Raw genomic sequence first — 144,179 nt, 5'->3', positions numbered from 1 at the left:
AAGACGTCTTCCTGACTCCTGACTGATCAAAGCCCAGAGGATGATGGGACGGGTGTCCATGGTGACCCCACTGACCCCACATCACTCCACTGACCCCACATATACACATCGCCCCACTGACCCCACATCTACACATCGCCCCACTGACCCCACATCTACACATCGCCCCACTGACCCCACATCTACACATCGTCCCACTGACCCCACATCTACACATCACCCCACTGACCCCACATCTACACATCACCCCACATCTACACATCACCCCACTGACCCCACATATACACATCGCCCCACTGACCCCACATCTACACATCGCCCCACTGACCCCACATCTACACATCGCCCCACTGACCCCACATCTACACATCACCCCACTGACCCCACATCTACACATCACCCCACTGACCACACGTCTACACATCACCTTACTGACCCCACATCTACACATTACCCCACTGACCCCACATCTACACATCACCCCACTTTCCTAACGTATATACATCACCCCACATATACACATCACCCCACTGACCACACGTATACACATCACCCCACTGACCCCACATCTACACATCACCCCACTGACCCCACATCTACACATCACCCCACTGACCACACGTATACACATCACCCCACTGACCGCACATCTACACATCACCCCACTGACCCCACATCTACACATCACCCCACTGACCACACGTATACATATCACCCCACTGACCGCACATCTACACATCACCCCACTGACCCCACATCTACACATCACCCCCTGACCCCACATCTACACATCACCTTACTGACCCCACATCTACACATCGCCCCACTGACTCCACATCTACACATCACCCCACTAACCACACGTGTACACATCACACCACTGACCACACGTATACACATCACCCCCCTGACCCCACATCTACACATCACCCCCCTGACCCCACATCTACACATCGCCCCACTGACTCCACATCTACACATCACCCCACTGACCCCACATCTACACATCAACCCACTGACCCCACATCTACACATCAACCCACTGACCCCACATCTACACATCACCCCACTGACCCCACATCTACACATCACCCCCCTGACCCCACATCTACACATCACCCCACTGACCCCACATCTACACATCACCCCACTGACCACACGTGTACACATCACCCCACATCTACACATCACCCCCCTGACCCCACATCTACACATCACCCCACTGACCCCACATCTACACATCACCCCACTGACCACACGTATACACATCACCCCACTGACTCCACATCTACACATCACCCCACTGACCCCACATCTACACATCACCCCACTGACCCCACATCTACACATCACCCCACATCTACACATCACCCCACTGACCCCACATCTACACATCGCCCCACTGACTCCACATCTACACATCACCCCACTGACCCCACATCTACACATCACCCCACTGACCCCACATCTACACATTGCCCCACTGACCCCACGTATACACATGTGACCCCACGTCTACACATCACCCCACTTACCTAACGTATATACATGACCCCACATCTACACATCACCCCACTGACCCCACATCTACACATCACACCACTGACCCCACATCTACACATCACCCCACTGACCCCACATCTACACATCACCCCACTGACCCCACGTCTACACATCATGCCACTGACCCAACATATACAGATATATACATATGTGACCCCTCATATACATGTGACCCCCCAACTGACCCCACATATACACGTGACCCCTAACATACAGATTTGACCCTTAACTGACCCCTGATAAAACACATGTAATCCCACAAATAGACGGTTGTGACCCCATCTGACCCCAGTGAGGAGGTCTGCAGTGCACCCTGCAGTAATGTTGTGTATAGGAGGCCTGGAGACCACCCTGCGGCAGGTGGATACAAGGGCCAACATGGGGGGAAGGGGAAGTAATTCTATCAAATATAGCTTCAACATATTCCACAGCACAGACAGAAATTACAATGTTCAGACTAGAGGAGTCAGGGGCTGCGCACAAGAGCTTACACTCTATCTGTGGACTCCCAGAGTTATAACACGACAGTATAACAATTTAATAGTATTAAGAATCGGCCACAAGATGGCAGCAGAGAGCCAGGAATCATGGTGGATCAATAAAGAGGACAGCCGGACCTCCAGACCTCTGCTGGGAGAACATAGGGATCAGAGGACAGCCGGACCTCCAGACCTCTGCTGGGAGAACATAAGGATCAGAGGACAGCCGGACCTCCAGACCTCTGCTGGGAGAACATAGGGATAGGAGGACAGCCGGACCTCCAGACCTCTGCTGGGAGAACATAGGGATAGGAGGACAGCCGGACCTCCAGACCTCTGCTGGGAGAACATAGGGATCAGAGGACAGCCGGACCTCCAGACCTCTGCTGGGAGAACATAGGGATCAGAGGACAGCCGGACCTCCAGACCTCTGCTGGGAGAACATAGGGATCAGAGGACAGCAGGACCTCCAGACCTCTGCTGGGAAAACATAGGGATCAGAGGACAGCTGTACCTCCAGACCTCTGCTGGGAGAACATAGGGATCAGAGGACAGCCGGACCTCCAGACCTCTGCTGGGAGAACATAGGGATCAGAGGACAGCCGGACCTCCAGACCTCTGCTGGGAGAACATAGGATAGGAGGACAGCCGGACCTCCAGACCTCTGCTGGGAGAACATAAGGATCAGAGGATAGCCGGACCTCCAGACCTCTGCTGGGAGAACATAGGGATCAGAGGACAGCCGGACCTCCAGACCTCTGCTGGGAGAACATAGGGATAGGAGGACAGCCGGACCTCCAGACCTCTGCTGGGAGAACATAGGATAGGAGGACAGCTGGACCTCCAGACCTCTACTGGGAGAACATAGGGATCAGAGGACAATCGGACCTCCAGACCTCTGCTGGGAGAACGTAAGGATCAGAGGACAGCCGGACCTCCAGACCTCTGCTGGGAGAACATAGGATCAGAGGACAGCAGGACCTCCAGACCTCTGCTGGGAAAACATAGGGATCAGAGGACAGCTGTACCTCCAGAACTCTGCTGGGAGAACATAAGGATCAGAGGACAGCCGGACTTCCAGACCTCTGCTGGGAGAACATAGGGATAGGAGGACAGCCGGACCTCCAGACCTCTGTTGGGAGAACATAGGGATCAGAGGACAGCCGGACCTCCAGACCTCTGCTGGGAGAACATAGGGATCAGAGGACAGCCGGACCTCCAGACCTCTGCTGGGAGAACATAGGGATAGGAGGACAGCCGGACCTCCAGACCTCTGCTGGGAGAACATAGGGATAGGAGGACAGCCGGACCTCCAGGACCTCTGCTGGGAGAACATAGGGATCAGAGGACAGCCGGACCTCCAGACCTCTGCTGGGAGAACATAGGGATCAGAGGACAGCCGGGACCTCCAGACCTCTGCTGGGAGAACATAGGGATCAAGAGGACAGCAGGACCTCCAGACCTCTGCTGGGAAAACATAGGGATCAGAGGACAGCTGTACCTCCAGACCTCTGCTGGGAGAACATAGGGATCAGAGGACAGCCGGACCTCCAGGACCTCTGCTGGGAGAACATAGGGATCAGAGGACAGCCGGACCTCCAGACCTCTGCTGGGAGAACATAGGATAGGAGGACAGCCGGACCTCCAGACCTCTGCTGGGAGAACATAAGGATCAGAGGATAGCCGGACCTCCAGACCTCTGCTGGGAGAACATAGGGATCAGAGGACAGCCGGACCTCCAGACCTCTGCTGGGAGAACATAGGGATAGGAGGACAGCCGGACCTCCAGACCTCTGCTGGGAGAACATAGGATAGGAGGACAGCTGGACCTCCAGACCTCTACTGGGAGAACATAGGGATCAGAGGACAATCGGACCTCCAGACCTCTGCTGGGAGAACGTAAGGATCAGAGGACAGCCGGACCTCCAGACCTCTGCTGGGAGAACATAGGATCAGAGGACAGCAGGACCTCCAGACCTCTGCTGGGAAACATAGGGATCAGAGGACAGCTGTACCTCCAGAACTCTGCTGGGAGAACATAGGGATCAGAGGACAGCCGGACCTCCAGACCTCTGCTGGGAGAACATAGGGATAGGAGGACAGCCGGACCTCCAGACCTCTGCTGGGAGAACATAGGGATCAGAGGACAGCCGGACCTCCAGACCTCTGCTGGGAGAACATAGGGATCAGAGGACAGCCGGACCTCCAGACCTCTGCTGGGAGAACATAGGGATCAGAGGACAGCCGGACCTCCAGACCTCTGCTGGGAGAACATAGGATAGGAGGACAGCCGGACCTCCAGACCTCTGCTGGGAGAACATAGGGATCAGAGGACAGCCGGACCTCCAGACCTCTGCTGGGAGAACATAGGGATCAGAGGACAGCCGGACCTCCAGACCTCTGCTGGGAGAACATAGGGATCAGAGGATCAGCCGGACCTCCAGACCTCTGCTGGGAGAACATAGGGATCAGAGGACAGCCGGACCTCCAGACCTCTGCTGGGAGAACATAGGGATCAGAGGACAGCCAGACCTCCAGACCTCTGCTGGGAGAACATAGGGATCAGAGGACAGCCGGACCTCCAGACCTCTGCTGGGAGAACATAGGGATCAGAGGACAGCCGGACCTCCAGACCTCTGCTGGGAGAACATAGGATAGAAGGACAGCCGGACCTCCAGACCTCTGCTGGGAGAACATAGGGATCAGAGGACAGCCGGACCTCCAGACCTCTGCTGGGAGAACATAGGGATCAGAGGACAGCCGGACCTCCAGACCTCTGCTGGGAGAACATAGGGATCAGAGGACAGCCGGACCTCCAGACCTCTGCTGGGAGAACATAGGGATCAGAGGACAGCCAGACCTCCAGACCTCTGCTGGGAGAACATAGGGATCAGAGGACAGCCGGACCTCCAGACCTCTGCTGGGAGAACATAGGGATAGGAGGACAGCTGGCACTCCATACCTCTGCTGGGAGAACATAGGGATCAGAGGATAGCCGGACCTCCAGACCTCTGCTGGGAGAACATAAGGATCATAGGACAGCCGGACCTCCAGACCTCTGCTGGGAAAACATAGGGATCAGAGGACAGCTGTACCTCCAGAGCTCTGCTGGGAGAACATAGGGATCCGAGGATAGCCGGACCTTCAGACCTCTGCTGGGAGAACATAGGGATCAGAGGACAGCCGGACCTCCAGACCTCTGCTGGGAGAACATAGGGATCAGAGGACAGCCGGACCTCCAGACCTCTGCTGGGAGAACATAGGGATCAGAGGATAGCCGGACCTCCAGACCTCTGCTGGGAGAACATAGGGATCAGAGGACAACCGGACCTCCAGACCTCTGCTGGGAGAACATAGAGATCAGAGGACAGCCGGACCTCCAGACCTCTGCTGGGAGAACATAGGGATCAGAGGATAGCCAGACCTCCAGACCTCTGCTGCGAGAACATAGGGATCCGAGGATAGCCGGACCTCCAGACCTCTGCTGGGAGAACATAGGGATCAGAGGACAACCGGACCTCCAGACTTCTGCTGGGAGAACATAGGATAGGAGAACAGCCGGACCTCCAGACCTCTGCTGGGAGAAAATAGGGATCAGAGGACAGCCGGACCTCCAGACCTCTGCTGGGAGAACATAGGGATCAGAGGACAGCCAGACCTCCAGACCTCTGCTGGGAGAACATAGGGATCAGAGGACAGCTAGACCTCCAGACCTCTGCTGGGAGAACATAGGGATCAGAGGACAGCCGGACCTCCAGACCAATGCTGGGAGAACATAGGGATCAGAGGACAGCCGCACCTCCAGACCTCTGCTGGGAGAACAAAGGGATCAGAGGACAGCCGGACCTCCAGACCTCTGCTGGGAGAACATAGGGATCAGAGGACAGCCGGACCTCCAGACCTCTGCTGGGAGAACATAGGATAGGAGGACAGCTGGACCTCCAGACCTCTGCTGGGAGAACATAGGGATCAGAGGACAGCCGGACCTCCAGACCTCTGCTGGGAGAACATAGGGATCAGAGGACAGCAGGACCTCCAGACCTCTGCTGGGAGAACATAGGGATCAGAGGACAGCCGGACCTCCAGACCTCTGCTGGGAGAACATAAGGATGAGAGGACAGCCGGACCTCCAGACCTCTGCTGGGAGAACATAGGGATCAGAGGACAGCTGTACCTCCAGAGCTCTGCTGGGAGAACATAGGGATCCGAGGATAGCCGGACCTCCAGACCTCTGCTGGGAGAACATAGGGATCAGAGGACAGCCGGACCTCCAGACCTCTGCTGGGAGAACATAGGGATCAGAGGACAGCCGGACCTCCAGACCTCTGCTGGGAGAACATAGGGATCAGAGGACAGACGGACCTCCAGACCTCTGCTGGGAGAACATAGGGATCAGAGGACAGCCGGACCTCCAGACCTCTGCTGGGAGAACATAAGGATCAGAGGATAGCCGGACCTCCAGACCTCTGCTGGGAGAACATTGGGATCAGAGGACAGCCGGACCTCTAGAACTCTGCTGGGAGAACATAGGGATCAGAGGACAGCTGTACCTCCAGAGCTCTGCTGGGAGAACATAGGGATCCGAGGATAGCCGGACCTCCAGACCTCTGCTGGGAGAACATAGGGATCAGAGGACAGCCGGACTTCCAGACCTCTACTGGGAGAACATAGGGATCAGAGGATAGCCGGACCTCCAGACCTCTGCTGGGAGAACATAGGGATCCGAGGATAGCCGGAACTCCAGACCTCTGCTGGGACAACATAGGGATCAGAGGACAGCCGGACCTCCAGACCTCTGCTGGGAAAACATAGGATAGGAGGACAGCCGGACCTCCAGACCTCTGCTGGGAGAACATAGGATAGGAGGACAGCCGGACCTCCAGACCTCTGCTGGGAGAAAATAGGGATCAGAGTACAGCCGGACCTCCAGACCTCTGCTGGGAGAACATAGGGATCAGAGGACAGCCGAACCTCCAGACCTCTGCTGGGAGAACATAGGGATCAGAGGACAGCCGCACCTCCAGACCTCTGCTGGGAGAACATAGGGATCAGAGGACAGCCGGACCTCCAGACCTCTGCTGGGAGAACATAGGGATCAGAGGACAGCCGGATCTCCAGACCTCTGCTGGGAGAACATAGGATAGGAGGACAGCCGGACCTCCAGAACTCTGCTGGGAGAACATAGGATAGGAGGACAGCCGAACCTCCAGAACTCTGCTGGGAGAACATAGGGATCAGAGGACAGCCGGACCACCAGACCTCTGCTGGGAGAACATAGGGATAGGAGGACAGCCGGACCTCCAGACCTCTGCTGGGAGAACATAGGGATCCGAGGATAGCCGGACCTCCAGACCTCTGCTAGGAGAACATAGGGATCCGAGGATAGCCGGACCTCCAGACCTCTGCTGGGAGAACATAGGGATCCGAGGATAGCCGACGCTCCAGACCTCTGCTGGGAGAACATAGGGATCAGAGGACAGCCGGACCTCCAGACCTCTGCTGGGAGAACATAGGATAGGAGGATAGCCGGACCTCCAGACCTCTGCTGGGAGAACATAGGGATCAGAGGACAGTCGGACTTCCAGACCTCTGCTGGGAGAACATAGGGATCAGAGGACAGCCGGACCTCCAGACCTCTGCTGGGAGAACATAGGGATAGGAGGACAGCCGGACCTCCAGACCTCTGCTGGGAGAACATAGGGACCCGAAGATAGCCGGACCTCCAGACCTCTGCTGGGAGAACATAGGGATCCGAGGATAGCCGGACCTCCAGACCTCTGCTGGGAGAACATAGGGATCAGAGGACAGCCGGACCTCCAGACCTCTGCTGGGAGAACATAGGATCAGAGGACAGCCGGACCTCCAGACCTCTGCTGGGAGAACATAGGATAGGACGACAGCCGGACCTCCAGACCTCTGCTGGGAGAACATAGGATAGGAGGACAGCCGGACCTCCAGACCTCTGCTGGGAGAACATAGGGATCAGAGGACAGCCGGACCTCCAGACCTCTGCTGGGAAAACATAGGATAGAAGGACAGCCGGACCTCCAGACCTCTGCTGGGAGAACATAGGGATCAGAGGAAAGCCGGACCTCCAGACCTCTGCTGGGAGAACATAAGGATCAGAGGACAGCCAGACCTCCAGACCTCTGCTGGGAGAACATAGGGATCAGAGGACAGCCGGACCTCCAGACCTCTGCTGGGAGAACATAGGATAGAAGGACAGCCGGACCTCCAGACCTCTGCTGGGAGAACATAGGGATCAGAGGACAGCCAGACCTCCAGACCTCTGCTGGGAGAACATAGGATAGGAGGACAGACGGACCTCCAGACCTCTGCTGGGAGAACATAGGGATCAGAGGACAGCCAGACCTCCAGACCTCTGCTAGGAGAACATAAGGATCAGAGGACAGCTAGACCTCCAGACCTCTGCTGGGAGAACATAGGGATCAAAGGACAGCCGGACCTCTAGACCTCTGCTGGGAGAACATAGGGATCAGAGGACAGCCGGACCTCCGGACCTCTGCTGGGAGAACATAGGGATCAGAGGACAGCCGGACCTCCAGACCTCTGCTGGGAGAAGATAGGATAGGAGGACAGCCGGACCTCCAGACCTCTGCTGGGAGAACATAGGGATCAGAGGACAGCCGGACCTCCAGACCTCTACTGGGAGAACATAGGAATCAGAGGACAGCCGGACCTCCAGACCTCTGCTGGAAGAACATAGGGATCAGAGGACAGCCGGACTTCCAGACCTCTGCTGGGAGAACATAGGGATCAGAGGACAGCCGGACCTCCAGACCCCTGCTGGGAGAACATAGGGATCAGAGGACAGCCGGACCTCCAGACCTCTGCTGGGAGAACATAGGATAAGAGGACAGCCGGACCTCCAGACCTCTGCTGGGAGAACATAGGGATCAGAGGACAGCCGGACCTCCAGACCTCTGCTGGGAGAACATAGGGATAAGAGGACAGCTGGACCTCCAGAGCTCTGCTGGGAGAACATAGGGATCAGAGGATAGCCAGACCTCCAGACCTCTGCTGGGAGAACATAGGGATCAGAGGACAGCCGGACCACAAGACCTCTGCTGGGAGAACATAGGGATAGGAGGACAGCCGGACCTCCAGACCTCTGCTGGGAGAACATAGGGATCAGAGGACAGCCGGACCTCCAGACCTCTGCTGGGAGAACATAGGGATCCGAGGATAGCCGGACCTTCAGACCTCTGCTGGGAGAACATAGGGATCAGAGGACAGCCGGACCTCCAGACCTCTGCTGGGAGAACATAGGGATCGGAGGACAGCCGGACCTCCAGACCTCTGCTGGGAGAACATAGGGATCAGAGGACAGCCGGACCTCCAGACCTCTGCTGGGAGAACATAGGGATCAGAGGACAGCCGGACCTCCAGACCTCTGCTGGGAGAACATAGGGATCAGAGGACAGCCGGACCTCCAAACCTCTGCTGGGAGAAACATAGGGATCAGAGGACAGCCAGACCTCCAGACCTCTGCTGGGAGAACATAGGGATAGGAGGACAGCTGGCACTCCATACCTCTGCTGGGAGAACATAGGGATCAGAGGATAGCCGGACTTTCAGACTCCCCTGGAGAACAAATCTCTGGTGTCTGTTTGGTAATATGTATATCCCTGGTGTCTAGTGAGTAATATGTATAGCCGACGCTCCAGACCTCTGCTGGGAGAACATAGGGATCAGAGGACAGCTGGACCTCCAGAGCTCTGCTGGGAGAACATAGGGATCAGAGGACAGCCGGACCTCCAGACCCCTGCTGGGAGAACATAGGGATCAGAGGACAGCCGGACCTCCAGACCTCTGCTGGGAGAACATAGGATAGGAGGACAGCCGGACCTCCAGACCTCTGCTGGGAGAATATAGGATAGGAGGATAGCCGGACCTCCAGACCTCTGCTGGGAGAACATAAGGATCAGAGGACAGCTGTACCTCCAGAGCTCTGCTGGGAGAACATAGGGATCCGAGGATAGCCGGACCTCCAGACCTCTGCTGGGAGAACATAGGGATCAGAGGACAGCCGGACTTCCAGACCTCTACTGGGAGAACATAGGGATCAGAGGATAGCCGGACCTCCAGACCTCTGCTGGGAGAACATAGGGATCCGAGGATAGCCGGAACTCCAGACCTCTGCTGGGACAACATAGGGATCAGAGGACAGCCGGACCTCCAGACCTCTGCTGGGGAAAACATAGGATAGGAGGACAGCCGGACCTCCAGACCTCTGCTGGGAGAACATAGGATAGGAGGACAGCCGGACCTCCAGACCTCTGCTGGGAGAAAATAGGGATCAGAGTACAGCCGGACCTCCAGACCTCTGCTGGGAGAACATAGGGATCAGAGGACAGCCGAACCTCCAGACCTCTGCTGGGAGAACATAGGGATCAGAGGACAGCCGCACCTCCAGACCTCTGCTGGGAGAACATAGGGATCAGAGGACAGCCGGACCTCCAGACCTCTGCTGGGAGAACATAGGGATCAGAGGACAGCCGGATCTCCAGACCTCTGCTGGGAGAACATAGGATAGGAGGACAGCCGGACCTCCAGAACTCTGCTGGGAGAACATAGGATAGGAGGACAGCCGAACCTCCAGAACTCTGCTGGGGAGAACATAGGGATCAGAGGACAGCCGGACCACCAGACCTCTGCTGGGAGAACATAGGGATAGGAGGACAGCCGGACCTCCAGACCTCTGCTGGGAGAACATAGGGATCCGAGGATAGCCGGACCTCCAGACCTCTGCTAGGAGAACATAGGGATCCGAGGATAGCCGGACCTCCAGACCTCTGCTGGGAGAACATAGGGATCCGAGGATAGCCGACGCTCCAGACCTCTGCTGGGAGAACATAGGGATCAGAGGACAGCTGGACCTCCAGAGCTCTGCTGGGAGAACATAGGATAGGAGGATAGCCGGACCTCCAGACCTCTGCTGGGAGAACATAGGGATCAGAGGACAGTCGGACTTCCAGACCTCTGCTGGGAGAACATAGGGATCAGAGGACAGCCGGACCTCCAGACCTCTGCTGGGAGAACATAGGGATAGGAGGACAGCCGGACCTCCAGACCTCTGCTGGGAGAACATAGGGACCCGAAGATAGCCGGACCTCCAGACCTCTGCTGGGAGAACATAGGGATCCGAGGATAGCCGGACCTCCAGACCTCTGCTGGGAGAACATAGGGATCAGAGGACAGCCGGACCTCCAGACCTCTGCTGGGAGAACATAGGATCAGAGGACAGCCGGACCTCCAGACCTCTGCTGGGAGAACATAGGATAGGACGACAGCCGGACCTCCAGACCTCTGCTGGGAGAACATAGGATAGGAGGACAGCCGGACCTCCAGACCTCTGCTGGGAGAACATAGGGATCAGAGGACAGCCGGACCTCCAGACCTCTGCTGGGAAAACATAGGATAGAAGGACAGCCGGACCTCCAGACCTCTGCTGGGAGAACATAGGGATCAGAGAAAGCCGGACCTCCAGACCTCTGCTGGGAGAACATAAGGATCAGAGGACAGCAGACCTCCAGACCTCTGCTGGGAGAACATAGGGATCAGAGGACAGCCGGACCTCCAGACCTCTGCTGGAGAACATAGGATAGAAGGACAGCCGGACCTCCAGACCTCTGCTGGGAGAACATAGGGATCAGAGGACAGCCAGACCTCCAGACCTCTGCTGGAGAACATAGGATAGGAGGACAGGACGGACCTCCAGACCTCTGCTGGGAGAACATAGGGATCAGAGGACAGCCAGACCTCCAGACCTCTGCTAGGAGAACATAAGGATCAGAGGACAGCTAGACCTCCAGACCTCTGCTGGGAGAACATAGGGATCAAAGGACAGCCGGACCTCTAGACCTCTGCTGGGAGATCATAGGGATCAGAGGACAGCCGGACCTCCGGACCTCTGCTGGGAGAACATAGGGATCAGAGGACAGCCGGACCTCCAGACCTCTGCGGGGAGAAGATAGGATAGGAGGACAGCCGGACCTCCAGACCTCTGCTGGGAGAACATAGGGATCAGAGGACAGCCGGACCTCCAGACCTCTACTGGGAGAACATAGGAATCAGAGGACAGCCGGACCTCCAGACCTCTGCTGGAAGAACATAGGGATCAGAGGACAGCCGGACCTCCAGACCTCTGCTGGGAGAACATAGGGATCAGAGGACAGCCGGACCTCCAGACCCCTGCTGGGAGAACATAGGGATCAGAGGACAGCCGGACCTCCAGACCTCTGCTGGGAGAACATAGGATAAGAGGACAGCCGGACCTCCAGACCTCTGCTGGGAGAACATAGGGATCAGAGGACAGCCAGACCTCCAGACCTCTGCTGGGAGAACATAGGGATAAGAGGACAGCTGGACCTCCAGAGCTCTGCTGGGAGAACATAGGGATCAGAGGATAGCCTGACCTCCAGACCTCTGCTGGGAGAACATAGGGATCAGAGGACAGCCGGACCACAAGACCTCTGCTGGGAGAACATAGGGATAGGAGGACAGCCGGACCTCCAGACCTCTGCTGGGAGAACATAGGGATCAGAGGACAGCCGGACCTCCAGACCTCTGCTGGGAGAACATAGGGATCCGAGAATAGCCGGACCTTCAGACCTCTGCTGGGAGAACATAGGGATCAGAGGACAGCCGGACCTCCAGACCTCTGCTGGGAGAACATAGGGATCGGAGGACAGCCGGACCTCCAGACCTCTGCTGGGAGAACATAGGGATCAGAGGACAGCCGGACCTCCAGACCTCTGCTGGGAGAACATAGGGATCAGAGGACAGCCGGACCTCCAGACCTCTGCTGGGAGAACATAGGGATCAGAGGACAGCCGGACCTCCAAACCTCTGCTGGGAGAACATAGGGATCAGAGGACAGCCAGACCTCCAGACCTCTGCTGGGAGAACATAGGGATAGGAGGACAGCTGGCACTCCATACCTCTGCTGGGAGAACATAGGGATCAGAGGATAGCCGGACTTTCAGACCTCCCCTGGGAGAACAAATCTCTGGTGTCTGTTTGGTAATATGTATATCCCTGGTGTCTAGTGAGTAATATGTATAGCCGACGCTCCAGACCTCTGCTGGGAGAACATAGGGATCAGAGGACAGCTGGACCTCCAGAGCTCTGCTGGGAGAACATAGGGATCAGAGGACAGCCGGACCTCCAGACCCCTGCTGGGAGAACATAGGGATCAGAGGACAGCCGGACCTCCAGACCTCTGCTGGGAGAACATAGGATAGGAGGACAGCCGGACCTCCAGACCTCTGCTGGGAGAATATAGGATAGGAGGATAGCCGGACCTCCAGAACCTCTGCTGGGAGAACATAAGGATCAGAGGACAGCCAGACCTCCAGACCTCTGCTGGGAGAACATAGGGTTCAGAGGACAGCCGGACCACCAGACCTCTACTGGGAGAAAATAGGGATCAGAGGACAACCGGACCTCCAGACCTCTGCTGGGAGAATATAGGATAGGAGGATAGCCGGACCTCCAGACCTCTGCTGGGAGAACATAAGGATCAGAGGACAGCCAGACTTCCGGACCTCTGCTGGGAGAACATAGGGATCAGAGGACAGCCGGACCTCCAGACCTCTGCTGGGAGAACATAGGGATCAGAGGAAAGACGGACCTCCAGACCTCTGCTGGGAGAACATAGGGATCAGAGGACAGCCGGACCTCCAGACCTCTGCTGGGAGAACATAAGGATCAGAGGACAGCCGGACCTCCAGACCTCTGCTGGGAGAACATAGGGATCAGAGGACAGCCGGACCTCCAGAACTCTGCTGGGAGAACATAGGGATCAGAGGACAGCTGTACCTCCAGAGCTCTGCTGGGAGAACATAGGGATCCGAGGATAGCCGGACCTCCAGACCTCTGCTGGGAGAACATAGGGATCAGAGGATAGCCGGACCTCCAGACCTCTGCTGGGAGAATATAGGATAGGAGGATAGCCGGACCTCCAGACCTCTGCTGGGAGAACATAAGGATCAGAGGACAGCCAGACTTCCGGACCTCTGCTGGGAGAACATAGGGATCAGAGGACAGCCGGACCTCCAGACCTCTGCTGGGAGAACATAGGGATCAGAGGAAAGACGGACCTCCAGACCTCTGCTGGGAGAACATAGGGATCAGAGGACAGCCGGACCTCCAGACCTCTGCTGGGAGAACATAAGGATCAGAGGACAGCCGGACCTCCAGACCTCTGCTGGGAGAACATAGGGATCAGAGGACAGCCGGACCTCCAGAACTCTGCTGGGGAGAACATAGGGATCAGAGGACAGCTGTACCTCAGAGCTCTGCTGGGAGAACATAGGGATCCGAGGACAGCCGGACCTCCAGACCTCTGCTGGGAGAACATAGGGATCAGAGGATAGCCGGACCTCCAGACCTCTGCTGGGAGAACATAGGGATCCGAGGATAGCCGGACCTCCAGACCTCTGCTGGGAGAACATAGGGATCAGAGGACAGCCGGACCTCCAGACCTCTGCTGGGAGAACATAGGATAGGAGGATAGCCGGACCTCCAGACCTCTGCTGGGAGAACATAGGATAGGAGGACAGCCGGACCTCAAGACCTCTGCTGGGAGAACATAGGATAGGAGGACAGCCGGACCTCCAGACCTCTGCTGGGAGAACATAGGATAGGAGGACAGCCGGACCTCCAGACCTCTGCTGGGAGAACATAGGGATCCGAGGATAGCCGGACCTCCAGACCTCTGCTGGGAGAACATAGGGATCAGAGGACAGCCGGACCTCCAGACCTCTGCTGGGAGAACATAGGATAGGAGGACAGCAGGACCTCCAGACCTCTGCTGGGAGAACATAGGATAGGAGGACAGCCGGACCTCCAGACCTCTGCTGGGAGAAAATAGGGATCAGAGTACAGCCGGACCTCCAGACCTCTGCTGGGAGAACATAGGGATCAGAGGACAGCCGAACCTCCAGACCCTCTGCTGGAGACATAGGGATCAGAGGACAGCCGCACCTCCAGACCTCTGCTGGGAGAACATAGGGATCAGAGGACAGCCGGACCTCCAGACCTCTGCTGGGAGAACTAGGGATCAGAGGACAGCCGATCTCAGACCTCTGCTGGGAGAACATAGGATAGGAGGACAGCCGGACCTCCAGAACTCTGCTGGGAGAACATAGGATAGGAGGACAGCCGAACCTCCAGAACTCTGCTGGGAGAAACATAGGGATCAGAGGACAGCCGGACCACCAGACCTCTGCTGGGAGAACATAGGGATCAGAGGACAGCCGGACCTCCAGACCTCTGCTGGGAGAACATAGGGATAGGAGGACAGCCGGACCTCCAGACCTCTGCTGGGAGAACATAGGGATCCGAGGATAGCCGGACTTCCAGACCTCTGCTAGGGAGAACATAGGGATCAGAGGATAGCCGGACCTCCAGACCTCTGCTGGGAGAACATAGGGATCCGAGGATAGCCGACGCTCCAGACCTCTGCTGGGAGAACATAGGGATCAGAGGACAGCTGGACCTCCAGAGCTCTGCTGGGAGAACATAGGATAGGAGGATAGCCGGACCTCCAGACCTCTGCTGGGAGAACATAGGGATCAGAGGACAGTCGGACTTCCAGACCTCTGCTGGGAGAACATAGGGATCCGAGGACAGCCGGACCTCCAGACCTCTGCTGGAGAACATAGGGATAGGAGGACAGCCGGACCTCCAGACCTCTGCTGGGAGAACATAGGGACCCGAAGATAGCCGGACCTCCAGACCTCTGCTGGGAGAACATAGGGATCCGAGGATAGCCGGACCTCCAGACCTCTGCTGGGAGAACATAGGGATCAGAGGACAGCCGGACCTCCAGACCTCTGCTGGGAGAACATAGGATCAGAGGACAGCCGGACCTCCAGACCTCTGCTGGGAGAACATAGGATAGGACGGACAGCCGGACCTCCAGACCTCTGCTGGGAGAACATAGGATAGGAGGACAGCCGGACCTCCAGACCTCTGCTGGGAGAACATAGGATCAGAGGACAGCCGGACCTCCAGACCTCTGCTGGGAAAACATAGGATAGGAGGACAGCCGGACCTCCAGACCTCTGCTGGGAGAACATAGGGATCAGAGGAAAGCCGGACCTCCAGACCTCTGCTGGGAGAACATAAGGATCAGAGGACAGCCGGACCTCCAGACCTCTGCTGGGAGAACATAGGATAGAAGGACAGCCGGACCTCCAGACCTCTGCTGGGAGAACATAGGGATCAGAGGACAGCCAGACCTCCAGACCTCTGCTGGGAGAACATAGGATAGGAGGACAGACGGACCTCCAGACCTCTGCTGGGAGAACATAGGGATCAGAGGACAGCCAGGACCTCCAGACCTCTGCTAGGAGAACATAAGGATCAGAGGACAGCTAGACCTCCAGACCTCTGCTGGGAGAAACATAGGGATCAGAGGACAGCCGGACCTCCGGACCTCTGCTGGGAGAACATAGGGATCAGAGGACAGCCGGACCTCCGGACCTCTGCTGGGAGAACATAGGGATCAGAGGACAGCCGGACCTCCAGACCTCTGCTGGGAGAATAGGATAGGAGGACAGCCGGAACCTCCAGACCTCTGCTGGGAGAACATAGGATCAGAGGACAGCCGGACCTCCAGACCTCTACTGGGAGAACATAGGAATCAGAGGACAGCCGGACCTCCAGACCTCTGCTGGAAGAACATAGGGATCAGAGGACAGCCGGACCTCCAGACCTCTGCTGGGAGAACATAGGGATCAGAGGACAGCCGGACCTCCAGACCCCTGCTGGGAGAACATAGGGATCAGAGGACAGCCGGACCTCCAGACCTCTGCTGGGAGAACATAGGATAAGAGGACAGCCGGACCTCCAGACCTCTGCTGGGAGAACATAGGGATCAGAGGACAGCCAGACCTCCAGACCTCTGCTGGGAGAACATAGGGATAAGAGGACAGCTGGACCTCCAGAGCTCTGCTGGGAGAACATAGGGATCAGAGGATAGCCAGACCTCCAGACCTCTGCTGGGAGAACATAGGGATCAGAGGACAGCCGGACCACAAGACCTCTGCTGGGAGAACATAGGGATAGGAGGACAGCCGGACCTCCAGACCTCTGCTGGGAGAACATAGGGATCAGAGGACAGCCGGACCTCCAGACCTCTGCTGGGAGAACATAGGGATCCGAGAATAGCCGGACCTTCAGACCTCTGCTGGGAGAACATAGGGATCAGAGGACAGCCGGACCTCCAGACCTCTGCTGGGAGAACATAGGGATCGGAGGACAGCCGGACCTCCAGACCTCTGCTGGGAGAACATAGGGATCAGAGGACAGCCGGATCTCCAGACCTCTGCGGGAGAACATAGGGATCAGAGGACAGCCGGACCTCCAGACCTCTGCTGGGAGAACATAGGGATCAGAGGACAGCCGGACCTCCAAACCTCTGCTGGGAGAACATAGGGATCAGAGGACAGCCAGACCTCCAGACCTCTGCTGGGAGAACATAGGGATAGGAGGACAGCTGGCACTCCATACCTCTGCTGGGAGAACATAGGGATCAGAGGACAGCTGGACCTCCAGAGCTCTGCTGGGAGAACATAGGGATCAGAGGACAGCCGGACCTCCAGACCCCTGCTGGGAGAACATAGGGATCAGAGGACAGCCGGACCTCCAGACCTCTGCTGGGAGAACATAGGATAGGAGGACAGCCGGACCTCCAGACCTCTGCTGGGAGAATATAGGATAGGAGGATAGCCGGACCTCCAGACCTCTGCCTGGGAGAACATAAGGATCAGAGGACAGCCAGACCTCCAGACCTCTGCTGGGAGAACATAGGGTTCAGAGGACAGCCGGACCTCCAGACCTCTACTGGGAGAAAATAGGGATCAGAGGACAACCGGACCTCCAGACCTCTGCTGGGAGAATATAGGATAGGAGGATAGCCGGACCTCCAGACCTCTGCTGGGAGAACATAAGGATCAGAGGACAGCCAGACTTCCGGACCTCTGCTGGGAGAACATAGGGATCAGAGGACAGCCGGACCTCCAGACCTCTGCTGGGAGAACATAGGGATCAGAGGAAAGACGGACCTCCAGACCTCTGCTGGGAGAACATAGGGATCAGAGGACAGCCGGACCTCCAGACCTCTGCTGGGAGAACATAAGGATCAGAGGACAGCCGGACCTCCAGACCTCTGCTGGGAGAACATAGGGATCAGAGGACAGCCGGACCTCCAGAACTCTGCTGGGAGAACATAGGGATCAGAGGACAGCCGGATCTCCAGACCTCTGCTGGGAGAACATAGGATAGGAGGACAGCCGGACCTCCAGAACTCTGCTGGGAGAACATAGGATAGGAGGACAGCCGAACCTCCAGAACTCTGCTGGGAGAACATAGGGATCAGAGGACAGCCGGACCACCAGACCTCTGCTGGGAGAACATAGGGATCAGAGGACAGCCGGACCTCCAGACCTCTGCTGGGAGAACATAGGGATAGGAGGACAGCCGGACCTCCAGACCTCTGCTGGGAGAACATAGGGATCCGAGGATAGCCGGACCTCCAGACCTCTGCTAGGAGAACATAGGGATCCGAGGATAGCCGGACCTCCAGACCTCTGCTGGGAGAACATAGGGATCCGAGGATAGCCGACGCTCCAGACCTCTGCTGGGAGAACATAGGGATCAGAGGACAGCTGGACCTCCAGAGCTCTGCTGGGAGAACATAGGATAGGAGGATAGCCGGACCTCCAGACCTCTGCTGGGAGAACATAGGGATCAGAGGACAGTCGGACTTCCAGACCTCTGCTCGGAGAACATAGGGATCAGAGGACAGCCGGACCTCCAGACCTCTGCTGGGAGAACATAGGGATAGGAGGACAGCCGGACCTCCAGACCTCTGCTGGGAGAACATAGGGACCCGAAGATAGCCGGACCTCCAGACCTCTGCTGGGAGAACATAGGGATCCGAGGATAGCCGGACCTCCAGACCTCTGCTGGGAGAACATAGGGATCAGAGGACAGCCGGACCTCCAGACCTCTGCTGGGAGAACATAGGATCAGAGGACAGCCGGACCTCCAGACCTCTGCTGGGAGAACATAGGATAGGACGACAGCCGGACCTCCAGACCTCTGCTGGGAGAACATAGGATAGGAGGACAGCCGGACCTCCAGACCTCTGCTGGGAGAACATAGGGATCAGAGGACAGCCGGACCTCCAGACCTCTGCTGGGAAAACATAGGATAGGAGGACAGCCGGACCTCCAGACCTCTGCTGGGAGAACATAGGGATCAGAGGAAAGCCGGACCTCCAGACCTCTGCTGGGGAGAACATAAGGATCAGAGGACAGCCAGACCTCCAGACCTCTGCTGGGAGAACATAGGGATCAGAGGACAGCCGGACCTCCAGACCCTCTGCTGGGAGAACATAGGATAGAAGGACAGCCGGACCTCCAGACCTCTGCTGGGAGAACATAGGGGATCAGAGGACAGCCAGACCTCCAGACCTCTGCTGGGAGAACATAGGATAGGAGGACAGACGGACCTCCAGACCTCTGCTGGGAGAACATAGGGATCAGAGGACAGCCAGACCTCCAGACCTCTGCTAGGAGAACATAAGGATCAGAGGACAGCTAGACCTCCAGACCTCTGCTGGGAGAACATAGGGATCAAAGGACAGCCGGACCTCTAGACCTCTGCTGGGAGAACATAGGGATCAGAGGACAGCCGGACCTCCGGACCTCTGCTGGGAGAACATAGGGATCAGAGGACAGCCGGACCTCCAGACCTCTGCTGGGAGAAGATAGGATAGGAGGACAGCCGGACCTCCAGACCTCTGCTGGGAGAACATAGGGATCAGAGGACAGCCGGACCTCCAGACCTCTGCTGGGAGAACATAGGGATCAGAGGACAGCCGGACCTCCAGACCTCTGCTGGGAGAACATAGGGATCAGAGGACAGCCGGACCTCCAGACCCCTGCTGGGAGAACATAGGGATCAGAGGACAGCCGGACCTCCAGACCTCTGCTGGGAGAAACATAGGATAAGAGGACAGCCGGACCTCCAGACCTCTGCTGGGAGAACATAGGGATCAGAGGACAGCCAGACCTCCAGACCTCTGCTGGGAGAACATACGGATCAGAGGACAGCTGGACCTCCAGAGCTCTGCTGGGAGAACATAGGGATCAGAGGATAGCCAGACCTCCAGACCTCTGCTGGGAGAACATAGGGATCAGAGGACAGCCGGACCACAAGACCTCTGCTGGGAGAACATAGGGATAGGAGGACAGCCGGACCTCCAGACCTCTGCTGGGAGAACATAGGGATCAGAGGACAGCCGGACCTCCAGACCTCTGCTGGGAGAACATAGGGATCCGAGAATAGCCGGACCTTCAGACCTCTGCTGGGAGAACATAGGGATCAGAGGACAGCCATACCTCCAGACCTCTGCTGGGAGAACATAGGGATCGGAGGACAGCCGGACCTCCAGACCTCTGCTGGGAGAACATAGGGATCAGAGGACAGCCGGATCTCCAGACCTCTGCTGGGAGAACATAGGGATCAGAGGACAGCCGGACCTCCAGACCTCTGCTGGGAGAACATAGGGATCAGAGGACAGCCGGACCTCCAAACCTCTGCTGGGAGAACATAGGGATCAGAGGACAGCCAGACCTCCAGACCTCTGCTGGGAGAACATAGGGATAGGAGGACAGCTGGCACTCCATACCTCTGCTGGGAGAACATAGGGATCAGAGGATAGCCGGACTTTCAGACCTCTCCTGGGAGAACAAATCTCTGGTGTCTGTTTGGTAATATGTATATCCCTGGTGTCTAGTGAGTAATATGTATAGCCGACGCTCCAGACCTCTGCTGGGAGAACATAGGGATCAGAGGACAGCTGGACCTCCAGAGCTCTGCTGGGAGAACATAGGGATCAGAGGACAGCCGGACCTCCAGACCCCTGCTGGGAGAACATAGGGATCAGAGGACAGCCGGACCTCCAGACCTCTGCTGGGAGAACATAGGATAGGAGGACAGCCGGACCTCCAGACCTCTGCTGGGAGAATATAGGATAGGAGGATAGCCGGACCTCCAGACCTCTGCTGGGAGAACATAAGGATCAGAGGACAGCCAGACCTCCAGACCTCTGCTGGGAGAACATAGGGTTCAGAGGACAGCCGGACCTCCAGACCTCTACTGGGAGAAAATAGGGATCAGAGGACAACCGGACCTCCAGACCTCTGCTGGGAGAATATAGGATAGGAGGATAGCCGGACCTCCAGACCTCTGCTGGGAGAACATAAGGATCAGAGGACAGCCAGACTTCTGGACCTCTGCTGGGAGAACATAGGGATCAGAGGACAGCCGGACCTCCAGACCTCTGCTGGGAGAACATAGGGATCAGAGGAAAGACGGACCTCCAGACCTCTGCTGGGAGAACATAGGGATCAGAGGACAGCCGGACCTCCAGACCTCTGCTGGGAGAACATAAGGATCAGAGGACAGCCGGACCTCCAGACCTCTGCTGGGAGAACATAGGGATCAGAGGACAGCCGGACCTCCAGAACTCTGCTGGGAGAACATAGGGATCAGAGGACAGCTGTACCTCCAGAGCTCTGCTGGGAGAACATAGGGATCCGAGGATAGCCGGACCTCCAGACCTCTGCTGGGAGAACATAGGGATCAGAGGATAGCCGGACCTCCAGACCTCTGCTGGGAGAACATAGGGATCCGAGGATAGCCGGACCTCCAGACCTCTGCTGGGAGAACATAGGATCAGAGGACAGCCGGACCTCCAGACCTCTGCTGGGAGAACATAGGATAGGAGGATAGCCGGACCTCCAGACCTCTGCTGGGAGAACATAGGATAGGAGGACAGCCGGACCTCAAGACCTCTGCTGGGAGAACATAGGATAGGAGGACAGCCGGACCTCCAGACCTCTGCTGGGAAAACATAGGATAGGAGGACAGCCGGACCTCCAGACCTCTGCTGGGAGAACATAGGGATCCGAGGATAGCCGGACCTCCAGACCTCTGCTGGGAGAACATAGGGATCAGAGGACAGCCGGACCTCCAGACCTCTGCTGGGAGAACATAGGATAGGAGGACAGCAGGACCTCTAGACCTCTGCTGGGAGAAAATAGGGATCAGAGGACAGCCGGATCTCCAGACCTCTGCTGGGAGAACATAGGGATCAGAGGATAGCCGGACCTCCAGACCCCTGCTGGGAGAACATAGGATAGGAGGACAGCCGGACCTCTAGACCTCTGCTGGGAGAAAATAGGGATCAGAGGACAGCCGGACCTCCAGACCTCTGCTGGGAGAACATAGGATAGGAGGACAGCCGGACCTCTAGACCTCTGCTGGGAGAAAATAGGGATCAGAGGACAGCCGGACCTCCAGACCTCTGCTGGGAGAACATAGGATAGGAGGACAGCCGGACCTCCAGACCTCTGCTGGGAGAACATAGGATCAGAGGACAGTCGGACCTCCAGACCCCTGCTGGGAGAACATAGGATAGGAGGACAGCCGGACGTCCAGACCTCTGCTGGGAGAACATAGGGATCAGAGGACAGCCGGACCTCCAGACCTCTGCTGGGAGAACATAGGATAGGAGGACAGCCGGACCTCCAGACCTCTGCTGGGAGAACATAGGGATCAGAGGACAGCCGAGCCTCCAGACCTCTGCTGGGAGAATATAGGGATCCGAGGATAGCCGGACCTCCAGACCTCTGCTGGGAGAACATAGGGATCAGCGGACAGCCAGACCTCCAGACCTCTGCTGGGAGAACATCGGGATCAGAGGACAGCCGGACCACCAGACCTCTGCTGGGAGAACATAGGGATAGGAGGACAGCCAGACCTCTGCTGGGAGAACATAGGGATCAGAGGACAGCCGGACCTCCAGACCTCTGCTGGGAGAACATAGGGATCCGAGGATAGCCGGACCTTCAGACCTCTGCTGGGAGAACATAGGGATCAGAGGACAGCCGGACCTCCAGACCTCTGCTGGGAGAACATAGGGATCAGAGGACAGCCGGACCTCCAGACCTCTGCTGGAAGAACATAAGGATCAGAGGACAGCCGGACATCCAGACCTCTGCTGGGAGAACATAGGGATCAGAGGACAGCCGGACCTCCAGACCTCTGCTGGGAGAACATAGGGATCAGAGGATAGCCGGACTTTCAGACCTCTCCTGGGAGAACAAATCTCTGGTGTCTGTTTGGTAATATGTATATCCCTGGTGTCTAGTGAGTAATATGTATAGCCGACGCTCCAGACCTCTGCTGGGAGAACATAGGGATCAGAGGACAGCTGGACCTCCAGAGCTCTGCTGGGAGAACATAGGATAGGAGGACAGCCAGACCTCCAGACCCCTGCTGGGAGAACATAGGGATCAGAGGACAGCCGGACCTCCAGACCTCTGCTGGGAGAACATAGGATAGGAGGACAGCCGGACCTCCAGACCTCTGCTGGGAGAACATAGGATAGGAGGACAGCCGGACCTCTAGACCTCTGCTGGGAGAAAATAGGGATCAGAGGACAGCCGGACCTCCAGACCTCTGCTGGGAGAACATAGGATAGGAGGACAGCCGGACCTCCAGACCTCTGCTGAGAGAACATAGGGATCAGAGGACAGTCGGACCTCCAGACCCCTGCTGGGAGAACATAGGATAGGAGGACAGCCGGACGTCCAGACCTCTGCTGGGAGAACATAGGGATCAGAGGACAGCCGGACCTCCAGACCTCTGCTGGGAGAACATAGGATAGGAGGACAGCCGGACCTCCAGACCTCTGCTGGGAGAACATAGGGATCAGAGGACAGCCGGGCCTCCAGACCTCTGCTGGGAGAATATAGGGATCCGAGGATAGCCGGACCTCCAGACCTCTGCTGGGAGAACATAGGGATCAGCGGACAGCCAGACCTCCAGACCTCTGCTGGGAGAACATCGGGATCAGAGGACAGCCGGACCACCAGACCTCTGCTGGGAGAACATAGGGATAGGAGGACAGCCAGACCTCTGCTGGGAGAACATAGGGATCAGAGGACAGCCGGACCTCCAGACCTCTGCTGGGAGAACATAGGGATCCGAGGATAGCCGGACCTTCAGACCTCTGCTGGGAGAACATAGGGATCAGAGGACAGCCGGACCTCCAGACCTCTGCTGGGAGAACATAGGGATCAGAGGACAGCCGGACCTCCAGACCTCTGCTGGAAGAACATAAGGATCAGAGGACAGCCGGACCTCCAGACCTCTGCTGGGACAACATAGGGATCAGAGGACAGCCGGACCTCCAGACCTCTGCTGGGAGAACATAGGGATCCAGAGGATAGCCGGACTTTCAGACCTCTCCTGGGAGAACAAATCTCTGGTGTCTGTTTGGTAATATGTATATCCCTGGTGTCTAGTGAGTAATATGTATAGCCGACGCTCCAGACCTCTGCTGGGAGAACATAGGGATCAGAGGACAGCTGGACCTCCAGAGCTCTGCTGGGAGAACATAGGATAGGAGGACAGCCGGACCTCCAGACCCCTGCTGGGAGAACATAGGATCAGAGGACAGCCGGACCTCCAGACCTCTGCTGGGAGAACATAGGGATCAGAGGACAGCCGGACCTCCAGACCTCTGCTGGGAGAACATAGGGATCCGAGGATAGCCGGACCTCCAGACCTCTGCTGGGAGAACATAGGGATCAGAGGACAGCCGGACCTCCAGACCTCTGCTGGGAGAACATAGGGATCAGAGGACAGCCGGACTTCCAGACCTCTGCTGGGAGAACATAGGGATCAGAGGACAGGCGGACCTCCAGACCTCTGCTGGGAGAACATAGGGATCAGAGGACAGCCGGACCTCCAGACCTCTGCTGGGAGAACATAGGGATCCGAGGATAGCCGGACCTTCAGACCTCTGCTGGGAGAACATAGGGATCAGAGGACAGCCGGACCTCCAGACCTCTGCTGGGAGAACATAGGGATCAGAGGACAGCCGGACCTCCAGACCTCTGCTGGAAGAACATAAGGATCAGAGGACAGCCGGACCTCCAGACCTCTGCTGGGACAACATAGGGATCAGAGGACAGCCGGACCTCCAGACCTCTGCTGGGAGAACATAGGGATCAGAGGATAGCCGGACTTTCAGACCTCTCCTGGGAGAACAAATCTCTGGTGTCTGTTTGGTAATATGTATATCCCTGGTGTCTAGTGAGTAATATGTATAGCCGACGCTCCAGACCTCTGCTGGGAGAACATAGGGATCAGAGGACAGCTGGACCTCCAGAGCTCTGCTGGGAGAACATAGGATAGGAGGACAGCCGGACCTCCAGACCCCTGCTGGGAGAACATAGGGATCAGAGGATAGCCGGACCTCCAGACCTCTGCTGGGAGAACATAGGATAGGAGGACAGCCGGACCTCCAGACCTCTGCTGGGAGAACATAGGGATCAGAGGACAGCCGGACCTCCAGACCTCTGCTGGGAGAACATAGGGATCCGAGGATAGCCGGACCTCCAGACCTCTGCTGGGAGAACATAGGGATCAGAGGACAGCCGGACCTCCAGACCTCTGCTGGGAGAACATAGGGATCAGAGGACAGCCGGACCTCCAGACCTCTGCTGGGAGAACATAGGGATCCGAGGATAGCCGGACCTCCAGACCTCTGCTGGGAGAACATAGGGATCAGAGGACAGCCGGATCTCCAGACCTCTGCTGGGAGAACATAGGGATCAGAGGACAGCCGGACTTCCAGACCTCTGCTGGGAGAACATAGGGATCAGAGGACAGGCGGACCTCCAGACCTCTGCTGGGAGAACATAGGGATCAGAGGACAGCCGGACCTCCAGACCTCTGCTGGGAGAACATAGGGATCAGAGGACAGCCGGACCTCCAGACCTCTGCTGGGAGAACATAGGGATCAGAGGACAGGCGGAACTCCAGATTTCTGCTGGGAGAACATATGTATATCCCTGGTGTCTGTTGGGTAATATGTATATCCCTGGTGTCTAGTGGGTAATGTGTATATCCCTGGTGTCTAGTGGGTTATATAGAGGCAGGGAAGGCGGTTGCTATGGGGCCTATGGAGGTAGGGGGCCCAGGGAAGATAAGAGCCTCCTGTGTCCTTTTGCTTAACCCTTTATTTACTGCAGTGTGTAAGTGACCCAGTGTTCTCTTACATGCTGCAACACAAAAAAGGGTTAACAATTAGCTCTCTGCCTCACTACCCTGATAACCTCTGACCTCTGTTCTCTGGGCTCCTGCAGAGGTCAGGGGTTATCAGAGCAGGAGAAGTAAAGGAGAGAGAGCTAATTGTCTTCTGTATTAACCCTTTGTTTGTGTTGCAGCATGTAAGAGAACACTGGGTCACTTACACACTGCAGTAAATAAAGGGTTAAGCAAAAGGTAGTCTGCTCCTGCACCTATGTATATAACCATGAGGCTCCTAATAGGCTGTTATAGGTAAATACAGTGAATGGACAGAACAAGCAGACATTGGCCTTTTCCTCTGCCAGTCACTGTTGTGGCTGCACACACTGCACACAGAATTCTGCCTCTGGCCACAAGAGATTTTTTTTTTGCCACATAGTGTGTAGGGGGGCCCCATACAGCTTTTTGCTATTGGGCCCCATGAATCCTAGCTACGCCCCTGGTTATATGTATATCCCTGGTGTCTAGTGGGTAATGTGTATATCCCTGGTGTCTAGTGGGTAATGTGTATATCCCTGGTGTCTGGTGGGTAATATGTATATCCCTGGTGTCTGGTGGGTAATATGTATATCCCTGGTGTCTGGTGGGTAATATGTATATCCCTGGTGTCTGGTGGGTAATATGTATATCCCTGGTGTCTAGTGGGTAATATATATATCCCTGGTGTCTGGTGGGTAATATGTATATCCCTGGTGTCTGGTGGGTAATATATATATCCCTGGTGTCTAGTGGGTAATATATATATCCCTGGTGTCTGGTGGGTAATATGTATATCCCTGGTGTCTGGTGGGTAATATATATATCCCTGATGTCTGGTGGGTAATATGTATATCCCTGGTGTCTGGTGGGTAATATATATATCCCTGGTGTCTAGTGGGTAATATATATATCCCTGGTGTCTGGTGGTAATATGTATATCCCTGGTGTCTGATGGGTAATATATATATCCCTGGTGTCTAGTGGGTAATATATATATCCCTGGTGTCTGGTGGGTAATATGTATATCTTTGGTGTCTGGTGGGTAATATATATATCCCTGGTGTCTAGTGGGTAATATATATATCCCTGGTGTCTGGTGGGTAATATGTATATCCCTGGTGTCTGGTGGGTAATACGCAGGGTGGGCACAGGGTCCTATAATTCTGGGGGTACTGTCACCTGTCACTTGTCTGAGCACTTTGCTTCTTGTGGAGGGGTCTTGTTTGGGGGTTCGGGGACCCCCGGATCAGGATTGTATAACAGTCATACAGCAATGTCACATGACGTCAGTTATAATAATCCAGCGTGCTATTATAACGGGATCCTGCAGGTTCCTGCTGCTGCTGAAGGAGCCTGGAAATCCCACATCCCGCCACTTCCCTCCATACAATGTCACTCCTGTGCCGAAAACACTAATCGCTTACGGTGTGTGAGTGCTGATCCCTCCTATTAACCCTGAGGATGCCAGGGGCTCATGGTAATCGTGCCCAGAGCGCCCGCAGGAGCAGAGAGTCCAGTCTGTGTTCTGCAGTCTGAGATTTATATACAGTCATCTCCTCCATCTGTCCCTCCCTGTATTACAGGAGATCAGCTGAGCAGTCCTATCCACAAGCTTACTGACTGTCTCCAGCAATAACCAGCAGAATAGTGAGTGCCGCTCTGGAGTATCATATGAGATGTAGAGCTGGATGAGACATATGTGATATTCTGACCCTTACTCTGCTTTCCTACTTTCTGCAGACTCTGGCACTAGTCACTCTCACTGTTGTCACTATTATAGAAGCGGCCTGGTGGCTCAGAGGGCAGAACTGTCACAGCAGGATTTAGCAAAACATGGGACCATATGGGGGTAACAGGAGAAGGAGGACCGAGTGACAGCAGCTCCATGCCGAGTCTACAGGGTAGTCCCACCAGACTAGGAGAGCCCCCTGGGATGGGCCCAGCGGAGTAGGAGAGCCCCCCGGCATGGGCCCAGCAGAGTAGGAGAGCCCCCCCGGGATGGGCCCAGCAGAGTAGGAGAGCCCCCTGGAATGGATGCAGGAGAGCCCCCCGGGTTGGGCCCAGCAGAGTAGGAGAGCCCCCTGGGATGGGCCCAGCAGAGTAGGAGAGCCCCCTAGGATGGGCCCAGCAGAGTAGGAGAGCCCCCTAGGATGGGCCCAGCGGAGTAGGAGAGCCCTCATAGGATGGGCCCAGCGGAGTAGGAGAGCCCCCTGGGATGGGCCCAGCAGAGTAGGAGAGCCCCCTAGGATGGGCCCAGCGGAGTAGGAGAGCCCCCTGGGATGGGCCCAGCAGAGTAGGAGAGCCCTCTGGGATGGGCCCAGTGGAGTAGGAGAGCCCCCCGGGATGGGCCCAGTGGAGTAGGAGAGCCCCCTGGGATGGATGTACCAGCAGAGTAGAAGAGCCCCCTGGGATGGATGTACCAGCATAGGAGAGCCCCCTGGGATGGATGTACCAGAATAGGAGAGCCCCCTAGGATGGGCCCAGCGGAGTAGGAGAGCCCCCTGGGATGCGTGCAGGAGAGCCCCCTGGGATGGGTGCAGGAGAGCCCCCTGGGATGGGCCTAGAGGAGTAGGAGAGCCCCCCGGGATGGGCCCAGCGGAGTAGAAAAGCCCCCCGGGATGGGCCCAGCAGAGTAGGAGAGCCCCCCGGGATGGGCCCAGCGGAGTAGGAGAGCCCCCCGGGATGGGCCCAGCAGAGTAGGAGAGCCCCCCAGGATGGGCCCAGCGGAGGAGGAGAGCCCCCTGGGATGGGCCCAGCAGAGTAGGAGAGCCCCCTGGGATGGATGCAGCAGAGTAGGAGAGCCCCCTGGGATGGGCCCAGCAGAGTAGAAGAGCCCCCCGGGATTGGCCCAGCAGAGTAGGAGAGCCCATGGGATGGGCCCAGCAGAGTAGGAGAGCCCCCTGGGATGGGCCCAGCGGAGTAGGAGAGCCCCCTGGGATGGATGCAGCAGAGTAGGAGAGCCCCCCGAGATCGGCCCAGCGGAGTAGGAGAGCCCCCCGGGATGGGCCCAGCGGAGTAGGAGAGCCCCCTGGGATGGGCCCAGCGGAGTAGGAGAGCCCCCCGGGATGGGCCCAGCGGAGTAGAAAAGCCCCCTGGGATGGGCCCAGCGGAGTAGAAGAGCCCCTCGGGATGGGCCCAGCGGAGTAGGAGAGCCCCCTGGGATTGGCCCAGCAGAGTAGGAGAGCCCCCTGGGATTGGCCCAGCAGAGTAGGAGAGCCCCCTGGGATTGGCCCAGCAGAGTAGGAGAGCCCCCTGGGATTGGCCCAGCAGAGTAGGAGAGCCCCCTGGGATGGGCCCAGCAGAGTAGGAGAGCCCCCCGGGATGGGCCCAGCGGAGTAGGAGAGCCCCCTGGGATGGGCCCAGCGGAGTAGGAGAGCCCCCTGGGATGGGCCCAGCAGAGTAGGAGAGCCCCCTGGGATGGGCCCAGCAGAGTAGGAGAGCCCCCTGGGATGGGCCCAGCAGAGTAGGAGAGCCCCCTGGGATTGGCCCAGCAGAGTAGGAGAGCCCCCTGGGATTGGCCCAGCAGAGTAGGAGTGCCCCCTGGGATGGGCCCAGCAGAGTAGGAGAGCCCCCTGGGATTGGCCCAGCAGAGTAGGAGAGCCTCCTGGGATTGGCCCAGCAGAGTAGGAGAGCCCCCTGGGATTGGCCCAGCAGAGTAGGAGAGCCCCCTGGGATTGGCCCAGCAGAGTAGGAGAGCCCCCCGGGATGGGCCCAGCAGAGTAGGAGAGCCCCCCGGGATGGATGCAGGAGAGCCCCCTGGGATTGGCCCAGCAGAGTAGGAGAGCCCCCTGGGATTGGCCCAGCAGAGTAGGAGAGCCCCCTGGGATTGGCCCAGCAGAGTAGGAGAGCCCCCTGGGATTGGCCCAGCAGAGTAGGAGAGCCCCCTGGGATTGGCCCAGCAGAGTAGGAGAGCCCCCCGGGATGGGCCCAGCAGAGTAGGAGAGCCCCCCGGGATGGATGCAGGAGAGCCCCCTGGGATTGGCCCAGCAGAGTAGGAGAGCCCCCCGGGATGGGCCCAGCAGAGTAGGAGAGCCCCCCGGGATGGATGCAGGAGAGCCCCCTGGGATTGGCCCAGCAGAGTAGGAGTGCCCCGTAAGACTCAGCACACACTAGAAGGGGGAATAAACCGCTCCCTACCCTGGTTCTGATGGCGCGGGTGTGGGAGAGGGTGCGGACTCTCTTGGGCCTGGGGGGCACAACGGTGTTTACTCCGCTATGGCGCAATCCTAGGCTGACGGAGGTGTTTAAATTGGAGGGTTTTTCCCCATGGGGCAGATTGGGAGTCCATTTTGTTAATCAAGTTTGGAAGCAGGCTGGAATGGTTACCTTTGACAAACTTAAGGAGGACTTATTTCTTACCAATATAATGTTTTTTCAATACTTACAGCTAAGACATGCCCTCCAGGCCCAAAATGAACTATCGCCACTTCGCCTGGGTTCTCATTCGTTGCTTTGGGATACAGCTGGTAGGGGCTCAGCGAAGGGTGCTATCTCGGTGGCTTATGGTGAACTACTATCCGCACGTATACACTCGCAAATGGGAGAAATGGTGCAGAGATGTAGGTGAACTGACTGATATGCAGTGTGATGAGCTTCTAGCATTGACGCCGACCCTGTCTATGTGTGAGGCTCAGCGCATGTCCCAGTTGTTTCTCCTACATAGGGTCTTCAAGACCCCATATTTCCTCCACAAAATTGGTTATAGATCGACTACTAATTGTCCACGGTGTGGAGATACTGATGCACATATTATTCCGGACCTGCAGGGAGCTGGAAACATACTGGAAAGGTATAGTCTCCCTGGTAGGGGATGTGTTTGGCATTACTCTGACTCTTACGCTGAAGCTCTATATACTGGGACTTATAGGGGTCATCCAGCCTGAGGACTGCACTGCTCTGGGCATACAGCGGGTTCTATACCAGGCCAGGAAAACCATTGCCTCTAAGTGGACACAAAAAATTTGTGGAAGGTGTATAGATACCCCCGGGCTGCCATCACCGATACTACCTCGGATCTGTAGAAACCCTCTTCAGGTCCTCCTAAACGCAATGTAAAGTTACACTGTTACTCCCAGGTGTTGCTACTTTGTAGTCTATCCTGTGGCTTGCATAGTTAAATACCAAACTACATAGTAAGTGAGAGACATAACAGTCTGGCATTTATGTTAGAATAGACACAAGACATGCACATGTTTCCATGTTATAGTTTATCTTTTGATTTTTTCAAATTTTTTATTTTTTTCTGTATTATATACACCTGTAGTTACAGAGTGTAATATTTCTATGTTAGTTATGATGTGTAACTGGAAAATCTTACCATGTCTCTAGATGAACATGCATAGTAATTTCCATTTATGCTGGACAATGTTTAATTGTTGAAAAATTCAATAAAAAAAATGATCTGAGTCAAAAAAGGAATGGACGTACCAGAGTAGGAGAGCCCCCAGGGATGGGCCCAGCAGAGTAGGAGAGTCCCCAGGGATGGGCCCAGCAGAGTAGGAGAGCCCCCCCGGGATGGGCCCAGCGGAGTAGGAGAGCCCCCCCGGGATGGGCCCAGCGGAGTAGGAGAGCCCCCCCGGGATGGGCCCAGCGGAGTAGGAGAGCCCCCCCGGGATGGGCCCAGCGGAGTAGGAGAGCCCCCCGGGATGGGCCCAGCGGAGTAGGAGAGCCCCCCCGGGATGGGCCCAGCGGAGTAGGAGAGCCCCCCCGGGATGGGCCCAGCGGAGTAGGAGAGCCCCCCCCGGGATGGGCCCAGCGGAGTAGGAGAGCCCCCCCAGGATGGGCCCAGCGGAGTAGGAGAGCCCCCCCGGGATGGGCCCAGCGGAGTAGGAGAGCCCCCCGGGATGGGCCCAGCGGAGTAGGAGAGCCCCCCCAGAATGGGCCCAGCGGAGTAGGAGAGCCCCCCGGGATGGGCCCAGCAGAGAAGGAGAGCCCCCTGGGATGGATGCAGGAGAGCCCCATGAGCCCAGCAGAGTAGGAGAGCCCCCTGGGATGGGCCCAGCGGAGTAGGAGAGCCCCCTGGGATGGGCCCAGCGGAGGAGAGCCCCCCGGGATGGGCCCAGCGGAGTAGGAGAGCCCCCCCGGAATGGGCCCAGCGGAGTAGGAGAGCCCCCCGGGATGGGCCCAGCAGAGTAGGAGAGCCCCCTGGGATGGATGCAGGAGAGCCCCATGAGCCCAGCAGAGTAGGAGAGCCCCCTGGGATGGGCCCAGCGGAGTAGGAGAGCCCCCTGGGATGGGCCCAGCGGAGTAGGAGAGCCCCCCGGGATGGGCCCAGCAGAGTAGGAGAGCCCCCTGGGATGGATGCAGGAGAGCCCCATGAGCCCAGCAGAGTAGGAGAGCCCCCTGGGATGGGCCCAGCGGAGTAGGAGAGCCCCCTGGGATGGGCCCAGCGGAGTAGGAGAGCCCTCTGGGATGGGCCCAGCAGAATAGGAGAGCCCCCTGGGATGGGCCCAGCAGAGTAGGAGAGCCCTCTGGGATGGGCCCAGCGGAGTAGGAGAGCCCCCTGGGATGGGCCCAGCAGAGTAGGAGAGCCCTCTGGGATGGGCCCAGCAGAGTAGGAGAGCCCCCTGGGATGGGCCCAGCAGAATAGGAGAGCCCCCTGGGATGGGCCCAGCAGAGTAGGAGAGCCCCCCGGGATGGGCCCAGCAGAGTAGGAGAGCCCTCTGGGATGGGCCCAGCGGAGTAGGAGAGCCCCCTGGGATGGGCCCAGCAGAATAGGAGAGCCCCCTGGGATGGGCCCAGCAGAGTAGGAGAGCCCCCTGGGATAGGCCCAGCGGAGTAGGAGAGCCCCCTGGGATGGGCCCAGCAGAGTAGGAGAGCCCCCTGGGATAGGCCCAGCAGAGTAGGAGAGCCCTCTGGGATGGGCCCAGCAGAGTAGGAGAGCCCCCCAGGATGGGCCCAGCGGAGTAGGAGAGCCCCCTGGGATGGGCCCAGCGGAGTAGGAGAGCCCCCCAGGATAGGCCCAGCGGAGTAGGAGAGCCCCCTGGGATGGGCCCAGCAGAGTAGGAGAGCCCCCTGGGATAGGCCCAGCAGAGTAGGAGAGCCCTCTGGGATGGGCCCAGCAGAGTAGGAGAGCCCCCCAGGATGGGCCCAGCGGAGTAGGAGAGCCCCCCAGGATGGGCCCAGCGGAGTAGGAGAGCCCCCCGGGATGGATGTAGGAGAGCCCCCTGGGATGGGCCCAGCAGAGTAGGAGAGCCCCCTGGGATGGGCCCAGCGGAGTAGGAGAGCCCCCTGGGATGGGCCCAGCGGAGTAGGAGAGCCCCCTGGGATGGGCCCAGCGGAGTAGGAGAGCCCCCTAGGATGGGCCCAGCGGAGTAGGAGAGCCCCCCGGGATGGGCCCAGCAGAGTAGGAGAGCCCCCCGGGATGGGCCCAGCAGAGTAGGAGAGCCCCCTGGGATGGGCCCAGCAGAGTAGGAGAGCCCCCTGGGATGGGCCCAGCGGAGTAGGAGAGCCCCCCTTTCCTTATTGATCAGTATTGATCTCCGTTATTCGCACATCTGCTGGGAGCGGGCGGACACTGTGTGACGTGAGCGCAGGGTGTGGATATTTATAACTCTCGGGAAGGGCAAAGAACATGTGCCAAGTATGAGCACACCACGCCCGCTCCCAGCTGTCACAACACGCAGCAGAATAACAGCACAAGATGGAAGTGGGGGGAGCTGGACGCATGTCGCCCACATATACTGTCACCTGGGTCTGAGCACTATGTGTGACCCTAGTATCCCACCCCATGTGACCCCAGATTATCACCTGTAGTGTATAATATTCTCAGTGACTACAGCTCCCAGCATGCTGGCAGTTTTCAGGATCTGCTGGGAGTTGTAGTTCTACTGCAGCAGTCATGTGACCTGCTGTTTCATAGCTTGTCCATGCCCTAGGCCTCCACCCTAACACGTGTCATTATGTGAAGCTGTTACCCATAGCAACCAATCAGATCACCTGCACCAGATGATGCTCCTTCCAGCCAATTAGATCAATGCTTTCATTTCTCTAGCGCACCAGGTGATCCTCCTTCAGCTAATCAGCTCACTGCTTAGAGCTCTTACCCCGCCCTATACCGTGTAAGCTGGGACCTGATTGGTTGTTGTGAGGCACACCTGCAATAGAGAAATAAATAGTGGCATCTGATTGGTTGCTATTGGCAACACATCCTCACCACCGAGGCGAGACCGTGCGGCACAGGTGAGAGGTCGGTGCCTGTGCAGACGCTGCGACATTCCCGTCAGATCACCCCCTCCCCCTGTATCGGATTAGCAGCTCCGGCTGCTCCGTAGTGGGAGAACCTGCAACGGAGAGAACAATAGCGGCCGCCCCGCCCCCGTCCTCCTCCCCGTCAGGCCCCGCCCCCTCCCCGCCCCCGCCGCTCACAGACGGCTGCTCGGTATCCCCGGCTGCGGTTTCCTGTGTGTCTGAGCTCGGGGTGATGTGCTGAGAGGCGGCGGCGCCGAGTACCGGGAGAGCGAGCAGTGTGCGGCGGGAGAAGAGACACCGGAGCCGCCTCATCGCCGTGAGTAACCTGTCTGACGTCATCACCGTCCTGTTCTATCCGTATAATGAGCTGCAGAGCAGAGTGTGATGTAATAACCGTATAGTGAGGTGCAGAGTGACATCACTGTGATGTAATAACCGTATAGTGAGGAGCAGAGTGACATCACTGTGATGTAATAACCGTATAATGAGGAGCAGAGTGACATCACTGTGATGTAATAACCGTATAATGAGGAGCAGTGACATCACTGTGATGTAATAACCGTATAATGAGGAGCAGAGTGACATCACTGTAATGTAATAACCGTATAATGAGGAGCAGTGACATCACTGTGATGTAATAACCGTATAATGAGGTGCAGTGACATCACTGTAATGTAATAACCGTATAATGAGGAGGAGAGTGACATCACTGTGATGTAATAACCGTATAATGAGGTGCAGTGACATCACTGTAATGTAATAACCGTATAGTGAGGTGCAGAGTGACATCACTGTAATGTAATAACCGTATAATGAGGTGCAGAGTGACATCACTATAATGTAATAACCGTATAATGAGGTGCAGTGACATCACTGTGATGGAATAACCGTATAGTGAGGTGCAGAGTGACATCACTGTAATGTAATAACCGTATAATGAGGTGCAGTGACATCACTATAATGTAATAACCGTATAATGAGGAGCAGTGACATCACTGTGATGTAATAACCGTATAGTGAGGTGCAGAGTGACATCACTGTGATGTAATAACCGTATAATGAGGAGGAGAGTGACATCACTGTGATGTAATAACCGTATAATGAGGAGCAGGGACATCACTGTGATGGAATAACCGTATAGTGAGGTGCAGAGTGACATCACTGTGATGTAATAACCGTATAATGAGGAGCAGGGACATCACTGTGATGGAATAACCGTATAATGAGGAGGAGAGTGACATCACTGTGATGTAATAACCGTATAATGAGGAGCAGGGACATCACTGTGATGTAATAACTGTATAGTGAGGAGCAGTGACATCACTGTGATGGAATAACCGTATAGTGAGGTGCAGAGTGACATCAGAGAATAGAGAAGAGCCCAGTAACTACAGGCCAGTGAGCCTGACATCTGTAGTAGTAAAAATGATGGAAACTCTTCTAAAAAAGAAGATAATGGATCACCTAAGAATCAACAATTTGATGGATCCAAACCAGCATGGCGTCACTGAGGGCCGATCATGTCAGACTAATCTCATTGGTTTCTTTGATTATGCCACAAAAGTGCTGGATGAAGGTGGTGCTGTGGATATCGCCTATCTGGACTTCAGCAAAGCCGCAGATACAGTTCCCCATAAAGAGCTGATAGAGAAGTTGGAGAAAATTGGACTAAATCCCTGGATAGTTCAGTGGATTTGTGTTTGGCTGAAGGATAGATGTCAGAGGGTTGTTGGTAATGGTGAATATTCCGAGCAGAGACTGGTTACATGTGGTGTGCCTCAAGGGTCTGTTCTGGGTCCTATTCTTTTTAATATGTTTGTAAGTGACATAGGAGAAGGATTGGTAGGTAAGGATAGTGACATAGGAGAAGGGTTGGTAGGTAAGGATAGTGACATAGGGGAAGGGTTGGTAGGTAAGGATGGTGACATAGGAGAAGGTTTGGTAGGTAAGGATAGTGACATAGGAGAAGGGTTGGTAGGTAAGGATAGTGACATAGGAGAAGGGTTGGTGGGTAAGGATAGTGACATAGGAGAAGGGTTGGTAGGTAAGGATAGTGACATAGGAGAAGGGTTGGTAGGTAAGGATAGTGACATAGGAGAAGGGTTGGTGGGTAAGGATAGTGACATAGGAGAATGGTTGGTAGGTAAGGGTAGTGATATAGGAGAAGGGTTGGTAGGTAAGGATAGTGACATAGGAGAAGGGTTGGTAGGTAAGGATAGGGATATAGGAGAAGGTTTGGTAGGTAAGGATAGTGACATAGGAGAAGGGTTGGTAGATAAGGGTAGTGATATAGGAGAAGGGTTGGTAGGTAAGGATAGTGACATAGGAGAAGGGTTGGTGGGTAAGGATAGTGACATAGGAGAAGGATTGGTAGGTAAGGATAGTGACATAGGAAAAGGATTGGTAGGTAAGGATAGTGACATAGGAGAAGGGTTGGTAGGTAAGGATAGTGACATAGGAGAAGGGTTGGTAGGTAAGGATAGTGACATAGGAGAAGGGTTGGTAGGTAAGGATAGTGACATAGGAGAAGGGTTGGTGGGTAAGGATAGTGACATAGGAGAAGGGTTGGTAGGTAAAGTTTGTCTGTTTGCTGATGACACAAAAGTGTGCAATAGGGTTGATATTCCTGGAGGTGTCAGTAATATGGAAAATGATTTAGCTTTGCTAGATAAGTGTCCAAACAGTGGAAATAGAAATTCAACGTTTCCAAATGTGAAATATGCACTTGGGGATGAGGAATCCTCTATCCGAGTATCACATCCGCAGTACTGTGTCGGAAAAGACTTCAGAAGAGAAGGATTTAGGGGTAATGATTTCTGACAGCCTTAAAATGAGTCACCAGTGCAACCAGGCGGTGGGGAAAGCAAATTGTATGCTGGGGTGTATATATATATATATATATATATATATATATATATATATATATATATATATATAATGGTATGCTGGGGTGTGTATATATATATATATATATATATATATATATATATATTGTATGCTGGGGTGTATAGCTAGAGGTATAACCGGTAGGAAGAGAGAGATTGTGATCCCGCTGTATATATATAATGGTATGCTGGGGTGTATAGCTAGAGGTATAACCAGTAGGAAGAGGGAGATTGTGATCCCGCTGTATATATATAATGGTATGCTGGGGTGTATAGCTAGAGGTATAACCAGTAGGAAGCAGGAGATTGTGATCCCGCTGTATAGAGCTCTAGTGAGGCCACATCTGGAATACTGTGTCCAGTTCTGGAGACCTCACCTAAAAAGGACATTGATATAATAGAACGGGTCCAAAGACGAGCTACAAAAATGGTGGAGGGTGTGAGGCATAAACCATATCAGGAAAGACTTAAGGATTTGAATCTGTATGGTCTGGAGGAAGAAGGGAAAGGGGGGACATGATTGAAACCTTTAAGTATGTTAAGGGACTAAATAAGGTTCAGGAGGGAAGTGTTTTTAGTAAAAAAACTGAGCTCAAGAACAAGAGGACACAGTGAGAGGTTAGTTGGGGGAAAGATCAGAAGCAATGTGAGAAAATATTTTTTTACTGAAAGAGTAGTAGATACCTGGAACAAACTTCCAGCAGAGGTGGTTGGTAAATCTACAATAACAGAATTTAAACACGCCTGGGATAGACATATATCTATCCTAAGATAATAAGGAAGAAAATACTAAAAGGGCAGACTAGATGGACCCAGTGGTCTTTTTCTGCCAACATGTTTCTATCACTGTGATGTAATAACCGTATAATGAGGTGCAGTGACATCACTGTGATGTAATAACTATATAATGAGGTGCAGTGACATCAGTGTGATGTAATAACCGGATAATGAGAAGAGTGACATCAGTGTGGTATAATAACTATATAATGAGGAAACTATATAATGAGGAGAGTGACATCAGTGTGATGTAATAACCTTATAATGAGGTGCAGAGTGACATCACTGTGATGTAATAACTATATAATGAGGTGCAGTGACATCAGTGTGATGTAATAACCGGATAATGAGAAGAGTGACATCAGTGTGATATAATAACTATATAATGAGGAAACTATATAATGAGGAGAGTGACATCAGTGTGATGTAATATAACTATATAATGAGGAGAGTGACATCAGTGTGATGTAATAACTATATAATGAGGAGAGTGACATCAGTGTGATGTAATAACTATATAATGAGGAGAGTGACATCAGTGTGATGTAATAACTATATAATGAGGAGAGTGACATCAGTGTGATGTAATAACCATATAATGAGGAGAGTGACATCAGTGTGATGTAATAACTATATAATGAGGAGAGTGACATCAGTGTGATGTAATAACCGGATAATGAGGAGAGTGACATCAGTGTGATGTAATAACCTTATAGTGAGGTGCAGAGTGACATCACTGTGATGTAATAACTGTATAGTGAGGAGTAGAGTGACATCACTGTGATGTAATAACTGTATAGTGAGGAGCAGTGACATCACTGTGATGTAATAACCGTATAGTGAGGTGCAGAGTGACATCACTGTGATGTAATAACCTTATAATGAGGAACAGAGTGACATCACTGTGATGTAATAACCTTATAATGAGGAACAGAGTGACATCACTGTGATGTAATAACTGTATATAATGAGGTCCAGAATGACATCACTGTGATGTAATAACCTTATAATGAGGAGAGTGACATCAGTGTGATGTAATAACCGTATATAATGAGGTGCAGAGTGACATCACTGTGATATAATAACCCGCTCCCTCTCTCTGTATTCAGGCTGAACTGTAGTTTTTCCTCACAATATAAGTAGGTGATAATACCGTCGTCTTGTCTGTGGGGAGTCACCTCATGTCACCTGGGGGGGGGGGGGGCAGTATATACTGTATATTGTACAGCTCTATGTCTGGGGGGCAGTATATACTGTATATTGTACAGCTCTATGTCTGGGGGGGGGGCAGTATATACTGTATATTGTACAGCTCTATGTCTGGGGGGCAGTATATACTGTATATTGTACAGCTCTATGTCTGGGGGGCAGTATATACTGTATATTGTACAGCTCTATGTCTGGGGGGCAGTATATACTGTATATTGTACAGCTCTATGTCTGGGGGGCAGTATATACTGTATATTGTACAGCTCTATGTCTGGGGGCAGTATATACTGTATATTGTACAGTTCTATGTCTGGGGGGCAGTATATACTGTATATTGTACAGCTCTATGTCTGGGGGGCAGTATATACTGTATATTGTACAGCTCTATGTCTGGGGGGCAGTATATACTGTATATTGTACAGCTCTATGTCTGGGGGCAGTATATACTGTATATTGTACAGCTCTATGTCTGGGGGGCAGTATATACTGTATATTGTACAGCTCTGTCTGGGGGGCAGTATATACTGTATATTGTACAGCTCTATGTCTGGGGGGCAGTATATACTGTATATTGTACAGCTCTATGTCTGGGGGGCAGTATATACTGTATATTGTACAGCTCTATGTCTGGGGGCAGTATATACTGTATATTGTACAGCTCTATGTCTGGGGGGGCAGTATATACTGTATATTGTACAGCTCTATGTCTGGGGGGCAGTATATACTGTATATTGTACAGCTCTATGTCTGGGGGGCAGTATATACTGTATATTGTACAGCTCTATGTCTGGGGGGGCAGTATATACTGTATATTGTACAGCTCTATGTCTGGGGGGGCAGTATATACTGTATATTGTACAGCTCTATGTCTGGGGGGCAGTATATACTGTATATTGTACAGCTCTATGTCTGGGGGGCAGTATATACTGTATATTGTACAGCTCTATGTCTGGGGGGGCAGTATATACTGTATATTGTACAGCTCTATTTTTTTGGGGGATAGGCTGTACACATTATTAGAGGACGGTGTTATGGGGTCTGGGGGTCTCCTCCGTCTCCTGTAGTCAGTCTTAGTATCACATATATAGGACGGTGTGGTGGGAGCTGTATGAGGGGTGTTATGGGGTCTGGGGGTCTCCTCCGTCTCCTGTAGTCAGTCTTAGTATCACATACAGGACGGAGCTCTGTTACATATTGTTTCTTATCAGGAGGAAGCTCCGCACTTCCCACAGTCCAGGAAATAACAGAGCAACATCCTTGTCCCCTCCTGAGTCCCTGCCCTGTCCTGGCTGGGCTCTGTGCTCTGTGTGTGTGCCCCCTGTCCTGGCTGGGCTCTGTGCTCTGTGTGTGTGCCCCCTGTCCTGGCTGGGCTCTGTGCTCTGTGTGTGTGCCCCCTGTCCTGGCTGGGCTCTGTGCTCTGTGTGTGTGCCCCCTGTCCTGGCTGGGCTCTGTGTGTGTGCCCCCTGTCCTGGCTGGGCTCTGTGTGTGTGCCCCCTGTCCTGGCTGGGCTCTGTGTGTGTGCCCCCTGTCCTGGCTGGGCTCTGTGTGTGTGCCCCCTGTCCTGGCTGGGCTCTGTGTGTGTGCCCCCTGTCCTGGCTGGGCTCTGTGTGTGTGCCCCCTGTCCTGGCTGGGCTCTGTGTGTGTGCCCCCTGTCCTGGCTGGGCTCTGTGTGTGTGCCCCCTGTCCTGGCTGGGCTCTGTGTGTGTGCCCCCTGTCCTGGCTGGGTTCTGTGCTCTGTGTGTGTGCCCCCTGTCCTGGCTGGGCTCTGTGTGTGTGCCCCCTGTCCTGGCTGGGCTCTGTGCTCTGTGTGTGTGCCCCCTGTCCTGGCTTGGCTCTGTGCTCTGTGTGTGTGCCCCCTGTCCTGGCTGGGCTCTGTGCTCTGTGTGTGTGCCCCCTGTCCTGGCTGGGCTCTGTGCTCTGTGTGTGTGCCCCCTGTCCTGGCTGGGCTCTGTGCTCTGTGTGTGTGCCCCCTGTCCTGGCTGGGCTCTGTGCTCTGTGTGTGTGCCCCCTGTCCTGGCTGGGCTCTGTGCTCTGTGTGTGTGCCCCCTGTCCTGGCTGGGCTCTGTGCTCTGTGTGTGTGCCCCCTGTCCTGGCTGGGCTCTGTGCTCTGTGTGTGTGCCCCCTGTCCTGGCTGGGCTCTGTGCTCTGTGTGTGTGCCCCCTGTCCTGGCTGGGCTCTGTGTGTGTGCCCCCTGTCCTGGCTGGGCTCTGTGCTCTGTGTGCCCCCTGTCCTTGCTGTGCTCTGTGTGTGTGTGTGCGCCCCCCCTGGCCCAGCTGTGCTCTGTGTGTGTGTGTGTGTGTGTGTGTGTGTGTGCGCGCCCCCCCCCTGGCCCAGCTGTGCTCTGTGTGTGTGTGCGCCCCCCCTGGCCCAGCTGTGCTCTGTGTGTGTGTGCGCCCCCCCTGGCCCAGCTGTGCTCTGTGTGTGTGTGTGTGTGTGTGTGTGTGTGTGTGTGTGTGTGTGTGTGTGTGCGCCCCTCCTGGCCCAGCTGTGCTCTGTGTGTGTGCGCCCCCTCTGGCCCAGCTGTGCTCTGTGTGTGTGTGTGCGCCCCCCCCTGGCCCAGCTGTGCTCTGTGTGTGTGTGTGTGCGCCCCCCCCTGGCCCAGCTGTGCTCTGTGTGTGTGTGCGCCCCCCCTGGCCCAGCTGTGCTCTGTGTGTGTGTGTGTGTGCGCCCCCCCCTGGCCCAGCTGTGCTCTGTGTGTGTGTGCGCCCCCCCTGGCCCAGCTGTGCTCTGTGTGTGTGTGTGTGCGCCCCCCCCTGGCCCAGCTGTGCTCTGTGTGTGTGCGCCCCCCCCTGGCCCAGCTGTGCTCTGTGTGTGTGTGTGTGTGTGTGTGTGTGCGCCCCCCCTGGCCCAGCTGTGCTCTGTGTGTGTGTGCGCCCCCCCCTGGCCCAGCTGTGCTCTGTGTGTTACTCCTGACAGCAGTGTGTGTGGGGGCTGCTTTTAGTGCTGTATATACCTGTATTGGGTCGGTATCTCCCCATTAGCCGTGAGCTGCAATTTCAGCCATAACAATGTGTTCCTGCCCAGTGTTACTGATGGTGAAGGAGAGCCGACCGAAACATGTCACCTCCTGACAGCCATAGCATACACGTCACCTCCTGACAGCCATAGCATACACATGTCACCTCCTGACAGCCATAGCATACACATGTCACCTCCTGACAGCCATAGCATACACATGTCACCTCCTGACAGCCATAGCATACACATGTCACCTCCTGACAGCCATAGCATACACATGTCACCTCCTGACAGCCATAGCATACACAAGTCACCTCCTGACAGCCATAGCATACACATGTCACCTCCTGACAGCCATAGCATACACATGTCACCTCCTGACAGCCATAGCATACACATGTCACCTCCTGACAGCCATAGGGTACACGTCACCTCCTGACAGCCATAGCATACACATGTCACCTCCTGACAGCCATAGCATACACATGTCACCTCCTGACAGCCATAGCATACACATGTCACCTCCTGACAGCCATAGCATACACAAGTCACCTCCTGACAGCCATAGCGTACACATGTCACCTCCTGACAGCCATAGCGTACACATGTCACCTCCTGACAGCCATAGCATACACATGTCACCTCCTGACAGCCATAGCATACACATGTCACCTCCTGACAGCCATAGCATACACATGTCACCTCCTGACAGCCATAGCATACACATGTCACCTCCTGACAGCCATAGCATACACATGTCACCTCCTGACAGCCATAGCATACACATGTCACCTCCTGACAGCCATAGCATACACATGTCACCTCCTGACAGCCATAGCATACACATGTCACCTCCTGACAGCCATAGCATACACATGTCACCTCCTGACAGCCATAGCATACACATGTCACCTCCTGACAGCCATAGCATACACATGTCACCTCCTGACAGCCATAGCATACACATGTCACCTCCTGACAGCCATAGCATACACATGTCACCTCCTGACAGCCATAGCATACACATGTCACCTCCTGACAGCCATAGCATACACATGTCACCTCCTGACAGCCATAGGGAACATATGTCCTATACAGTGGTTCTAACATCATCACACCAGCAGGGAATGGTGTATCCTCCCCTCATCATCACACCAGCAGGGGGCAGTGTATCCTCCCCTCATCATCACACCAGCAGGGGGCAGTGTATCCTCCCCTAATCATCACACCAGCAGGGGGCAGTGTATCCTCCCCTTATTATCACACCAGCAGGGGGCAGTGTATCCTCCCCTTATTATCACACCAGCAGGGGGCAGTGTATCCTCCCCTTATCACACCAGCAGGGGGCAGTGTATCCTCCCCTTATCACACCAGCAGGGGGCAGTGTATCCTCCCCTTATCATCACACCAGCAGGGGGCAGTGTATCCTCCCCTTATCATCACACCAGCAGGGGGCAGTGTATCCTCCCCTTATCATCACACCAGCAGGGGGCACTCCATAATTGGTTAACACTTTGTGAAGTCGTATATATTACTGTGTGACCCTCTGTGAGGCGGTATATATTACTGTGTGACCCTCTGTGAGGCGGTATATATTTTCCTGTATATTACTGTGTGACGCTCTGTGAGGCGGTATATATTACTGTGTGGCCCTCTGTGAGGCGGTATATATTTTCCTGGATATTACTGTGTGACGCTCTGTGAGGCGGTATATATTACTGTGTGGCCCTCTGTGAGGCGGTATATATTACTGTGTGACCCTCTGGGAGGCGGTATATATTACTGTGTGACCCTCTGGGAGGCGGTATATATTACTGTGTGACCCTCTGGGAGGCGGTATATATTACTGTGTGACCCTCTGGGAGGCGGTATATATTACTGTGTGGCCCTCTGTGAGGCGGTATATATTACTGTGTGACCCTCTGGGAGGCGGTATATATTACTGTGTGACCCTCTGTGAGGCGGTATATATTACTGTGTGGCCCTCTGTGAGGCGGTATATATTACTGTGTGACCCTCTGGGAGGCGGTATATATTACTGTGTGACCCTCTGGGAGGCGGTATATATTACTGTGTGACCCTCTGGGAGGCGGTATATATTACTGTGTGGCCCTCTGTGAGGCGGTATATATTACTGTGTGACCCTCTGGGAGGCGGTATATATTACTGTGTGACCCTCTGGGAGGCGGTATATATTACTGTGTGACCCTCTGTGAGGCGGTATATATTACTGTGTGGCCCTCTGTGAGGCGGTATATATTACTGTGTGGCCCTCTGTGAGGCGGTATATATTACTGTGTGACCCTCTGGGAGGCGGTATATATTACTGTGGCCCTCTGTGAGGCGGTATATATTACTGTGTGACCCTCTGTGAGGCGGTATATATTACTGTGTGGCCCTCTGTGAGGCGGTATATATTACTGTGTGGCCCTCTGTGAGGCGGTATATATTTTCCTGTATATTACTGTGTGACGCTCTGTGAGGCGGTATATATTACTGTGTGGCGTTCTGTGAGGCGGTATATATTTTCCTGTATATTACTGTGTGACGCTCTGTGAGGCGGTATATATTTTTCTATGTATTATTGTGTGACCCTCTGTGAGGCGGTATATATTTTCCTGTATATTATTGTGTGACCCTCTGTGAGGCGGTATATATTTTCCTGTATATTATTGTGTGACCCTCTGTGAGGCGGTATATATTTTCCTGTATATTATTGTGTGACCCTCTGTGAGGCGGTATATATTTTCCTGTATATTATTGTGTGACCCTCTGTGAGGCGGTATATATTACTGTGTGACCCTCTGTGAGGCGGTATATATTTTCCTGTATATTATTGTGTGACCCTCTGTGAGGCGGTATATATTTTCCTATGTATTATTGTGTGACCCTCTGTGAGGCGATATATATTTTCCTGTATATTATTGTGTGACGCTCTGTAAGGCGGTATATATTTTCCTGTATATTATTGTGTGACCCTCTGTGAGGCGGTATATATTACTGTGTGACGCTCTGTGAGGCGGTATATATTTTCCTATGTATTACTGTGTGGCCCTCTGTGAGGCGATATATATTTTCCTGTATATTATTGTGTGACGCTCTGTAAGGCGGTATATACCTCTGTATCTTCTCATTGTATCTCTTCCCTGTTTTGTGGCGCTGATACAGTCCTGACCCTGTTCTCTGGAGTTTCTAATCGTCTCCTTCTTTCTTTCAGATTCCTCCATGATGCTGTCTGCCATCCTGTGACCACGCTGCCGCCATGTCAGCCACCGATGCACTGCCACCTCCCATCCCCCTTTCCCAGAAGCCTGTCCGTATTATAAAAGCCAGGCCTCCAAACCGGCCTCCGCCTCATCTGCCTCCTAAGCCTCCTCAGAAGCCTCCACCATGCCCCCAGCCTGCCTCTGTGCCCCCAGCCTGCCAACCTGAGCCCCCAGAACCTCCTGCTGAGCCCACTCCCTCTGGGGTATGTGTGAGGAGGATCGCCGGCCTCTTTCAGAAGGATCCAGGAGGAGGCAGCAGCGAGGACCCTCACCCGCGGATACCTCCAAAACCGCCAGCTCTCCTGCCAAAGGAAGAAAAGGTGACGCCAAGCACCAAGGAGGAGGAAGCAAGCACTGAGATCAAGTCAGAGGAGGAGAAGGACGATGAGCAGAGCTGCCCACCCCGTGAGTACCAGTCATGCCAGGACTACATGGCACCTGTGCCCGGCTGATAAGGTCTCTGTAGAAGGTGCCTGGCGATCTATCCACTACCATCAGGCCTGAGCCCCTGAGAGTCCTGATTCACTGGGCGCTCGTGGTGGCACCTCAGGGTACCAGCTGGTGTGAGAGTGAGGCGCCCCCTACTGATCACACATCCTGACCCCACACTGGTATCATTTACATGGGGGCAGCATTTGTAACTGTGTGGTAACGGAGGGGGTAACACGGGCGCCTGTCTGCTGTGAGGGGGTAACACGGGCGCCTGTCTGCTGTGATAGGGGTGATAGGGTGGTGCCAGGGGGGCCCCTGCGTGCGCTGTGAGGGGTGACCCGGGCCCCTGCGTGCGCTGTGAGGGGTGACCCGGGCCCCTGCGTGCACTGTGAGGGGTGACCCGGGCCCCTGCGTGCGCTGTGAGGGGTGACCCGGGCCCCTGCGTGCACTGTGAGGGGTGACCCGGGCCCCTGCGTGCGCTGTGAGGGGTGACCCGGGCCCCTGCGTGCGCTGTGAGGGGTGACCCGGGCCCCTGCGTGCGCTGTGAGGGGTGACCCGGGCCCCTGCGTGCGCTGTGAGGGGGGACAGGGGCTGGGGTGTCATGTTGTGTCGGCTGTGAGCAGCAGATGGTGGTGATCCGGTGTCACCAGGCCGGGGTGGGGATGATGGGAGGTCACACATCTCCTGGCTCGGTGGAGGCTGCAGCTGTTGGGGTGAATGCCACCCGACCACATGACCGGGAGTCAGTATGATGAGAACGTCCGTGCCGGGCGGGGGTCCTCCACAGTGGTTGCTGGGCCGCGTATAAGAAGCATTTTACCATTTACTGGAGTCAGGATTTCAGCTTGTGATCAGTTTTTAGGCTATTAAGAGCTATTGTCCTCTGTTATCAGCCATCCAAGATATCGTACAGTCATACAGCCTAATATAAGCTATTGTCCTCTGTTATCAGCCATCTGTCCTTCTATAAGCCGTGGCCCCTGGCGTCAGCCGTAGCCCTGATCCCCCTGTGGCCCCTGGCGTCAGCCGTAGCCCTGATCCCCCTGTGGCCCCTGCATGGTCCTGGCGTCAGCCGTAGCCCTGATCCCCCTGTGGCCCCTGGCATCAGCCGTAGCCCTGATCCCCCTGTGGCCCCTGCATGGTCCTGGCGTCAGCCGTAGCCCTGATCCCCCTGTGGCCCCTGCGTGCTGTGTTTGGAGCCCAGAATGTGGCGGAGCAGGATATGTGACAGGGCTGTGCACGTTCTGGGCGGTAGAACCGGTTTCTGGGCACATGGTGTGTGCGGTATGACAGTGAGTAAACAACTGTCCTGTCCCGTCATGGCCGCCTGCTGTCAGGAATGGAGCGGAGCCTGACAGGAAAAGCCCAGGAGGAAATGAAAGAGAAAGTTTACATAAATCTGATGTGGCTGTATCCTAGATTGGACACTAGGGGCCCGCTGCATGGTGACAGCCTGGAGCTGCTCGCGTATCCATGGTAACTGCCCAGAGCTGCCGGCGTATCCATGGTGACAGCCCGGAGCTGCCAGCGTATCCATGGTGACAGCCCGGAGCTGCCAGTGTATCCATGGTAACTGCCCGGAGCTTTCAGTGTTTCCATGGTAACAGCCTGGAACTGACGGTGTATACATGGTAACTGCCCAGAGCTGTCAGTTTATCCATGGTGACAGCTCAGAGCTGTCAGTGTATCCATGGCAACTGGCCGGGGCTTTTAGCATTTCTATGGTTACAGCCTGGAGCTGTCAGTGTATCCATGGTTACTGCCAGCTTATCCATGGTAACTGCCCGAAGCCGTCAGTGTATCCATGGTAACAGCTCTGTGATTTGTGGCGCTCCCGGTGGTCTATGATAAGATTTCGGCCTCCGTTGCACACGCTGCCAATAGTCTCTTAAAGCAGAAGTCTGTCGAAATTTTTTATTAAAATATTGTATTGCCCCCAACATTTATACAAATCCCCAATCTACACTTATTACGGGAAATGCTTATAAAGGGCTTTTTCCCCTGCACTTACTACTGCATCACTTCCTGGATAACATGGTGATGTCACTTCCCGGATAACACGCTGATGTCACTTCCTGGATAACATGGTGATGTCACTTCCCGGATAACACGCTGATGTCACTTCCTGGATAACACGGTGATGCCACTTCCCGGATAACACGGTGATGCCACTTCCCGGATAACATGGTGATGCCACTTCCCGGATAACATGGTGATGCCACTTCCCGGATAACATGGTGATGCCACTTCCCGGATAACATGGTGATGCCACTTCCCGGATAACATGGTGATGCCACTTCCCGGATAACATGGTGATGCCACTTCCCGGATAACATGGTGATGCCACTTCCCGGATAACATGGTGATGCCACTTCCCGGATAACATGGTGATGCCACTTCCTGGATAACGTGGTGATGTCACTTCCTGGATAACATGGTGATTTCACGACCCAACTCCCAGAGCTGTGCGGGCTGTGGCTGCTGGAGATGATGATGGCAGAGCGATGCTCGGTGTCCCTCTAGTGCCCTGTGTCCCTCAGTGTACCTCTGCCATCATCCTCTCCAGCAGCCACAGCCAGAACAGCTCTGGGAGTCGGGTTGTGAAATCACCACTTTATCCAGAAAGTGACATCCCCATGTTATCCAAGAAGTGACATCCCCATGTTATCCAAGAAGAGACATCCCCATGTTATCCAGGAAGTGACATCACCATGTTATCCAAGAAGTGACATCACCATGTTATCCAAGAAGAGACATCCCCATGTTATCCAGGAAGTGACATCCCCATGTTATCCAGGAAGTGACATCCCCGTGTTATCCAGGAAGTGACATCCCCGTGTTATCCAGGAAGTGACGTCCCCGTGTTATCCAGGAAGTGACGTCCCCGTGTTATCCAGGAAGTGACGTCCCCGTGTTATCCAGGAAGTGACATCACCGTGTTATCCAAGAAGTGACATCACCGTGTTATCCAAGAAGAGACATCCCCATGTTATCCAGGAAGTGACATCCCCATGTTATCCAGGAAGTGACATCCCCGTGTTATCCAGGAAGTGACATCCCCGTGTTATCCAGGAAGTGACGTCCCCGTGTTATCCAGGAAGTGACGTCCCCGTGTTATCCAGGAAGTGACGTCCCCGTGTTATCCAGGAAGTGACGTCCCCGTGTTATCCAAGAAGAGACATCCCCGTGTTATCCAGGAAGTGACGTCCCCGTGTTATCCAAGAAGAGACGTCCCCGTGTTATCCAGGAAGTGACGTCCCCGTGTTATCCAAGAAGAGACATCCCCGTGTTATCCAGGAAGTGACGTCCCCGTGTTATCCAAGAAGAGACATCCCCATGTTATCCAGGAAGTGACATCCCCATGTTATCCAGGAAGTGACATCCCCGTGTTATCCAGGAAGTGACATCCCCGTGTTATCCAGGAAGTGACGTCCCCGTGTTATCCAGGAAGTGACGTCCCCGTGTTATCCAGGAAGTGACGTCCCCGTGTTATCCAGGAAGTGACGTCCCCGTGTTATCCAGGAAGTGACGTCCCCGTGTTATCCAGGAAGTGACGTCCCCGTGTTATCCAGGAAGTGACGTCCCCGTGTTATCCAGGAAGTGACGTCCCCGTGTTATCCAGGAAGGGACGTCCCCGTGTTATCCAGGAAGGGACGTCCTCGTGTTATCCAGGAAGGGACATCCTCGTGTTATCCAGGAAGGGACATCCTCGTGTTATCCAGGAAGGGACATCCTCGTGTTATCCAGGAAGGGACATCCTCGTGTTATCCAGGAAGGGACATCCTCGTGTTATCCAGGAAGGGACATCCTCGTGTTATCCAGGAAGGGACATCCTCGTGTTATCCAGGAAGGGACATCCTCGTGTTATCCAGGAAGGGACATCCTCGTGTTATCCAGGAAGGGACATCCTCGTGTTATCCAGGAAGGGACATCCTCGTGTTATCCAGGAAGGGACATCCTCGTGTTATCCAGGAAGGGACATCAGCGTGTTATCCAGGAAGTGACATCAGCGTGTTATCCAGGAAGTGAGGCCTTGATGCAGCAGTAAGTGCAGGGATAAAGTCCTTTATAAGCATTTACTGTAATAAATGTATATTGGGGATTTGTATAACTTTTGGGGGCAATACAATACTTTAATAAAATTTTTTTAATGGACTTCTACTTTAAAGTGCCGGACAATAAACAAAAATTCTTCCTCTGCTGTCAGAGCAAACAGTGCAGAAAGCTAAGTCCCGATCCATCACATTGGGCTGTATAGGAGGGGGGTAAATAGACCCCCCCTATAGAGTGCCAGCTCTTGGGACCACAGACCAGCCATTCCAGCTATGTATGTTATGGAGGAGGCATCAGTCCCTCCCAGCATCTGTTACTATCCTGTCAGTCATGAGCACAGCTGCCTATAGGAGTGTGTGTGTGTGTGTGTATATATATAATGTGTGTGTGTTTGTGTATATAATATATAATTTGTGTATATATATATATATATATATATATATATATATATATATATATAATATATATACACATTTATAATGTGTGTGTGTATGTAAAAAAAAAATATATATATATATGTGTGTGACTGGCCAGGCTGTGAAGAGTTAACCTCCCCCCTCTCTTGTATATGGGAGCTGTAACCTTATCCCCTCCACTCTCCACCCCACCCATAGTCCTGCTGCGTCACGCCCCCCCCCCCCCCCCCAATGTCTGATATGTGACCGCTGCGCCCTGTGACCAAGCCGAAACCACAGTGGGATGAGGTGCGGGGGACCACAGGAGGTAAGGTGGGGGGGTCCACACCAGGATGAGGTACAGAGGGGGCCGGGGGCCACAGGAGGTAAGGTGGGGGGGGGGGTCCACACCGGGATGAGGTACGGGGGGCCACAGGGGGGAAGGTGGGGGGCTCCACAGCGTGATGAGTTACAGAGGGGGCCACAGGAGGTAAGGTGGGGGGTCCACACCAGGATGAGGTACAGAGGGGGTCACAGGAGGTGGGGGGGGTATACAGGTCCTGGTGTGTGTGGAGGGGGGAGGATACAGATCCTGTCAGGTGGAGGAGAAGGGGTATACTGGTCCTGGCAGGTGGAGGAGGAGGGGTATACTGGTCCTGGCAGGTGGAGGAGGAGGGGTATACTGGTCCTGGCAGGTGGAGGAGGAGGGGTATACTGGTCCTGGCAGGTGGAGGAGGAGGGGTATACTGGTCCTGGCAGGTGGAGGAGGAGGGGTATACTGGTCCTGGCAGGTGGAGGAGGAGGGGTATACTGGTCCTGGCAGGTGGAGGAGGAGGGGTATACTGGTCCTGGCAGGTGGAGGAGGAGGGGTATACTGGTCCTGGCAGGTGGAGGAGGAGGGGTATACTGGTCCTGGCAGGTGGAGGAGGGGTATACAGGTTCGGGGGGATTATTTGGCCATATGTATTATGAGGGTTATATGAGCTGCGGTGGTATCTGAGACAAAAACAACAGAACAACATTCCTCTTCCCCTTGCACCGATATCTCAATAAATAAATAAATAAATATACATATAGACGGCTGTCTGCACTCTGCTATATACATAGTGAGGTGTAGCCCCCCGGCACCTATAAACGGCTGTCTGCACTCTGCTATATACATAGTGAGGTGTAGCCCCCCGGCACCTATAGACGACTGTCTGCACTCTGCTATATACATAGTGAGGTGTAGCCCCCCGGCACCTATAGACGGCTGTCTGCACTCTGCTATATACATAGTGAGGTGTAGCCCCCCCGCCGCGGCACCTATAGACGGCTGTCTGCACTCTGCTATATACATAGTGAGGTGTAGCCCCCCGGCACCTATAGACTGCTGTCTGCACTCTGCTATATACATAGTGAGGTGTAGCCCCCGGCACCTATAAACGGCTGTCTGCACTCTGCTATATACATAGTGAGGTGTAGCCCCCCGGCACCTATAGACGACTGTCTGCACTCTGCTATATACATAGTGAGGTGTAGCCCCCCGGCACCTATAGACGGCTGTCTGCACTCTGCTATATACATAGTGAGGTGTAGCCCCCCCGCCGCGGCACCTATAGACGGCTGTCTGCACTCTGCTATATACATAGTGAGGTGTAGCCCCCCGGCACCTATAGACTGCTGTCTGCACTCTGCTATATACATAGTGAGGTGTAGCCCCCCGGCACCTATAGACGGCTGTCTGCACTCTGCTATATACATAGTGAGGTGTAGCCCCCCCGCCGCGGCACCTATAGACGGCTGTCTGCACTCTGCTATATACATAGTGAGGTGTAGCCCCCCCGCCGCGGCACCTATAGACCACTTAAAGACAGCTTCATTAAAAAAACAAACAAACAACCCAAACCTTCTTTGATTTCCAGCAGGGAAGTGCTGCCACCTAGTGATGTAGAGATGTAATGGCAGCTCCTCCTCCTGGTGTATTGCCTGCATAGGTTGTGACGTATAGCTGACATGTCTGCAGGTCTATACTGATCATGTGATGGCCACTACCTGTGTGATGTATAGTGATGTCTGCAGGTATATACTGATCATGTGACCTGTCACTCCCAGGTGTTGGTGTTGAGGGGGTGGATGTGATGTTATTGGGTTAACACCCCTGTATATACCTGTATTACCCTGTATAGCGCTCGTCCCTGTATTACCCTGTATAGCGCTCGTCCCTGTATTACCCTGTATAGCGTCCATGTATTATTCTGTATAGTGCCCGTCCCTGTATTACCCTGTATAGCGCTCGTCCCTGTATTACCCTGTATAGCGCTCGTCCCTGTATTACCCTGTATAGCGTCCATGTATTATTCTGTATAGTGCCCGTCCCTGTATTACCCTGTATAGCGCCCGCCCCTGTATTACCCAGCATAGTGCCCGCCCCTGTATTACCCTGTATAGTGCCCGCCCCTGTATTACCCTGTATAGTGCTTGCCCCTGTATTACCCAGCATAGCGCCCGCCCCTGTATTACCCAGCATAGTGCCCGCCCCTGTATTACCAGCATAGCGCCCGCCCCTGTATTACCCAGCATAGCGCCCGCCCCTGTATTACCCAGCATAGTGCCCGCCCCTGTATTACCCTGTATAGCGCCCCTGTATTACCCAGCATAGTGCCCGCCCCTGTATTACCCAGCATAGTGCCCACCCCTGTATTAACCTGTATAGCGCCCCTGTTTTACCCAGCATAGTGCCCACCCCTGTATTACCCTGTATAGTGCTTGCCCCTGTATTACCCAGCATAGTGCCCGCCCCTGTATTACCCAGCATAGTGCCCGCCCCTGTATTACCCTGTATAGTGCTTGCCCCTGTATTACCCAGCATAGTGCCCGCCCCTGTATTACCCAGCATAGTGCCCGCCCCTGTATTACCCAGCATAGTGCCCCTGTATTACCCTGTATAGCGCCCCTGTATTACCCTGTGTTACCCAGCATAGTGCGCGCCCCTGTATTACCCTGTATAGCGCCCCTGTATTACCCAGCATAGCGCCCGCCCCTGTATTACCCAGCATAGCGCCCGCCCCTGTATTACCCAGCATAGCGCCCGCCCCTGTATTACCCAGCATAGCGCCCGCCCCTGTATTACCCAGCATAGTACCCACCCCTGTATTACCCAGCATAGTGCCCCTGTATTACCCAGCATATCGTCCGCCCCTGTATTACCCAGCATATCGTCCGCCCCTGTATTACCCAGCATATCGTCCGCCCCTGTATTACCCAGCATAGTGCCCGCCCCTGTATTACCCAGCATAGTGCCCGCCCCTGTATTACCCTGTATAGTGCTGGCCCCTGTATTACCCAGCATAGTGCCCGCCCCTGTATTACCCAGCATAGTGCCCGCCCCTGTATTACCCAGCATAGTGCCTGCCCCTGTATTACCCAGCATAGTGCTGGCCCCTGTATTACCCTGTATAGTGCTGGCCCCTGTATTACCCAGCATAGTGCCCACCCCTGTATTACCCAGCATAACGCCCCTGTATTACCCAGCATAGCGCCCGCCCCTGTATTACCCTGTATAGTGCCCGCCCCTGTATTACCCTGTATAGCGGCCCTGTATTACCCTGTATAGCGCCTGCCCCTGTATTACCCAGCATAGTGCCCGCCCCTGTATTACCCTGTATAGCGCCCCTGTATTACCCTGTATAGCGCCCCTGTATTACCCAGCATAGTGCCCGCCCCTGTATTACCCAGCATAGTGCCCACCCCTGTATTACCCAGCATAGCGCCCGCCCCTGTATTACCCTGTATAGCGCCCCTGTATTACCCAGCATAGCACCCGCCCCTGTATTACCCAGCATAGCGCCCCTGTATTGCCCTGTATAGTGCCCGCCACTGTTACCCAGCATAGTGCCCGCCCCTGTATTACCCAGGATAGCGACCCTGTATTACCCAGCATAGTGCCCGCCCCTGTATTACCCTGTATAGCGCCCCTGTATTACCCAGCATAGCGCCCGCCCCTGTATTACCCAGCATAGTGCCCGCCCCTGTATTACCCAGCATAGTGCCCGCCCCTGTATTACCCAGCATAGTGCCCGCCCCTGTATTACCCAGCATAGTGCCCACCCCTGTATTACCCAGCATAGCGCCCGCCCCTGTATTACCCTGTATAGTGCCCGCCCCTGTATTACCCTGTATAGCGGCCCTGTATTACCCTGTATAGCGCCCCTGTATTACCCAGCATAGTGCCCACCCCTGTATTACCCAGCATATCGCCCGCCCCTGTATTACCCAGCATAGTGCCCGCCCCTGTATTACCCTGTATAGCGCCCCTGTATTACCCAGCATAGTGCCCGCCCCTGTATTACCCAGCATAGTGCCCACCCCTGTATTACCCAGCATAGCGCCCGCCCCTGTATTACCCTGTATAGCGCCCCTGTATTACCCAGCATAGCACCCGCCCCTGTATTACCCAGCATAGCGCCCCTGTATTGCCCTGTATAGTGCCCGCCACTGTTACCCAGCATAGTGCCCGCCCCTGTATTACCCAGGATAGCGACCCTGTATTACCCAGCATAGTGCCCGCCCCTGTATTACCCTGTATAGCGCCCCTGTATTACCCAGCATAGCGCCCGCCCCTGTATTACCCAGCATAGTGCCCGCCCCTGTATTACCCAGCATAGTGCCCGCCCCTGTATTACCCAGCATAGTGCCCGCCCCTGTATTACCCAGCATAGTGCCCGCCCCTGTATTACCCAGCATAGTGCCTGCCCCTGTATTACCCAGCATAGTGCCCGCCCCTGTATTACCCAGCATAGTGCCCGCCCCTGTTGTACCCAGCATAGTACTCGCCCCTGTATTACCCAGCATATCGCCCGCCCCTGTATTACCCAGCATAGCGCCCACCCCTGTATTACCCAGCATAGTGCCCGCCCCTGTATTACCCAGCATAGTGCCCCTTTATTACCCTGTATAGTGCCCGCCCCTGTATTACCCAGCATAGCGCCCCTGTATTACCCAGCATAGTGCCCGCCCCTGCATTACCCAGCATAGTGCCCGCCCCTGTATTACCCTGTATAGCGCCCCTGTATTACCCAGCATAGCGCCCGCCCCTGTATTACCCAGCATAGCGCCCGCCCCTGTATTACCCAGCATAGCGCCCGCCCCTGTATTACCCAGCATAGCGCCCGCCCCTGTATTACCCAGCATAGCGCCCGCCCCTGTATTACCCAGCATAGTGCCCGCCCCTGTATTACCCAGCATAGTGCCCGCCCCTGTATTACCCAGCATAGCGCCCGCCCCTGTATTACCCAGCATAGTGCCCGCCCCTGTATTACCCAGCATAGTGCCCGCCCCTGTATTACCCAGCATAGCTCCCGCCCCTGTATTACCCAGCATAGCGCCCCTGTATTACCCTGTATAGCGCCCCTGTATTACCCTGTGTTACCCAGCATAGTGCGCGCCCCTGTATTACCCAGCATAGTGCCCGCCCCTGTATTACTCAGCATAGTGCCCGCCCCTGTATTACCCAGCATAGTGCCTGCCCCTGTATTACCCTGTATAGCGCCCGCCCCTGTATTACCCTGTATAGCGTCCGCCCCTGTTACCCATCATTGTGCCCGCCCCTGTAGTACCCTGTATATTGCCTGCCCCTGTTTTACCCAGCATAGCGCCCCTGTATTGCCCTGTATAGTGCCCGCCCCTGTATTACCCAGCATAGCGCCCGCCCCTGTGTTACCCCGCATAGCGCCGGCCCCTGTGTTACCCTGTATAGCGCCCGCCCCTGTATTACCCAGCATAGTGCCCGCCCCTGTATTACCCAGCATAGTGCCCGCCCCTGTATTACCCTGTATAGCGCCCCTGTATTACCCTGTTACCCAGCATAGCGCCCGCCCCTGTATTACCCAGCATAGCGCCCGCCCCTGTATTACCCAGCATAGTGCCCGCCCCTGTATTACCCAGCATAGTGCCCGCCCCTGTATTACCCAGCATAGCGCCCGCCCCTGTGTTACCCCGCATAGCGCCGGCCCCTGTGTTACCCTGTATAGCGCCCGCCCCTGTATTACCCAGCATAGTGCCCGCCCCTGTATTACCTAGCATAGTGCCCGCCCCTGTATTACCCTGTATAGAGCCCGCCCCTGTATTACCCAGCATAGTGCCCGCCCCTGTATTACCTAGCATAGTGCCCGCCCCTGTATTACCCAGCATCGTGCCCGCCCCTGTATTACCCAGCATAGTGCCCGCCCCTGTATTACCCAGCATAGTGCCCGCCCCTGTATTACCCAGCATAGTGCCCGCCCCTGTATTACGCAGCATAGTGCCCGCCCCTGTATTACCCAGCATAGTGCCCACCCCTGTATTACCCAGCATAGTGCTCGCCCCTGTATTACCCAGCATAGTGCCCGCCCCTGTATTACCCAGCATATCGCCCGCCCCTGTATTACCCAGCATAGTGCCCGCCCCTGTATTACCCAGCATAGTGCCCGCCCCTGTATTACCCAGCATAGTGCCCGCCCCTGTATTACCCAGCATAGTGCCCGCCCCTGTATTACCCAGCATAGTGCCCGCCCCTGTATTACCCAGCATAGTGCCCGCCCCTGTATTACCCAGCATAGTGCCCGCCCCTGTATTACCCAGCATAGCGCCCGCCCCTGTATTACCCAGCATAGCGCCCGCCCCTGTATTACCCAGCATAGCATAGTGCCCGCCCCTGTATTACCCAGCATAGTGCCCGCCCCTGTATTACCCAGCATAGCGCCCGCCCCTGTATTACCCAGCATAGCATAGTGCCCGCCCCTGTATTACCCAGCATAGTGCCCGCCCCTGTATAGCTCCCAGTACATTGTGACAATCTGGTGGCTTCCATGTTGTTCCCTCAGTAGGAGGCATGTGAGGGCTGGGTGTGTATAACGCTTTATGGCGCTGTATAATGATGGTCATGTGATCTTATAAAGCGCAGCGCCCATTGTCTGTCACTTTTGTTACGCTTCATGCATTTTCTCAGACACACACATCCTTGTGTGATAGGGAGTAATGCTCTGCAGTGTACGGAGTTGTAGGGGCACAGTTTGGTGGGAGTAATGCTCTGCAGTGTACGGGGCTCAGCCTGGTGGGAGTAATGCTCTGCAGTGTATGGAGATGAGGGGGGGGGGGCTAAGCCTGGTGCGAGTAATGCTCTGCAGTGTACCGAGATGGGGGGGGGGGGCTCATCCTGGTGGGAGAAATGCTCTGCAGTTTACCGAGATGGGGGGCTCAGCCTGGTGGGAGTAATGCTCTGCAGTGTACCAAGATGAGGGGGCTCAGCCTGGTGGGAGTAATGCTCTGCAGTGTACCGAGATGGGGGGGCTCAGCCTGGTGGGAGTAATGCTCTGCAGTGTTGGAGTTGTAATGGTTCTGTCCTGTCTTCCAGCTCTCCCTCCTAAGCTCTCCCAGGAGGTGGAGGATCGGTGGTCGCGGATGGCGTCCGTTGTGCCGCGGGCGGCCTGCCCCTCCCGCTGCTGCTGTGCCTGCCACCAGCAGAGAGCCGGCATGGTGCTGGTGTGGCTCCCAGAGTCCTCGGTGGTCTCCCCTTGCCTTCCCGGGAACGAGGCGTCTGACTCCTCTGATGACAGCGGGGTCTTCCAGAGAGTCCTGTCGGTGAATGACGATGAGGATGAGGACGGTGGCCGGTGGGGCTCCTGGCTCCTCCCAGACAGGATGAACGTCGGCAGCTGTTACCCAGTGAGGCGGCGGTCGCTGAAACACGCCGAGCGCTCCCGGCAGGACTATGCCGATGGCGTCAGGAGTGAGAGGAACAGCGTCGTCCTGACGTCTTACAGATCTACAGCTGAGGGTGAGCCCAGCGGTGAGGGGCCCCCCCAGATCCCCCGACATGGGCCCTCCGCCCACAGAGACCTCTCAGACACCCCCATTGTACCCAATGGTCCTGCCCATGACCCTCTGCAACCTGAGGAGCCCAAAACCTCCAAAGCCAAGAGCATCTCCTTCTCCGATGACGTCTTGTCTATGGCCGGGGGCTCCGATGACTCCAGAGACCCCTCACAGCCCAACGAGAGTCCTGACCCTCTGACTCTGAGAGGTGGGGAGACCCGCTTCAAGATTAGGAAACCTGTCCGCAAGAACAGAGGACCCACTGCATTTCAAGCCCAAGAGCCTCCACCACCTCCTCCACCAACACTACCTCCTAAAGTGCCCAGCAAGCCCCCCCGAGGAGCTGCCCCGCCCCCGCCCCCTGCCCCACCCCCATTCCTGAGGAAGGGCTCCCTGAAAAGGTATTCACTAGGGAACAACGAGGAGGTGACCGACAAGGAGAAGAAGATGGCCTCCAATAGTCTCCCTATAGAGGCCGTATACAAGGGGAAAGAGTCTGGGACATCCGTGGAGGATGGGAATGGTGAGTGGCGAAATATAACTACAGTATATACCGTCATATGTGCTGTATACCCCCAACACAGTAACCACAGGACGGGGAGGTAACAAGGATATTCTTCTACATATGGAGCAGTATTATAGTAGTTATATTCCTGTATATAGGAGCAGTATTATAGTAGTTATATTCCTGTATATAGGGGCAGTAGTATAGTAGTATATTCCTGTATATAGGGAGTAGTATTATAGTAGTATATCCCTGTATATAGGAGCAGTATTATATTAGTTATATTCCTGTATATAGGGGGCAGTATTATAGTAGTTATATTCCTGTATATAGGGGGCAGTATTATAGTAGTTATATTCCTGTATATAGGAGCAGTATTATAGTAGTTATATTCCTGTATATAGGAGCAGTATTATAGTAGTTATATTCCTGTATATAGGAGCAGTATTATAGTAGTTATATTCCTGTATATAGGAGCAGTATTATAGTAGCTATATCCCTGTATAGGAGCAGTAATATAGTAGTTATATAAGCACAAGCCATTGAGAAAGGACAAGCCAGCGGCACTCACCGGATAGATGCACAAATAGTGATTTATTGATACGATGTCATCAAGCAGGTAACTTCAGGGCAGGGGGAGACGGGTCCAAGGGGTGCTGTGCACCGTGGCAACAGCCGTTTCGCGGGTTAACTTTCCCGCTTCATCTGGCCTCCGGGGGTTTGAATCGGTAGTCAGTTTATAGTCTCGTCTTCTGACGTCACCGATCAGGGGGTGTGTATAATACACGTCATTCAAAACAAAACACCACGTGAACAAGTGCTACGGTTAAAAACATGTAAACAAGACATGGGAATCTCCAGAACAAATGGAATAATTTGTTAAATTATGTGCATAAATTATTCCATTTGTTCTGGAGATTCCCATGTCTTGTTTACATTTTTTTAACCGTAGCACTTGTTCACGTGGTGTTTTGTTTTGAATGACGTGTATTATACACACCCCCTGATCGGTGACGTCAGAAGACGAGACTATAAACTGACTACCGATTAAATGAACTGCTGATTAAATGAACTGTTTTCTCATTTACGCTGAGCACCACTGTGATGCTATTACGTTGCTGAGAGCACTCAGCTTTTAAGACCGCAGCGCTCCCCATCACATAAAGTTTTTCTGCACACTGAAACAGCCTCAGATTACCACGGGAAGTTTGATCAAATTATATACCAACATCCTGGCGTTGGTTTTTAAATGTAGCCGAGAGGCATTAGTGTCAGCCATAGGTGTGATATACAACAGCTCCTTTCTCTCCATGTCATATTTTATAGTAGTTATATTCTTGTATATAGGAGCAGTATTTTATACCATATACAGGGCAGTATTATATTTGTATTTTTCTGACAATATGTGACCATTCTTTATTTCAGACTCCTTGGACTGTGTCCCTGATAGCTCGGTGTCCAGGTTAGTCCTGACCCCCGCCCTGTGTTCTCATGGTCCAGTTGCAGCCATGAAACGTAATATACGTCATACATCATATATCATCTATATAATTAATTTCTCATTGATTCCCTTTAGGACACCGACTGTGAAGAGCCCCAAGTCTATAGACTGGGAGTCGCACCTGCGGGATGGTGAGTACTGGTCACATGTGTGGTGGTCTCTGTATATAGATGTTTACAGACATGTGATCCTATGTCCGTGTATCTTGTGTGCAGAGCCGCTCTACCAGACCTACCGCCAGAGCGTCATCAACAAGGAGATCCGGAGGCAGACAGTGGCCCGTAACAGCAGCTTCACCAGCTATGACTCCTCACAGGAGAGTCCGCTGTCTGCCGGGGGATCCCCCAAACAAGGCCGGCGATCAGCAGCCCCCCACAACACCCTGTGGCAGGAGTTACCGTCTGTGATAGACAGCGGCATCCTGGAGAGTATGAGCAATGACGAGAAAAAGATGCAGGAGGTAGGAGCCAACATGTCTGACCTGTCTTCTCCTCAGGTTCAGGGATGTCTGTGTGCGGGTGAGGATTTCTAGTGTACACATGCTCAGTCGGCCATGTTGTTTTTCTGTCCTCAGAGCATGTTTGAGGTTCTGACCTCTGAGGCCTCGTACCTCCGCTCTCTGAACGTTCTGACAGAACACTTTCTGGGGTGCCGAGACCTCCAGGAATCGCTGGTGATCAGAGAGAAGAAAATCCTGTTCTCCAACATCCTGAAGGTGAAAGAAGTGAGCGAGAGGTGAGAGACCGCCGACTGTCATATGAGATGACATGTAATGGGGCGCCGAGTGGTCACCATCGCATGTCACATGACATATGATATGTAGTAGGACACTGCGCTATATTTATACACACTACCGTTCAAAAGTTTGAAGTCGCATTGAAATGTCCTTATTTTTGAAGGAAAAGCACTGTACTTTTCAATGAAGATAACTTTAAACTAGTCCTAACTTTAAACAAATCCACTCTATACATTGCTAATGTGGTAACTGACTATTCTAGCTGCAAATGTCTGGTTTTTGGTGCAATATCTACATAGGTGTATAGAGGCCCATTTCCAGCAACTATCACTCCAGTGTTCTAATGGTACAATGTGTTTGCTCATTGGCTCAGAAGGCTAATTGATGATTAGAAAACCCTTGTGCAATCATGTTCACACATCTGAAAACAGTCTAGCTCGTTACAGAAGCTACAAAACTGACCTTCCTTTGAGCAGATTGTGTTTCTGGAGCATCACATTTGTGGGGTCAATTAAACGCTCAAAATGGCCAGAAAAAAGAGAACTTTCATCTGAAACTCGACAGTCTATTCTTGTTCTTAGAAATGAAGGCTATTCCATGCCAGAAATTGCTAAGAAATTGAAGATTTCCTACAACGGTGTGTACTACTCCCTTCAGAGGACAGCACAAACAGGCTCTAACCAGAGTAGAAAAAGAAGCGGGAGGCCGCGTTACACAACTAAGCAAGAAGATAAGCACGTAAGAGTCTCTAGTTTGAGAAACAGACGCCTCACAGGTCCCCAACTGGCATCTTCATTACATAGTACCCGCAAAACACCAGCGTCACCATCTACAGGGAAGAGGCGGCTGCCGGATTTTGGGCTTCAGGGCAGAGTGGCAAAGAAAAAGCCATATCTGAGACTGGCCAATAAAAGAAAAAGATTAAGATGGGCAAAAGAACACAGAGATTGGACAGAGGAAGACTGGAAAAAAGTGTTGTGGACGGATGAATCCAAGTTTGAGGTGTTTGGATCACAAAGAAGAACGTTTGTGAGACGCAGAAGAAATGAGAAGATGCTGGAAGAATGCCTGACGCCATCTGTTATACATGGTGGAGGTCATGTGATGGTCTGGGGTTGGTGCTGGTAAGGTGGGAGATTTGTACAGGGTAAAAGGGATTGTGAATAAGGAAGGCTATCACTCTGCACCGCCATGCCATACCCAGTGGGCAGCGCTTGGTTGGAGCCAATTTCATCCTACAACAGGACAATGACCCTAAACACCTCCAAATTGTGCAAGAACTATTTCCAGCAGAAGCGGCAGCTGGTATTCTATCATAGGTAATGGATTGGCCAGCGCAGTCACCAGATCACCACCCCATTGTGGGAGCAGCTGGACCGTATGGTACGCCAGAAGTGCCCATCCAACCAATCCAACTTGTGGGAGCTGCTTCTAGAAGCGTGGGGGGCAATTTCTCCAGCTTACCCCAACAGATTAATAGCTAGAATGCCAAAGGTGTGCAATGCTGGAATTGCTGCAAAAGGAGGATTCTGGGACGGAAGCAAAGTGTGATGTAAGAACAATGTTATTTCACATACAAATCATTATTTCTAACCTTGTCAATGTCTTGTCTCTATTTTCTATTCATTTCACAACGTATTGTGGAGAAGAAGTGGGACTACATGGAAAACACTAAATTGTTTGGGTGACCCAGAACTTTTGAACGGTAGTGTGTGTATATATATATATAATGTGTGTGTGTGTGTGTGTGTGACTGCTCTGTAGTATATATGATAGGTAATATGTGAATGCTCTGTAGTATGTATATGTGACTGCTCTGTAGTATATATATGTGACTGCTCTGTAGTATATATATGTGACTGCTCTGTAGTATATATGATAGGTAATACGTGACCTAATGTTATTACACATAGTGACCGCCCTGTACTATATGTGATATATGACATGCTGGAAGGGGGAACCTGGGGTCCGCCATCTGTGGCAGGACTACAATTCCCATCATGCCTGGCCTGTGTTCCCGGTGCAGTGTGAATGGTCTATATGTCTCCATATGTCTTTAGGGTTTCCCTGGGGGAGGCGCCATTGTAATATATATTCAAAAAATCAGAGCGGCACTCCGTGGTAGATGGGTGGTGCACGAGGAAAGGAGCGTAGTCCCAGCAGAATCAAAAATAAAGTAGAAATCCCGGCAACTCACCACTTGATAATCATATAGTATTAATTTATTTCGGTTCCATAAACCAAGTGTGAACAGTGTAACAGCAGAACGCGTTTCGGCAATGTGCAGTTGATAAAGGCACATTGCCGAAACGCGTTCTGCTGTAACACTGTTCACACTTGGTTTATGGAACTGAAACAAATTAATACTATATGATGATCAAGTGGTGAGTTGCCGGGATTTCTACTTTATTTTTTGATTGTAATATATATTGACTGTAACCTTATTATCTCTACAGGTTCCTGATGGAGCTGGAGGCACGTGTGGATGAAGATGTGATGATATCGGATGTGTGTGACATCATCTATCACCACGCCATTCATCACTTCTCTGTGTATATAGATTATGTCCGTAATCAGGTGTACCAGGAGAAGACTTACAGTGAGCTGATGTAAGAACCCCCACCCCTCACAGGAGGCAGCCCACCCTGCGGGCCCACACCGCGCACACAGCACGCACATGTATATAAGGTCACCTGTAAGATAGAATACACCTCCATAGCTACAAGAGGGGGGCACCCTGTCTGTGTGTACAGTGGAGGGGGGGCCCTCTGCCGGGGTGTGTACAGTGGAGGGGGGGGGGCCCTCTGCCGGGGTGTGTACAGTGGAGGGGGGGGAGCGTCTCTGCCGGGGCGTACAGTGGAAGGAGGGGGGGGGGGCCTCTGCCAACTCTGCCGGGGTGTGTACAGTGGAGGGGGGGGAGGGGCCCTCTGCCGGGGTGTACAGTGGAGGGGGGGCCCTCTCCCGGGGTGTACAGTGGAGGGGGGGGCCCTCTGCCGGGGTGTGTACAGTGGAGGGGGGGGGGCCCTCTGCCGGGGTGTGTACAGTGGAGGGGGGGGAGCGTCTCTGCCGGGGCGTACAGTGGAAGGAGGGGGGGGGGGCCTCTGCCAACTCTGCCGGGGTGTGTACAGTGGAGGGGGGGGAGGGGCCCTCTGCCGGGGTGTACAGTGGAGGGGGGGCCCTCTCCCGGGGTGTACAGTGGAGGGGGGGGCGCCTCTGCCGCGGTGTGTACAGTGGAGGGGGGGCGCTCTTCGCTCCTCCCTCATTGACCTCATCCTCCTGGTTTTTGTCCCCATCTCAGAGAGAAGAACCCACAGTTCCATGCGGTGCTGTGCCGCCTGCAGGAGCTGCCCCAGTGCCAGCGTCTGCCCTTCATGTCCTTTCTGCTGCTGCCCTTCCAGAGGATTACCCGCATCAAGATGCTGATAGAGGTAGGAGGGGGAGGAGTCTGTACCGCTGCCCACCTGCCTGCCGGTGCACTTGTCACATGACCCTTTTATAACGTTCTCCACAGAATATACTGAAGAGGACGGAGGAGGGGTCCGAAGGTGAACAGACCGCCAGCAAAGCTCTGGATGCTGTATCCAAGGTAATGGCCGCCTCATGTGACACCTGACTATCATTCCTGTCACCAGACGTGTCACACGTGTGTCCTGATCCCGCAGATCATCCAGGAGTGTAACCGCGAGGTCGGCCGCATGAAGCAGACCGAGGAGCTCATCTACATTTCCTCCAAGATTGAGTTTGATAAAATAAAGGTGAAAGAGGTCATCTGATGGGTGTGGTCAGTGCCATGAGGTCATCTGATGGGTGTGGTCAGTGCCATGAGGTCATCTGATGGGTGTGGTCAGTGCCATGAGGTCATCTGATGGGTGTGGTCAGTGCTCTGAGGTCATCTGATGAGTGTGGTCAGTGTCATGAGGTCATCTGATGGGTGTGGTCAGTGCCATGAGGCCATCTGATGGGTGTGGTCAGTGACATGAGGTCATCTGATGGGTGTGGTCCATGACATGAGGTCATCTGATGGGTGTGGTCCATGACATGAGGTCATCCAATGGATATGATTGGTCTTGGGCCGTGTTGTGTCATGTTGTCACTGTCTCACGGACGTCTCCTCTTCAGGCTGTCCCCATCATCTCCCACAATCGCTTCCTGGAGAAGCAGGGAGATCTCAGTGAGGTGCAGCAGAAGGGAAGTCTCTTCGGCATCAAACCCAACAAGCTGATCCCAGTCTACTTCTTCCTGTTCAATGACTTCCTGCTGATCACTCAGAAGAAAAGGTAATTTCTCATCTCTCCTCTTATATACATCATCACTCTTCTCCTCTCCTCTTATATACATCATCACCTCTCCTCTCCTCTTATATACATCATCACTCCTCTCCTCTTATATACATCATCACACCTCTCCTCTTATATACATCATCACTCCTCTCCTCTTATATACATCATCACTCCTCTCCTCCTATATACATCATCACTCCTCTCCTCTTATATACATCATCACTCCTCTCTTCTTATATACATCATCACTCCTCTCCTCTTATATACATCATCACTCCTCTCCTCCTATATACATCATCACTCCTCTCCTCCTATATACATCATCACTCCTCTCCTCTTATATACATCATCTCTCCTCTCTTCTTATATACATCATCACTCCTCTCCTCTTATATACATCATCACTCCTCTCCTCTTATATACATCATCACTCCTCTCCTCCTATATACATCATCACTCCTCTCCTCTTATATACATCATCACTCCTCTCCTCTCTTCTTGTAATATACATCATCACTCCTCTCCTCTTATATACATCATCACTCCTCTCCTCTCCTCTTATATACATCATCACTCCTCTCCTCTTATATACATCATCACTCCTCTCCTCTTATATACATCATCACTCCTCTCTTCTTATATACATCATCTCTCCTCTCCTCTTATATACATCATCACTCCTCTCTTATATACTTCACCACTCCTCTCCTCTTATATACATCATCACTCCTCTCTTCTTATATACATCATCACTCCTCTCTTCTTATATACATCATCTCTCCTCTCTTCTTATATACATCATCTCTCCTCTCTTCTTATATACATCATCACTCCTCTCCTCTTATATACATCATCACTCCTCTCTTCTTATATACATCATCTCTCCTCTCTTCTTATATACATCATCACTCCTCTCTTCTTATATACATCATCTCTCCTCTCTTCTTATATACATCATCACTCCTCTCCTCTTATATACATCATCACTCCTCTCTTCTTATATACATCATCTCTCCTCTCTTCTTATATACATCATCTCTCCTCTCTTCTTATATACATCATCTCTCCTCTCTTCTTATATACATCATCTCTCCTCTCTTCTTATATACATCATCTCTCCTCTCTTCTTATATACATCATCTCTCTTCTCCTCTCCTCTTATATACATCATCACCTCTCCTCTCCTCTTATATACATCATCACTCCTCTCCTCTTATATACATCATCACACCTCTCCTCTTATATACATCATCACTCCTCTCCTCTTATATACATCATCACTCCTCTCCTCCTATATACATCATCACTCCTCTCCTCTTATATACATCATCACTCCTCTCTTCTTATATACATCATCACTCCTCTCCTCTTATATACATCATCACTCCTCTCCTCCTATATACATCATCACTCCTCTCCTCCTATATACATCATCACTCCTCTCCTCTTATATACATCATCTCTCCTCTCTTCTTATATACATCATCACTCCTCTCCTCTTATATACATCATCACTCCTCTCCTCTTATATACATCATCACTCCTCTCCTCCTATATACATCATCACTCCTCTCCTCTTATATACATCATCACTCCTCTCCTCTCTTCTTGTAATATACATCATCACTCCTCTCCTCTTATATACATCATCACTCCTCTCCTCTCCTCTTATATACATCATCACTCCTCTCCTCTTATATACATCATCACTCCTCTCCTCTTATATACATCATCACTCCTCTCTTCTTATATACATCATCTCTCCTCTCCTCTTATATACATCATCACTCCTCTCTTATATACTTCACCACTCCTCTCCTCTTATATACATCATCACTCCTCTCTTCTTATATACATCATCACTCCTCTCCTCTTATATACATCATCTCTCCTCTCTTCTTATATACATCATCTCTCCTCTCTTCTTATATACATCATCTCTCCTCTCTTCTTATGTACATCATCTCTCCTCTCTTCTTATGTACATCATCTCTCCTCTCTTCTTATGTACATCATCTCTCCTCTCTTCTTATGTACATCATCTCTCCTCTCTTCTTATATACATCATCTCTCCTCTCCTCTCCTCTTATATACATCATCTCTCCTCTCCTCTTATATACATCATCTCTCCTCTCCTCTTATATACATCATTTCTCCTCTCCTCTCCTCTTATATACATCATCTCTCCTCTCCTCTTATATACATCATCTCTCCTCTCCTCTCCTCTTATATACATCATCTCTCCTCTCCTCTCCTCTTATATACATCATCACTCCTCTCCTCTTATATACATCATCACTCCTCTCCTCTTATATACATCATCACTCTTTACTCTTTACATTAAATGTTTCCCCATCATTTCTGTCCCAGCTCTGACAGGCACGTTGTTTTGGATTATGCACATCGCTCCCTGGTCCAGGTCCAGTCCTGCCCCACAATGGAGAACAGCTTCTTCCTCATCCTTCTAGAGAATCACCAGAAGAAAACTTGCGATCGGCTTTTTAAAGCACCCACGCAGTAAGGAACTTCTCCCCCTCAGGGTGATAGAAAGAGCCCGCCCCCTGCAGGGTGATACAGATGAGAGCTATGACCCTCAGCCCCCTGCAGGGTGATAAAGATAGGAGGAGCTATGAGCCCACCCCCTTCTGCAGGGTGATAAAGATAGGAGGAGCTATAAGCCTCGCCCCCTGCAGGGTGATACAGACAGGAGCTATGAGCCCGCCCCCTGCAGGGTGATACAGATAGGAGGAGCTATGAGCCCGCCCCCTGCAGGGTGATACAGATAGGAGGAGCTATAAGCCTCGCCCCCTGCAGGGTGATACAGACAGGAGCTATGAGCCCGCCCCCTGCAGGGTGATACAGATAGGAGGAGCTATGAGCCCGCCCCCTGCAGGGTGATACAGATAGGAGGAGCTATGAGCCCGCCCCCTACAGGGTGATACAGATAGGAGGAGCTATGAGCCCGCCCCCTGCAGGGTGATACAGATAGGAGGAGCTATGAGCCCACCCCCTCCTGCAGGGTGATACAGATAGGAGCTATGAGCCTGCCCCCTCCTGCAGGGTGATAAAGATAGGAGGAGCTATGAGTCCGCCCTCTGCAGGGTGATACAGATAGGAGGAGCTATGAGCCCGCCCACTGCAGGGTGATACAGATAGGAGGAGCTATGAGCCCGACCCCTGCAGGGTGATACAGATAGGAGGAGCTATGAGCCCGACCCCTGCAGGGTGATACAGATAGGAGGAGCTATGAGCCCGCCCCCTGCAGGGTGATAGATAGGAGGAGCTATGAGCCCGACCCCTGCAGGGTGATACAGATAGGAGGAGCTATGAGCCCACCCCCTCCTGCAGGGTGATACAGATAGGAGGAGCTATGAGCCCGCCCACTGCAGGGTGATACAGATAGGAGGAGCTATGAGCCCGCCCCCTGCAGGGTGATACAGATAGGAGGAGCTATGAGCCCGACCCTTGCAGGGTGATACAGATAGGAGGAGCTATGAGCCCGCCCCCTGCAGGGTGATACAGATAGGAGGAGCTATGAGCCTGCCCCCTACAGGGTGATACAGATAGGAGGGGCTATGAGCCCGCCCCCTGCAGGGTGATACAGATAGGAGCTATGAGCCTGCCCACTGCAGGGTGATATGTGGAGCCTCATCACTCTCTTCTGTATCTCTTCTATCTGTACAGGTCTGATCTGCATCGGTGGGTTGCCGCCTTCCCCAGTAAGAACAGTGACTCGTTGTCGGGCTGTGATACGATCTATGAGGACTGGGGTGAGTTTCTTCCATTGTTTGGTGATGTCATAGTTACACATGGGTGAGATGATGATGTCATTCTGGTGTCTTTGTTCTCAGATTGCCCCCAGGTCCATTGTGTGGAGCAGTACATGGCAACCCAGGCCGACGAGTTGACCCTCGAGCCATCTGACATCATCAATGTCCTGCGCAAGACGTCTGAAGGTGCGGGGGAAGGGTAGTTGTGATGCTGTACTCTATGGCTGCTGTGCTAGCTCGCAGAGCTTACACTTTATACTGTCCCTATATGTGACTGGTTCTTCTCTAACACCAGGTTGGTATGAAGGGATTCGGCTGTGTGATGGGAAGAAGGGCTGGTTCCCCTCTCGCTACGTCCAAGAGATAACCAACGAACACGTCAGGAGGAGGAATCTTCGGGAACGTTACCGGGTTCTTCAGGCCGCGCGGCAGATCATGACCGGGCCCGCTGACACCTGAGGAGCCATGGACTCCGGCCTGAGATTCTGGGAACAGAGTTGTGTGTGGAGAGTTGGAGGCCACCATGAGGGAACAGGTCGGCAGGCCGTGCAATAAGACGCTGGACGTCCGGCCGCTGTACAAGGTGATTTATAAACCACAGAAGGAACAATGTCACTTGCTGCTATTTACTACAAGGACTCGACAGAGGGACCAAGCATGAGGGATTACTGCCAGGAGGCTCTGCTCCAGGGTTCCTCCACTGCTCCTTGTCTGGTCAGACACTTTCTGCACCATCTCAGGCTCCTGGACGGGTCTTGAGAAGGTGGTTCTTGTAGACTGGATCATGCCATGAGGTTTCGGATCATCTCATACTGCCAAATCCATATTACATAGTCATAAGATCAAAGCACAAATCAGGATCAGGCGCTGTTCATATGAATGAGAGTAGTGCACGCCCTGTAACGCCCATCACCTTATCCTATTGACGTAGATGGCAACTGAAGGCAGATTCCAAGACATGGAGGGTTTGGGTTCAGACACCCAAAGAGGAGAAACATTCAGCACCCTAAGTTCTTTGTCCATGAATGGTGGGTAAAGACTGAAGTAGAAGTCACATTGTGGCGGCGTGTCCAGGTCATGTCGTGTTGTAAGAAAATGGATCAGAATACGAGCAAAACCAAGACGTCCCCAGGAAGTGATAGGTGTCATCCATCTCTCTGGGACGTAGGACAGGTATCATCCATCATCTCGCTGTAACGTAGGACAGGTATCATCCATCATCTCGCTGTAATGTAGGACAGGTATCGTCCATCATCTCGCTGTAATGTAGGACAGGTATCGTCCATCATCTCGCTGTAACGTAGGACAGGTGTCATCCATCATCTCGCTGTAATGTAGGACAGGTATCGTCCATCATCTCGCTGTAATGTAGGACAGGTATCGTCCATCATCTCGCTGTAACGTAGGACAGGTGTCATCCATCATCTCGCTGTAACGTAGGACAGGTGTCATCCATCATCTCGCTGTAACGTAGGACAGGTGTCATCCATCATCTCGCTGTAACGTAGGACAGGTATCGTCCATCATCTCGCTGTAACGTAGGACAGGTGTCGTCCATCATCTCGCTGTAACGTAGGACAGGTGTCATCCATCAGCTTGCTGTAGTGTAGGACAGTTATCATCCATCATCTCGATGTAGTGTAGGACAGGCGTCATCCATCATCTTGCTGTAACGTAGGACAGGTGTCATCCATCAGCTTGCTGTAGTGTAGGACAGGCATTATCCATCATCTTGCTGTGACGTAGGACAGGTGTCATCCATCAGCTTGCTGTAGTGTAGGACAGGCATTATCCATCATCTTGCTGTGACGTAGGACAGGTGTCATCCATAATCTCGCTGTACTGTAGGACAGGTGTCATCCATCATCTTGCTGTACTGTAGGATAGGCGTTATCCATCATCTTGCTGTAGTGTAGGACAGGCGTCATCCATCATCTTGCTGTAGTGTAGGATAGGCGTCATCCATCATCTTGCTGTACTGTAGGATAGGCGTCATCCATCATCATTCTGTACTGTAGGACCGGTGTCATCCATCATCTTGCTGTAGTGTAGGACAGGCGTCATCCATCATCTCGCTGTGACATAGGACAGGTGTCATCTATAATCTTGCTGTAATCTAGGACAGGCGTATTCCATCATCTCACTGGGACGTAGGACAGGTGTCATCAATCATCTCACAGTAGCGTAGGACAGGCGTCCATCATCTCGCTGTAACCTAGGACAGGTGTCATGGTGGACATTGGCCTCTCCAGTATTTGAGCCATGTTGGTTCCCATACCATGTAGACCATATATTGCTGCCGTTTTATTGTATTAAGAAAACTTTATGTGCCAACAAGCCAATGTCCAGGCCAGCGACCGTAGTGACGGGGTCTTCTGGGTCGTTGCATGGCCTATAGAGAGGTGTAATGGTGGAGACAGCCATCCCAATGGAAATCGGCTCATAAGGGCTGCCGGCATCTTGTCTGTATGATCACCTAGTGCCCATTCCATACAGTGAAGCACCGGTGTTCCCCGGACCTGACGATGAGTATTATCCCTGCTGTACCGGCTCAGGGTGGACTGCTCTGTATTGCTGTAGGTCACTAGACTGACCGCTCTGTAGATGGAGAACACCGCTCTGAACTCCACTCTGAACTCCTACTGCCAAGTCTTGTCTTGTTACATCATCCACCTCAGGAGGACGTGAGCCATGCCATCTTGTAGAGGACGATGAAGGATTTTATTTTTCTTGATGTGACCCGCTGTTTTATGTATACAGATTGTTTCTGTCTTGTTTATTTAGACGGTTGTCTTGTAATGTCATTTCAAGTCATGTGAAGTAAAACATTTCTCTGGTGTCCGCGCTGTGGTGTCATTTCAGTGGCCGGAACAGACGTAACGTGTCCTGTCTGTTCTGTAGCTGGTTGGTGGGAAGAGACTGGCTGACAAGGCAGAGAGAAGGGCTTCTCCTCTGCCCATCCTTCTCCTCACAGACTGCGCTGTCCCTCCACCCCCTCTCTCCTCACAGACTGCACTGTCCCTCCACCCCCTTATTCCTCACAGACTGCTCAGCCCATCCACCTTCTCACAGACTGCTCTGTTCATCCACCTTCTCCTCACAGACTGCTCTGTCCCTCCACCCCTTGTCTCCTCACAGACTGCTCTGTCCCTCCACCCCTTGTCTCCTCACAGACTGCTCTGTCCCTTCACCCCTTGTCTCCTCACAGACTGCTGTCCCTCCACCCCCTCTCCACAGACTGCTGTCCCCTTGTCCTCCTCAGACTGCTCTGTCCCTCCACCCCCTCTGCTCGGACTGCTGTCCTGTCCCTTCACCCCCTCTCCTCACAGACTGCTCTGTCCCTCCACCCCCTCTCTCCTCTAACTGCTCTGCCCATCCAACTTCTCCTCACAGACTGCTCTGTTCCTTCACCCCCTCTACTCTGACTGCTCTGCCCATCCAACTTCTCATCACAGACTGCTCTGTGCCTCCACCCCCTTTCTCCTCAGACTGCTGTCCCTTCATCCCCCTCAGACTATTGTCTCTCCACCCGCTCTTCTTAGACTACTATCCCCTTATCCTTACTCTATATCCTCTCTTCACAGACTGTTCTATCCCTCCACCCTCTCTCCTCACAGACTGCTGTCCCTCACCCCTCTCCTTAGACCAGGGATGGGGAATCTTCGACTCTCTAACTGTTGCAAAACTACAATTCCCATCCTGTCCGGGCATTAAGGGAATTGTAGGTCAAAGGTTTCCCATCCCTGCCTTAAACTGCTGTCCCTCAACCTTTTACTCCTCTCAGACTGCTCTGTTCCCCACCTTTCTCCTCAGATTGCTCTGTTCCCCCTTCTCTCCTCACATACTGCTTTGTGCCCCTTCATCCTTACAGACTGCTGCCCCCCACTCTTCTCGTAGACTGCTTTGTGCCCATTCTCACCGACTGCTCTTTTCCTTCACCCGCCTCTCCTCAGCCTGCTTTCCCTTTATCCCCCCCTCACAGACTGCTGTCCCTTCATCCTCCCCCTTTTCTCAGACTGCTGTCCCTTCATCCTCTCCCTCTTTTCAGACTGCTGTCCCTTCATCCTCCCCTCTCTTCTCAGACTGCTGTCCCTTCATCCTCCCCTCTCTTCTCAGACTGCTCTGTCCCTTCATCCTCCCCCTCTCTTCTCAGACTGCTCTGTCCCTTCATCCTCCCCCTCCTCTTCTCAGACTGCTCTGTCCCTTCATCCTCCCCCTCCTCTTCTCAGACTGCTCTGTCCCTTCATCCTCCCCCTCTCTTCTCAGACTGCTCTGTCCCTTCATCCTCCCCCTCTCTCCTGAGCCTGCTCAGTGCCCCCACATCCTCCCCCTCTCTTCTCAGACTGCTCAGTGCCCCCACATCCTCCCCCTCTCTTCTCAGACTGCTCAGTGCCCCCACATCCTCCCCCTCTCTTCTCAGACTGCTCAGTGCCCCCACATCCTCCCCCTCTCTTCTCAGACTGCTCAGTGCCCCCACATCCTCCCCCTCTCTTCTCAGACTGCTCAGTGCCCCCACATCCTCCCCCTCTCTTCTCAGACTGCTCAGTGCCCCCACATCCTCCCCCTCTCTTCTCAGACTGCTCAGTGCCCCCACCTCCCTTCTCACAGACTGCTGTGATCTGTCACAGGACACTGCGCACAGTTTCAGCTTCCAGTGTCTTCCCTGCAGGTAGAGAAGGGACAGTTCTGTGATATTCTTGCTCCAAGGAAATACTGGCTGCAAAATGTTTATTACTTAGCTGTTCTTCTCTTAGGATCACTGTGTACATACATTGGTTATCCTGTACTGGTATGTATTATGCTCCAGAGCTGCACTCACTATTCTGCAGCTTCTGGCAGAAATCTTCAGGATTGTCCAGTGTCTACATTGCTCTTGCATTCTGGGTACTGCTCCCATATTGCAGCCGCTCAGCCGAGTCTGTAGGGAACTGTCTCACTAATGGTTTCCAATAAAAACTAAACTGACATTATGTATGAGCAGAAAAGCGAGTGCAGCTCTGGTGGATGACACGCGATGTAACGGCAGAAAAGCGAGTGCAGCTCTGGTAGATGAGACGTGATGTAACAGCAGAATAGTGAGCGCAGCTCTGGGGGGTGAGACACGATGTAATGGCAGAATAGTGAGCACAGCTCTGGGGGTAACCGGACGATAAGGAAATGACAGACAGGTAAGGAAATATTTATTGCACAATTTCAGATTTGTTCTCATTAAAAATACTTCTATTAAAAAACAACAACAAAATTGGCAGCAAATAATTTAAAGCATTTTGTACATAGCGGCGAATTCTCTGTATAAAGCGTTCTCAGTGCCGGCACGGTGAGCTGCGCGCTCTACTATTGGCTCCGCCTCCCTCTCTACGGATCAGGTAACATGGAGGCTTCTGGTAATGGCTCCACTTACATACGAGAGATGGAGGGAGGCCGGAGACACCATGTTGGGTGTCAGAGCGCTCCCCTCTTATGTTCCTTTTAGATTGGGGGGGATAGTTCATGGGTCAGGGGTCCACAAATGACACCATGATGTAGCGTGTTCCCCGGGTGGTGGGCAGACCCTCGTGGTAGTGCGTCAGGCGCCCAGGGTGGATCAGGGACCATCCTTTCCGAGGAGACTCAACGCGGCAATTGTAGCGGATGAACCTGCAGCCGCCACCCTGTGGAGGAGACTCAGTGTTAGTGTGGGGACTGAGACCGCCACAACCACCATCATCCTGATACCTGGAGAGGGCTGGGACCGCCACAACCACCATCATCCTGATACCTGGAGAGGGCTGGGACCGCCACAACTGCCATCATCATCATCCTGATACCTGGGGTGCTGAGACCACCACAACTGCCATCATCATCCTGATACCTGGAGAGGGCTGAGACCGCCACAACCACCATCATCCTGATACCTGGAGAGGGCTGGGACCGCCACAACTGCCATCATCATCCTGATACCTGGAGAGGGCTGGGACCGCCACAACTACCATCATCATCATCCTGATACCTGGGGTGCTGAGACCACCACAACCACCATCATCCTGATACCTGGAGAGGGCTGAGACCGCCACAACCACCATCATCCTGATACCTGGGGGGCTAGGACCGCCACAACCATCATCATCCTGATACCTGGAGAGGGCTGGGACCGCCACAACTGCCATCATCATCCTGATACCTGGAGAGGGCTGAGACCGCCACAACCACCATCATCATCCTGATACCTGGAGAGGGCTGGGACTGCCACAACCACCATCATCATCCTGATACCTGGAGAGGGCTGGGACCGCCACAACCACCATCATCCTGATACCTGGGGGGCTGGGACCGCCACAACCACCATCATCCTGATACCTGGGGGGCTGGGACCGCCACAACTGCCATCATCATCCTGATACCTGGGGGGCTGAGACCGCCACAACCACCATCATCCTGATACCTGGGGGGCTGAGACCGCCACAACCACCATCATCCTGATACCTGGGGGGCTGGGACCGCCACAACCACCCTCATCCTGATACCTGGGGGGCTGAGACCGCCACAACTACCATCATCCTGATACCTGGAGAGAGCTGGGACCACCACAACCACCATCATCCTGATACATGGGGGGCTGAGACCGCCACAACCACCATCATCCTGAAACCTGGGGGGAGCCTACAACTACCACCATCATCCTGATTCCTGGAGGGGGGGGGTGCTACAACCGCCATGATCCTGATACCAGGGGGGCTGGAGCCACCACAACCACCATCATCCTGATACCTGGGGGGGGCTGGGACCGCCACAACCACCATCATCCTGATACCTGGGGGGCTGGGACCGCCACAACCACCATCATCCTGATACCTGGGGGGCTGGGACTGCCACAACCACCATCTTCCTGATACCTGGAGAGGCCTGGGACCGCCACAACCACCATCATCCTGATACCTGGGAGGCTGGGACCGCCACAACCACCATCATCCTGATACCTGGGGGGGCTGGGACCGCCACAACCACCATCATCCTGATACCTGGAGAGGCCTGGGACCGCCACAACCACCATCATCCTGATACCTGGGAGGCTGGGACCACCACAACCACCATCATCCTGATACTCTGTGACTGTATCTGTGACTGCGGGGGCTGACGCCATAGTACACCAGCCCCTGGGGTCACATGACTCACCTCATAGTCGATCTCCTTGTGGTTGAGGGCGATGTTAATGGTGAAGGTAGAGGAGTCGTGGTGCGGCCGCAGGGAGGGCTGCTCATCCGGTCGGTATCGCACAATGAAGTTCAGTAATGCCTTGGCCTAAGAAGAAGGTGGTGGCAGTGAGCATAGAGGTCAGGGGTCATAGAAGGCGAGAACGGGGGCAGCTGTTACCTTAGTGTAATATCCAGGGAAGAGCTTCTCGGTGACGGGGGCGATGTATTCCTGCAGGAACTTCAGCCACTCCTCCTGGTACCCCACCTGTGTCATGTGGATGTCCACGGTGGGCACACTCTCATAGCCCCCCGCCAGCCGCTTGTCCTGGGGAAAAATAATTCACATTAGGGACGTACACTTCATGGTGCCAATAATATACACACAGCGTAATATACAGTATACTATACAGACGCACACCGTGTTATACACAGTATACTATACACACACACACTATATTATACACAGTATACTATACACACACACCATGTTATACACAGTATACTATACACACACCATGTTATACACAGTATACTATACACACACCATGTTATATATGTTATACACAGTATACTATACACACACCATGTTATACACAGTATACTATACACACACCATGTTATATATGTTATACACAGTATACTATACACACACACACACCATGTTATACACAGTATACTATACACACACCATGTTATATATGTTATACACAGTATACTATACACACACCATGTTATACACAGTATATTATACACACACACACACACCATGTTATACACAGTACACTATACACACACACCATGTTATACACAGTATACTATACACACACCATGTTATATATGTTATACACAGTATACTATACACACACACTATATTATACACAGTATACTATACACACACCATGTTATACACAGTATACTATACACACACCATGTTATATACGTTATACACAGTATACTATACACACACACTATATTATACACAGTATACTATACACACACCATGTTATATATGTTATACACAGTATACTATACACACACCATGTTATACACAGTATACTATACACACACCATGTTATATATGTTATACACAGTATACTATACACACACCATGTTATACACAGTATACTATACACACACACCATGTTATACACAGTATACTATACACACACCATGTTATATATGTTATACACAGTATACTATACACACACCATGTTATACACAGTATACTATACACACACCATGTTATATATGTTATACACAGTATACTATACACACACACACACACCATGTTATACACAGTATACTACACACACACACCATGTTATACACAGTATACTATACACACACCATGTTATATATGTTATACACAGTATACTATACACACACCATGTTATACACAGTATATTATACACACACACACACACCATGTTATACACAGTACACTATACACACACACCATGTTATACACAGTATACTATACACACACACACACACACCATGTTATACACAGTATACTATACACACACCATGTTATACACAGTATATTATACACACACACAAACCATGTTATACACAGTACACTATACACACACACCATGTTATACACAGTATACTATATACACACACACACCATATTATACACAGTATACTATACACACACCATGTTATACACAGTATACTATACACACACCATGTTATATATGTTATACACAGTATACTATACACACACACACCATGTTATACACAGTATATTATACACACACACACACACCATGTTATACACAGTATACTATACACACACCATGTTATATATGTTATACACAGTATACTATACACACACACACACCATGTTATACACAGTATACTATACACACACACACACCATGTTATACACAGTATACTATACACACACCATGTTATATATGTTATACACAGTATACTATACACACACACACACTATATTATACACAGTATACTATACACATACCATGTTATATATGTTATACACAGTATACTATACACACACACACCATGTTATACACAGTATACTATACACACACACACCATGTTATACACAGTATATTATACACACACACACACACACCATGTTATACACAGTACACTATACACACACACCATGTTATACACAGTATACTATACACACACACACACCATGTTATACACAGTATACTATATACACACACACACACACCATATTATACACAGTATACTATACACACACACCATGTTATACACAGTACACTATACACACACACACACACCATGTTATACACAGTATACTATACACACACACACACCATGTTATACACAGTATACTATATACACACACACACACCATATTATACACAGTATACTATACACACACACACCATGTTATACACAGTACACTATACACACACACACCATGTTATACACAGTATACTATACACACACACACCATGTTATACACAGTATACTATACACACACCATGTTATATATGTTATACACAGTATACTATACACACACACTATATTATACACAGTATACTATACACACACCATGTTATATATGTTATACACAGTATACTATACACACACACTATATTATACACAGTATACTATACACACACCATGTTATACACAGTATACTATACACACACACCATGTAATATATGTTATACACAGTATACTATACACACACACTATATTATACACAGTATACTATACACACACACCATGTTATACACAGTATACTATACACACACACCATGTTATATGTTATACACAGTATACTATACACACACCATGTTATACACAGTACACTATACACACACACACACCATGTTATACACAGTATACTATATACACACACACACCATATTATACACAGTATACTATACACACACCGTGATATACACAGTATACTATACACACACCATGTTATATATGTTATACACAGTATACTATACACACACACACACACTATATTATACACAGTATACTATACACATACCATGTTATATATGTTATACACAGTATACTATACACACACACACCATGTTATACACAGTATATTATACACACACACACCATGTTATACACAGTATACTATACACACACACACACACACCATGTTATACACAGTATACTATATACACACACACACACACCATATTATACACAGTATACTATACACACACACACCATGTTATACACAGTACACTATACACACACACACCATGTTATACACAGTACACTATACACACACCATGTTATACACAGTATACTATACACACACACACAATGTTATACACAGTACACTATACACACACACACACACCATGTTATACACAGTATACTATACACACACACACCATGTTATACACAGTATACTATACACACACACACCATGTTATACACAGTATACTATACACACACACACCATGTTATACACAGTATACTATACACACACCATGTTATATATGTTATACACAGTATACTATACAGACACACACACCATGTTATACACAGTATACTATACACACACACACACACACCATGTTATACACAGTATACTATACACACACCATGTTATACACAGTATATTATACACACACACCATGTTATACACAGTACACTATACACACACACACACACACACACACCATGTTATACACAGTATACTATACACACACACACACACTATATTATACACAGTATACTATACACATACCATGTTATATATGTTATACACAGTATACTATACACACACACACCATGTTATACACAGTATACTATATACACACACACCATGTTATACACAGTATACTATACACACACACACACACACCATGTTATACACAGTATACTATACACACACCATGTTATACACAGTATATTATACACACACACCATGTTATACACAGTACACTATACACACACACACCATGTTATACACAGTATACTATATACACACACACACACACACACCATGTTATACACAGTATACTATATATATACACACACACACACACACACACACACAATGTTATACACAGTATACTATATACACACACACACAATATTATACACAGTATACTATACACACACACACACACACCATGTTATACACAGTACACTATACACACACACACCATGTTATACACAGTATACTATACACACACCATGTTATACACAGTATATTATACACACACACACACACCATGTTATACACAGTATACTATACACACACACCATGTTATACACAGTACACTATACACACACACCATATTATACACAGTATACTATACACATACCATGTTATACACAGTATACTATACACACACCATGTTATACACAGTATACTATACACACGCCATGCTATATATAATGTTATACACAGTATACTATACACACACACCATATTATACACAGTATACTATACACACACCATATTATACACAGTATACTATACACACACCATGTTATACACAGTATACTACACACACGCCATGCTATATATAAGGTTATACCTGGTTTTGGTCCTCACCTCATTCTTGCCCCCTGACCATTTGCCAAAGTTCTCCATCTCTTCTACAAACTCGTCACACATGACATCCTTGAAGATGGGGAACCAGTAGACATCGGGACACGGCTACAGAGAGTGACAACTCCATCAAACACTGCACATAGTGCTATTTTGTTATACCCCCCCTCCCCCCTTCCTGCTGCCATCTTGTCTCTTACCTGCTCGTAATAATCCTCCTCGAAGATCCGGGAGTAATTCTCATGGATGTATTTCTCCTTCCAGTCCTGGAAAGAGAAGACAATGTCACACGCTGGGGGGAGGGGAGAGGCGGCCATTATTGGGGGGGGTGGGATGGAGAGCAGCTCCTCACCACAGGGTTCTCGAAGATCTGCCACAAGTCGCTGTGTAGACGGTCAGTGATGTTGTACTTGGAGGTGGAGATCAGGCGCCCAAAGTCATCCCTGTTACTGATGTGCAGGAAAACGCTCTGTGGGTGAGAAGAGGAGGCGATCATGAGACTGCACCTCGAGACTCATCACCAAACAGGAAGCAGCTACAAGACTGCACCCCGAGACTCATCACCAAACAAGAAGCAGCTACAACACTGCACCCTGAGACTCATCACCAAACAAGAAGCAGCTACAAAATCCCCCCCCCCCCCCCCCGAGACTCATCACCAAACAGGAAGCAGCTACAAGACTGCACCCCGAGACTCATCACCAAACAAGAAGCAGCTACAACACTGCACCCTGAGACTCATCACCAAACAGGAAGCAGCTACAAGACTGCACCCCGAGACTCATCACCAAACAAGAAGCAGCTACAAAATCCCCCCCCCCCCCGAGACTCATCACCAAACAGGAAGCAGTTACAAAATACCCCCCCCCCCCCCCCGAGACTCATCGCCCAACAGGAAACAATGACAAAACTGCACCCCGAGACTAATCGCCAAACAGGAAGCAGCTACAATACTTCACCCCGAGTCTCATGATCAAACAGGAAGCAGCTACAACACTGCACCCTGAGACTCATCGCCAAACAGGAAACAGCTGCAATACTGCACCCAGAGACTCATCACCAAACAGGAAGCAGCTACAAGACTGCACCCCGAGACTCATCGCCAAACAAGAAGCAGCTACAAAATCCCCCCCCCCAGACTAATCGCTAAACAGGAAAAAGCTACAAGACTGCACCCCGAGACTCATCACCAAACAGGAAGCAGCTACAAGACTGCTCCCCGAGACTCATCGCCAAACAAGAAGCAGCTACAAAATCCCCCCCCCCCCGAGACTCATCACCAAACAGGAAGCAGCTACAAGACTGCACCCCGAGACTAACCGCTAAACAGGAAACAGCTACAAGACTGCACCCCGAGACTCATCACCAAACAGGAAGCAGCTACAAGACTGCACCCCGAGACTCATCACCAAACAGGAAGCAGCTACAAAATACCCCCCCCGAGACTCATCGCCAAACAGGAAACAGCTACAAGACTGCACCCCGAGACTCATCACCAAACAAGAAGCAGCTACAAGACTGCACCCCGAGACTGATCACCAAACAGGAAGCAGCTACAAGACTGCACCCCGAGACTCATCACCAAACAGGAAGCAGCTACAACACTGCAACCTGAGACTCATCGCCAAACAGGAAACAGCTGCAATACTGCACCCAGAGACTCATCACCAAACAAGAAGCAGCTACAAAATCCCCCCCCCACCCGAGACTCATCACCAAACAGGAAGCAGCTACAAAATACCCCCCCCGAGACTCATCGCCAAACAGGAAACAATGACAAGACTACACCCCGAGACTAATTGCCAAACAGGAAGCAGCTACAATACTGCACCCCGAGACTCATCACCAAACAGGAAACAGCTACAAGACTGCACCCCGAGATTCATCGCCAAACAGGAAACAGCTACAAGACTGCACCCTGAGATTCATCGCCAAACAGGAAACAACTACAAGACTGCACCCCGAGATTCATCGCCAAACAGGAAACAACTACAAGACTGCACTCCGAGATTAATTGCCAAACAGGAAACAATGACAAGACTGCACCCAAAAATCAATCATGGCTGCACCCCAGAGATCACAATCACGTCACCTACCTTTTCTCTTGCGCTCTTACAAAACGACATGTCTGGGTCCACACCTGACAGCGTGAAGATGTTCTTGCGCAAAAACTCCTGACGAAGAGTCTGTCCCTTTACTAGGTAAACAGCGGAGAGGTACGGGACATTCCACACCCCACTACAAGACATACAGAAGAGGTGTAAGCTCCTTCCACTGCAGGGTGATACAGATAGAAGCTTTGAGGTCGCCCCAGGGCACTGCAGGGTGTTACAGATAGGAGGAGCTATGAGCCCGCCCCCTGCAGGGTGATAGACAGGAGGAGCTATGAGCCCACCCCCTGCAGGGTGATACAGATGGGAGGAGCTATGAGCCCGCCCCCTGCAGGATGATGCAGATAGGAGGAGCTATGAGCCCGCCCCCTGCAGGGTGATACAGATAGGAGGAACTATGAGCCCGCCCCCTGCAGGATGATGCAGATAGGAGGAGCTATGAGCCCGCCCCCTGCAGGATGATGCAGATAGGAGGAACTATGAGCCCGCCCCCTGCAGGGTGATACAGATGGGAGGAGCTATGAGCCCGCCCCCTGCAGGATGATGCAGATAGGAGGAGCTATGAGCCCGCCCCCTGCAGGGTGATATAGATAGGAGGAACTATGAGCCCGCCCCCTGCAGGGTGATACAGATGGGAGGAGCTATGAGCCCGCCCCCTGCAGGATGATGCAGATAGGAGGAGCTATGAGCCCGCCCCCTGCAGGGTGATACAGATAGGAGGAACTATAAGCCCGCCCCCTGCAGGGTGATACAGATAGGAGGTACTATGAGCCCGCCCCCTGCAGGGTGTTCTACTTACATCCTCTTTCCCTGCACAATATCCACATAGTCCTCGGATCGGGCGTAGTACCCCTCAGGGCTCAGCGCGCCCCAGAAGTTTGACCACAGTTTCCCACTGCGAGACACCATGGGGGAGATGATTTTCCTGTAAGGAGAGGATATGGTGGTCAGGACAGATGGGACAATTAGGGCCCCTGCCCCATACAGTGGCTCCTCCCCCAGACTGTGGCCCCTCCTCTTACCGGTTCTCCTGGATTAGGATGTACAGGGTGTCCGGGTTGGTCAGCACCACGTTGGCGTCCACACTGAAGTAGTAGTGACAGGTCTCATCCTGCCGGCACAGGTCCCTGTCACACACACAGCATGCATTAGTCCAAACTAGAGGAAGGTGCCGGATCATTGGATAAGGCTCCGCCCCCTGTACTCACATGCCCATGTCTCTGGCCTCGCCCTCGCTCAGTGCCTCCTCAGGACCCACCACCTTGATGCTCGGAAACTCATCCTTGTGGCTTTCAAAGAAACTCTGGATGTGCTTCTCATGGTAAACCTCCTGCGGGAAAACATATATATTATAACATATAATAATATAAGATCAGCAGTGATCAGCGCCAGCGGTGGCTGCCAGGTCTGTGTGACGGGAGGAGGCGGCTGCTGCCAGGTCTGTGTGACGGGAGGAGGCGGCTGCTGCCAGGTCTGTGTGACGGGAGGAAGCGGTGGCTGCTGCCGGGTCTGTGTGACAGGAGGAGGCGGCTGTAACTTACACTGTTGTGGATGTAGAGGGACAGCCGGCTACGTGGGTAGTTTACAGTCAGCAGTTTTTCCAAGAACTGTGGCAGGAACGGTGTCGGCTGCTCGATGAACGCGGCCAGCAGCACCCGGGGCAGCTCCTCGTCCTGCAAGGAACAAAACCCATCAGTCCTGGGACACAGCTGCTCCACTGCACTGTACAGCAGAATAGTGAGTGCAGCTCTGCAGTATAAGACACGATGTAACAGCAGAATAGTGAGTGCAGCTCTGGAGGAGGATGAGACATGATGTAACAGCAGAATAGTGAGTGCAGCTCTAGAGGAGGATGAGACGATGTAAGAGCAGAATAGTGAGTGCAGCTCTGGAGGATGATGAGACATGATGTAACAGCAGAATAGTGAGTGCAGCTCTGGAGTACAAGACACGATGTAACAGCAGAATAGTGAGTGCAGCTCTGGAGGAGGATAAGACACGATGTAACAGCAGAATAGTGAGTGCAGCTCTGGAGGAGGATAAGACACGATGTAACAGCAGAATAGTGAGTGCAGCTCTGGAGGAGGATAAGACACGATGTAACAGCAGAATAGTGAGTGCAGCTCTGGAGGTGACTGGTGTAAATAAATATTAAGGGGCTGCACTCACCTCCACCTCAGAGAGGTCGAGCAGGTCGTCGTCGCACACCTCACAGCCGCCCTCGTGTGTCCAGGCATTGGGTACATAGTTCCCCAGATAGTTCAGCTGCAGCTGTAGAGAAATTGGGGTCAGGTACCTGGAGGTGCTCAGGGAGACTGAGGTGGGGCCCCCGGGGTGCTGGGAGAGATTGGTGGGGCCCCCTGGGGTGCTGGGGGAGACTGGTGGGGCCCCCTCAGGGGGGACAGTACCTTGGTGGGTCCGTTCCCGTGGATGACAACTGGCATGGTGTCATACGCCACGTTTCGTGCTCGGACTTTGTTCTTGTCGAACTTCATTACAACCTCATCTGTGAGAAAAGAGGCGGACGTTACCTTGCATCATGGCCGTACAGGCGTGGTCTTGGCTTAAGACACCCCCTCCCCCTGTGATGTCACACTGTGGTCTCGGTTTAGGACACACCCTTCCCCTGTGCTGTCAAAGCATGGTCTCGGTTAAGGACACACCATCCCCCCATGATGTCACGGCATGGTCTCGCCTTAGGACCCCTCGGTGATGTCACAGCGTTGTATCGGTTTAGGACACACCCTACCCCTGTGATGTCCCAGCATGGTCTCAGCTTAGGACCCCCCGGTGATGTCACAGCGTGGTCTCGGTTTAGGACACACCCTCCCCCTGTGCTGTCACAGCGTGGTCTCGGTTTAGGACATACCCTACCCCTGTGATGTCCCAGCATGGTCTCAGCTTAGGACACACCATCCCCCCCATGATGTCATGGCGTGGTCTCGCCTTAGGACCCCCGGTGATGTCACAGCGTGGTCTCGGTTTAGGACACATCATCCCCCCATGATGTCACGGCGTGGTCTCGCCTTAGGACCCCCGGTGATGTCACAGCGTGGTCTCGGTTTAGGACACACCATCCCCCCATGATGTCACGGCGTGGTCTCGCCTTAGGACTCCCCCTGTGCTATCACAGCATGGTCTTGGCTTAGGACACACCGTCCCCCCATGATGTCAAGGTGTAGCTTTAGAACCCCCCTCCGTGATGTCACAGCGAGGTCTCGGCTTAAGACACTTGACGCCCCCCACCTACCGATGGCTCCATTCAGGTTCTGGAAGATCTTGGACTTGTGGTCGAGGCCGATGCTGAACTTTTCCTAGTGACAATGAGAGGTGAGAGGTCAGAGAGTTCACCCTCCCCAGTAACTGCAGCAGGGGTACTTGCTGGGCTCCCTGGGCACCGCAGCAGGGGCGGGGGACATCTTACCCTGAACTCCTCGTCCAGATACACTTTGGTGTAGAACAATTGGTCGTCGTCATCATCCTTGAATTTCCAGAGCTGGACGATGCGGTAGAGCTGCGGGGCGTAACCCATGAACCCTGCGGGAACAGACACGGGGTCACTACCGGCAAACTAATGTCACATGACCAGTAAAGATGGCGCTGCTCTCACCTCCGGAGTTCAGGAAGCGTTTGCCGTTGCTGACCGGAGGGTATTTCTCGGCCAGGGACCAGTCCGGCCAGCAGAAGCCCTCGGCAGAGAAGACCACCTTGTTATCGAACTGGCCGAACTTCCACAGCAGCTCAATGGGGCTCCCAGCCAGGACGACGTCATAGCTGAGGGAAAGATGGAGGACAGAGAGGGTCAGAAGGTCACAGACCCCCCCCCACCCCTATCGCCCCCGCCAGTCACCTGATCACTCACCTGTCTACAAACATGATGATCCGGTCCTCCTCCTCCCGGTACTCCTCCAGCGCCTCCTTCAGCCAGCGCACCTTCTGCCCTCCGCCCACTGTACGAGCCACGTCACCGCCCTTCCATTCCTGTCCCAACCCCAGAGTCTGCGGAAGAGAAGGAAGAGTCAGAGAGTCCGCCAGGTGGGATATTAAACATGGCAGACGGGAGGAGACCTCACCTTCACTGTGTAGTTGAAGTGGCGGGCGGTCCGGAGGAAGCGCTGGTAACCCTCTGTGGTGTCTGTGGCCACGGTGATGACTACTAGCTTCTCTGTGAAAGAAGAACAACGTCAGTGAGTGAGGTTGCCACAGGGGGCGCCATTCTGGATGAGGTCACATGAGGTATGAGGGTGCCATACTGGATGAGGTCACATGAGGGCGCCATACTGGATGAGGTCATATGAGGTATGAGGGTGCCATACTGGATGAGGTCACATGTGGTCATATGAGGGCGCCATACTGGATGAGGGTGCCATACTGGATGAGGTCATATGAGGTATGAGGGTGCCATACTGGATGGGGTCACATGAGGTCACAGGAGGGCGCCATACTGGATGAAGTCACATGAGGGCGCCATACTGGATGAGGTCACATGAGGACGCCATGCTGGATGAGGTCACATGAGGGCACTATACTGGATGAGGTCACATGAGGGCGCCATACTGGATGAGGTCACATGAGAGCGCCATACTGGATGAGGTCACAGGAGGGCGCCATACTGGATGAGGTCACAGGAGGGCGCCATACTGGATGAGGTCACAGGAGGGCGCCATACTGGATGAGGTCACATGAGGGCGCCATACTGGATGAGGTCACATGAGGGCGCCATACTGGATGAGGTCACATGAGGGCGCCATACTGGATGAGGTCACATGAGGGCGCCATACTGGATGAGGTCACATGAGGGCGCCATACTGGATGAGGTCACAGGAGGGCGCCATACTGGATGAGGTCACAGGAGGGCGCCATACTGGATGAGGTCACAAGAGGGCGCCATACTGGATGAGGTCACATGAGGGCGCCATACTGGATGAGGTCACAGGAGGGCGCCATACTGGATGAGGTCACAGGAGGGCGCCATACTGGATGAGGTCACAAGAGGGCGCCATACTGGATGAGGTCACAGGAGGGCGCCATACTGGATGAGGTCACAAGAGGGCGCCATACTGGATGAGGTCACAGGAGGGCGCCATACTGAATGAGGTCACATGAGAGCGCCATACTGGATGAGGTCATATGAGGTATGAGGGTGCCATACTGGATGAGGTCACATGAGGGTGCCATACTGGATGAGGTCATATGAGGTATGAGGGTGCCATACTGGATGAGGTCACATGTGGTCATATGAGGGCGCCATACTGGATGAGGTCATATGAGGGCGCCATACTGGATGAGGTCACATGAGGGCGCCATACTGGATGAGGTCACATGAGGGCGCCATACTGGATGAAGTCACACGAGGGCGCCATACTGGATGAGATCACATGAGGGCGCCATACTGGATGAGGTCACATGAGGGCGCCATACTGGATGAGGTCACATGAGGGCGCCATACTGGATGAAGTCACATGAGGGCGCCATACTGGATGAGGTCACATGAGGGCGACATACTGGATGAGGTCATATACCCTGTAGCGAACACTGAAATGCTTGAGTAATGACCCCATTAATGTTGAATGGAGCTGGCCCAGCAGGGGGAGCATGGGGGCATCTCGGACCCCTGGATCCCTGTATTACACCACTATTACAGCCTGACAATACTCGGCGCCCACCCCAAGATAATGTGGTGCACAAAGTTATGAACCCCTCCTGTACATTTACAGGAAAAGAAATCCTCCTCTACTCCTTACACGCCGACCCATCCCTTCCTGACAACCAAAGACAAGGGGGAACTCTAACTGCATCCACCGGTTACTGTGTGACACGGTCAGAGCCGCCTGAAGACATCGTTACGGATGGATTCAGAGATTCATCAAACCAAGTGTAAGGACTGCCCAACATCTATAGGAAACAGGGCGCCATACACATAAAGGAGGACCCCATGCATGCTGTAAGGATTATGGTAGAGAGCCTGGTGGTGACCCTCCGTATACTGGGGGGGGAGAGCCTGGTGGTGACCCTCCTTATACTGGGGGGAGAGAGCCTGGTGGTGACCCTCCGTATACTGGGGGGGAGAGCCTGGTGGTGACCCTCCTTATACTGGGGGGGGGGAGAGCCTGGTGGTGACCCTCCTTATACTGGGAGAGAGCCTGGTGGTGACCCTCCTTATACTGGGAGAGAGCCTGGTGGTGACCCTCCTTATACTGGGAGAGAGCCTGGTGGTGACCCTCCTTATACTGGGAGAGAGCCTGGTGGTGACCCTCCTTATACTGGGAGAGAGCCTGGTGGTGACCCTCCTTATACTGGGAGAGAGCCTGGTGGTGACCCTCCTTATACTGGGAGAGCCTGGTGGTGACCCTCCTTATACCGGGGGAGAGAGCCTGGTGGTGACCCTCCTTATACTGGGAGAGAGCCTGGTGGTGACCCTCTTTATACTGGGAGAGAGAGCCTGGTGGTGACCCTCCTTATACTGGGAGAGAGCCTGGTGGTGACCCTCCTTATACTGGGGGAGAGAGCCTGGTGGTGACCCTCCTTATACTGGGAGAGCCTGGTGGTGACCCTCCTTATACTGGGGGAGAGAGCCTGGTGGTGACCCTTCTTATACTGGGAGAGCCTGGTGGTGACCTTCCTTATACTGGGGGAGAGAGCCTGGTGGTGACCCTCCTTATACTGGGGGAGAGAGCCTGGTGGTGACCCTCCTTATACTGGGGGAGAGAGCCTGGTGGTGACCCTCCTTATACTGGGGGAGAGCCCGGTGGTGACCCTTCTTATACTGGGAGAGCCTGGTGGTGACCCTCCTTATACTGGGGGAGAGCCTGGTGGTGACCCTCCTTATACTGGGGTGGAGCCTGGTGGTGACCCTCCTTATACTGGGGGAGAGCCTGGTGGTGACCCTCCTTATACTGGGGGGGGGGGGGAGCCTGGTGGTGACCCTCCTTATACTGGGGGAGAGAGCCTGGTGGTGACTCTTCTTATACTGGGGGAGAGCCTGGTGGTGACCCTCCTTATACTGGGGGAGAGAGCCTGGTGGTGACCCTCCTTATACTGGGAGAGAGCCTGGTGGTGACCCTCCTTATACTGGGAGAGAGCCTGGTGGTGACCCTCCTTATACTGGGAGAGAGCCCGGTGGTGACCCTCCTTATACTGGGGGAGAGCCCGGTGGTGACCCTCCTTATACTGGGAGAGAGCCTGGTGGTGACCCTCCTTATACTGGGGGGAGAGAGCCTGGTGGTGACCCTCCTTATACTGTGGGAGAGAGCCTGGTGGTGACCCTTCTTATACTGGGAGAGCCTGGTGGTGACCCTCCTTATACTGGGAGAGAGCCTGGTGGTGACCCTTCTTATACTGGGAGAGCCTGGTGGTGACCCTCCTTATACTGGGGGGGGGGGGGGGGAGAGCCTGGTGGTGACCCTCCTTATACTGGGGGAGAGCCTGGTGGTGACCCTCCTTATACTGGGGGAGAGCCTGGTGGTGACCCTCCTTATACTGGGGGGGGGGGGGGGGGGGGGGGGGGGGGGGGGGGGGGGGGGGGGAGAGCCTGGTGGTGACCCTCCTTATACTGGGAGAGAGCCTGGTGGTGACCCTCCTTATACTGGGGGAGAGAGCCTGGTGGTGACCCTCCTTATACTGGGGGAGAGCCTGGTGGTGACCCTCCTTATACTGGGGGAGAGCCTGGTGGTGACCCTCCTTATACTGGGGCGGAGCCTGGTGGTGACCCTCCTTATACTGGGAGAGAGCCTGGTGGTGACCCTCCTTATACTGGGGGAGAGAGCCTGGTTGTGACCCTCCTTATACTGGGAGAGAGCCTGGTGGTGACTCTCCTGAAGTCACATGAGGGCGCCATACTGGATGAGGTCACATGAGGGCGACATACTGGATGAGGTCATATACCCTGTAGCGAACACTGAAATGCTTGAGTAATGACCCCATTAATGTTGAATGGAGCTGGCCCAGCAGGGGGAGCATGGGGGCATCTCGGACCCCTGGATCCCTGTATTACACCACTATTACAGCCTGACAATACTCGGCGCCCACCCCAAGATAATGTGGTGCACAAAGTTATGAACCCCTCCTGTACATTTACAGGAAAAGAAATCCTCCTCTACTCCTTACACGCCGACCCATCCCTTCCTGACAACCAAAGACAAGGGGGAACTCTAACTGCATCCACCGGTTACTGTGTGACACGGTCAGAGCCGCCTGAAGACATCGTTACGGATGGATTCAGAGATTCATCAAACCAAGTGTAAGGACTGCCCAACATCTATAGGAAACAGGGGTCCCATACACATAAAGGAGGACCCCATGCATGCTGTAAGGATTATGGTAGAGAGCCTGGTGGTGACCCTCCGTATACTGGGGGGGAGAGCCTGGTGGTGACCCTCCTTATACTGGGGGGAGAGAGCCTGGTGGTGACCCTCCGTATACTGGGGGGGGGAGAGCCTGGTGGTGACCCTCCTTATACTGGGAGAGAGCCTGGTGGTGACCCTCCTTATACTGGGAGAGAGCCTGGTGGTGACCCTCCTTATACTGGGAGAGAGCCTGGTGGTGACCCTCCTTATACTGGGGGAGAGAACCTGGTGGTGACCCTCCTTATACTGGGAGAGCCTGGTGGTGACCCTCCTTATACTGGGAGAGAGCCTGGTGGTGACCCTCCTTATACTGGGAGAGAGAGCCTGGTGGTGACCCTCCTTATACTGGGAGAGAGCCTGGTGGTGACCCTCCTTATACTGGAGGAGAGCCTGGTGGTGACCCTCCTTATACTGGGGGAGAGCCTGGTGGTGACCCTCCTTATACTGGGGGAGAGAGCCTGGTGGTGACCCTCCTTATACTGGGGGAGAGCCCGGTGGTGACCCTCCTTATACTGGGGGAGAGCCTGGTGGTGACCCTCCTTATACTGGGGGAGAGCCTGGTGGTGACCCTCCTTATACTTCTGGTCCCCCCCAGCACTGAGGTAGAGGAGGAGGCGCAGGAGGCGCGTTGCCTCCTCATATCCAGGAATTCTTATAAACCTGGGCGTCCCACAATCCTCTGCTCTCCGGGGTATTAATACTAATGGACGTGGCGCTGGGGCAGGACAAAGAAGCCATTTTATCCTCCCTGTCAATGTCAGGAAAGTTGGGGGCCGGGGTGTAAGTAATCTCCTTATAACAGACGGGAGGGGGAGGGGGAGCAGCTGCCGGATACTACAGACCCCAGGAACGTTCCGGAGAAATAAACATTTCAGGAGAAGAGGAAAAGATGACGAAGGACGAGGAGGGGGGACACCCCGGCTGTATGGGGGGAGAGAGCCCAGCTGTGTGAGGGAAGAGACCCCCCCAGCTGTATGAGGGAAGAGACCCCCCCGGCTGTATGAGGGAAGGGGAGAGAGACCCCGGCTGTATGGGGGAAGGGAAGAGAGACCCCCGGCTGTATGAGGGAAGGGAAGAGAGACCCCCGGCTGTATGAGGGAAGGGAAGAGACCCCCGGCTGTATGGGGGGAGAGAGCCCAGCTGTGTGAGGGAAGAGACCCCCCACGGTTGTATGAGGGAAGAGACCCCCCCGGCTGTATGAGGGAAGGGGAGAGAGACCCCGGCTGTATAGGGGGAGAGCCAAGCTGTGTGAGGGAAGAGACCCCCCTGCTGTATGAGGGAAGGGGAGAGAGACCCCCGGCTGTATGAGGGAAGGGAAGAGAGACCCCCGGCTGTATGAGGGAAGGGAAGAGAGACCCCCGGCTGTATGAGGGAAGGGGAGAGAGAGACCCCGGCTGTATGAGGGAAGGGAAGAGAGACCCCGGCTGTATGAGGGAAGGGGAGAGAGAGACCCCGGCTGTATGAGGGAAGGGAAGAGAGAGACCCCGGCTGTATGAGGGAAGGGGAGAGACCCCGGCTGTATGAGGGAAGGGGAGAGAGAGACCCCGGCTGTATGAGGGAAGGGAAGAGAGAGACCCCGGCTGTATGAGGGAAGGGAAGAGAGACCCCGGCTGTATGAGGGAAGGGAAGAGAGACCCCGGCTGTATGAGGGAAGGGGAGAGAGAGACCCCGGCTGTATGAGGCAAGGGGGAAGAGAGACCCCGGCTGTATGAGGGAAGGGGAGAGAGACCCCGGCTGTATGAGGGAAGGGGGGAGAGAGACCCCGGCTGTATGAGGGAAGGGAAGAGAGACCCCGGCTGTATGAGGGAAGGGGAGAGAGAGACCCCGGCTGTATGAGGGAAGGGGGGAGAGAGACCCCGGCTGTATGAGGGAAGGGAAGAGAGACCCCGGCTGTATGAGGGAAGGGGTGAGAGAGACCCCGGCTGTATGAGGGAAGGGGAGAGAGACCCCGGCTGTATGAGGGAAGGGGAGAGAGAGACCCCGGCTGTATGAGGGAAGGGGAGAGAGAGACCCCGGCTGTATGAGGGAAGGGGAGAGAGAGACCCCGGCTGTATGAGGGAAGGGGGGAGAGACCCCGGCTGTATGAGGGAAGGGGGGAGAGACCCCGGCTGTATGAGGGAAGGGGGGAGAGACCGGCCAGCCATAGCGCCTCAAGGATTTTTGACCAATAAGCAGAAGAGGGGTCACATGACACAGTTCCCTGCATGACAGACACTAGATAACAGGGAGAGCCAATCAGAACACCTAAGAGAAGTCACATGATACATCTCACTACATCCTGGGATACAAGACTGCAAAGTGCTGTGGGGGTCACATGACTCACTTCCTCCTGGGGGCCCTGCAGTCCCCTCTCCCCCTCCCCGGCCGCTGCGGCATGTGTGGCCCCGGGCGCAGGGAGGGCCGTGCAGCATCTCACAAGCATTCACCGCCTTAAGGCGCACAGGAATGGAACGTCCTCCACACCCTCCATACACCTGGAGATCAGCCAGGCCACAGCCTCAACGGGCCCAGGAGCTGACACTCCATACACCAGGAGATCACTGGGCCCAGGAGCTGACACTCCATACACCAGTAGATGACCGGGCCCAGGGGCCAACACTCCATACACCAGGAGATGACCGGGCCCAGGAGCTGACACTCCATACACCAGGAGATCACCGGGCCCAGGAGCTGACACTCCATACACCAGGAGATCACCGGGCCCAGGAGCTGACACTCCATACACCAAGAGATCACCGGGCCCAGGAGCTGACACTACATACACCAAGAGATCACCGGGCCCAGGAGCTGACACTCCATACACCAAGAGATCACCGAGCCCAGGAGCTGACACTCCATACACCAGGAGATCACCGGGCCAAGGGGCAAACACTACATACACCAGGAGATCACCGAGGTCACCGGGCCCAGGAGCTGACACTCCATACACCAGGAGATCACCGGGCCCAGGAGCTGACACTCCATACACCAGGAGATGACCGGGCCCAGGAGCTGACACTCCATACACCAGGAGATGACCGGGCCCAGGAGCTGACACTCCATACACCAGGAGATGACCAGGCCCAGGAGCTGACACTCCATACACCAGGAGATGACCGGGCCCAGGAGCTGACACTCCATACACCAGGAAATGACCGGGCCCAGGAGCTGACACTCCATACACCAGGAGATCACCGGGCCCAGGAGCTGACACTCCATACACCAGGAGATCACCGGGCCCAGGAGCTGACACTCCATACACCAGGAGATCACTGGGCCCAGGAGCCGACAATCCATACACCAAGAAATCACCGGGGTCACCGGGCCCAGGAGCTGACACTACATACACCAAGAGATCACCGGGGTCACCGGGCCCAGGAGCTGACACTCCATACACCAGGAGATGACCGGGCCCAGGAGCTGACACTACATACACCAGGAGATGACCGGGCCCAGGAGCTGACACTCCATACACCAGGAGATGACCGGGCCCAGGAGCTGACACTCCATACACCAGGAGATGACCGGGCCCAGGGGCCGACACTCCATACACCAGGAGATGACCGGGCCCAGGGGCCAACACTCCATACACCAGGAGATGACCGGGCCCAGGAGCTGACACTCCATACACCAGGAGGTCACCGGGCCCAGGAGCTGACACTCCATACACCAGGAGATCACCGGGCCCAGGGGCCAACACTCCATACACCAGGAGATGACCGGGCCCAGGAGCTGACACTCCATACACCAGGAGATGACCGGGCCCAGGAGCTGACACTCCATACACCAGGAGATGACCGGGCCCAGGAGCTGACACTCCATACACCAGGAGATGACCGGGCCCAGGAGCTGACACTCCATACACCAGGAGATCACCGGGCCCAGGAACTGACACTCCATACACCAGGAGATCACTGGGCCCAGGAGCCGACAATCCATACACCAGGAGATGACCGGGCCCAGGAGCTGACACTCCATACACCAGGAGATCACCGGGGGTCACTCGGCCCAGGAGCTGACACTCCACCTCAGGCGTATACTCCCAGTATATAGCAGAATGGGGGGGGGGGGGGGGGGGGGGGGGGGACAGCGGGGATTTTAGTAGACACAGAGATGGTGACCCTGGAGAGAAGACGCAGCGTGACCCCAGAGACCCGGAGGGAAGACGCAGCGTGACCCCATAGACCCGGAGGGAAGACCCAGTGTGACCCGGAAGGAAGTATGACCTCACTCTAAATCCAATGTAATAAGGATCAATGCTCCCCCTGGTCCATATATTTGCAGCTCTTCTCCCTTCCCGGTCCATATATTTGCAGCTCTTCTCCCTTCCCGGTCCATATATCTGCGCTCTTCTCCCTCTCTGCCGCTCTTCTCCCTCTCTGCTCCATATATCTGCTGCTCTTCTCCCTCTCTGCTCCATGTATCTGCCGCTCTTCTCCCTCCCTGCTCCATATATCTGCCGCTCTTCTCCCTCCCTGCTCCATATATCTGCCGCTCTTCTCCCTCCCTGCTCCATATATCTGCCGCTCTTCTCCCTCCCTGGTCCATATATCTGCCGCTCTTCTCCCTCCCAGCTCCTTATATCTGCCGCTCTTCTCCCTCCCAGCTCCTTATATCTGCCGCTCTTCTTCCTCCCTGCTCCATATATCTGCCGCTCTTCTTCCTCCCTGCTCCATATATCTGCCGCTCTTCTATCTGCCGCTCTTCTCCCCTTGCTCCATATATCTGCTGCTCTTCTATCTGCCGCTCTTCTCCCCCCGGTCCATGTATCTGCCGCTCTTCTCCCCCCGGTCCATGTATCTGCCGCTCTTCTCCCCCGGTCCATGTATCTGCCGCTCTTCTCCCCCGGTCCATGTATCTGCCGCTCTTCTCCCTCCCTGCGCCATGTATCTGCCGCTCTTCTCCCTCCCTGCTCCATGTATCTGCCGCTCTTCTCCCTCCCTGCTCCATGTATCTGCCGCTCTTCTCCCTCCCTGCTCCATGTATCTGCCGCTCTTCTCCCTCCCTGCTCCATGTATCTGCCGCTCTTCTCCCTCCCTGCTCCATGTATCTGCCGCTCTTCTCCCTCCCTGCTCCATGTATCTGCCGCTCTTCTCCCTCCCTGCTCCATGTATCTGCCGCTCTTCTCCCTTCCTGCTCCATGTATCTGCCGCTCTTCTCCCTCTCTGCTCCATGTATCTGCCGCTCTTCTCCCCCCAGTCCATATATCTGCCGCTCGTCGCCCCCCGGTCCATATATCTGCCGCTCTTCTCCCTCCCTGCTCCCTATATCTGCCACTATTCTCCCTCTCTGCTCCATATATCTGCCGCACTTCTCCCTTCCTGTTCCATGTATCTGCCGCTCTTCTATCTGCCGCTCTTCTCCCTCTCTGCTCCATATATCTGCCGCTCTTCTCCCTCCCTGCTCCATGTATCTGCCGCTCTTCTCCCTTCCTGTTCCATGTATCTGCCGCTCTTCTATCTGCCGCTCTTCTCCCTCCCTGCTCCATGTATATGCCGCTCTTCTCCCTCCCTGCGCCATGTATCTGCCGCTCTTCTCCCTCTCTGCTCCATGTATCTGCCGCTCTTCTCCCTCCCTGCTCCATGTATCTCCCGCTCTTCTCTCTTTCTGCTCCATGTATCTCCCGCTCTTCTCCCTCTCTGCTCCATGTATCACCCGCTCTTCTCCCTCCCTGCTCCATATATCTGCCGCTCTTCTCCCTCCCTGCTCCATGTATCTGCCGCTCTTCTCCCTCCCTGCTTCATGTATCTGCCGCTCTTCTCCCTCCCTGCTCCATGTATCTGCCGCTCTTCTCCCTCTCTGCTCCATGTATCTGCCGCTCTTCTCCCTCCCTGCTCCATGTATCTGCCGCTCTTCTCCCTCCCTGCTCCATGTATCTGCCGCTCTTCTCCCTCTCTGCTCCATGTATCTGCCGCTCTTCTCCCTCCCTGCTCCATGTATCTGCCGCCCTTCTCCCTCGCTGCTCCATGTATCTGCAGCTCTTCTATCTGCCGCTCTTCTCCCCCCGATCCATTTATCTGCCGCTCTTCTCCCTCCCTGCTCCCTATATCTGCTGCTCTTCTCCCTCCCTGCTCCCTATATCTGCCGCTCTTCTCCCCCCGGTCCATGTATCTGCTGCTCTTCTCCCTCCCTGCTCCATGTATCTGCCGCTCTTCTCCCTCCCTGCTCCCTATATCTGCCGCTCTTCTCCCTCTCTGCTCCATGTATCTGCCGCTCTTCTCCCTCCCTGCTCCATGTATCTGCCGCTCTTCTCCCTCCCTGCTCCATGTATCTGCCGCTCTTCTCCCTCCCTGCTCCATGTATCTGCCGCTCTTCTCCCTCCCTGCTCCATGTATCTGCCGCTCTTCTCCCTCCCTGCTCCATGTATCTGCCGCTCTTCTCCCTCCCTGCTCCATGTATCTGTCGCTCTTCTCCCTCCCTGCTCCATGTATCTGCCGCTCTTCTCCCTCCCTGCTCCATGTATCTGCCGCTCTTCTCCCTCTCTGCTCCATATATCTGCCGCTCTTCTCCCTCTCTGCTCCATATATCTGCCGCTCTTCTCCCTCCCTGCTCCATGTATCTGCCGCTCTTCTCCCTCCCTGCTCCATGTATCTGTCGCTCTTCTCCCTCCCTGCTCCATGTATCTGCCGCTCTTCTCCCTCCCTGCTCCATGTATCTGCCGCTCTTCTCCCTCTCTGCTCCTTATATCTGCCGCTCTTCTCCCTCTCTGCTCCATATATCTGCCGCTCTTCTCCCTCCCTGCTCCATGTATCTGCCGCTCTTCTATCTGCCGCTCTTCTCCCCCCGGTCCATGTATCTGCCGCTCTTCTCCCTCCCTGCTCCCTATATCTGCCGCTCTTCTCCCTCCCTATATCTGCTGCTCTTCTCCCTCCCTGCTCCCTATATCTGCCGCTCTTCTCCCCCCGCTCCATGTATCTGCCGCTCTTCTCCCTCCCTGCTCCATGTATCTGCCGCTTTTCTCCCTCTCTGCCGCTCTTCTATATGCCGCTCTTCTCCCTCCCTGCTCCATGTATCTGCTGCTCTTCTATCTGCCGCTCTTCTCCCCCCAGTCCATGTATCTGCCGCTCTTCTCCCTCCCTGCTTCATGTATCTGCCGCTCCATATATCTGCCGCACTTCTCCCTATATCTGCCGCTCTTCTCCTTCCCTGCTCCCTATATCTGCCTCTTCTCCCTCTCTCCATGTATCTGCCGCTCTTCTCCCTCCCTGCTCCCTATATCTGCCATTCTTCTTCCTCCCTGCTCCATGTATCTGCCGCTCTTCTCCATATATCTGCCTCTCTTCTCCCTCCCTGCTCCCTATATCTGCCCGCTCTTCTCCCTCCCTGCTCCCTATATCTGCCGCTCTTCTCCCCCCGGTCCACGTATCTGCCGCTCTTCTCCCCCCGGTCCACGTATCTGCCGCTCTTCTATTTGCGGCTCTTCTCCCTCCCTGCTCCCTATATCTCCTGCTCTTCTTCCTCCCTGCTCCCTATATCTGCCGCTCTTCTTCCTCCCTGCTCCCTATATCTGCCGCTCTTCTTCCTCCCTGCTCCCTATATCTGCCGCTCTTCTCCCTATATCTCCCTCCCTGCTCCTTATATCTGCCGCTATTCTCCCTCTCTGCTCCCTATATCTGCCGCTCTTCTCCCTCCCTGCTCCCTATATCTGCCGCTCTTCTCCCTCCCTGCTCCCTATATCTGCCGCTCTTCTCCCTCCCTGCTCCCTATATCTGCCGCTCTTCTCCCTCCCTGCTCCCTATATCTGCCGTTCTTCTCCCTCTCTGCTCCATATATCTGCCGCTCTTCTCCCTCCCTGCTCCCTATATCTGCCGCTCTTCTCCCTCCCTGCTCCCTATATCTGCCGCTCTTCTCCCTCCCTGCTCCCTATATCTGCCGCTCTTCTCCCTATATCTCCCTCTCTGCTCCCTATATCTGCCGCTCTTCTCCCTCCCTGCTCCCTATATCTGCCGCTCTTCTCCCTATATCTGCCGCTCTTCTCCCTCCCTGCTCCCTATATCTGCCGCTCTTCTCCCTATATCTCCCTCCCTGCTCCTTATATCTGCCGCTCTTCTCCTTCCCTGCTCCCTATATCTGCCGCTCTTCTCCCTCCCTGCTCCCTATATCTGCCGCTCTTCTTCCTCCCTGCTCCCTATATCTGCCGCTCTTCTTCCTCCCTGCTCCCTATATCTGCCGCTCTTCTCCCTCCCTGCTCCCTATATCTGCCGCTCTTCTCCCTATATCTGCCGCTATTCTCCCTCCCTGCTCCCTATATCTGCCGCTCTTCTCCCTCCCTGCTCCCTATATCTGCCGCTCTTCTCCCTCCCTGCTCCCTATATCTGCCGCTCTTCTCCCTCCCTGCTCCCTATATCTGCCGCTCTTCTCCCTCCCTGCTCCCTATATCTGCCGCTCTTCTCCCTTTATCTGCCGCTCTTCTCCCTCCCTGCTCCCTATATCTGCCGCTCTTCTCCCTCCCTGCTCCCTATATCTGCCGCTCTTCTCCCTTTATCTGCCGCTCTTCTCCCTCCCTGCTCCCTATATCTGCCGCTCTTCTCCCTATATCTCCCTCTCTGCTCCCTATATCTGCCGCTCTTCTCCCTCCCTGCTCCCTATATCTGCCGCTCTTCTCCCTATATCTGCCGCTCTTCTCCCTCCATCTGCCGCTCTTCTCCCTCCATCTGCCGCTCTTCTCCCTCCCTGCTCCCTATATCTGCCGCTCTTCTCCCTCCCTGCTCCCTATATCTGCCGCTCTTCTCCCTCCATCTGCCGCTCTTCTCCCTCCCTGCTCCCTATATCTGCCGCTCTTCTCCCTCCCTGCTCCCTATATCTGCCGCTCTTCTCCCTATATCTGCCGCTCTTCTCCCTATATCTGCCGCTCTTCTCCCTATATCTGCCGCTCTTCTCCCTCCCTGCTCCCTATATCTGCCGCTCTTCTCCCTCCCTGCTCCCTATATCTGCCGCTCTTCTCCCTCCATCTGCCGCTCTTCTCCCTCCCTGCTCCCTATATCTGCCGCTCTTCTCCCTCCCTGCTCCCTATATCTGCCGCTCTTCTCCCTATATCTGCCGCTCTTCTCCCTATATCTGCCGCTCTTCTCCCTATATCTGCCGCTCTTCTCCCTATATCTGCCGCTCTTCTCCCTATATCTGCCGCTCTTCTCCCTCCCTGCTCCCTATATCTGCCGCTCTTCTCCCTTGCTGCTCCCTATATCTGCCGCTCTTCTCCCTTGCTGCTCCCTATATCTGCCGCTCTTCTCCCTTGCTGCTCCCTATATCTGCCGCTCTTCTCCCTCCCTGCTCCCTATATCTGCCGCTCTTCTCCCTATATCTGCCGCTCTTCTCCCTATATCTGCCGCTCTTCTCCCTATATCTGCCGCTCTTCTCCCTCCCTGCTCCCTATATCTGCCGCTCTTCTCCCTTGCTGCTCCCTATATCTGCCGCTCTTCTCCCTTGCTGCTCCCTATATCTGCCGCTCTTCTCCCTCCCTGCTCCCTATATCTGCCGCTCTTCTCCCTATATCTGACGCTCTTCTCCCTCGCTGGTCCCCAGAGCTGACACTCACTCTTGCCCATACATGGGACAGTTAATGAGGTATGTGCCCCCGTATTCTGCTCACCGGGTCTGACGGCATCTCGGCTCCGGCTCTCCCCGACCACCAGTCCGCACACCAGCAGGAAGAGCAGCGCTCCGAGCCCGGGACCATCCATCCTTCACCCACCGGAACAATCGCACTCTACGACGGCCTCCAGCTCCAGGACAGACCGCAGATACAGGGCCCGCCCATTATAAGTAGCTCTAGCCAATAGGAAGTCAAGAACTCGACCCAGCAGCCAATCACTGCTCTCAGCGAATTCCTTAAGTTTCGTAAGGCAGCGAAGGAAGCCTGGACGACCTCCATCCAATCAGGATGCGGAGCTTGTTACAGTCCACCAATCACGAGAGAGTGGGCCTAGCAGGCGTCCAATCAGAAGGCAGCGCTGAGGAAACTTCTTGTAATGAGGGGTCAGACAGGGGGTCTGAGGCTGGGTCTGTGCCACGTCACTGCTGCCGCCTGTATGCTCAGTGTGTACAGTGCTGTATCCCCGCCCTACTAGAGTGCACCGTTTACTGCAGGATGCTGGGAGTTGTAGTCCGTACAAGTAGCTGCTGAGGATATAGGCAGCCGCCCAGGATAGATCGCACCGTACACTGCAGGATGCTGGGAGTTGTAGTCCGCACAGGGGGTGTATGGGTAGTGGTGCGGGGGAGTAGACTGTAGTCACATGACCAGGCTCACCCCGATGGCTCCAGCCCGTTACAGACGGGTCAGACAAGATGGCGGCCTTCCGGGTCATCCCACCCCTCTGTTATGTATCTGGATTCTGCTCACTTCACAGGGGCTGCGGTCACAACAGCCCACCCACCCCTCCTCCCGTCTGCAGTCCCCGACCACCGACCACAACATGGCTCCCTGCCAAATCATTGCCCAGTAGGCAACATCCTACCTCTGACCCTACAGCCCCCCTACCACCTCCGACCCTACAGCCCCCCCTACCACCTCCGACCCTACAGCCCCCCCTACCACCTAAGACCCTACAGCCCCCCTTACCACTGACCCTACAGCTCCCCCTACCACCTCCGACCCTACAGCCCCCTCTACCACCTCTGACCCTACAGCCCCCCTACCACCTCCGACCCTACAGCCCCCCTACCACCTCCAACCCTACAGCCCCCCCCTACCACCACTGACCCTAAAGCCCCCCTACCACCTCCGACCCTACAGCCCCCCCTACCACCACTGACCCTACAGCCCCCCCTACCACCACTGACCCTACAGCCCCCCCTACCACCTCCGACCCTACAGCCCTCCCTACCACCTCCGACCCTACAGCCCCCCCCTACCACCTCCGACCCTACAGCCCCCCTACCACCTCCGACCCTACAGCCCCCCCTACCACCTAAGACCCTACAGCCCCCCCTACCACTGACCCTACAGCCCCCCCTACCACCTCCGACCCTACAGCCCCCCCTACCACCTCCGACCCTACAGCCCCCCCTACCACCTCCGACCCTACAGCCCCCCTACCACCACTGACCCTACAGCCCCCCCTACCACTGACCCTACAGCCCCCCCTACCACTGACCCTACAGCCCCCCCTACCACTGACCCTACAGCCCCCCCCTACCACCTCCGACCCTACAGCCCCCCCTACCACCTCCGACCCTACAGCCCCCTCTACCACCTCTGACCCTACAGCCCCCCTACCACCTCCGACCCTACAGCCCCCCTACCACCTCCAACCCTACAGCCCCCCCTACCACCACTGACCCTAAAGCCCCCTACCACCTCCGACCCTACAGCCCCCCCTACCACCACTGACCCTACAGCCCCCCCTACCACTGACCCTACAGCCCCCCCTACCACCTCCGACCCTACAGCCCCCCCTACCACCTCCGACCCTACAGCCCCCCCTACCACCTCCGACCCTACAGCCCCCCCTACCACCTCCGACCCTACAGCCCTCCTCCTCCTCCCCCACCACTGACCCTACAGCCCTCCTACCACCACTGACCCTACAGCTCTCCTCCTCCTCCCCCACCACTGACCCTACAGCCCCCCCTACCACCTCCGACTCTACAGCCCCCCCTACCACTGACCCTACAGCCCCCCCTACCACCTCCGACCCTACAGCCCTCCTCCTCCACCTCTGACCCTACAGCCCCCCTACCACCTCTGACCCTACAGCCCCCCTACCACCTCTGACCCTACAGCCCCCCTACCACCTCCGACCCTACAGCCCCCTCTACCACCTCTGACCCTACAGCCTCCCCCACCACTGACCCTACAGCCCCCCCTACCACCTCCGACCCTACAGCCCCCCCTACCACCTCTGACCTTACAGCCCTCCTCCCCCACCTTCGACCCTACACCCCCCCACCACCTCTGACCCTACAGCCCCCCCTACCACCTCCGACCCTACAGCCTCCCCCACCACTGACCCTACAGCCCCCCCTACCACCTCCGACCCTACAGCCTCCCCCACCACTGACCCTACAGCCCTCCACCTCTGACCCTACAGCCTCCCCCACCACTGACCCTACAGCCCCCCTACCACTGACCCTACAGCCCCCCCTACCACCTCTGACCCTACAGCCCCCCCTACCACCTCTGACTCTACAGCCCTCCCCCCCACCACTGACCCTACAGCCCCCCCTACCACCTCTGACCCTACAGCCCTCCTCCTCCTCCCCCACCTCTGACCCTACAGCCCCCCCTACCACCTCTCACCCTACAGCCCTCCTCCTCCTCCCCCACCACTGACCCTACAGCCCCCCCACCACTGACCCTACAGCCCCCCTACCACCTCTGACCCTACAGCCCCCCCCCACCACTGACCCTACGGCCCCCCTACCACCTCTGACCCTACAGCCCTCCTCCCCCACCTCTGACCCTACAGCCCTCCTCCCCCACCTCTGACCCTGCAGCCCTCCGCCTCCTCCCCCACCACTGACCCTACAGCCCCCCTACCACCTCTGACCCTACAGCCCTCCTCCTCCTCCCCCACCTCTGACCCTACAGCCCCCCCTACCACCACCGACCCTACAGTCCTCCTTCTCCCCCCACCTCTGAACCTACAGCCCTCCTCCTCCCCCCCCCTACCACCGACCCTAAAGCCCTCCTCCTCCCCCCCCCCCACCACCGACCCTACAGCCCTCCTCCTCCCCCCAACCTCTGACCCTACAGCCCTCCTCCTCCCCCACCTCTGACTCTACAGCCCTCTCCCCCACCACTGACCCTACAGCCCCCCCTACCACCACTGACCCTACGGCCCTCCTCCTCCTCCCCCACCTCTGACCCTACAGCCCTCCCCCCACCACTGACCCTACAGCCCCCCCTACCACCTCTGACCCTACAGCCCTCCTCCTCCTCCCCCACCTCTGACCCTACAGCCCTCCTCCCCCACCACTGACCCTACAGCCCCCCCCTACCACCTAAGACCCTACAGCCCCCCCTACCACCTCCGACCCTACAGCCCCCCCTACCACCTCCGACCCTACAGCCCCCCCTACCACCTCCGACCCTACAGCCCCCCCTACCACCTCCGACCCTACAGCCCTCGTCCTCCTCCACCACTGACCCTACAGCCCTCCTACCACCACTGACCCTACAGCCCTCCTCCTCCTCCCCCACCACTGACCCTCCAGCCCCCCCTACCACTGACCCTACAGCCCCCCCTACCACCTCTGACCCTACAGCCCCCCTACCACCTCTGACCCTACAGCCCCCCCTACCACTGACCCTACAGCCCCCCCTACCACCTCCGACCCTACAGCCCCCCCTACCACCTCCGACCCTACAGCCCCCCCTACCACCTCTGACCTTACAGCCCTCCTCCCCCACCTCCGACCCTACACCCCCCCCCACCACCTCCGACCCTACAGCCCCCCCTACCACCTCCGACCCTACAGCCCCCCCTACCACCTCCGACCCTACAGCCCCCCCTACCACCTCCGACCCTACAGCCCTCCTCCTCCTCCCCCACCACTGACCCTACAGCCCTCCTAACACCACTGACCCTACAGCCCTCCTCCTCCTCCCCCACCACTGACCCTACAGCCCTCCTACCATCACTGACCCTACAGCCCTCCTCCTCCTCCCCCACCACTGACCCTACAGCCCCCCCCTACCACCTCCGACCCTACAGCCCCCCCTACCACTGACCCTACAGCCCCCCCTACCACCTCCGACCCTACAGCCCTCCTCCTCCACCTCTGACCCTACAGCCCCCCTACCACCTCTGACCCTACAGCCCCCCCTACCACCTCTGACCCTACAGCCCCCCCTACCACCTCCGACCCTACAGCCCCCTCTACCACCTCTGACCCTACAGCCTCCCCCACCACTGACCCTACAGCCCCCCTACCACTGACCCTACAGCCCCCCCTACCACCTCCGACCCTACAGCCCCCCCTACCACCTCTGACCTTACAGCCCTCCTCCCCCACCTTCGACCCTACACCCCCCCTACCACCTCTGACCCTACAGCCCCCCCTACCACCTCCGACCCTACAGCCTCCCCCACCACTGACCCTACAGCCCTCCACCTCTGACCCTACAGCCTCCCCCACCACTGACCCTACAGCCCCCCTACCACTGACCCTACAGCCCCCCCTACCACCTCTGACCCTACAGCCCCCCCTACCACCTCTGACTCTACAGCCCTCCCCCCCACCACTGACCCTACAGCCCCCCCTATCACCTCTGACCCTACAGCCCTCCTCCTCCTCCCCCACCTCTGACCCTACAGCCCCCCCTACCACCTCTCACCCTACAGCCCTCCTCCTCCTCCCCCACCACTGACCCTACAGCTCCCCCTACCACTGACCCTACAGCCCCCCTACCACCTCTGACCCTACAGCCCCCCCCCCCACCACTGACCCTACGGCCCCCCTACCACCTCTGACCCTACAGCCCTCCTCCCCCACCTCTGACCCTACAGCCCTCCTCCCCCACCTCTGACCCTACAGCCCTCCGCCTCCTCCCCCACCACTGACCCTACAGCCCCCCTACCACCTCTGACCCTACAGCCCTCCTCCTCCTCCCCCACCTCTGACCCTACAGCCCTCCTCCTCCACCACTGACCCTACAGCCCCCCTACCACCTCTGACCCTACAGCCCCCCCTACCACCACCGACCCTACAGCCCTCCTTCTCCCCCCCACCTCTGACCCTACAGCCCTCCTTCTCCCCCCCCACCTCTGACCCTACAGCCCTCCTCCTCCCCCCCTACCACCGACCCTACAGCCCTCCTCCTCCCCCCCCACCACCGACCCTACAGCCCTCCTCCTCCCCCCCAACCTCTGACCCTACAGCCCTCCTCCTCCCCCCCAACCTCTGACCCTACAGCCCTCCTCCTCCTCCCCCACCTCTGACTCTACAGCCCTCTCCCCCACCACTGACCCTACAGCCCCCCTACCACCTCTGACCCTATGGCCCTTCACCTCCTCCCCCACCCCTGACCCTACAGCCCTCCCCCCACCACTGACCCTAAAGCCCCCCCTACCACCACTGACCCTACGGCCCTCCTCCTCCTCCCCCCCTCTGACCCTACAGCCCTCCTCCCCCACCTCTGACCCTACAGCCCTCCGCCTCCTCCCCCACCTCTGACCCTACAGCGCTCCTCCCCCACCTCTGACCCTACAGCGCTCCTCCCCCACCACTGACCCTACAACCCCCCTACCACCTCTGACCCTACAGCCCTCCTCCTCCTCCCCCACCTCTGACCCTACAGCCCTCCTCCCCCACCACTGACCCTACAGCCCCCCTACCACCTCTGACCCTAAAGCCCTCCTCCTCCTCCCCCACCTCTGACCCTACAGCCCCCCCTACCACCACCGACCCTACAGCCCTCTTTCTCCCCCCCACCTCTGAACCTACAGCCCTCCTCCTCCCCCCCCCACCACCGACCCTACAGCCCTCCTCCTCCCCCCCAACCTCTGACCCTACAGCCCTCCTCCTCCTCCCCCACCTCTGACTCTACAGCCCTCTCCCCCACCACTGACCCTACAGCCCCCCCTACCACCACTGACCCTACGGCCCTCCTCCTCCTCCCCCACCTCTGACCCTACAGCCCTCCCCCACCACTGACCCTACAGCCCCCCCTACCACCTCTGACCCTACAGCCCTCCTCCTCCTCCCCCACCTCTGACCCTACAGCCCTCCTCCCCCACCACTGACCCTACAGCCCCCCTACCACCTCTGACCCTACAGCCCTCCTCCTCCTCTCCCACCACTGACCCTACAGCCCCCCTACCACCTCCGACCTTACAGCCCTCCTCCTCCTCCCCCACCTCTGACCCTACAGCCCCCCCTACCACCTCCGACCCTACAGCCCTCCTCCTCCACCTCTGACCCTACAGCCCCCCTACCACCTCTGACCCTACAGCCTCCCCCACCACTGACCCTACAGCCCCCCCTACCACTGACCCTACAGCCCCCCCTACCACCTCTGACCCTACAGCCCCCCTACCACCTCTGACCCTACAGCCTCCCCCACCACTGACCCTACAGCCCCCCCTACCACTGACCCTACAGCCCCCCCTACCACCTCCGACCCTACAGCCCCCCCTACCACCTCTGACCTTACAGCCCTCCTCCCCCACCTTCGACCCTACACCCCCCCTACCACCTCTGACCCTACAGCCCCCCTACCACCTCTGACCCTACAGCCCTCCTCCCCCACCACTGACCCTACAGCCCCCCTACCACCTCTGACCCTACAGCCCTCCTCCTCCTCCCCCACCTCTGACCCTACAGCCCTCCCCCCACCACTGACCCTACAGCCCCCCCTTCCACCTCTGACCCTACAGCCCTCCTCCTCCTCCCCCACCACTGACCCTACAGCCCCCCCTACCACCACCGACCCTACAGCCGTCCTCCCCCTACCACCTCTGACCCTACAGCCCCCCCTACCACCTCTGACCCTACAGCCCCCCTACCACCTCTGACCCTACAGCCCCCTACCACCTCTGACCCTACAGCCCCCCCTACCACCTGTGACCGTACAGCCCCCTCTACCACCTCTGACCCTACAGCCTCCCCCACCACTGACCCTACAGCCCCCCCTACCACTGACCCTACAGCCCCCCCTAACACCTCCGACCCTACAGCCCCCCCTACCACCTCTGACCTTACAGCCCTCCTCCCCCACCTTCGACCCTACACCCCCCCCTACCACCTCTGACCCTACAGCCCCCCCTACCACCTCTGACCCTACAGCCCTTCTCCCCCACCACTGACCCTACAGCCCCCCTACCACCTCTGACCCTACAGCCCTCCTCCTCCTCCCCCACCTCTGACCCTACAGCCCTCCCCCCACCACTGACCCTACAGCCCCCCCTTCCACCTCTGACCCTACAGCCCTCCTCCTCCTCCCCCACCACTGACCCTACAGCCCCCCCTACCACCACCGACCCTACAGCCGTCCCCCCCCACCTCTGACCCTACAGCACTCCTCCCCCCCCCCCACCGACCCTACAGCCCTCCTCCTTCCCCCCCACCACTGACCCTACAGCCCCCCCTACCACCTCTGACCCTACAGCCCTCCCCCCACAACTGACCTTACAGCCTTCCCTACCACCTCTGACCCTACAGCCCTCCTCCTCCTCCCCCACCTCTGACCCTACAGCCCTCCTCCTCCTCCCCCACCTCTGACCCTACAGCCCTTCTCCTCCTCCCCCACCTCTGACCCTACAGCCCTCCTCCTCCTCCCCCACCTCTGACCCTACAGCCCTCCCTACCACCTCTGACCCTACAGCCCTTCTCCTCCTCCCCCACCTCTGACCCTACAGCCCTCCTCCTCCTCCTCCACCTCTGACCCTACAGCCCTCCCTACCACCTCTGACCCTACAGCCCTCCTCCTCCTCCCCCACCTCTGACCCTACAGCCCTCCTCCCCCACCTCTGACCCTACAGCCCCCCCCCCCGGGCCTTGTAGAGCGGTCATACAGACACCTCATCAGGAGCATGGCCGGGCCTTGTAGGGAGGTCATATACACACCTCATCAGGAGCATGCCCGGGCCTTGTAAGGAGGTCATACAGACACCTCATCAGGAGCATGCCCGGGCCTTGTAGGGAGGTCATACAGCCACCTCATCAGGAGCATGCCGGGCCTTGTAGGAAGGTCATACAGACACCTCATCAGGAGCATGCTCGGGCCTTGTAGGGAGGTCATACACCTCATCAGGAGCATGCCCGGGCCTTGTAGGGAGGTCATACAGACACCTCATCAGGAGCATGCCTGGGCCTTGTAGGGAGGTCATACAGACACCTCATCAGGAGCATGCCCGGGCCTTGTAGGGAGGTCATACAGACACCTCATCAGGAGCATGCCCGGGCCTTGTAGGGAGGTCATACACCTCATCAGGAGCATGCCGGGCCTTGTAGGGAGGTCATACACCTCATCAGGAGCATGCCCGGGCCTTGTAGGAAGGTCATACAGACACCTCATCAGGAGCATGCCCGGGCCTTGTAGGAAGGTCATACAGACACCTCATCAGGAGCATGCCCGGGTCTTGTAGGGAGGTCATACAGACACCTCATCAGGAGCATGCCCGGGCCTTGTAGGGAGGTCATACAGCCACCTCATCAGGAGCATGGCCGGGCCTTGTAGGGAGGTCATACAGACACCTCATCAGGAGCATGCCCGGGCCTTGTAGGGAGGTCATACACCTCATCAGGAGCATGCCCGGGCCTTGTAGGGAGGTCATACAGACACCTCATCAGGAGCATGGCCGGGCCTTGTAGGGAGGTCATACAGACGCCTCATCAGGAGCATGGCCGGGCCTTGTAGGGAGGTCATACAGACACCTCATCAGGAGAATGCCCGGGCCTTGTAGGGAGGTCATACAGACACCTCATCAGGAGCATGCCCGGGCCTTGTAGGGAGGTCATACAGACATATGTAGGCTACACACATTACATATATGCACCGAAATATTGATATTACTATCCATATTCTGTCCAAAAATATGGTTCGGTACCAGGATTTCCTTGTATCGATACTATTGGTTAAGCTGCATAATAGTGCAGCCTAATAAAGTATAATGTAGAGAACACGGCCGTCGGCTAGCTGAGCCTCGGCCATGTTCTCAGTGGCGCCCCCTGCCCCTTAATGTCACCTCGGCTGCCCACGCACCCTTCGCTCCAGGCGGCACCAAATTCAAATAGCACACACGCGATCGCCTGTGCCGGCTATTTTACTGTGTACATGCTGCTGTCATTTATCCCGTCCCGAGCCGCTCCTTCCCTATGCAGCGGGGGTCTGCTGCATATGGAGCCCCCCCCACTGGCAATGACTGTGGCCCGGCAGTCATTTAACCATTTCCCCCCCGCCGGGACCCACCGGTGCAATTGGGTCCCTCGCACCCGCCAGTTCCCCCCCCCACCTCCGGTCACCGTCTTTTGGTCATAGGTGAAACACAGTAGCCTTGGAGGACAGCGGTGGTGCAAAGGACGTACGGGGATCAGTGTTATTGTGGGCGAGCTCCCGGGACCGTCAGACATTGTGAGGGGAGCACTGAGTGACCACCTGAGCGGGAGGGGTGGAGCAGGCGGATGTCCCTGACCCCTCGGGATTTCAGACGTGCAGTGTGAGGGGACGCTCCAGCAGCAGTGGTGGTGTTAGTCAGTATGTGGTGGTATCAGTAGCAGCTGTGATGTTAGTCAGTATGCGGGGGTATTAGTTAGTATGTGGTGGTGTTAGTCAGTATGCGGGGGTATTAGTCAGTATGTGGTGGTGTTAGTCAGTATGTGGTGGTATTAGTCAGTAGCAGCGGTGGTGTTAGTCAGTATGCGGGGGTATTAGTCAGTATGTGGTGGTATTAGTCAGTAGCAGCGGTGGTGTTAGTCAGTATGCGGGGGTATTAGTCAGTATGTGGTGGTTACATTTGTTACTTTTGATCTGGTACTGTGCTTTATTGGTCTTAGTATTCTGGATTTGGTCAGTAACAATATGGTGGTGATGGTTGTGGTGTTGCGGTAATTTTTCCCCCTTGTATACTGGTATTATTGGCATTATTGGTCAGTATACAGGATTTGGTCAGTAATGTTGGTCTTGGTGTATAAATATATATATATATATATATATATATATATATATATATATATATAGAAAAAATGAACCAGGTGTAGACGGCACTGTGTGGCAGATAGCTCCGGTGGGTGCACAGCCCTCAGGAGTTAGACCCAAACTCCCTAAGAATCCAGACAGTAGATAGGAAGGCGGCACTCCAAGAATAGTGAAAAAACAGTGGTTTTATTCACCCATAATGTGCAATACAACGTTTCAGTTTCTCGATGAAACCTTTTTCAAGCAACACACATATATATATATATATATATATACACACACATTGCTGGGTCAAGGCCCAAGTTGACAGTCTGCATCCCTCAGGATATGCTGGGAGTTGTAGTACAGTGTAGACAGATGTATTGCTGGACCTTCAGGGCTGATGTCACCAACAGATTGCAGCCACCAGGAGACTCTGCACACAGTGATTTATTATAGGGTTGTCCTCTCAGAGACTACAACTCCCAGCATACCCTGAGAGCTGTATAAATGGAGGGGGTTCTGAGAGTTCCACTGACAATGTTATACCCAAGGAATTTGTCACAGATACAGATGAATCCAGGAGAGCAGCATGTCGTGTCTCACTGGTTGTATATTGGTGGGCCCCAAGGATGAATCTTCTGGTGGGCCCAGGGGCGTAGCTAGGGGTTCAGCCTAGGGGGGGCGAGTGAGTCTGAGTGGGCCCCCAACCATTGTTACCCATAGGGAACCTCAGCAGGTGACAAGGATTTCTGAATAATAATAATAATATAATAATAATAATAATATAGGGAATATTCTTTTACATTTCTTATAGTGAATAAGGATACAGAGCCGTGTAAGAGGTTTCTACATCTGGAATATAGAACCACAAAAAAAGTAAAAGGGTTTAAGATTAGAAAAATATAGCTGCCTTCTTCCACAGACAGCACCACTCTTGTCCTCAGTTTGTGTGTGGTATTCGACTAAAGTGAATAGAGCCAAGTTGTGATACCACACACAACCTAAGAGCAGGGGTGGCGCTGTTTTTGGAACAAAACAATTATGTTTTTTTTTTAATTCTGGAGAACCCTTTTAACCAGATTATCTTTGCCTAAAAATAATAGTGGTATAGGTAATAGGCTTTTAGACATTAAAAGGGGTGAGCTGGTATGTACAATCCAAGATATGTGATGAGCTGCTAGATATCCATCTCCTATCTATCTATCTATCTATCTATCTATCTATCTATCTATCTATCTATCTATCTATCTATCTATCTATCTCCTATCTATCTATCTATCTATCTATCTATCTCCTATCTATCTATCTATCTATCTATCATCTATCTCCTATCTCCCTATCTATCTATCTAAACGACAGAACGGAGTGCACTCTCAGGAATAAGTGCTCGGAGTGCCAGCAACGGAGACTGGATCCACGTCTCCTCTTCAAATAATAGTAAGAAATTGCAGCACTTCCAAAATAGTGAAAACAACTGGTGGTTTATTTGGTGTAGCAAATAACAAAAATCAGCAACGTTTCTGTCTCATCACGAGACCTTTCTCAAGCATGCTTGAGAAAGGTCTCGTGATGAGACAGAAACGTTGCTGATTTTTGTTATTTGCTACACCAAATAAACCACCAGTTGTTTTCACTATTTTGGAAGTGCTGCAATTTCTTACTATTATCTATCTATCTATCTCCTATCTATCTCCTATCTATCTATCTATCTATCTATCTATCTATCTCCTATCTATCTATCTATCTATCTATCTCCTATCTATCTATCTATCTATCTATCTATCTATCTATCTATCTATCTATCTATCTCCTATCTATCTATCTATCTATCTATCTATCTATCTATCTCCTATCTATCTATCTCCTATCTATCTCCTATCTATCTATCTCCTATCTATCTATCTATCTATCTATCTATCTATCTATCTATCTATCTATCTCCTATCTATCTATCTATCTATCTATCTATCTATCTATCTCCTATCTATCTATCTATCTATCTATCTATCTATCTATCTCCTATCTCCCTCCTATCTATCTATCTATCTATCTATCTATCTATCTATCTATCTATCTATCTATCTATCTATGTATCTCCTATCTATCTATCTATCTCCTATCTATCTATCTATCTCCTATCTATCTATCTATCTATCTATCTATCTATCTATCTATCTATCTACCTATCTATCTATCTATCTATCTCCTATCTATCTATCTATCTATCTATCTATCTATCTATCTATCTATCTATCTATCTCCCTCCTATCTATCTCCTATCTATCTATCTATCTATCTATCTATCTATCTATCTCCCTCCTATCTATCTCCTATCTATCTATCTATCTATCTATCTACCTATCTATCTATCTATCTATCTATCTATCTATCTATCTCCTATCTATCTATCTATCTATCTATCTATCTATCTATCTATCTATGTATCTCCTATCTATCTATCTATCTATCTATCTATCTATCTATCTATCTATTATATCTATATAGACCACCTCTTCATAGATGACCACTACTCTATACAGACCATTCCTCTATATATATATGGATATATATATCTGGCTGCTGTGTCTGGTCAGTGGTGTGGGTGGTTGTGTGTGTGTGTGTGTGTGTGTGTGTGTGTGTGTGTTGTCACTCCCCTCACTGTCCTCACTCCTCTCTCACACAGTCCTCACTCCTCACTCACACAGTCCTCACTCCTCTCTCACACAGTCCTCACTCCTCTCTCACACAGTCCTCACTCCTCACTCCTCTCTCACACAGTCCTCACTCCTCACTCCTCTCTCACACAGTCCTCACTCCTCTCTCACACAGTCCTCACTCCTCTCACAGTCCTCACTCCTCTTACAGTCCTCACTCCCCTCTCACAGTCCCCACTCCCCTCTCACAGTCCTCACTCCTCTCAGTCCTCACACAGTCCTCACTCCTCTCACAGTCCTCACTCCTCTCACAGTCCTCACTCCTCTCACAGTCCTCACTCCCCTCACAGTCCTCACTCCCCTCTCACAGACCTCACTCCCCTCACACAGTCATCACTCCCCTCTCACAGTCCTCTCAGTCCTCACACAGTCATCACTCCTCTCACAGTCCTCACTCCCCTCACACAGTCCTCATTCTGTACCTGACAACTTCCAGAGCTGCTGCTGGACGTCTTCACAGTCCCCCCTGGCAGCCATAGACGGTGAGGTTCCCTCCAGCTGCCGTCCTCCCTCCTCATACGTTTTGCAGCCAGTGAGGGAGAGGATGGGGAGGGGCCAGCAGCAGCGTGTAGGAGGAAGAAGCAGGAAGAAGATCCAGCCCTGGCCGGGCTCGGCATCCGACAGCTGAGCGGGCCCCTCAGGAGCAGGGGCCCGCTATTCCCAGGTGCAGTTGCCCTCTTGGGGGCCACTACAGACATGTGTTAAGGCTGTCTGCAAAAGCAATAGCTTTTGCAGACAGCGTTAACTGTCTGAGACCTCAGTGGGCCCCTGCCTGAGTGGGCCCGGGGGCGACTGCCCCCTTTGCCCCCGCCTATTTTCGCTACTGGGTGGGCCCCAAGGATGAATCTTCTGGTGGGCCCCAAGGATGAATCTTCTGGTGGGCCCCAAGGATGAATCTTCTGGTGGGCCCCAAGGATGAATCTTCTGGTGGGCCCCAAGGATGAATCTTCTGGTGGGCCCCAAGGATGAGTCTTCTGGTGGGCCCCAAGGATGAATCTTCTGGTGGGCCCCAAGGATGAATCTTCTGGTGGGCCCCAAGGATGAGTCTTCTGGTGGGCCCCAAGGATGAGTCTTCTGGTGGGCCCCAAGGATGAGTCTTCTGGTGGGCCCCAAGGATGAGTCTTCTGGTGGGCCCCAAGGATGAGTCTTCTGGTGGGCCCCAAGGATGAGTCTTCTGGTGGGCCCCAAGGATGAATCTTCTGGTGGGCCCCAAGGATGAATCTTCTGGTGGGCCCCAAGGATGAGTCTTCTGGTGGGCCCCAAGGATGAGTCTTCTGGTGGGCCCCAAGGATGAATCTTCTGGTGGGCCCCAAGGATGAGTCTTCTGGTGGGCCCCAAGGATGAATCTTCTGGTGGGCCCCAAGGATGAATCTTCTGGTGGGCCCCAAGGATGAATCTTCTGGTGGGCCCCAAGGATGAATCTTCTGGTGGGCCCCAAGGATGAATCTTCTGGTGGGCCCCAAGGATGAGTCTTCTGGTGGGCCCCAAGGATGAATCTTCTGGTGGGCCCCAAGGATGAATCTTCTGGTGGGCCCCAAGGATGAATCTTCTGGTGGGCCCCAAGGATGAATCTTCTGGTGGGCCCCAGGTACCTCAGTCAGACACTGGAGGTGGATGAAACAACATCCTAGTGTGAATAGGTTTATTGCTTTAGCTGGACATTGCTAGGTAGTCACCAGACATCGATCTATCCCTCCCTTCAGGGGGAATCAGACACGGGGACAGGATAACCCTGGAGCTGAGGGGGAGGCGGCGGACCCTCAGAGCAGCGAGCACCTGTTACCTGTGTCCTGGTGGGGTCCCTCCTATGGGATTGTGTGGAGGAGAGGAGTGCTCTGTGTGGTCGCCCCGCCCTGTGTCATCACATAGAGGGGGCGCTGTACCCCGCTGTCTCTGGTCGCCCCGCCCTGTGTCATCACATAGAGGGGGCGCTGTACCCCGCTGTCTCTGGTCGCCCCAGACTCGGGTACCAGACATCGGACACCTCTCCTGCGCTCTTTGCCGGTGTCAGGTTGTGTCCCATTGATTTGGATGGATCAGATTTTGTCTTGTGTCTGAGAACGCACTATGGGAACTGATGTGCTCCATCTTATAGCAAGATTCTTTCTGTTGCCCATAGCAACCAATCAGCTTCCATAGCAACCTATCACAGTTGCTATTTGACTAATTCTGAGAAAGAAAAGATGAGCTGTAATTGGTTGCTATGGGCAACTGGAAGTAAACGGATGATCAGAGTTTTCTGCAGGTGACGGATGTGAACACAAGGTGGCGCTGCTTTCATCCATCTCGGCCGCAGACAATCCTTGGTCTTTGCTGCCCTCCAGTGGCTGAGCTGCGTATCGTTCGCCAGTAGAGGACGCGCCGATCGTTTCTAGCGCGAAAGCCTGTCACGCGTGCGCAGATCGGGTCTATAGGGATTCTTGTCACGCGTGCGCAGAATGCTCATTTCGGGACTTTTCTGTTCGGAGCATGCGCAGTCTCATTTGTGAAATGTGAATCTCTTTGCGCACGCGCAGATTTTGGGACCGGGAACCGGCAGTGAGAAAACGGCATGCTGGAGAAAAAACCGTCAGGTGAGGCCGGTACCGGCAGGGGGCGACACACAGCGCCGGTATGAGGGGAATATTACCCGGGGTCAGGGGTCAGCGCCCTGTGTCACGTGACGGCTGAGGTATCTGAGCTCCTGATGTGTGATACACTTACAGGAATCCCACAAAGCAATACAGATGTGTGATACAGTGTCCTGAGCTTGTATCTAAGCCTATTGTATGGGATACAGTGCCCTGAGCTTGTATCTAAGCCTATTGTATGGGATACAGTGTCCTGAGCTTGTATCTAAGCCTATTGTATGGGATACAGTGCCCTGAGCTTGTATCTAAGCCTATTGTATGGGATACAGTGTCCTGAGCTTGTATCTAAGCCTATTGTATGGGATACAGTGTCCTTAGCTTGTATCTAAGCCTATTGTAAGCGATACAGTGTCCTGAGCTTGTATCTAAGCCTATTGTAAGCAATACAGTGTCCTGAGCTTGTATCTAAGCCTATTGTATGGGATACAGTGTCCTGAGCTTGTATCTAAGCCTATTGTAAGCGATACAGTGTCCTGAGCTTGTATCTAAGCCTATTGTATGGGATACAGTGTCCTGAGCTTGTATCTAAGCCTATTGTATGGGATACAGTGTCCTGAGCTTGTATCTAAGCCTATTGTATGGGATACAGTGTCCTGAGCTTGTATCTAAGCCTATTGTATGCGATACAGTGTCCTGAGCTTGTATCTAAGCCTATTGTATGGGATACAGTGTCCTGAGCTTGTATCTAAGCCTATTGTATGGGATACAGTGTCCTGAGCTTGTATCTAAGCCTATTGTAAGCGATACAGTGTCCTGAGCTTGTATCTAAGCCTATTGTATGGGATACAGTGTCCTGAGCTTGTATCTAAGCCTATTGTAAGCGATACAGTGTCCTGAGCTTGTATCTAAGCCTATTGTATGCGATACAGTGTCCTGAGCTTGTATCTAAGCCTATTGTATGCGATACAGTGTCCTGAGCTTGTATCTAAGCCTATTGTATGCGATACAGTGTCCTGAGCTTGTATCTAAGCCTATTGTATGGGATACAGTGTCCTAAGCTAGTATCTAAGCCTATTGTATGTGATACAGTGTCCTGAGCTTGTATCTAAGCCTATTGTATGGAATACAGTGTCCTGAGCTTGTATCTAAGCCTATTGTATGCGATACAGTGTCCTGAGCTTGTATCTAAGCCTGTTGTATGGGATACAGTGTCCTGAGCTTGTATCTAAGCCTATTGTATGGGATACAGTGTCCTGAGCTTGTATCTAAGCCTATTGTAAGCGATACAGTGTCCTGAGCTTGTATCTAAGCCTGTTGTATGGGATACAGTGTCCTGAGCTTGTATCTAAGCCTATTGTATGGGATACAGTGTCCTGAGCTTGTATCTAAGCCTATTGTGAGCGATACAGTGTCCTGAGCTTGTATCTAAGCCTGTTGTATGGGATACAGTGTCCTGAGCTTGTATCTAAGCCTATTGTATGGGATACAGTGTCCTGAGCTTGTATCTAAGCCTATTGTATGCGATACAGTGTCCTGAGCTTGTATCTAAGCCTGTTGTATGGGATACAGTGTCCTGAGCTTGTATCTAAGCCTATTGTAAGCGATACAGTGTCCTGAGCTTGTATCTAAGCCTATTGTATGTGATACCATCTACTAAGCTGTGTATCTAAGCTTGTTGTATGTGATACAGTCTGCTGAGCTGTGTATCTAACTATCATGTGTGATACAGTCCCCTGAGCTGTGTATCTAACTACCATGTGTGATACAGTCTGCTGAGCTGTGTATCTAACTATCATGTGTGATACAGTCTGCTGAGCTGTGTATCTAACTATCATGTGTGATACAGTCCGCTGAGCTGTGTATCTACCGTGTGATACAGTCCACTGAGCTGTGTATCTAACTATCATGTGTGATACAGTCCCCTGAGCTGTGTATCTAACTATCATGTGTGATACAGTCCGCTGAGCTGTGTATCTAACTATCATGTGTGATACAGTCTGCTGAGCTGTGTATCTACCATGTGTGATACAGTCTGCTGAGCTGTGTATCTAACTACCATGTGTGATACAGTCCGCTGAGCTGTGTATCTACAGTATAATGTGTGATACAGTCCCCTGAGCTGTGTATCTAACTATCATGTGTGATACAGTCCGCTGAGCTGTGTATCTACCATGTGTGATACAGTCTGCTGTGTATCTCATCATTTCTCCTGTAATGTATCTAATCCTCCTGTATCTCCGCCCCTCAGTTCGCTCTAATGACCCCTCCCAGCGGAGGGTCCTGGACTCGGCCACCCGGCAGCGGCGTCTGAACCGGCAGCTGGAGGCGCTAGAGAAGGACAACTTCCAGGACGACCCTCACGCCAACCTCCCCCAACTCAAGAGGCTGCCGCAGTTCGATGACGACAACGAAACAGGTGAACAAAGGGGGAGGGGCCAGTAATAATAGTTCCTGTCCTGTATGGGGGGGGGGGTCAGTAATAATAGTTCCTGTCCTGTATGGGGGGGGGGGGGTCAGTAATAATAGTTCCTGTCCTGTATTGGGGGGGGGGATCAGTAATAATAGTTCCTGTCCTGTATGGGTGGGGGGTCAGTAATAATAGTTCCTGTCCTATATGGGGGGGGGGGGATCAGTAATAATAGTTCCTGTCCTGTATTGGGGGTGGGGGGCCAGTAATAATAGTTCCTGTCCTGTATTGGGGGGGGGGGTCAGTAATAATAGTTCCTGTCCTGTATGGGGGGGGGGGGTCAGTAATAATAGTTCCTGTCCTGTATTGGGGGTGGGGGGTCAGTAATAATAGTTCCTGTCCTGTATTGGGGGGGGGTCAGTAATAATAGTTCCTGTCCTGTATGGGGGGGGGGGGGTCAGTAATAATAGTTCCTGTCCTGTATGGGGGGGGGGGGTCAGTAATAATAGTTCCTGTCCTGTATTGGGGGGGGGGGGTCAGTAATAATAGTTCCTGTCCTGTATGGGTGGGGGGGGGGGTCAGTATTAATAGTTCCTGTCCTGTATGGGGGGGGGGGATCAGTAATAATAGTTCCTGTCCTGTATGGGTGGGGGGTGGGGGGTCAGTATTAATAGTTCCTGTCCTGTATGGGGGGGGGGGATCAGTAATAATAGTTCCTGTCCTGTATTGGGGGTGGGGGGTCAGTATTAATAGTTCCTGTCCTGTATGGGGGTGGGGGGATCAGTAATAATAGTTCCTGTCCTGTATGGGTGGGGGGGGGGGGGGGGGGGTCAGTAATAATAGTTCCTGTCCTGTATGGGGGGGGGGGTCAGTAATAATAGTTCCTGTCCTGTATGGGGGGGGGGTCAGTAATAATAGTTCCTGTCCTGTATGGGGGGGGGGGATCAGTAATAATAGTTCCTGTCCTGTATGGGGGGGGGTCAGTAATAATAGTTCCTGTCCTGTATTGGGGGGGGGGGGGTGTCAGTATTAATAGTTCCTGTCCTGTATTGGGGGGGGGTGGGGGGTCAGTAATAATAGTTCCTGTCCTGTATTGGGGGGGGGGGGGGATCAGTAATAATAGTTCCTGTCCTGTATGGGGGGGGGGGATCAGTAATAATAGTTCCTGTCCTGTATGGGTGGGGGGGGGGGGGGGGGGTCAGTAATAATAGTTCCTGTCCTGTATGGGGGGGGGGGTCAGTAATAATAGTTCCTGTCCTGTATGGGGGGGGGGTCAGTAATAATAGTTCCTGTCCTGTATGGGGGGGGGGGATCAGTAATAATAGTTCCTGTCCTGTATGGGGGGGGGTCAGTAATAATAGTTCCTGTCCTGTATTGGGGGGGGGGGGGGGTCAGTATTAATAGTTCCTGTCCTGTATTGGGGGGGGGGGGGGTCAGTAATAATAGTTCCTGTCCTGTATTGGGGGGGGGGGGGGGGTCAGTAATAATAGTTCCTGTCCTGTATGGGGGGGGGGGTCAGTAATAATAGTTCCTGTCCTGTATTGGGGGGGGGGGCAGTAATAATAGTTCCTGTCCTGTATGGGGGGGGGGATCAGTAATAATAGTTCCTGTCCTGTATGGGGGGGGGGGGTCAGTAATAATAGTTCCTGTCCTGTATGGGGGGGGGGGATCAGTAATAATAGTTCCTGTCCTGTATGGGGGGGGGGGGATCAGTAATAATAGTTCCTGTCCTGTATGGGGGGGGGGGGATCAGTAATAATAGTTCCTGTCCTGTATGGGGGGGGGGGGATCAGTAATAATAGTTCCTGTCCTGTATGGGGGGGGGGGTCAGTAATAATAGTTCCTGTCCTGTATTGGGGGGGGGGGGGTCAGTAATAATAGTTCCTGTCCTGTATGGGGGGGGGGTCAGTAATAATAGTTCCTGTCCTGTATGGGGGGGGGGGGTCAGTAATAATAGTTCCTGTCCTGTATGGGGGGGGGGGGTCAGTAATAATAGTTCCTGTCCTGTATGGGGGGGGGGTCAGTAATAATAGTTCCTGTCCTGTATGGGGGGGGTCAGTAATAATAGTTCCTGTCCTGTATGGGGGGGGGGGGTCAGTAATAATAGTTCCTGTCCTGTATGGGGGGGGGGGGGGGGGGTCAGTAATAATAGTTCCTGTCCTGTATGGGGGGGGGGGGGATCAGTAATAATAGTTCCTGTCCTGTATGGGGGGGGGGGGGGGTCAGTAATAATAGTTCCTGTCCGGTATGGGGCGGGGGGATCAGTAATAATAGTTCCTGTCCGGTATGGGGGGGGGATCAGTAATAATAGTTCCTGTCCTGTATGGGGGGGGGGGTCAGTAATAATAGTTCCTGTCCTGTATGGGGCGGGGGGATCAGTAATAATAGTTCCTGTCCTGTATGGGGGGGGGTCAGTAATAATAGTTCCTGTCCTGTATTGGGGGGGGGGGGGGGTCAGTAATAATAGTTCCTGTCCTGTATTGGGGGGGGGCAGTAATAATAGTTTCCTGTCCTGTATGGGGGGGGGGTCAGTAATAATAGTTCCTGTCCTGTATGGGGGGGGGGGGGGGGTCAGTAATAATAGTTCCTGTCCTGTATGGGGGGGGGGGGGGTCAGTAATAATAGTTCCTGTCCTGTATGGGGGGGGGGGGGGGGTCAGTAATAATAGTTTCTGTCCTGTATGGGGGGGGGCCAGTAATAATAGTTCCTGTCCTGTATGGGGGGGGGGGGGGTCAGTAATAATAGTTCCTGTCCTGTATGGGGGGGGGGTCAGTAATAATAGTTCCTGTCCTGTATGGGGGGGGGGGGGGTCAGTAATAATAGTTCCTGTCCTGTATGGGGGGGGATCAGTAATAATAGTTCCTCTCCTGTATATGGGGGGGGGGGGGGGTCAGTAATAATAGTTCCTGTCCTGTATTGGGGGGGGGGGGGTCAGTAATAATAGTTCCTGTCCTGTATTGGGGGGGGGGGGGGGGGGGGGTCAGTAATAATAGTTCCTGTCCTGTATTGGGGGGGGGGGGTCAGTAATAATAGTTCCTGTCCTGTATTGGGGGGGGGGGGTCAGTAATAATAGTTCCTGTCCTGTATTGGGGGGGGGGGGTCAGTAATAATAGTTCCTGTCCTGTATATGGGGGGGGGGGGCAGTGACATCCTCTCTATATTTCCCTATACATAGAGGATGGGTTGGTGTAGAGGAGAGCGCTGCTGCCATCTACTGTTCACAAACAGGAATAACAGCTCGGCTTTTTTTCTTTGAATTTCCACTTGATTAAAGGTAAGAAAAAGAAGAAAACGCGAGGAGATCACTTCAAGCTGAGATTCCGCAAGAACTTCCAGGCTCTTCTAGAAGAACAGGTGGGTGTCATTACCCTGCAGGGGGCGGGCTCATAGCTCCTCCTATCTGTATCACCCTGCAGGGGGCGGGCTCATAGCTCCTCCTATCTGTATCACCCTGCAAAGAGCGGGCTCATAGCTCCTCCTATCTGTATCACCCTGCAGGGGGCGGGCTCATAGCTCCTCCTATCCGTATCTCCCTGCAGGGGGCAGGCTCATAGCTCCTCCTATCTGCATCACTGCAGGGGGCGGGGTCATGACTTCTATCTGTATCACCCTGCTGGGGGCAGGCTCATAGCTCCTATCTGTATCACCCTGCAGGGGGCGGGCTAATAGCTCCTCCTATCAGTATCACCCTGCAGGGGGCGTGCTCATAGCTCCTCCTATCTGTATCACCCTGCAGGGGGCGGGCTCATAGCTCCTCCTATCTGTATCACCCTGCAGGGGGCGGGCTCATAGCTCCTATCTGTATCACCCTGCAGGGGGCAGGCTCATAGCTCCTTATATCTGTATCACCCTGCAGGGGGCGGGCTCATAGCTCCTCCTATCTGTATCACCCTGCAGAGGGCGGGCTCATAGCTCCTCCTATCTGTATCATCCTGCAGGGGGCGGGCTCCTAGCTCCTTCTATCGGTATCACCCTGAAGGGGGCGGGCTCATAACTCCTCCTATCTGTATCACCCTGCAGGGGGCAGGCTCATAGCTCCTCCTATCTGTATCACCCTGCAGGGGGCAGGCTCATAGCTCCTCCTTTCATTCTGCAGGGGCGGGGCAGTTTCTTCTGATCACATGTCTCTGGTTTCAGAACCTCAGCACCAGTGAGGGTCCCAACTACCTGACGGCCTGCGCGTCCCCCTCCGGCTTCCCTCAGCGTCACTTCTGCTCGGTCTGCGGTTTCCCCTCTCATTATTGCTGTGTGTCGTGCGGGGCGCGGTATTGCTGCGTGAAGTGTCTGGGGACGCACCAGGAGACCAGGTGAGGAAGCTCCGCCCCTTACTCCGCTTACTTTCCTCTCCCTATGGGCCCTTCATTAACCCTTTGCTGCCTGTTGTTTTCCAGGTGTCTGAAGTGGACGGTGTGAGGAACGGCCGGCGCTGTATATTATGTAAATAAGGAGACTTGTAGGATGTATCTATGTATTAATAAATCTTCATTATCTTGTGTATATATGTTATGTATCCCTCCTTTTATTGGACAGCTGGTTTATATATATATTATCCACTACTGGACAGCTGATGTATATATATCCCTCCATTATTGGACGGTTGGTGTGTATATAGGAGGGGGATGGAGCTACAGTATATAATGGGCGGGGGGGGGGGGGGATTTGGCTGCAGTATATAATGGGCAGGGAGGAGGGGGATGGAGCTGCAGTTTATAATGGGAATGGAGGAGGGGATGGAGCTGCAGTATATAATGGGAAGGGAGGAGGGGGATGGAGCTGCAGTACATAATGGGCAGGGTGAGGGGGATGGAGCTGCAGTACATAATGGGCAGGGAGGAGGGGGATGGAGCTGCAGTACATAATGGGAAGAGAGGAGGGGGATGGAGCTGCAGTACATAATGGGCAGGGAGGAGAGGGATGGAGCTGCAGTACATAATGGGCAGGGAGGAGGGGGATGGAGCTGCAGTACATAATGGGAAGAGAGGAGGGGGATGGAGCTGCAGTACATAATGGGCAGGGAGGAGAGGGATGGAGCTGCAGTACATAATGGGCAGGGAGGAGGGGGATGGAGCTGCAGTACATAATGGGCAGGGAGGAGGGGGATGGAGCTGCAGTATATAATGGGCAAAGAGGAGGGGGATGGAGCTGCAGTACATAATGGGCAGGGGAGGAGGGGGATGGAGCTGCAGTACATAATGGGCGGGGAGAAGGAAGCTTGTTGTTGCAGTACATTGCAGGTGAGTAAGAGGGTATCTTTTCCTGTGTAGTAATCACCCTTGTATGGACCCCTTATGTATGAGCACTGATCCAAGTGAAGCAGTTTTGTGACCTGCAGTCCAGGTAGAAATCTAGTGGCCGTATGGTACAGCAGGACCTTGTGGTGTGGATCTATACTGTTGTGGTTTGAGTTTTTCCGGAAACCTCAACAAGGAACCAAGATGGTCACCATGGAGCCAACCCCACAGAACCAGGTGAAGAAGACAGCCAGTATGTCACACTGGTGAGTGCCCAAGCAGGACACCTTCAGCAATGGAAGCATGTCGCAGAAGTGCTCCAGGAGACTCAGTCCACAGAATCGCAGATGGAACACGCAACCGGTTTGCGCCGCTGCCTGCAAGAAGCCGATGAAAGTGGCGAGAAGAACCAGACCCAGACATTGCCTCCAGTTCATGATCAAGCCATAATGGAGAGGATGACAGACTGCGACATAGCGGTCATACGACATACTGAAGAGTAAGAGCGCCGCGGTGACCGCCAGGCTGGCAAAGAAGAAGAGCTGCAGAGCCCAACCATTAAACAACGGAAAGCAAGTCGGAAAGCAAGTCGGAAAGCATCTTGGGCATCACCACCGAGGAGAAGCAGAGGTCAACCATGGAGAGAGAAGACGAAGTAGTACATGGGGCTGTGGAGGGTGCCTGAGCAATGCACTATAGCGATCATGCCGATGCTGCCCACTACGGTCACTGTGTAGACCGCCAAGAAGAGTGTGAAGAGGAACGGGACCATCTTCTCATTGTCTGTTGGTCCAGAGAACAGGAACGATGTTACATGTGTCTGGTTGTTGATGTCCATTGTGTTCTGTAATGATGGAAAGGACAATGATTGGGTAGGGTTCTTCTTTTAAAAGGGGGATTCCCATCTCAAACATTAAGGTGTATCCACAAGGTAGCTACAAATGCCTGGGGCCCTCACCTGTCTGGAGAGCTGGGGTGTGAGGACCACCCCAGTCTGCATCGACCAAAAGCTGATCTATGGGAGTAACAGAGAGAGCCAGGAAAGCAGCCGAGCTCAAGACGTTGGTGGAGAGGACTGTGCACGAGCCTGTCCACATCTCCGATGCACTATATCAGCATATTGAACAGATGAGCATCTGGGCTCCTGCATGTGTATGAACGGTCTTTACTAAGTAGAAGAAAAAAATTTTTGTATTAGTTTACAAATTTAGACCAAACCTAACCGAATAAAACCTTCTGTACCTATAGTGGTGGAGCATCTGCTGAAGTAGCATTGTGTCTCCTGGGGCGGTGGTGCATCTACTAGGGTGGCGGTGCGTCTGCTAAGGTGGTGGTATGTCTGCTAGGGTGGTAATATGTCTACTAGGCTGGTGGTTCAGCTACTGGGGTCCCATTGTCTTTGCTGGGATGTCTACTGGGGTGGCTGTGCGTCTGCTGAGTTGGTCTATTTTTGGCCACTAAAGTGCTGTAAGGAAAAAAGGTGCTACTGCTGTGTGAAAACCTGGAGGCAGACCTGGGTGAGAGTGGGGGAGGAAATCCCACCCGCTCCATACTGCTGGCCTGTGACCTAAGCAATAAGAGACATTTGGAGGCACCCAGGAAAGCTGCTGTAGAGAGGACTGTGAGCCCCTTGGGTGATGCCCCCCATCTGGGGTAGGACAGGCTGTACTAGGGCTATGGTGATGGTATAACTATTGTGTTGTATGAGGTGCTGGGCAAAGGGGTCAGAAGATTTCTTTTATGTTCTATTTCTTATTTTACCCTGTGGTGTCTCTCGGTCTTCCCCAGAATGTAGCGTCTCTCGGTCTTCCCCAGAATGTAGCGTCTCTCGGTCTACCCCAGAATGTAGCGTCTGTCGGTCTACCCCAGAATGTAGCGTCTGTCGGTCTACCCCAGAATGTAGCGTCTGTCGGTCTACCCCAGAATGTAGCGTCTGTCGGTCTACCCCAGAATGTAGCGTCTGTCGGTCTACCCCAGAATGTAGCGTCTGTCGGTCTACCCCAGAATGTAGCGTCTGTCGGGCCACCCCAGAATGTAGCGTCTGTCGGGCCACCCCAGAATGTAGCGTCTCTCGGCTTAAAAAGCTTAGATTTTCTTTTATTGATCAGATTAAAAAAAAAATAATAAATTGTACATTGTTATGGGGATGGTCATCTTGCATGGGCGGTTTTTGACAGCATTTGGCAATATATTTTATGGCAAGCCTCATGGACATAGACGACAATTGACAAGACCTGTCTCCTTAAGATGAATGTGAAACATTACTGAGCGCGCTCTGTGACCTGTGATGAGGTCATCCCACAGGGAGCCGCTATCATACGCTCTGCATCATACATTCACACTGATATCGGTCATTGGGGGGGTTCAGATTATTTACTAACTGATCAATACAACAGCGTTTATTGGAAGTTTAAAAAAAAAAAAAGTAAAAAAAAAAATATTTTAAAAACATATCCCCTAACAACCTCCTAATTTCCACTTTTTAAACATAAAACCTAAACAAAACAAAAAGTATAAAAATTCATCATATGATCACAAGTCAGAAAAAAAAAAGAAAAAGCAATGTCGCATCTAAACTAAATTGGCCCTGATAAAACCCACATGTCACGACATGACAAAAAAGATTATTCCTACAGCCCCGTAGACGTAGTTGTGCATGGCTGTAATCGTACTGACCGGGAAGATGCAGGGAACGTGTCAGCTACGGGGAAAAACAGAAGTCCTCAAAATCTGCCCGTGATGAGAGTGCTGTTGGAGATTTTTTTTTTACTTTTTTTTTTTTTTTTTTACATTTCTATTTTTTTTACGCCAATTATTTTACATTTTACTCTATTATTAATAAATATATATAGTGGGAGTGGTGCAGCCAAAGCAATGAGACAAGTTGTATAAGGGGAAGCAGGTCATACACTTGGCTTGTGCTCGGAATATGTGGATGAAGCAGCCATCGAATTCCCACAGCCCTCAGATTCTGGATCTGTCAATAACATTGCAGTATACAGGACCATGGCTCATGGATTTCTACAACCTACAGCAGAGAGGACTCTCTCAGGACTCTCTCAGTACTCCAAAATTATCAGGACCTTTTTATTACAGACAATGGTCAGGAGTGGAGTTTTCCAGTTCGGAGCCAACTGAGGAAACACTATGGACAGATATGGAAAAGAAATCATAGATCGCCAGAAATGTATGCGAGCGGTCGGACTTGATGAGAAAATGGCATAAGACGGAAAGACTCTGGTAATGGATGAGGTATAAAATAATGTGAATATCATCAGAGACGGGGACATGGGAACCAAACCTAAATGGGGTACTGCAAATCAAGGCAGAAGGGGTCCATAACACTGAGCCAGCACCGCCCATACAAATATCATCGGAGAGGGGGGAAACGGGAACCAAACCTAAATGGGGGTACCAAAAATCAAGGCAGAAGGGGTCTACAACACTGAGCAGGTACCCCCACCTGAGCCAGCACTGCCCATAGAAATATCATTGGAGAGGGGGGACACGGAAACCAAACCTAAATGGGTTACCCCAAATCACGGCAAAAGGGGTCCACAACACCTGAGGCAGCACCAATAGACAGTTTTTAATTTGGTGGTTTGGGAAAGTTTGAATCGACAAGATTATTATAAATTTTTTTGGCCATAATCTCTAGTTTTTATTTGTATACAAGAAAATTTTTCACCACTTATTAATTCTTTTCTGAGATATTTAAAAAAAAATTGCAATCCTAATGTTTTTTTTTTTTCCTCTTTTCATTTACGCCGAGACCTATGTGGGAAGAATATTGTTATATTTTATTAGATCGGACAACTCTGCACGCTAAAATGTATTTTTTAACATATTATTTTTATAATAGGAAAGGAGGTAATTTAAACTTTTTTTTTTTTTTTTTTTAAATATTTTTTAAATTTTTTTTTTTTTATCCTTTTTTTTGTTTGTTTTTACGGTTACATATGCAATCATTAGATTGCATATACTGATTAATGCTATGCTATAGTATAGCATTGATCAGTACTATCGGCGATCTTCTCTTTGAGCTTGCCTGAGGGTAGACTCTATCAGAAGATGGCTGATCAGACAGTATGGAGGTAAGGAGATCTTCTCGGCTTGTCTATGTAAGTGATCGGGGCCTCCGCGGTCCCGGTCAGTCAGTGCCAGATGCTTATCCTGTTACTGACTTTCTTAAACTTCGCGATAGCTCTGCATCGCAATGTTTTAAGGGGGTTAATGACAGGCAGCTGTGATCGCACAGAAACGGCCCCGCACACGTTAAATCCCCTTCATGGCCACATACGTTTATGTATATATAAGTTCCTGCTGTATGGGGCATTGGCAGCAGGAACGTATATAACCTTATTGTGGATGTGAAGTATACATACATTAATTTGCTAGCATTGTAGTCAAGACAAAATGGATGATGAGATTATCGGGTGATTATCTCGATGGAAAAATATTTAATTTAAAATAAAGTGTCAATCGTGTTACAATAACAATACGGAAAGTCAAACCAACAAAACGGAGTTCAGGTCCTCGATTCAACAATCCAGGATAATCGTAGACTAAGAAACATGTAGATGGTGCAACTTTATAGCTGTCACCCAAAATCCATGAAGATACAGCTGACCCCCGAGGCATCCAGGTGTGACAGGGAGGGGAAGCTAGAGAGACGCCTGCATTTGTTTTGGATGTTCTCCTACATCCTTTGCTAAAGCGGTTTTTCCTATTTATAAAAGTCCCAGGATGAAGTCCCTGCCTTTTTTGTGATGTCTTCCATCCTCTTGTTTTCTCCCTGACTGATCTTTGACAGTGGTGGTCTTCTAGGGGCCCCGTCATGTAGATGTCATGTTTTCAGCCTCTATGTAATGGTTGCCTCGTGCTCTGTGAGTTTGTCGAAAAATGGAGCTTCAGTTGAGCATTCACTCCACCACAATAGTGCACCACTTTTCACCCATCAATCTAGTAGTAAATGTCGTGCCCCTAAATTGGGCAGTGAAACATAAGGATCATACATTACAGAGTACACGCAAAATATTAGGCATTATACATACTTCAGGTTTGTCAACAGCAGGTTACCAGATTACTCAATGACCTAAAACCAGTTTTACCAAAGGAGAAGAGAGTTCGAAGATTGCAGATAGTGGGGAATGGGGCATCTGAAGACTATTCCCTTATGGAGTTTTCTGGTTGACAAGTTTTAAAGTTTTCTTTGTTGTTGCTTTGATGAGAACCCTCTTCACCTCCTGGTTTCTCATACTGTAGATGAGTGGATTCAGCATAGGCGTTATCACCGTATAGAATACAGAGACCACCTTGTCTCGTTCACCAAAGTCACTGGTGGGAGATCGTAGATAGACAAAGAAGACGGAGCCATACAAGATGGAGACTGACATGAGATGAGCAGAACATGTACTGAAGGCCTTCTGTCTTCCCTCAGATGATTTTATATGGAGGATGGAAGAAACAATGAATGTATATGAGACCAAAATGGTCAATAAGGACCCGATGCCACATAGGGAAATAATGAAAATGGTCACCATGTTACAGGTGAAGGTATCCGAGCAGGACAGCCTGAGCAGTGGAGGGACGTCACAGTAGAAGTGGGTTATGTGGTTGGATCCACAGAACTCCATACTGAACGTGCATCCAGTCTGGGCCGATGACTGTAAGAAACCAACAGTGAAAGAGAAGACGACAAGACACCAGCATTTTTTCTTGGTCATTATGGAGACATAGTGGAGGGGGTGGCAGATAGCGGCGTATCTGTCATAGGACATGCTAGAGAGAAGGAAAGCCTCTGTAGCTGCTGTGGCTGCAAAGAAAAAGAATTGGAGAGTGCATCCAGTAAAGGTGATGGTCTTCTTTGTAAAGATAAGGTCCGATAGCATCTTAGGAGTTATGATAGAAGAGTAGAGGAGGTCTACCATGGACAGATAACGCAAAAAGAAGTACATAGGTGGGTGGAGTTTGGGGGTTTTCAGGATAAGAGTCACCATGCCAACATTACCGACTACTGTCACCAAATAGACGTTCAAGAAAAACACAAAAAGAATAGGGACCAGAGTGACCTCATCAGTCAGTCCTGAAAACAAAAACACTGCTACGTGGGTCCTGTTGATGGTGTCCATTATGCTAAAGTTCCTGTGGAGAGTAGATACATACAGGTTGTAAATATCAGTAAATCTAAAGTAATCTCTTCAGTGGGGGTGCACAACCACCTTGTCTGGTCTGGGGACCAGGTTGTATCACTCCTGAGGACTATCATTAAACATGTCAGGGGCTCCCATCTACAGAAGTCCCAGAAGATGCTGCTCGGATCATATTAAATATGGACTCCTATACTAATAGAAACATAGAAGATTGTTGGCAGAAAAAGCCTCCCTTGTCCATCATGTCTACCCTTATATTATTTTCTTTATTATTATATTAGGATAGATATAATCTTAGGATAGAACTTTACCATTCGTCACTGCTTGTCTACTGGAATGGTCTAAGGTTTCCTGCTTACGCCTCATGAATCTCCAAAACCGCTGCTAGTGTGATATAAATGGTGAAAAGTAAAACACATAGTGCAAGACCAACGTGACACCAGGCGTATGTAAAATTCATGAAAGTTACAGAGCACAAGGTACATTCACTGACCCTGAGCTGTCTGGGATTTAAAGCAGAAGTCTGGGCTTTGACTTTTTTCGGGTAGATGGTGGCTGAACATTGCGGGCTCAGACTTTTTTTTCCCAAATAAGTCGGAGAGGAGGTGGCTAAACATAACAACATACACCTACCTCCTCGGCTCCAGCACTGGGGTCAGCAGTCCTCTGCTCTGGTTCCTGATCCCCCGGTGGTGGGGTTCTTCCTTGGCTGCTGACTAGCTGAGCAGACCTGAAATGTCAGGATCCTGGTCCCCTCTCAGACCAGGAAGCGGCCAGGGGACCAGGAACCATAGTGGAGGACAGCGAACCTCAGCGCTGGAGCCAGGGAGGTAAGTGCATGTTGTTATGTTTAGCCACCTCCTCTCCAACTCTTTTGAAAAAAAAAAAAAAAAGTCTGAGCTCGCAATTCTCCTTTAACCATATGTCTTAGATCACATAGTGCACAACCTACCCACCACCGTTTAGAGGTACTATGTTCTTCCACCGCAAATCTACTGCATGCATCTCTATTGTGGAAAGGAAGAGCTAAAAGTATCTACAGATGAGGAGAAGAAGATTGGTGACTTCTAAATCGGAACAGACTGGGCTCGTTGCACCACTGACTGCTCCTCCTCTATAAGATCGACAAAAATGGGGTTTGTCCTTGACCAATGTATGAAGAGGATGATTAGATGGATCAGGCAGACTCCATCCACCATCAGTATTCTGCGTCTATATCTTGGTCTTGTATATTGATATCTAAGGCTACAGCTGATTATTTAGTGAAACGTTCATGCAATGTGCACAATACATATTTACCATAAGTAGGGCACCTGTACTCAGAATGGAATCGTCATGTCCAGGTATGGCCGGATAATCATTACCGGAGTGATGTGAAGCCATATGCAGTGTTCTCTTAATCAGGTGTCATTATCCTCTATATCTCCCCCTGTATATACAGCAGTAAGGCGTCCTAGGAGATGGAACCTCTGACCCTCTGGGACATCACTGATAATTGTACAGAGACTTGTTACTTGGGATCGTTCAGTACCTCTATAATGGCAATATTCTCTTATTTCCAAAGTTATACGCCTCAGGCAATGATCCTTTTTTTTTCCACTCGTTTTTATTAGGAGTGGCATAATAAAATTTACATGGACAAGAATCTACTCGTCTTGTCTGTTACAAATGCACATTAAAAAAAACATGAAAAGTAAAATAGGCACGAAGACCTTGTCCAGGATAATGTCCTTCCAGGGTAATCGTGATATCAACCAAAACTTACAGTAAACAAAGGAGTAGCATATAGCAGGCATATAAGGGGGGAAGTGTTTCATCAACCGTAAAGAACAACATTAGGTAGTTGTAGGAACATCGGTTTCAGGAATGAGCGTCAGGGGGGAACCACAGCAAGAGTTCCAGACTCTTCCAAATTTGGCAGGGCAACCTCTATGTTTAAAAACTATACGCTCGTAGGATACTACTGAATTAACTAAAGATATCCACATGGTAATAGTAGACGGTCTTTTATCAATCCAAAGTAATGCAATAGCTTTGACATTCTGGTTGGTCCACACCTCCTCACTCAAAGCTCCAAAAAGACATATTGTAGGATCAAATTTTATTGTTTACCAAGGGTGTGATTCCAATATAGTGTCATAGGTGTCATCAGACATGGCAAGGATATGCTCTTGCCACCTGTCTACAGCCGGGAGAGGAACGGAGGCAGCTTTCATGCTTCATTTCTCAGCCTCCACAGGTGAATTTTAAAAAACACTGTGCACCCATCAAATAACCCCCGCAATCTGGCAGGATAGGACATGAAATATGGAAGCTGGAGATCACGTAGCTTGGCCTTGATTGCAGTAAATGTGGCCCTGGTTTTCTGTTAAGCGGTGAAGTCCTGGGATGGCAGAGCTCCCAGAGCCAGCGCTCGGTGGATGAGCACGGATCGTTTCCTTCAGAGCGCTTCGGGAGTCCCAGGATTTGGACGTTGTTCTGCCAGAGGCGGTTCTCTAGATCGTTTGCACTTTGGGCCCAAAGAGGCAAGGTGGGCCAGGAGTGGCGCAGCAGCATCTTCAAGTTGGGATACCTGCTGCTTTGTATCACGACCCTCTCCCATAGCTTCTGCATGTGTTGCCGCAGCAAGCCAACATCGGTCTTCACTTCCTCCAGTTTCCCGGTCAGCGAGGTAGTGGAGGTATATATGGCCTCAAGAAGTTGGGCCGTCACTTGTGCTAGCGTGAGCTCGGGTTTTTAGGGGCTGTGTGGTTGCCATCTGTGTGAGCACAAGGATGGTCCACGCTCTGCTGTGGAGGAGGCCTTGCAAAGTCCTTCAGCTTGTCGGCAGCTAGGGTCTGTCGGGTGCGGTTCATCTTAGCCCCGGGGTGTTTAGGAAGCTGGCAGGACACTTTGGGGGTAATGGTGACAGGATTTCTGCAGGATTAATCCCAACAAAGGAGCGGTAAAGCTGGATCTCTCTTTAGGTGTGTCTACTCATGGCAAGCTCCGCCCCCCAGGCAATGATCCTTACCATCCTTTTTTTCTCCTTATTAAAGTTTAGGAACCAGACCAAGAGGAGCCTAATCATAATCCTTACTTAGAGGCATGGGCTGATCTGTGGCTTTGCTGCCCTATTCACAGCAAGCTGCAATGCCCTGGGTAATCTGATGCCCTTCTACCAGACAGCAGGAAGTTTTTCAGCAGTTTGCTCTACAGAAGCTCATCTGTGAGATTGGACTAGATGGGCTAGCCTTCACCTCCACATACATCAATGAGCCTTGGCTGCTGATGACTCTGTTCCCAGTTGTTCTCCTTCTCCTACACTGTGACTTAGAGTGGTGAGAGCTTTCTGTAAGTGCCAAGACAATGTTCTAAGCTTCTTATCGTATGTAGATATAATGCTTCCTTGTGATCTCAGTTGTGGTGAGCGCTTCCTGTAGGGCTTTTAGCGTCATCCTCTACAACCTTCTATTTTTGGGCTAATTTTTCTTGGGCGACCTGGTCTGGAGTCTTCTACTCATGTAGATGATCTTGCTAACGCTGTATGGATTATTGACAATTATTGTCCAAACCAGTTGTCCAATCAGCATCTAAAACCTTCTATGTGAAGGGTCAAAGGGCTCTGTTGACCCGGGGACTGGTTAAACCACACATAGAGACCAGACCAGAAGTAAGATGCTTCCTCAAGGATGCGCTTGTTTGCTCCCATTGTAGATCTGTGTCTGACAGATGCATATGGTTAGAACACGTAGAGCCGCCTATGGCTATACTGAGCTGGACTTAAAGAACCACAGAACTCTGTATCAATCTAAGTTCAGTTTACTTGACCCAAGGGTTGTCCCAGCGTTGTGGTCATATTATGGCTGGGTGATGCAGGTCTTCCCGGAGGAAGAGCAATTTTTGGGAAAGACGATGAGGGGTAAAACCCCCAAAACAGCTGTCTGGAGATGGGAAATCTTTCTTTTTGGAGAGATTGTTTGGCTTGGCATAAAATCCCCAGCCAATGTTCGCATGGGCACTAACCAGAAGTGCAGGCCGCCGCAGCGAGCGCCGCGTGCCAGCGAGCAGTGTGCGGGTTAATAGAGCACGGACGTCACTCGAGACATTGCGTACGGCCTTTCCTCCGTACGCAATGTTTCAAGCGACTACCATGCTCTATTAACCCGCACAGTGCTCGCTCGTGTGGGGGAAAGGGCCATTACGACCGCGTGGTCATCGACTGGTACTGAAGGTCGCCACTGCGAGTGCCACGTGGCAGCGAGTGGTGTGCAGGTTTTTATAGAGCATGGTAGTCATAATGTACGAATTGTGTTGGGGGGCTCGCTCCACGAATGTAATATTTTTCGCCCTAGGCCCAAGAATTTGCGTTCGGAGCACAGGGCCTTTTCGACTGCGTGGTCAACAACTGGAAGTGAAGGCCATCGCAGCGAGTGCCACGTGGCAGCGAGCGGTGTGCGGGTTTTTATACAAATATACGAGAAGTTTGTGAGGGGGGGCTTTCCCGGAGGTTTTGGTGTTTTTTCGCCCAAGGTCGGACCTCGTGTTCGACTGAGAACTGTCATTGGCAGCGAGCGGTGTGTAGGTTTTAGCACAGTAGTCTCATACGAGGTGTTTGGGGGGCTTCCCCCGAATGTAGTCTTAATATACGAAGTGTTTGGCGAATGTTTTTTTAGTCCTTTTCGACCGCGTCGGATGCACAGGGTGTTTGCAAGACAATTTATTTTTTATATATTTGAGCTATTTAGTAATGTACGACAATCTACAACTATATTATCATTTAAAAATACATAATTAAAATAATAGAAAATGTTAACAAAGTTTAAAATGGAAGTACGGTCCCTGTCAATCAATGTGTTTAGCCAATAGAATTTACACTTGGGCGTACCCACTAACGACCAAGGAACAACCGAACGATTTTTTATTCCACGGAAAAATATGTGAACGATGTACGAACGAGCAAGGATAAAAATAGGTCCAGGTCTCTTTAAACGATCAATAATTTCTTGTTCGTCGTTTAATCGTTAACTGCTATTCAACTGAACGATTATCGCTTAGATCCAAACTATCATCCGAACGATAATCATCCCGTGGAATAGGGCCCTTAGGCTGCATTCACATGTTCCGGGAAGTTGTCCGTGAGCAATTTTACAGCTTATTGCTTTCTATGGGGCTATTCAGATGTTCCGTGATTTCACGGATCCGTGATCCGTTCCGTTAAAAAGTAGGACATGTCATTACTCGGAACGGATGCACGGAAAAGATTCCCCATAGAAATCAATGAGGTCCGTGTTTTTCACGGATGTGACATCCGTGTTCATCCGTGAAAAACATGGATGTGATGTAATCAATGTAATTTAAAATGCTGTAAGACAGATCCGTGGAAAAAACGGACACTAATACAAAACGGATGCAAAACGGACTGCTTTGCACGGATCACGGAGGTAGCTGCCGGACCACAATCACGGACCGGGAAAATCACTGAACGTGTGAATGCAGCCTAAGGCTCCTTGACTGAGCAAGACTTGAAGGGACATGTCTTTGCTCAAGAGGTGTGAGAGCTATTTTGCATATTCTTTCTTCCCAGAATTCTCAGTGGAGCAGCAATAGTCTGTAAGTCTACACACATCTTTATGACAGGCTCTCCTTAAGGAGCGTCGCTACCCCTTTGACCCACATTGATGGACCTCTCACTAGCCAGCCAAATACCTGCTCTGCACTGATGAGGGGAAAACCCCCCGAAATAGCTCTCTGCAGATGGGAAATCTTTCCTTTTTGTAGAGATTGTTTGGCTTGGCATAAAATCCCCAGAAAATGTTCTAAGACTCCTTGACTGAGCGAGACTTGACCTGAAGGGACATCTCTTTGCTCAAGAGGTGTGAGAGCTATTTTGCAAAGACTTTTTTTTTCTTGGGAAAGACACGTAATAAAGTGTTGTCTTGGATTATGAGTATAGTTCGTTCCGGGGCGGCTCTTGTACTCCAAGTCCACTCTTTCCCATAAGAAATCACTGATCTGCAGACAATTGGTTCCACACCCCAAAAATAATGACTTTTTTTTTATTCTGAATAACATGCAGAACAGATGAAACAAACAATGAGAAGCAGCTGAATCTGTGATATATAAGTTACTGTACAGTATAGCAATCAGCATGTGGTATATAATGTATAGTAACTGTATAACCCTGATAACACAGCAGCTGGATATGTGATATATGTTACTGTACAGTATAGCAGCATGTGGTGTATAATGTATAGTAACTGTATAACCCTGATAACACTGCAGCTGGATATGTGATATATGTTACTGTACAGTATAGCAGCATGTGGTGTATAATGTATAGTAACTGTATAACCCTGATAACACAGCAGCTGGATATGTGATATATAAGTTACTGTACAGTATAGCAGCATGTGGTGTATAATGTATAGTAACTGTATAACCCTGATAACACAGCAGCTGGATATGTGATATATAAGTTACTGTACAGTATAGCAATCAGCATGTGGTGTATAATGTATAGTAACTGTATAACCCTGATAACACAGCAGCTGGATATGTGATATATAAGTTACTGTACAGTATAGCAGCATGTGGTGTATAATGTATAGTAACTGTATAACCCTGATAACACAGCAGCTGGATATGTGATATATAAGTTACTGTACAGTATAGCAATCAGCATGTGGTGCATAATGTATAGTATCTGTATAACCCTGATAACACAGCAGCTGGATATGTGATATATACGTTGCTGTACAGTATAGCAGCATGTGGTGTTTAATGTATAGTAACTGTATAACCCTGATAACACAGCAGCTGGATATGTGATATATAAGTTACTGTACAGTATAGCAATCAGCATGTGGTGTATAATGTATAGTAACTGTATAACCCTGATAACACAGCAGCTGGATATGTGATATATAAGTTACTGTACAGTATAGCAGCATGTGGTATATAATGTATAGTAACTGTATAACCCTGATAACACAGCAGCTGGATATGTGATATATAAGTTACTGTACAGTATAGCAATCAGCATGTGGTGTATAATGTATAGTAACTGTATAACCCTGATAACACAGCAGCTGGATATGTGATATATAAGTTACTGTACAGTATAGCAGCATGTGGTATATAATGTATAGTAACTGTATAACCCTGATAACACAGCAGAAGGATATGTGATATATAAGTTACTGTACAGTATAGCAACATGTGGTGTATGATGTATAGTAACTGTATAACCCTGATAACACAGCAGCTGGATATGTGATATATACGTTGCTGTACAGTATAGCAGCATGTGGTATATAATGTATAGTAACTGTATCACCCTGATAACACAGCAGCTGGATAATGCAGTAGTGTAGTACAACAGGCTAGATTAGAGAAGCAGGGCTGCTGTCAGAGGTCTGTGTGGTCACATGACAGCAATGGGGAAGGGGTGTGTGCTGAGCATGGACCAGAAAGTGAGAATCACAGAACTGTGCAGAAGGACAGTAACGGAAACTTTTCTGTACAGCAGTGTGTATAGCTGAGTGTGAGTGCAGGCACATTACAGCAGCAGTGTGTATAGCTGAGTGTGAGTGCAGGCACATTATAGTAGCAGTGTGTATAGCTGAGTGTAAGTGCAGGCACATTATAGCAGGAGTGGAGAGGATGGCAAACACAAGGGGTGACAGAGACTGCAGGGAACATGAAGGAATGAGCAGGACATATGTGGGCACATAAATGCAGCACTCTCTGTCCGGGGAGAGAGGGGTTATAGCTATGGAGAGATTACCTCCATAGTCCTGTCCCCTGATACAAGCCCCAGCCTGAAGTGGATCTGCTATGATTTGGAAGGTGAGGGAGACTTCCTGAGTCAGAGTACAGGGCTGTAGACCCCACTATGCAGACCATGCCCCTCCCCCACTCCCCCTCCCACCCAGTACAGGGAGCTCTTACACCAAAGCAATGCTCTTACACCAAGTCATAATTTTGAAAAACTGCTAGCTCTTCTTGCAAAACGCTCTCAATCCAAGTTACTCTTAAACCAAGGTACCACTGTACTTACCTTGTAATCCTCTTCCTCCTGTTGGTATTTCTAACCCCTTTTCCCTCTACTTTATGCCTATATAACAATTACTCTAAAGATGACTTTAGTCAATTATTATTAGTGCAGGAATGACAATGAGTACAGGGGTCACAATAAGCTAAGTGCGAGGAAATGTGCAAGACAGAATGTGTACGAGGCGGATGTGCCGAGAGCCACAGGGTGGACAGTGAGTGGGTGAATGGGGGAGAGAACTCGGGCTTTGCTGCAACATCTTGTAGGAACACTTGATGGAAGCAAAACTTTCCGGAATCCTCTATTTGCATTCTTTGAATGTTGATTGATGTTTAAACGAATAATTGAATTGATAAGATTCATGTTCGGTGAATCTTATTATGAATACACAGAATAATATTTGTCTACAGCTATTTGACAGTTTTATTAGACATAGAGACTAAAAGTTTCCATAAACCTTCAATGACCCTTAGTTATCTCTCTCATTCTCCCCATACACAAGAACATTCGGCATGGCTAAGCGTTCTTGTTTTCTCTGTGGGGACGGGAAAGCTGCAGCCAGAGAGCACTTGCTTCAGCTTATCTCACCTAGAACAAAGGAGTCAGATAGTGATTTTTCCCATCACGTCCAACCCCTATCTCCATCGACATCATCTGTCGGTGGACGATCATGAGAGCCCCATACACCCTATAGCAACAGCTGAACCTGCTATGAGTGGCAGGTATGGCTGTCAAAAGTATAAAGTGTTTAGGGACCTTTGAACCCACCAAGTTCAATTAGGGGAGAGAAGAGGTCAATGATGACGATGTACTAGGGAAGGGAGAGGATACATTTTCTATGAGTCTTATTCTAACTGACAACTTTTTATGTTCTCCGTGCTACTGTTGTCAGGAGGACCCTCTTCACCTCCTGGTTTCTTACACTGTAGATGAGAGGATTCAGCATGGGTATTATCATACTATAGAAGACTGCGACCACTTTGTCCCGCTTACCAAAGTCACTGGTGGGAGATCGCAGATAGACAAAGAAGACGGAGCCATACAAGATGGAGACTGATGTGAGATGAGCAGAACACGTACTGAAGGCCTTCTGTCTTCCCTCAGATGATTTTATATGGAGGATGGAAGAAACAATGAATGCATACGAGACCAAGATGGTCAACAAGGACCCGACGCCACATGTGGAGATGATGAAAATGGTCACCATGTTACAGGTGAAGGTATCCGAGCAGGACAGCCTGAGCAGTGGAGGGCCTTCACAGAAGAAGTGGGCTATGAGATTGGATCCACAGAACTCGAGACTGAGCACACATCTGGTCTGGGCCGATGACTGTAAGAAGCCGACGATAAAAGAGAAGAGGACAAGACACCAACATTTTTTCTTGGTCATTATGGAGACATAGTGGAGGGGGTGGCAGATAGCGGCATATCTGTCATAGGACATGCTAGAGAGAAGGAAAGCCTCTGTAGCTGCCAAGGCTGCTAAGAAGAATAATTGAAGAGTGCAACCAATAAACGTGATGGTCTTCTTCGTAGAGATAAGGTCCGATAGCATCTTAGGAGTTATGGTTGATGAGTAGAGGAGGTCCACCATGGACAGGAATGTCAAGAAGAAGTACATAGGTGTGTGGAGCCTGGAAGTTCTCAGGACAAGAGCCACCATGCCAGCATTACCCACTAACGTCACCAAGTAGACTTTCAAGAAGAACACAAAAAGTATCGGGACCAGAGTGACATCATCTGTTAGTCCTGAAAACAAAAACACTTCAACGTGGGTCCTGTTGGTGGTGTCCATCGAGCTCTAGAGAATAGATACATACAGGTTGTAAGTATCAGTAAATCTAAACTCAATATATATACAGCAGGGGTGCACAACCTTGTCTGGTCGGGAGGCCACACTGTCAGGTTCTATCACCCCCGATAGGGATCACACATATACACTACTCCCATGTACAGGAAATGGCAAAAAGATGTGGTAGATGAGTGTTCTATCTATAGTTATACCTATATACTGGTAACATGGAGCTGTGTACACTGTTCGTCACTTTAGAGGCAGCCAAAAGTGAAAAGTTACATTGAATTATGTTTTATCATACAAAAAATCCCCTACCAAACCCTTTTTTCAATAAAAATATATATTCTTAAAAATACTTATTACTGCCACAATTCTCATAACCGGAATATATTATTTACACAGCAGAGTTTTATGTAAAAACTAAAAAAAACAAAACAATTTTCATTTCATCCACAAAAAAAAAAAAAAATTTGGGCAATGTTTTTGGGGGTCATTGGGTTGCACAACTACCTGTTAAGCACAGTTTTTAAGGATTGGATACTCTCCGATGGGCTCCTCCGTCCTTGACCAAGATATAGAATTCTACCGTCCTCTGATCTCTGCCCAATGGATAGATGAAAGGATACCTGATGCGGACGAATCGCTGAGGGGAAAAGCAAATTAAATAGTGCAAGACCACCCTGACCCCCGGGGGCATATACAGGTAACAAAGCACAAGGTACTAAGAACAGTTACCGACCATGAACTGTGGGCCCTGCTTCTAGGGCCCCAGAATGGTGACCGATCGGCTTTGCACTATGTGATTGAATCACTGGCCTCTACAGTATAGAGAGATGAAGGGCAATGATCTGCAGACTAGGAGATCACTGACCGCTCCTCCTCTATAACATCAACCAATGGATGGTTTGACTTTAACCAATGTAAAAAGAGGACGATTCGATGGATCAGGCAGACTCCATCCACCATCTGTATTCTGTGTCTATATCTTGTTCTTGTATATTGATCTCTTAGGCTGCAGCTGATATTTTATTTCAGTCAAATGTTCCTACAGTAGATGGCCACAATACATATATGCCATCAATGGGCATCCCTGTGCTCTGGATGGAGTCGTTGTGTCTAGTTATGGCCAGATGGTCCTTACTGGAGTGACGTGGAGTCATGTGCTGTGTTCTCTATCAGGTGTCTGTATTCTCTATATCTCCCTCTGTATATACAGCAGTACGGCGTCCCGGGAGATGGAACCTCTGCCCCCCCGGGACATCACTGATAATTGTACAGAGACTTGTTACTTGGGATCGTTCATTATATCATCGCATCTATAATAGGAACAGTCTCTTATTCCTAATGTTATAAACCTCAGACTATGATTCTGGTGTTGCCAGAGATGTTTTTAATAAAGTTTAGAGGAAACTGGAGATGCTGGAAGAAGAGATCAAAGAGACAAAATTGTAACCCTAATAACGTAACATAATGAGCTTGTTCCTCTTCTTTGTACCTGGTTTACATTGTGCTTGGGATGTACACTCACCGGCCACTTTATTAGGTACACCATGCTAGTAACGGGTTGGACCCCCCTTTTGCCTTCAGAACTGCCTCAATTCTTGGTGGCATAGATACAACAAGGTGCTGGAAGCTTCCTCAGAGATTTTGGTCCATAGTGACATGATGGCATCACACAGTTGCCGCAGATTTGTCGGCTGCACATCCATGATGCGAATCTCCTGTTCCACCACATCCCAAAGATGCTCTATTGGATTGAGGTCTGGTGACTGTGGAGGCCATTGGAGTACAGTGACCTCATTGTCATGTTCAAGAAACCAGTCTGAGATGATTCTAGCTTTATGACATGGCGCATTATCCTGCTGAAAGTAGCCATCAGATGTTGGGTCCATTGTGGTCATAAAGGGATGGACATGGTCAGCAACAATACTCAGGTAGGCTGTGGCGTTGCAACAATGCTCAATTGATACCAAGGGGCCCAAAGAGTGCCAAGAAAATATTCCCCACACCATGACACCACCACCACCAGCCTGAACAGTTGATACAAGGCAGGATGGATCCATGATTTCAGGTTGTTGACGCCAAATTCTGACCCTACCATCCGAATGTCGCAGCAGAAATCGAGACTCATCAGACCAGGCAACGTTTTTCCAATCTTCTACTGTCCAATTTCGATGAGCTTGTGCAAATTGTAGCCTCAGTTTCCTGTTCTTAGCTGAGCGGAGTGGCACCCGGTGTGGTCTTCTGCTGCTGTAGCCCATCTGCCTCAAAGTTGGCCGTACTGTGCGTTCAGAGATGCTCTTCTGCCTACCTTGGTTGTAACGGTTGGCTATTTGAGTCACTGTTGCCTTTCTATCAGCTCGAACCAGTCTGCCCATTCTCCTCTGACCTCTGGCATCAACAAGGCATTTCCGCCCACAGAACTGCCGCTCACTGGATGTTTTTTCTTTTTCGGACCATTCCCTGTAAACCCTAGAGATGGTTGTGCGTGAAAATCCCAGTAGATCAGCAGTTTCTGAAATACTCAGACCAGCCCTTCTGGCACCAACAACCATGCCACGTTCAAAGGCCCTCAAATCACCTTTCTTCCCCATACTGATGCTCGGTTTGAACTGCAGGAGATTGTCTTGACCATGTCTACATGCCTAAATGCACTGGGTTGCCGCCATGTGATTGGCTGATTAGAAATTAAGTGGTAACGTGCAGTTGGACAGGTGTACCTAATAAAGTGGCCGGTGAGTGTATATGATAATCCATGTTCACACTCCCCCTATCTACAGCTCTGAATGTGAGGAACAGCGCTCCATCAGAACATGGGACGGGGTGCAGGGAGTTGATGATACTTACGTATTTCTTCCCGATCTTTCAACTTTACAACTTTTTGTAGTTACTATTTCTTACTCCAAAATTTTTGGAGCCAGTTGTCCAAAACTAATAAATAGATTCAATGTCTTAGATTTATTCTACACTTTTATCTGTCCTTAGGCTCATTTGTTCCTAATTGATGTTGATTTCACCTATTAACATCTCTATTCGCTGCTCCGGCCTTGGTCATCTCTTGCCTATACTACCGTAGCTCACCACTAACTATATTCCACTACTGAGACTGGATCCACTTCAGTCCATCATGATGCAATATCCCAGAAGCTCTGTCTAGTGGATATACTAAAGCCGACTCTCTAACTCATGACCTTGTTTCCCATTGTTTGGAGAAGTTCTGAAGCGTCTATACCTCATATCTCGTCTCCACCCCCACCCCCCCTTGTGCTGTGCACAGATCTCATCAAGTCCACTCTCTCACTTCTATCCTGAGGATTTCTCCTGTTCTGCACCTGTTTGGTGGTACTCACTGCCCAGACCATTAGACTGGCTGCTTACATTCCCAGTTTTAAGCTTTCCTTGAAGTCTCACTTTTTTAGGAGGCCAATGTCACAAGGCCAACCAACATCTGACCTTACACGTATACTGCCTTTAGTATTCACCCGCAATGTTGCCACAGCCTTCACCGCCCCCTTCCTTCTCATCATTGAGCCATGGGTACCTATGACTATCGTAAGTTGTCCTTCCTTACCCCTACACTGTGATTTTGAATGGTGAAAGCTTCCTGTAGGTCCCAAGACAATCTTCTAATGTTTCTAATGCCAAGTAGATCTCATGTGTTTCCTTCTCTGTAATGGTCGCCTCCTGCCTTGGGACCTCAGTAGTAGTAAGAGATTTCTGTAAAACTTCTAGAGTCTTCTTCCATTATTTTGTGTTCTCTGGCTGATCTTCCTTGGATGGCCTGCCCTGAAGTCTTCTCCTTATGTGGTGGATCTTCCCAACTCTGCATGGATTAATGACAATTGTATAAAACTAATGATCATCTAAAACTTGAAGTACCAGAGAGCTCTGCTGATCCAGGGATATCACACATCTCCAGACCACAAGATGCTTCCTCAAGGATGCTCTCACTTGCTTTCATGTCCATATCACTGATCTCATGCCATTGCCATGCACCGGGGTGCTGTGAAGTGTTGGTACTGCAAGGTGGGCTAGGGTACACTTTGGCAATTGTCCCGGTGGCCAGGAGTGGCGTTAGAACATACCCCCAGACACACAGGCATTGCGCTTGAAAAGGGAGGTAGCCCAAGTATAGGTGCAGGTGCGGCAACATAAAAATAGGATAGAGTCCAGCACTTAACCACAAAAACTTTTGCTTGAAAAGGGTTCAGTGCAACACAAAGCAGTAGTAACAAACTCGACAGGAGCAGGAAACAAAGGTGATGAGTAGGTGGAAAGGTAGAGGTAGCGTAAGTTTCTATCTGGCCTCCTTCTGCCCAATCAGTTCAGTGAGTACCAGGGTGGGTAGTAGGAGCCCCGGGCCATTACTACTGGGTGTATGAGACTTTTTGAGCCCTTCCAGCATAGCCATGCGTAGTCAGTAAGATACTTCAGCTTGCTGCTCTTTGTCTTACTGCCGATTAGTTCCTTGCTTTGGTAGCTGTCCTGAGAATATAGGAAAAGGATCCCTGGCATGGACACGGTGTACCCTAGAGGACGG

At 52.6% G+C, this 144,179-nt stretch overlaps 5 protein-coding genes and 1 pseudogene across 6 annotated transcripts; 2 read left to right on the top strand and 4 right to left on the bottom strand.

The window, feature by feature from the left end:
- The first annotated feature begins 34,245 nt into the window (after positions 1-34,245).
- Positions 34,246-71,857, top strand: LOC138770633 (ephexin-1-like). Its single transcript, XM_069949748.1, has 16 exons — positions 34,246-34,734; positions 45,465-45,918; positions 57,766-58,749; positions 60,157-60,193; positions 60,308-60,363; positions 60,448-60,692; positions 60,807-60,967; positions 63,425-63,577; positions 64,267-64,396; positions 64,480-64,554; positions 64,631-64,723; positions 65,088-65,245; positions 67,619-67,765; positions 68,933-69,018; positions 69,100-69,204; positions 69,314-71,857. Exons 2-16 carry the CDS (start codon positions 45,510-45,512, stop codon positions 69,475-69,477), a joined length of 3,003 nt encoding a protein of 1,000 aa, XP_069805849.1. The 5' UTR covers positions 34,246-34,734; positions 45,465-45,509; the 3' UTR covers positions 69,478-71,857.
- A 2,328-nt stretch (positions 71,858-74,185) lies between these two features.
- On the bottom strand, positions 74,186-100,921 carry PLOD3 (procollagen-lysine,2-oxoglutarate 5-dioxygenase 3). The gene is made up of 19 exons (XM_069949736.1): positions 100,761-100,921; positions 86,921-87,012; positions 86,710-86,846; positions 86,458-86,621; positions 86,272-86,384; positions 86,098-86,161; positions 85,256-85,353; positions 85,017-85,118; positions 84,389-84,520; positions 84,056-84,177; positions 83,870-83,974; positions 83,647-83,772; positions 82,833-82,974; positions 81,089-81,205; positions 80,937-81,002; positions 80,740-80,844; positions 76,369-76,515; positions 76,171-76,296; positions 74,186-74,669 (listed from the first exon to the last, which is right to left on the bottom strand). The coding sequence occupies exons 1-19, from the start codon at positions 100,849-100,851 to the stop codon at positions 74,514-74,516; spliced, it is 2,205 nt and encodes a 734-aa protein (XP_069805837.1). The 5' UTR covers positions 100,852-100,921; the 3' UTR covers positions 74,186-74,513.
- Positions 100,922-115,893: 14,972 nt separating this feature from the next.
- Positions 115,894-124,241, top strand: ZNHIT1 (zinc finger HIT-type containing 1). Of its 2 annotated transcripts, XM_069947125.1 has the most exons (6): positions 115,894-116,022; positions 118,268-118,435; positions 121,701-121,780; positions 122,564-122,733; positions 122,818-122,863; positions 123,691-124,241. In XM_069947125.1, the coding sequence occupies exons 1-5, from the start codon at positions 116,001-116,003 to the stop codon at positions 122,837-122,839; spliced, it is 462 nt and encodes a 153-aa protein (XP_069803226.1). In that variant the 5' UTR covers positions 115,894-116,000; the 3' UTR covers positions 122,840-122,863; positions 123,691-124,241. The 2 variants fall into 2 exon arrangements, with proteins under 2 accessions (XP_069803226.1, XP_069803139.1); XM_069947038.1 differs by lacking the exon at positions 123,691-124,241 and having other exon boundaries at positions 115,896-116,022; positions 122,818-123,050.
- Positions 123,846-124,495, bottom strand: LOC138786439 (olfactory receptor 8D4-like; annotated as a pseudogene).
- Positions 124,496-128,831: 4,336 nt separating this feature from the next.
- LOC138786429 (olfactory receptor 5B12-like) lies at positions 128,832-129,788 on the bottom strand. Its single transcript, XM_069963420.1, has one exon. The coding sequence runs from the start codon at positions 129,786-129,788 to the stop codon at positions 128,832-128,834; it is 957 nt and encodes a 318-aa protein (XP_069819521.1).
- An 8,921-nt stretch (positions 129,789-138,709) lies between these two features.
- LOC138786421 (olfactory receptor 5B12-like) lies at positions 138,710-139,639 on the bottom strand. The gene has a single exon (XM_069963413.1). It carries the CDS (start codon positions 139,637-139,639, stop codon positions 138,710-138,712), a length of 930 nt encoding a protein of 309 aa, XP_069819514.1.
- Positions 139,640-144,179: the final 4,540 nt, after the last annotated feature.

The sequence above is a fragment of the Dendropsophus ebraccatus genome, chromosome 1, assembly GCF_027789765.1.
Source record: "Dendropsophus ebraccatus isolate aDenEbr1 chromosome 1, aDenEbr1.pat, whole genome shotgun sequence".
In the NCBI taxonomy this organism is placed as follows: Eukaryota; Metazoa; Chordata; class Amphibia; order Anura; family Hylidae; genus Dendropsophus; species Dendropsophus ebraccatus.
Note: the sequence above shows the minus strand (reverse complement) of the source record. Positions and strands in the feature narration are given on the sequence as shown.

Excerpts from the sequence above, each read along its gene's own strand:
- LOC138770633 (XM_069949748.1), top strand. The coding sequence starts at position 45,510 with ATGTCAGCCACCGATGCACTGCCACCTCCCATCCCCCTTTCCCAGAAG. Across the intron at positions 45,919-57,765 it reads TGAGCAGAGCTGCCCACCCC|CTCTCCCTCCTAAGCTCTCC; the intron begins GTGAGTACCAGT and ends CCTGTCTTCCAG. Across the intron at positions 64,555-64,630 it reads CTCTGGATGCTGTATCCAAG|ATCATCCAGGAGTGTAACCG; the intron begins GTAATGGCCGCC and ends CTGATCCCGCAG.
- PLOD3 (XM_069949736.1), bottom strand. The coding sequence starts at position 100,851 with ATGGATGGTCCCGGGCTCGGAGCGCTGCTCTTCCTGCTGGTGTGCGGA. Across the intron at positions 84,178-84,388 it reads CCCTCTACATCCACAACAGT|GAGGTTTACCATGAGAAGCA; the intron begins GTAAGTTACAGC and ends GTTTTCCCGCAG. Across the intron at positions 81,003-81,088 it reads AGATCTTCGAGAACCCTGTG|GACTGGAAGGAGAAATACAT; the intron begins GTGAGGAGCTGC and ends TTCTCTTTCCAG.
- ZNHIT1 (XM_069947125.1), top strand. The coding sequence starts at position 116,001 with ATGCTGGAGAAAAAACCGTCAG. Across the intron at positions 116,023-118,267 it reads GCTGGAGAAAAAACCGTCAG|TTCGCTCTAATGACCCCTCC; the intron begins GTGAGGCCGGTA and ends TCCGCCCCTCAG. Across the intron at positions 121,781-122,563 it reads AGGCTCTTCTAGAAGAACAG|AACCTCAGCACCAGTGAGGG; the intron begins GTGGGTGTCATT and ends CTCTGGTTTCAG.
- LOC138786429 (XM_069963420.1), bottom strand. The coding sequence starts at position 129,788 with ATGGACACCATCAACAGGACCCACGTAGCAGTGTTTTTGTTTTCAGGA.
- LOC138786421 (XM_069963413.1), bottom strand. The coding sequence starts at position 139,639 with ATGGACACCACCAACAGGACCCACGTTGAAGTGTTTTTGTTTTCAGGA.